This window comes from Drosophila rhopaloa, unplaced genomic scaffold (assembly GCF_018152115.1).
Source record: "Drosophila rhopaloa isolate 14029-0021.01 unplaced genomic scaffold, ASM1815211v1 contig_3, whole genome shotgun sequence".
In the NCBI taxonomy this organism is placed as follows: Eukaryota; Metazoa; Arthropoda; class Insecta; order Diptera; family Drosophilidae; genus Drosophila; species Drosophila rhopaloa.
In genome coordinates, this window is record NW_025335123.1 from 15,067,516 (window position 1) to 15,208,806 (window position 141,291).

General features: G+C 37.8%; 18 protein-coding genes across 28 annotated transcripts in view; 10 read left to right on the forward strand and 8 right to left on the reverse strand.

Moving 5' to 3' along the window:
• Positions 1-4,635: 4,635 nt before the first annotated feature.
• Positions 4,636-7,061, reverse strand: LOC108047139 (innexin inx7). Its single transcript, XM_017127226.2, has 3 exons — positions 6,622-7,061; positions 5,211-5,920; positions 4,636-5,139 (listed from the first exon to the last, which is right to left on the reverse strand). The coding sequence occupies exons 1-3, from the start codon at positions 6,853-6,855 to the stop codon at positions 4,749-4,751; spliced, it is 1,335 nt and encodes a 444-aa protein (XP_016982715.1). The 5' UTR covers positions 6,856-7,061; the 3' UTR covers positions 4,636-4,748.
• Positions 7,062-13,199: 6,138 nt separating this feature from the next.
• On the forward strand, positions 13,200-19,008 carry LOC108047117 (innexin inx2). Its single transcript, XM_017127197.2, has 2 exons — positions 13,200-14,776; positions 17,827-19,008. Exon 1 carries the CDS (start codon positions 13,642-13,644, stop codon positions 14,743-14,745), a length of 1,104 nt encoding a protein of 367 aa, XP_016982686.1. The 5' UTR covers positions 13,200-13,641; the 3' UTR covers positions 14,746-14,776; positions 17,827-19,008.
• Positions 19,009-25,452: 6,444 nt separating this feature from the next.
• Positions 25,453-27,539, reverse strand: LOC108047135 (AP-3 complex subunit mu-2). The gene is made up of 6 exons (XM_017127221.1): positions 27,429-27,539; positions 27,279-27,366; positions 26,900-27,225; positions 26,680-26,839; positions 26,064-26,516; positions 25,453-25,798 (listed from the first exon to the last, which is right to left on the reverse strand). Exons 1-6 carry the CDS (start codon positions 27,461-27,463, stop codon positions 25,613-25,615), a joined length of 1,248 nt encoding a protein of 415 aa, XP_016982710.1. The 5' UTR covers positions 27,464-27,539; the 3' UTR covers positions 25,453-25,612.
• A 734-nt stretch (positions 27,540-28,273) lies between these two features.
• On the forward strand, positions 28,274-28,882 carry LOC108047091 (small integral membrane protein 4). Its single transcript, XM_017127147.1, has 3 exons — positions 28,274-28,351; positions 28,432-28,705; positions 28,766-28,882. Exons 2-3 carry the CDS (start codon positions 28,549-28,551, stop codon positions 28,849-28,851), a joined length of 243 nt encoding a protein of 80 aa, XP_016982636.1. The 5' UTR covers positions 28,274-28,351; positions 28,432-28,548; the 3' UTR covers positions 28,852-28,882.
• LOC108047092 (protein brawnin) lies at positions 28,859-29,091 on the forward strand. Its single transcript, XM_017127148.2, has one exon. It carries the CDS (start codon positions 28,859-28,861, stop codon positions 29,042-29,044), a length of 186 nt encoding a protein of 61 aa, XP_016982637.1. The 3' UTR covers positions 29,045-29,091.
• Positions 29,092-29,492: 401 nt separating this feature from the next.
• Positions 29,493-30,869, reverse strand: LOC108047136 (GDNF-inducible zinc finger protein 1). Its single transcript, XM_017127222.1, has one exon. The coding sequence runs from the start codon at positions 30,844-30,846 to the stop codon at positions 29,545-29,547; it is 1,302 nt and encodes a 433-aa protein (XP_016982711.1). The 5' UTR covers positions 30,847-30,869; the 3' UTR covers positions 29,493-29,544.
• Positions 30,870-30,960: 91 nt separating this feature from the next.
• LOC108047137 (coiled-coil domain-containing protein 25) lies at positions 30,961-31,983 on the forward strand. Its single transcript, XM_017127224.2, has 2 exons — positions 30,961-31,051; positions 31,122-31,983. Exon 2 carries the CDS (start codon positions 31,250-31,252, stop codon positions 31,877-31,879), a length of 630 nt encoding a protein of 209 aa, XP_016982713.1. The 5' UTR covers positions 30,961-31,051; positions 31,122-31,249; the 3' UTR covers positions 31,880-31,983.
• Positions 31,984-39,343: 7,360 nt separating this feature from the next.
• Positions 39,344-86,667, reverse strand: LOC108047131. The gene is made up of 6 exons (XM_017127218.2): positions 86,156-86,667; positions 45,974-46,030; positions 45,709-45,906; positions 44,602-44,795; positions 43,477-43,573; positions 39,344-41,038 (listed from the first exon to the last, which is right to left on the reverse strand). Exons 1-6 carry the CDS (start codon positions 86,241-86,243, stop codon positions 40,881-40,883), a joined length of 792 nt encoding a protein of 263 aa, XP_016982707.1. The 5' UTR covers positions 86,244-86,667; the 3' UTR covers positions 39,344-40,880.
• On the forward strand, positions 55,517-56,584 carry LOC108047132. The gene has a single exon (XM_017127219.1). It carries the CDS (start codon positions 55,582-55,584, stop codon positions 56,332-56,334), a length of 753 nt encoding a protein of 250 aa, XP_016982708.1. The 5' UTR covers positions 55,517-55,581; the 3' UTR covers positions 56,335-56,584.
• LOC108047134 (protein nullo) lies at positions 66,185-66,995 on the forward strand. Its single transcript, XM_017127220.1, has one exon. The coding sequence runs from the start codon at positions 66,354-66,356 to the stop codon at positions 66,993-66,995; it is 642 nt and encodes a 213-aa protein (XP_016982709.1). The 5' UTR covers positions 66,185-66,353.
• A 3,737-nt stretch (positions 86,668-90,404) lies between the features above and the next one.
• On the forward strand, positions 90,405-94,468 carry LOC108047097 (facilitated trehalose transporter Tret1). Its single transcript, XM_017127153.2, has 3 exons — positions 90,405-91,179; positions 91,784-92,287; positions 93,278-94,468. The coding sequence occupies exons 1-3, from the start codon at positions 90,906-90,908 to the stop codon at positions 94,078-94,080; spliced, it is 1,581 nt and encodes a 526-aa protein (XP_016982642.1). The 5' UTR covers positions 90,405-90,905; the 3' UTR covers positions 94,081-94,468.
• A 4,096-nt stretch (positions 94,469-98,564) lies between these two features.
• On the reverse strand, positions 98,565-120,756 carry LOC108047096 (uncharacterized protein MAL13P1.336). The gene is given in 9 exon segments (XM_017127152.2): positions 98,565-101,305; positions 102,876-102,941; positions 106,565-106,788; positions 107,154-107,335; positions 107,403-107,510; positions 107,773-108,108; positions 109,739-109,784; positions 113,866-114,344; positions 120,655-120,756. Coding segments are annotated over 8 exon segments (2,196 nt in total). The 5' UTR covers positions 113,943-114,344; positions 120,655-120,756; the 3' UTR covers positions 98,565-100,148.
• Positions 120,757-121,284: 528 nt separating this feature from the next.
• Positions 121,285-127,086, reverse strand: LOC108047138 (monocyte to macrophage differentiation factor). Its single transcript, XM_017127225.2, has 5 exons — positions 126,871-127,086; positions 124,885-125,125; positions 124,626-124,816; positions 124,339-124,558; positions 121,285-122,625 (listed from the first exon to the last, which is right to left on the reverse strand). The coding sequence occupies exons 2-5, from the start codon at positions 125,113-125,115 to the stop codon at positions 122,344-122,346; spliced, it is 924 nt and encodes a 307-aa protein (XP_016982714.1). The 5' UTR covers positions 125,116-125,125; positions 126,871-127,086; the 3' UTR covers positions 121,285-122,343.
• Positions 127,087-127,931: 845 nt separating this feature from the next.
• Positions 127,932-128,515, forward strand: LOC108047141 (translation machinery-associated protein 7 homolog). Its single transcript, XM_017127228.2, has 2 exons — positions 127,932-128,065; positions 128,131-128,515. Exon 2 carries the CDS (start codon positions 128,146-128,148, stop codon positions 128,338-128,340), a length of 195 nt encoding a protein of 64 aa, XP_016982717.1. The 5' UTR covers positions 127,932-128,065; positions 128,131-128,145; the 3' UTR covers positions 128,341-128,515.
• On the reverse strand, positions 128,504-129,810 carry LOC108047140 (ribokinase). The gene is made up of 3 exons (XM_017127227.2): positions 129,525-129,810; positions 128,917-129,465; positions 128,504-128,854 (listed from the first exon to the last, which is right to left on the reverse strand). The coding sequence occupies exons 1-3, from the start codon at positions 129,584-129,586 to the stop codon at positions 128,542-128,544; spliced, it is 924 nt and encodes a 307-aa protein (XP_016982716.1). The 5' UTR covers positions 129,587-129,810; the 3' UTR covers positions 128,504-128,541.
• Positions 129,811-130,532: 722 nt separating this feature from the next.
• LOC108047086 (vacuolar protein sorting-associated protein 37C) lies at positions 130,533-132,304 on the reverse strand. 2 transcript variants are annotated; one of them, XM_017127138.2, is made up of 5 exons: positions 132,164-132,304; positions 132,012-132,096; positions 131,634-131,951; positions 131,430-131,581; positions 130,533-131,183 (listed from the first exon to the last, which is right to left on the reverse strand). In XM_017127138.2, the coding sequence occupies exons 3-5, from the start codon at positions 131,911-131,913 to the stop codon at positions 130,989-130,991; spliced, it is 627 nt and encodes a 208-aa protein (XP_016982627.1). In that variant the 5' UTR covers positions 131,914-131,951; positions 132,012-132,096; positions 132,164-132,304; the 3' UTR covers positions 130,533-130,988. The 2 variants fall into 2 exon arrangements, with proteins under 2 accessions (XP_016982627.1, XP_016982628.1); XM_017127139.2 differs by having other exon boundaries at positions 131,634-131,962.
• A 478-nt stretch (positions 132,305-132,782) lies between these two features.
• Positions 132,783-133,294, forward strand: LOC108047090. The gene has a single exon (XM_017127146.2). The coding sequence runs from the start codon at positions 132,870-132,872 to the stop codon at positions 133,212-133,214; it is 345 nt and encodes a 114-aa protein (XP_016982635.1). The 5' UTR covers positions 132,783-132,869; the 3' UTR covers positions 133,215-133,294.
• Positions 133,295-133,730: 436 nt separating this feature from the next.
• Positions 133,731-141,291, forward strand: part of LOC108047114 (cytospin-A) — a 13,073-nt gene continuing 5,512 nt past the window's right edge. For 2 of the 10 annotated variants that reach the window (XM_017127186.2, XM_017127191.2), the window contains exons 1-2: positions 138,862-139,056; positions 141,067-141,291. The exon at positions 141,067-141,291 is cut by the window's right edge and continues 1,003 nt beyond it. The gene's annotated coding sequence lies outside the window, so the exon portion shown is untranslated. Of the gene's footprint in view, positions 133,903-133,936; positions 134,322-134,413; positions 134,636-138,861; positions 139,057-140,167 lie in introns of those variants that run through there. The other 8 variants (XM_017127192.2, XM_017127193.2, XM_017127194.2 and 5 more) reach the window with 8 other exon arrangements.

A 141,291-nucleotide genomic window follows, 5' to 3' on the forward strand; every position in this document is an offset into this window, starting at 1 on the left:
ACACCTTTTTGATGATTTTTTGTCTATATATATAGAAAGTCCCAACAGCTGAATTCAGACCTTTTTGTAAACATATTTAATCACATCGTGTCGAGTCTTTATCAGCATTTCAACTGTCACATTTGCCCTGTCTTCTATCAGTTGTTCTCCCCCCTCACCACGTCTTTGCCACGTTTATTTAAAGATGGAAAAAAGTAGAAATAAAATAATTCGTTTTTTTTTTTAGCTCAAACATCGATAGGAACGAAGGTTGATTGAGAGGTGTTATGGTGTTAAATGGGATGGAATCATATGAGTGACATTTCAAATGTATTCAAAGTGATGGGTGTGTTAACTCTTCAGACTAGACTTTATGTTTAAGGTATATTTATTATTGAACTATGATGTCAAAGAACTGTAATCTCACGATTTTGATTGCGCAATGTAAAATAAAGACTCATGTGACTGTATTTTTATACATAGTGAGTTCAACCCCATGTCATTATCAATTTTGTACCATTAAAAAGATTTAAAGGCTTAGGTCAACCACATTTCCACTGATGGCAAATATTTGTAATCAGACATGTAAAAGATTTTGGGATTATGAAGTTTGGATCTTTAATACGTAGATCTGCATACCAGATGTTCAAGGTCAATGTGAAAGATCAGAAAATCTAAATAAATACATATAAGCAAAGCAGACTCATTTGGAAAATTCTCGTAAATTTCCAACAATTTCGAAACGTGTGCCACATGCTGCATTCAAAAACAGAAGGAGGTGGAGGAAGAAGGAATGACAGAGAAACAGAGGCGAAAAAGAGGGAAAGGAAGAGAGAATAATGTGGATAATATGGAACAACCCCCAAACAACAATCTGGTCAACCCTGAAATTTTAAACTGCTTCCTGGAAAATCCGCTCTCGCCAGGCTGCTGCGTCATTATCCTTTGGGGGTGGATCTCTCCCACCCAAAAAGAGCGAGTGAGAGAGAGAGAGAGAGAGAGCTAAATCCAGAGAGCCCGAGAGAGCCAGGTCCTTTGTTCCTGCTTCCTGATTCCTGTTCTCGATTCGCAACAAAGGAACATCAACTCAAAATCCGAACTCAAAAACCCAACTCAACTCGAACTGACCTACGCGTGAAAATATTTGCGTCGCCATTCGCGGAAGCCCAAGGATTCCAAAAGATGACGACACAAAGGACACAAAGAACGGAAATTTTCCTACGCGGAAAACGAAATTTGCAACGACGAAGGTCGTTCACTTGTGAACTTATTTTCCTGGGGGAGGATTCCTTCAACCAAAAACGATTCAATATTGCGTGTCATTTAAATTCCCATATTCCTTATCATTAATGTGGACTTACATATTTATTATAATTATCCTGCAGTTATAATAAAAATTTTATAAATTGTGCTACAATTTATGAGAACCAAAAATACTTGACAAAAACAATTCCCATCCCAATTATCTCAAAGACCCAATCACGTGGTAGGAAGTTACGATAAAAACTGTACCCAAAATTTGAAAAGCAAATGAGGCCCGGTTGAACTTCTCTAAATTCCTAATAAATCGCCATAAATTGCGACTTGTCTCATATAATTGGGAGGCCAGCCAGTCGGCCCTACGATGTCTAAACACCACCCCCCTAAAAAAAAAGGACCCCCTTTTCTACGACGTACAGCGGTGTCTGCTAATCCGCACAAATTAAATGCAATTGAAATAAATTTGCATGCCAAGAGATTGGCAAATAAATGTATGCAACAAGTGTCCCAATTGCATATAATTTATTGGCAACAAATTCCGGGCAAGGCACGGGGCATAATAAAGCTCTCGAAGGCACCCAATTCGCAACCCCATCTTTAGGTCTGGAATTCCCAGGCAGCTGCAAAAGTTCAAAAGTGTTAATTGTCGCATCAATTTGGATAATTGAAGGTATCCGCAGGGTGGTCTAGACTTTTGTTTGAAATGGAATGGGGAATACCTCTATCAGTTACAATGGTAAATGTATTTTAATTTATCTGTGGAAAATCTATATCCCAAGAAATATCCTCCAACTGATATACCATATTTGATCTAAGTTAGGTATTATCTTTAACAAGAAAGGAAGCAAACTTAGAAGTATTTACACAAATTAAATTTATAAAACCACCGTATTAACAACGACTATAAAAACAATAAAGATATGTGTGAAAAACCAGTCCCCTGGTGATGCATGAATATATATCCTTTATAGAGTTTGAAATATATATTGACTGAATACATAATACCCTCTGAAAGGGTATAAAAATTAACCGTATTATCTTCCCCTACCAAATTTCACCTCCTTTCCACGCACACCTTTACATCCAAACGTATCCAAACGAACCGATCTCCAACTCTCCCAAAAACACAGACAACAGAGCAAGTAAGTCACAAGGAAAAAATAATACTTGACATACCCAAACGAGAAGCAGACACGGCCAAAAGTCCATTTCGATCTCCAAATTCGATCTCATAAATGTTAACGGTCATTCACCAGAGAGGGGTAGAAACAACAATGGCCACTGCAACATTCACTAAAAAAAGGAAAACAAAATCAAAAAAAAAAGGGGAGATATATCTTCAGGCTCAAGTCGAATAGTTGAATATACTGTTTTTAAATTTTTAAAAATGGTATTTTCTTATAAAAACGTTTTTACAGAATAAGAAACTGATCAGGTTAATAGTGAAAATACATTGTGTAACTTATGTAATTTATTATTATTATTGTAATAAGACTATATTATTTAAAAAACCTATGGTTTTAATGGAACTAAATGGATTGCTGAAATTTAATTATTACAATTTAAAAAGATATTTTTTCAAATAATTTTTAATGGTTAATTATCATATTATGAAAGAGATATGGGGATAAGGTGTGGAAACCCTCTACCCTTTAAAACTGAAACAAACGTTAACCGATAAGGTAACAACTCCGACAACCGAAGAGCAATCGCAGAGTGAGCTAAGCACGTTATTTATTATTTGATGTATTCGAGAGTTGGCTTTTTCTGCTTTGTTGGGGTTTTACGCCAGCCAAACGAAAGAAATCACTTGATATGCAAGCGGCGATCGGATCGAAAAGAACACAACCAAATAGAATAAAACAGAACAGCCCCAAATCGAGTTGAGTCTGACCAAAAACAAAAAAAGAGTGGAGATCTCGCGACAGAGGCGACAAGAAATAAACCTGATCGGTCCAAAGTGGAGACCCCTTCTTCTGCCAGCAAATATGTTCTATACATATGTACGCTTCGAAAGTTGAACTTTTGTTAGACTCAATTCGATCCAAGCCGGTTGGCATTGACCGCAAACTATCAAAGCGAAATCTTGTCGGCTAATCAATGGGGATTCGGATTCCGATTCGGATTCAGATTCAGATTGAGATTCAGATGCGAATGGTGGCTACCGCTTTTGGTGGCACTCAGGTGTCATAACTAGCTTGCCATTACACCTCGAAGCGAAGTGGCGCAAGATGTGCCACTCCGATTTGGCAACAGTTGCCAAAATTGAGTGCCAAATGTGTCGGCCAAAAGCTTCTCGTACTAATTGATTGCTAAAGACAGTCGAAATGAAAATCGCTCCAAATATGGACTTGGTTATGACGGAGCGGCATGTGTAAATGTCTTTATGCGGTTCGTGGCGAGGCACGAAATATTGTCTCTTGATTCTTGGCACAAATCGTTATCTATGACGTGTAGTTTTTAAAATGGTTTATCATGGATGACGGTGTTTTTTCCACATTTAAATATTTATATAACTCTTGGTATCTCTACGCACATCCACTGGTGGTGTGTCATTCCCTCAAAGGTCTTAACGTTTAATACTAAATAAAGAGTAAAAGAACAAATTTGCCTATCAGTTCCTAGAAAATGCATTGCTTATTGCAGCTGCGACAAGAAACGTGAATAAATGTTTTCCCTTTAAAAAAAATTATAAGTAATTAGAAAGGCGAACCGTTTTGAGGAAAGTTACCATATGATTTTGATTTTATGATCTACAATCAAAACATTTTTTTAAGTTTCTTGGCGTAGCTAAAAAAGATAAAACTTGGCAGTGTTTAAAAATTGTAAAGGGGATTATAGCATTTTTATATTTTGGCTGTACTACCAGAAACTGCTGGTGATATCTCAGGATCTTTTCATCGGAAACCATTAAAATTTCACGTTAGCCTGTAAAAAATGATTTTCTTTAGGTTGCACTTACTCATCTCGGGGGTTTCGGTTTATGTTGTTTGGAAAACGGTCAATATCTCGGGATCTCCCTATGAATGTCCATTGAAGTTTCCCATTGGCAGGCCAGAGACTATGACCCATCCACGCAGCTTGGCGGTTTCACTGGGTTCGGCCCGACAGCTCCGAAACAAGCACTTTCGAAACCGCAGCTGATCACTCTAACTGGGTCACCCAACCGCAGTCACCACTCGGCACAAACTGTCGGCCACGCCCACACACTCCGCACGCGCCCCCCGCCAAAGGTGTCTGGTCGGTTTTGGATTTTTTTCTCCATTTTTTACCCATTTTTTTAAATACCAAACACCAAATTACTGTTTTGCTGTCAGCCATTTTGAGATTTTTTTTGTTTGGTTTTATTGTGCCCCCAAAAACCTGTTGCTTTTAACCGAAATAAAACAAAGCCGACTCTCTTAAAAAATAAATATATTTAAAATGAAATGATCATATAAAAAAAAACAGGTGTAAACAAGACAAAAGCTCAAATAATTAATTGCCTAGCGTTAATTGAAATGCATAAATTAAACAGGTAGTTTGGCCATCTCCGAAGTCGTTGGCCCTTGTACGCCCAAAGAGGGCGTGACTGCGCCCGAAGTGGGCGTGGCAGGATGTCGGAGGTGTAAAAGGGGTGAGTCCACCGTATCCAGACTACTGATGTCAGGATATCGAGACTTTGAGGCCGCGGGCGGTGCCTCTCGATAGGCATTGATATCGTTGTCGTGGTCGGGATTTGGGAACTCACTGGCCAGATGATAGATGACCTTCTTGAACAGGAACTCCGAGAGATTGGTGCGCAGGAAGAAGAGGAACATCCAGTTGGAGAAGTTGCACTTGTCAATTACCGCCGACAGTTCGTTATCGTCCAGTCGACCGGGCTTTGCCCAATATAGAGACCATCGCGTGAAGGTGACACTGACATTTGAATGGTGGGATAGAAGGGTTATCAGATAGCTCACAAAAGTCCCAACCCAATATCCACTTACTTTCTGTAGAAGAAGAGGGTCAAGAGCCTCCAGACCAATCCCAAAACAGTAACCACGAGCAGAAAGGAGTACCAGAACCATAGGATGGTATAGATCTTCTCGTTCATAATGTTCAACGCCATCACACAGAGAGTGTCGTGATCCTGTATGGAGCCGGAAGCACCAAATTTGTGGAACCTGCACTTGGTGACCTTGGGAAAGACTATGTCCAGGATGCTCAGTTCATCGGACCATCGGTTTTTGAGGGCCTTTGGTCCCAGGGATAGAAATTGTCCGCCCAAAAATCGATTTGTCCAGGTAATCTGCAGCAGTAGATTCACCAGATTGAGGACTTCTGCAAAGACCAAGTGCGCACCCCACGACTGATTCAAACGCATCCTGTCGATCATCGTGCGTCGAATGTCCTTGATGCGCTCCTCCGCCTCCGCCATCGATGGGATATTCAGCTTGCCGATCCGCAGGCTGTCGTTCTTCAAATACCTGGTCAGACCCACCATCCGAAGGCCGAAGACCAGGGCCTTCACCCTGCCGCCCTCCCACTTCTTCCACAGGAAGTGCGGCACGTAGAAGCAGAGGGCCTGGAAGAACAGGACGAAGGGCACCCACTGGTAGTAGGCATGCCGCTTGATCGTGTCCTTATCGGGATCGTAATGTCCTATTCCGGGGGGTTCGCTTCCCGGTCGAAAGGCCGTGTGGTTCTGATCGCGTACCTAATGGGAAGTTTAAAATACTATGTATCACTGTACTAATATTTAATCATATAAGCCCTATATTATCTATGTTAAGATAATTACTGTGTTTAACTTTCAAAAATGTTTCCCTAAATATCTTAAGCCTCATTGTTTGAGATATTTGGTTTTACAAAACGACTATATGTTTACACTAAAATATACAAGTGTATTCGTTTTTGGCACCTGGTTAAAAATATACATCTACCGACATTATAAATATATAAATAAATCAGTCACTTAATCATAACAGAAACTGATACTATATAGATTCCAACTAAGCAATGAAATCGGCGCCTTTTACTTTTACCTGTAAGTACTAAGGTATCCTAACCTGCTTATGGGTTTATTATTATCATTAACTGGTGACCTCGATTGTTAATTTTGGTGACCCATTGATACCCGACATTAATCAACTAAGCAAATGATCGAAGAACTTTGCTTGGGAGATTTTTACTTAAGCTTAACGTTTAAAGGTTAATTAGTATTATAATTATATAGTGACCTCAATTGATATTGATATTGACCCGTTAGACTCACAACTGTAAATCACGGAATTAAGTTATTTGAGATCTGATAGCCCTTATTGGTTTAAGAAAGTAAAGTAGTAGTAGTAGTGACCCCAGTGACCCCATTGACCCCAGTGACCCCTTGGTGACCCCACACTGAGCCCTTGCACTTACCACTGTGAAGGTGGGCGTGAAGAAGCAGAAGGTGTTTATGACCGGGGCAATGACGCCGTCGGATATGCACTGGATATGCTCCCCGATATACTGACGTGATGTGATCAGCAGGGTGGCCACCAGGAGCATCACGAAGGTCCATCGATAGTGCAGCTTGAACACTATGTTATCGATGACCACCCGCGTGAGATCGAACTTGAGGTACTGCCTCACCGAACTAAAGGTATTCAGCATTGTAGCGCCTCCCTTATCTTCGGTTTTGGTTTTGGTTTTGTTTCTGGTTCTGGCCCCGTTCCGATTTCGTGCTGGTTACGGTGGTTTCGGTTAGGTGGCGATTACAAATGGGTTTGGGTGTTGGGTTCCGGTGTCGGTTGGATTTGTGCGCTCCGCTTGCCGCGGCTAGCTCCTCGTAACTGCAAGGCTCGCGGCTCGAGACTCTGCTCCGGGTCTCCGGGTCTCCGAATCTGCGGCCTCCGGGCCCGATCTCCATTCTCCGCTCCTCGGAGAGGCCGTTCTGGCCCCTTATCGAGTGCTCTTTCTGGCCAGGAGAGCCCTCCACAACCGATAAGATAATGCCGTCGGGCCGAAATGCACGGAAATGCCGAATCAGCAATTAAATTGAGTTTAATTCAGAGTTGTCCAAGAAAAGAGTAAGTGATATATGAGAACCTACTAGCGTGCAATACACTAAGAAAGATTTTTGGTGAAAGTGAAAGACATCTTTGCGAAATTAGTTTTCCAATTTTTTTGGTTATATAATATACAAGTTGCTTTTAGATAACCATAATCCTTGTGAACCAAATTTAAGTTTCCCTAATTGACCATTTCTTTTTTCCCAGTGCACGCGAGAGACTCTCTTGAAACCCAAGAAAACCCCAAAAGTTTTTCGGTTAATTTTCAGATTTCGCCCACTTGGGAGATTCGGCATGCAATCGGTTCGTGAAAACACCGAATAGAAACGGGTCGAAACCCTAAAGTTCTCAAGGGTTCCCACAAAAGCGAGAAAGAGCAACGGAGAGAAAGAGAGAGAAGAGCGAAGAAAATATAGAAATTAGAACATTTGCTCGGGGTTTACTTAATCGATTTAGGCCAGGTGTGTGGGTGAGTAATTCCAGACCAATCTAAATTAAAGATCCAAGAGCGTAAAAAATAATGAACATGAGTGATCCAAATAAACAATCACAAGAAAAATGAATCAGTAGGAGAAAATATCTATGACTCAGGAGATTCGGGATTTAATTGATATAAGCACAATACATTTTATCGAAGAACCTTAAGAAGCTTAATAAATATAGTTAGAACTAATACATTTCATGGTAACAGTTTAGTTAAATAATTCCTTAATTCCAACTAAATCAAAGGAGAATCCAAACAAAGTACTCAAACTATTTTCATTACAAAAATGTATTTAAGATCATAAGAGGCTTGAGTGGCATTCTAGTCCATTTCTAGACCTCTTTTCCTCGTAATCTATAATTGTGGGGTCTTAAAGCGTGCCGCTATCGCCCCAATAGTGATTCAATGCTGTCTATTCTGATGGATGGGACATACTTTGGATAAATATGTGTATATATATTTACAGCTTGATATGTGATGATGTTATTGACCCAGATCAGTGTCAGACAGAATAATGGGGCTATATTTGTAGGGGGTTCTTAAGATGGATTCAGCGCTATCAGGACAAGGTTCTACGCAGGTGGATATTCACCTTCCATCCACCATTATATTTCATTCTTTGGCCCCGACAATCTTATCTTTTAGTCAATCCTCTGAAAAGACAACAAGTCAGGTACCCATTATTTATATATTTTTTTTTTGGCCCCGGAATGCCAACAGAGATCCGTACTATCAGTTGCTAAGTATCTATATCTGTTGCTTATCTAAATAGCGCGACTCGGAATTCGTATTCGGTGCTTATTACTTAAGCGCCTAAGTGGCCGCTCAAACTTTGCCGGATAAGATAGACCAGTTCACATATAGTACACATAGTACATATAGAAGTCGTGCGTAACCAGAGACCCACCGACTATATTAGTAATTGCAACATTTTTAGCCGGTTGACTGCTCGAATTTACCTTTACTAGGGTTTCGCTGGAAATGGCTTTGATTATGGGTCTTTCCTTTTGTTCACCTTTTTCTTTCTTTTGGTTGACGAAAGTTCATTGATTCATATTCGAATATCATACTACGTATCTTTTATTTTATTAACTTATAAAAAGTTTGAGGTACTTGTATGAGTTTTTTGATTTTGCATTGAAATTTAAATAAAGCAAACCGCAATGAAAACGAAATTCGAACCATTCAAGCAAGGCGCTCCACACATTACCCTCGGCTACAGATTCAATTACCATCCATAAGCAATATATATGTATATATGTGCTATACAGACATCGAGATATTGATATATTCGCATTCGTTGCAACAAAATTCTGCTGAAAAAGTGAAAGTGTTTTTTGATACATATTTTGTTTGCGCAATGCAAATGAAATCGTTGATGGATGGCCGTTCTCTAAAAGTAATTTTTAACACGACGCAATTTTAGCTATCTTTTACTTAGCTAATAACTATTATTTATTTTCTATCATCAATTTAATAAAGAATATATTTTTAAAACTAGTTAAGCCCGTTGATCGCTTGATCATAAAATATCAGAGTTTAATGTACGTTCAATTAGTGAAAAGTTGTTGTCCTCCAAAATGGAAATATATTGTTTTTAGGTCAAGTCTTTCCAAATTCAAATCTTAATTACTGTCTGACAAGTGTTTTGACATTTATAGAAGTTTCTCAGTTTCTTTAATTAACCTGATTGCAATTCGATATTTATGCAAATTCAAACTGTTGACAGTAAAAAGCTGTTGTGTATGCGAGAATTTTTATTCTAAACATATCGCACTCAAAGCACGTGATTGTAGCACTTAAAAGTAATTATTTAAAAAAATGTTATTTGTAGAAGTGGCCATCCTTAAATTCCAAACAAAATTATCTTTCCTTAATATGAATATCTTTGTTTTATAAGATGAGTACCTCCTTAAAAATATCTCTCACCTTTGAGTGAAAATCTCTATTAATTATTGACCCCATTTAAATATAATTTCTTTAATATTGCCGCCAATTAACTGATTAGACAAAGTCAAAAGTATTTAAGTATCTACAAGATACTTAGTAGCAAACATTGACATTCGCATTTACATCGCGTTGGAGTAGGCTAACAGAAAATATATATGTATATGTATATCCCACGAGAAAAAAGACGAATAAAAAATCTCGAGAAAGAAGCGCATGCGTAGCTTGATGTATCTTCTTTACACCAGATTGTTTTACGTGACGCATCCGATTTTCGGGGAATTTTCAGATATCTTTATGTTTGATTTCGCATGAAGACGATGACTGAGCTGAGACAATTAAGCATGTGCCAAAGGGAAAATGGCAATCTGAATACACAGAAAACAATTATTGATCAATAACTTAATGTATAAACTGCGATAATTTTATTTTTATTGCGCTACAATGATAACAATACAATTTAACAAAGTTCCAGGCTAAATTAAAAACTGTCTTTGCGATTCTTAGTATTGGGTGAATACATTTTTCCCTGTGATTGTTAGAGATACAGCGACTGTAAACAAAATTGATGACAACCCAATCGGCGATCAACAAACTGTATCTAAATATTTACTCCTCGGGCTGTCTTATCATGTCAGAAGATTTGATTTCCACAAAAAATTAGCCCATTTGTGCCAAATTTGAGATATGTGCCGAGGGGTTGGAACTGCACTGATCCAATCTGATTTATTGGACTCGGTACTGGCGTTAGTGGGCAATTAAGACCTCGGTCTCGCCTCGGTTCGCTGCGGTTTTCTCTGGCTATTTATAGCCCAGACAGTAGTCTTCTCATTTAGGGATATATACATACATATATATATCGGTGTGCGGACATATAGGCTTAATGGTTTTATAACCGATTTTTATTGCCGCTCGCCCGCTTCTCAGGTTGCTTGGCAGACAGTAGCTAATCATTATTGATTGAAGGGGACTCATTGGTGCAGCCTTTACGTTTTCGTTGCGAAAATAATTTACATCTTTCCTGGGGCCTTATTTTTTGTGTTCCAACCCCTGATCAGCGAAATTACCTTGTCAACTAAGTTATGATGTTTTTGAAGAACATTGATCATGTTTATTACTACTTATTTTGTTTACTTTGTGACTTAAGGTATTAAATACCAAATTAATTATAAAATTATACCCGTTTCTACAAATTTATATAACGTTTTGATGAATTTTTGAATTTTAGCTATAGCAATCACAAAATAAAAAATAAACTAATGTAGTTAGTTTTTGGTTATAGAATTGTATACCCTTTTCATTAATAATGTGTTTTGTTTTTACCTTGCAGAGGGAATTATTTGCAACTCAGTTAAGGTTTTAATTTTTTTAAAAATCGGACGACTATATCCTATAGCTGCCAAAGGAACAATTAAAAAAAGTATTGGGAAATCGACATAGCTTCATCATTTTCAAAAATATATATCTTTTGTTTTTGTAATAGCAACAAGGGTGTAACTTGGTCTTGCGTTCTTTTTTGTTAGAAAATTGAAGCAAAAAAAAAAGTGTGTACTACCTGAACCAAGCATACGATTATTTAACACTTCTCAATGTTTTTCGAATGTAATAACTTAGTCCAGTTTTTGGTTAATAAGCCTTGAACAGTATCTATATACATATGAAATACCTCCACTTCGAATGTCTGCCAGTGGGACCTTCAGACATCCCCAATATCAGCCCAGATCTACGATGTTATAACAGCTATGGCAACCAAGCAGTTCCCATGACAAATGTTCTATTCCTTATCAGCTTCTGAAACTAGCCGAGTATTGCCACATCTAGACTGTTTTAATTATTTTGTACAATCGAATACACGCACTTGAGAGCAATATTAGTTAGTACTTTATATAGGGTCATTATTATATACATATGTATGCATTTGTACCTCTGTATATATGGTATATACACCTGATAAGCCAGTGTGTGCCTGGATTGAAACGTTTAATTTACAATTGAGATAGTTTCAAGGGACTCGAAAACGATGGCTCCGAATTTATGGGCAGAGAACAGGTAAAAGAAGAATGTCGAACCTGAAGAGGGGGACGGCAGAACACGACAGATAGAGAGAGCGGGAAAGAAGAACGAGTGTAACAGGTAGTCGCGTTTTCGTTCGTTTGTTCCTATTTCAAGGCTCTCTTTTCTTTTCTCTCCGCAGAAGGGCATGAAAAATCCCGCTAAATTGTTTGTTTCCCCTATACCTGAAACTCAGGTAAATTCTGGTACGCCGGTAATGGTTGGAAATTCATCAGGTATATAGAGGTTTGCAGGTATAGAAATGCAGTGAAAGCAAAGAGTTCCAGCATTTTTCATATATTTCCTTTGTGTTCCCTCTTTCACTCGCCTCTTTGTGCTTTGTTGTACTTCTTCGTTTATGTTGGTGGTGCAGCAGCAGCTCCCATCTAAAAACACTCCAGCATCTACAAATACAACAACACAACGGGTTCCAAGAACTTGTCGCCTCCACATACAAACACAAGTGGAGCTCCAATATGGCAGATTCCAAGTTAAAAGTTTGAGGGGATGCGGGCGGGGTTGTGTCCCATCGGGGGTTAAATGCATCGACAGACTCATGAGAGTCGGCGTTGCCAGATGACATTAAAATTAAATCATAAATCTTGGGGCTTAACCCCAGAAGGTTTGCAACATTTTAAATTAATAATAAGAACACAAATTTCTATTTGAACATTTTTTTTTAAATTCTGAGGCTTATGCAAATGTTTTAGGTAATTTATTAATTTAAGTGAAAGTCTCAATTCAACAGGGTTTAAATAATTGTAACTTAACGGTCCTAGTCAGACTAAGGTTCGAGAAGTTTGTTTTTAATTTTCGGAATATATATTGAGGTTGTCTAAAACAAACTAAATGTTTTGGCTTATCGAAAAAAATTGTTATTTAAACGTATAGAGCCCTGTGATTTATAAGAATAAAATTCTAGCTTGCGGTTGTAAAGTTTTTAAAGAGTTAAGTACAATTTCTACTGATATAAGACTTCAAAATATATTTCTTCTTGTCTTATCTTTAAAGACCCGTAAAAAGGTTCGAAATCAAACTAATCTAGGGTTAATAGCGGATAAGGCTGCCAGATGTTCAATGTTACCTTGCTTACACAGGGCCCAAAGTGCATCAAGGAGGAGAAAAAATGGAGTGTTTTAGAAAACTGAAAGAAAATTAAACTATGGTAAATAATTACGGTGGTTTTACTTTTTTTTGACAATATTCTTGCAGCATCACTGAGTAAGTCTTTTTCTCCGGGATTTGGAAATGTTACCCTTTTGGTTTTTGGTCCACCGATTCAGCCATTCCATTCGAGAGAGCGGAGCACGAGTGCGGAGAGCCGAGAGAGGTTTAACAAATAAAATAAAGTATAATTTTTTTCAACAAGATCCACCCCAAAGAAAGAGCGCCGCTCTCTCTCTCTCTCCTCGGGCTCTCTCGCGCGACGGCGTTTAACGGAGCCAAGCGACTTGGGCTCAACGAAAAGCCGAACAGTTTGAATTTTCTATCCGAAGAGTGCGCTTAGTGCCGCTGCTGCGACGGCGTTTAAACTTCCACCTGGGTAACCGTCGCCCCCGCCGCTCCCAAAATTAGTTGTTTTTGTTGTCGCGTTGAGAGCGCGAAACGAAACGAAAAGAAACCGAACTCTCGAACCGAACCGAAGCCGAAGCTCTCTGGGGGATCCGAAACGGAGATCCAGTGCCAAACCAAATCCCACGTAACACTCTTTCCGATAGTTACTACTATCTTTTTTTTTCGTGTGCATTCTTGAAACAGAAACTGAAGAGTAATGGTGGCCGACGTGTGAGGAACCCGAAAAGAAAACATCATCAGGAAAAATTCGAAACATCAAGAGTTATCTCCGAGGAGAAGTAGTACCCTCCTAGTTATATCCAGATAAATCGTTTATAGCAAACAGACAGGATGTTTGATGTCTTTGGGTCCGTCAAGGGCCTGCTGAAGATCGACCAGGTGTGCATCGACAACAATGTGTTTCGTATGCACTATAAGGCCACGGTGATCATACTGATCGCCTTCTCCCTGCTGGTGACCTCGCGCCAGTACATCGGTGACCCCATCGATTGCATCGTGGACGAGATCCCGCTGGGCGTAATGGACACATACTGTTGGATCTACTCGACTTTCACCGTACCAGAGAGGCTGACGGGTGTTACCGGTAGGGATGTGGTGCAACCCGGAGTGGGTTCCCATGTGGAGGGCCAGGACGAGGTGAAGTACCACAAGTATTACCAGTGGGTCTGCTTCGTCCTCTTCTTCCAGGCCATCCTGTTCTACGTGCCCCGTTATCTGTGGAAGTCCTGGGAGGGCGGACGCCTCAAGATGCTGGTTATGGACCTGAACAGCCCCATTGTGAACGATGAGTGCAAAAATGATCGCAAGAAGATCCTGGTGGACTACTTCATTGGCAACCTGAATCGCCATAACTTCTACGCCTTCCGATTCTTCGTATGCGAGGCCCTGAACTTTGTGAATGTTATTGGCCAGATCTACTTTGTGGACTTCTTCTTGGACGGCGAGTTCAGCACCTATGGAAGCGATGTTCTCAAGTTCACCGAGCTGGAGCCCGATGACCGTATTGATCCCATGGCACGGGTCTTCCCAAAGGTCACCAAGTGTACGTTCCACAAATACGGTCCCTCCGGCAATGTGCAGAAGTTCGACGGTCTGTGCGTGCTGCCCCTGAACATTGTCAACGAGAAGATCTACGTTTTCCTGTGGTTCTGGTTCATCATCCTGAGCATTCTGTCCGGAATCTCGCTGATCTACAGGATCGCCGTGGTTGCGGGTCCCAAGCTTCGTCATCTTTTGCTGCGAGCCCGTTCCCGTTTGGCCGAAAGCGAGGAGGTCGAACTAGTGGCTAACAAGTGCAACATCGGCGATTGGTTCCTGCTCTATCAGCTGGGCAAGAACATCGATCCACTCATCTACAAGGAGGTGATATCGGACTTGTCCCGCGAAATGGGCGGCGATGAGCATAGCGCCCACAAGCGGCCCTTCGACGCCTAATCAGTGGGCGTGGCCGTGTGCCAGAGTGCCAGTAAGTCTCGTATATATCATCCCAAACTATCCCAAACACTGCCCCATATCATCATCCAGACACTAGTTTTAGTTAGCTTCTAGCTCAAGCCACACTTCCACTCGATGTAAACCTCGATTAAGTCCTAAGATTATACATACGATATACCATTTTTTTTTGGTAGTTAATTAACTTTTTTTTTGACGCTACTTTTTAGAGAAGACCTAACTAATGACAATAAAAAACTATGTTTTTTCCAACACAACAAAGAAACACTTTTCACAGAGCAAGAGAGTTCTCCTGGTCTTGAGCGTAACCGGCTTCGGTGCAAGCGAGACGGCAGCTGCGCACGCGCAACAGCCAGCCATAGCTGCATCCCTTTTACACACATGGTCAACTCGGGAGGGGAAAGAAAGAGAGAGGAAAAAAGTGTGGGGGGAAAACCAGTTTGACCAGCAGTTAGTTAAAGATTGTTGCCAGCAGGGCAAAAGATTCTTTCGGTCTTCTTTTGGCTTGGTATTTCTCTACACAATGCCCTCTAAAATTCCAGACAAAAGGTTGGTTTCATCTCCATACCTTCTTTTCACCGATCTTTAAGTATCACAAAAAAATAGTTCTTTTCAACACTGATTTTGATTGTGCAACACGGATTTGGTTTTTTGTATAGTTCAACATTTATCAGCACTTAGAGACTGTTTAAATGATGATCTATTGGGTCCCATTACCAAAACATATACAAATTAAGAAACAGAATAAGTAAAAGAAGGTTATACAACAACACAAGAACGTTTTTGACAGTTCGAAAAAATTTAAATATTTGTCATTCTATATAGGCTTCCAAGTTAAATTTGGCCCATATGCATATGTCGATTACTATATGGTATAAAAAAGTCCACGCTCCATCACTAGTGATGGTTGGACACCCGAGCTAACAAGCTCATTATTTATTTGTCGTTTCAATGGCCGCAGATTTTCTGAGATTGCCTCGGTCCTAAGACTTGGACGCCCTTACGACCCATGCTGCCACCACTACACAGACACAAAATAATAGTCACATCATTCAATAAGTTTCTATTAAATACCGAAATATTTTTAGATTTCTAAAGTTTTAAAAACATATTTTTCGGTTCAATTTGTTTTGGCTTAAAGATGCTTTCGATACCTTTAAGGTTCTAATCTCCATAAATGTTCCTGTTTTTTTATATTTAAAAGATAGTTGGAAACAATAATACAATGGTATATTTTTTTCAATTGAAATTAATGATTTCTCCATTCTTGTATCAAGCTACAAATTTAAATGGTAGTCTCTGGGATACAGCCTCGTAATTTTTTTCTGTGTGGCTATTCTTTTTGGGACAGAGACATCGGGTGGCGGAGATAAGAAAACAGCTCTCATCGTTCGGGTCTATGTTCGTCGGACTCGAACTCGTAATCAGCGTGGAGTTGAGTTTTACTTTGGCTGTCTTGGGTTGCGTTGCCCAATGTGCAGACATTTCGTTGGGGACTTGACTTGGGACATGCAATGCCAATTAGAAGTTGGGCAACTATGTGACAGTTTCGGGCATGGGCACTTATCTAATCGAAGGGGGAACAGCACCTTTTGATAAGGTGCGAGATACAGATACAGATACGAGATACATAAACGGGCGCAGATGCTGTTGCCGTTGATTGGTGACAAAGTGTTGCAATTAGCACACGTTTTCATTTCTATTTTTACCTCCCCCTTTCCCCGTCCCTCGTAACCCCACCTCAAGATCAGAGATCACAAGATCCAGGCCCCCGTAGATCCGTAGTTTCAATTAATGGCTGGCACACAATTCAAGCGGCCTCGACAGCTTTTGATGATGATCATAATCAACAAATAAGCGCTGGAAATGCTCCTGCTGTTCTCGGTTTTGTATCTCTGTATATACATAGCTATATGTGGTTTATTCGTCTGACCGCCAATTTGAGGTATCAATGAATTAATGAATGGACCGCTCTGTCACACCCAAAACCCACCCACCATCCACTTAGCCACCAAGTTGAATGAAACGACAAACAGACACGCGAAAACTTTGGCTCTCTATTGAATCTTCTTTTTTGTTCGCATTTTGTTGTTATTCTTACCATACACGCACTTAATTTTCAAGTCAGCAACTCATTTCCCAGGCTTTTAATTGCATTAATTGCTTTCAATTAGCGCATAGCGAGCGAGAGTGTCAAACTTGAATCGGGCCAAAAGTGAAACTCAAACGGAAAGTTCACTTATTTCCGATTGAAATGAAAATGCATCGTTTTTAGTTAGACAATGGCGATGATGGGATGATTTATCGCTTCCTTAGCAATTGGAAATTCTCAGGTGATTAGTCTTTAATGCCTGACAGCTGCGAAAATAGGTTTTTGTGGTCAAAATTGAGCGAATCGATAGGAAATTAATTCAGAACAGTTGTCTGGAGTTTGTTATTTTAAATGTCTGATGCACAAAATAAATATTAATTAATTAATTACATTTATTGTATAACAAAATATTAGGCATAAAACCGAATAGTTTATTAAGTAACAAATGTCGGTGGGGATTATTAAAACTAAAGAATGTTTCTGTTTTGTTATATCTTCCTCATTAGATCATGAGATCATTCATGATCTAATGAGCAAGATCTCTAAATTGGTATTATTCATTTCATATTTTAAATATTTAAAATCTGAAGGGTATTTGAATAGATCTTCATTAAAATACAATTAGTTTCAATGTATATTTGATGGCTTGACAATAAGATACCACAGAATATCGTTATATCTAGTGTGGGATATAAAACCTAAATATTTAAAATATTAATGGCAGAGCGCTCAAAAAAGATTCATACCGTATGGGAAACTCATATCTTTATCAAATTCCTGCGAAATCTTATCTGCCACAACCCCCATTTTTGTGAACTTTTATTTTGTCACATAATACTCACCTCTTCAAACGAAAAATATAACTTAATCTTAGGCCATAAAAAGCTACAACAGTCATTGCTTTATAATTAACCCCGAAACGCAGCCCGAAAATATTATTAAATAAAATGATTTCATTCTTCCCATTGCAGTTTCACGCAGCCGAAATTGGGTTAAGACGATGATAAGACGGAGTCGAAAAATGGGGAAATCGGAAAGCGGATGGAGAATATAGGAAGCCGGCAATGTAGATGAGGCCTTTCGAGCTAATGAACACATATCAACGAATTCCATGGTAAAAGACAAAATCGCAAGCAATAACCGATTTGTGTTTACTGTTTTGCGTCAACAACAAGACACGTACAATTACAATAAAGTAACAATAACAATAACAATAAATATAACAAATAACAAATACTAGCCGCAGCCAGAGATGTAAGCTAAGGATGGATTGGTTTCGGATTGGATTTGTTCAACGATCCCGTGACAATCAAATTTTCCATTTGCCAAAACAATGAATTTTCCGTATTGACCAAAATCCCAGAGCCAATCCATCGAAAAGCATTCTGGAAAACCTTTGAAAGAGAGGGGAAAAGACATTTTCAAACTATATATTTTTTTGTGCAGCATCAAACGAATTGAGATATAGATAGATCTATATACATCCATATATATTTTTAATAAGCAATTACACATATATTTATACATAAATATACAGACGGACAGAAAAAAAATATATATTTACGAATGCCACATGCGAGTAATATTTATGCTAAGAGTTGTGATCATTGATTAAGACATCTAAAAAATGCGAAAAATACAAAAAAAAAAGACAAAATAAGCAAAACAATTATTTACACTTAGTAAAGAAAAAACGCCAGCATAATAATACATATTTTATTTCAATTTTTACAATTTTAATTTAGAAATTTTCGCCAGCAAATAATAATTATAATTTCTTTTTTTTTTTTGCATATCTTTGGTAGCATTTATGTAGTTTAGCGCAATTTTTTTTACACACACCCGAACTCATCAATAAAGAAGAGCAACTAAATTTATATATATATATTTTTAGACGTATATATTTTTGTAAAATGAAAATACAAGAAATATACATTTAGCGTTAAGCATAAACATGGAAAAGACAAACAAAAAATGAAAGACTCAAAAGCAATATTTTAAAAAAAGCAATCGAAAATCAAATAAAAGTGTTTGTAACTGTGTGTTTATCCTCGAAGCGATGAACGAGCCAAGCCCTAAGCTAAGTTTCAATTTCAATTCCATATACTTATAAATACTTACATTAAATGAGAATAAAAACACCCAAAACATGATGATCTTTGTTATGATTTACTGTTTGTACTCAAGCCGAACAACTTCATTTCATGCGAAAATAAACAAGAAAATAAAACAAGGAAAATCGAAGCAAACATGGAAAATCTGTCTTATCGGAGGGTTCGGGAAGTTCTTGGGGGCAATGGTAACTATGTGTTCGCCTAAAACAATTACAAACAAACTTATGTGGACACTTCAAAGGTTCGGTTTGTGTACCCACCTTGTAAACTTGGTTTTTTATGACCAGTTTTCTCAAAACTTGTTTACGCCGGACAAACTTTGGAACAAATGGAGCTAATGGTCTTTGACCTTAGGACTCGCCCCAAACCACTTTCTACATATCTTTTTTTTCCCGGTATTCACTTAGGTGCAATATAGTCTTAAGACTCATTCAAAATGTTCAAGAAATTTAAATTTAAGTTTCGTGAAGCCAAATATTAAATACGCTTTTATAATGGTATGAATCTAATAATTTAAACTCTCTTACTTATATTTAATGTCAAATGTTTGCACAGTTTTTATTTTCAATCTAGATAACTTATTCTATTGCAACATAATTTTATAACACTTCAGCACTGATTCATTGCGAATATATGTTCGATAACAATGTTACATAAGACAAAAAAAAATATTAAAGTATAGTTACATTTTCTAAAAATAAAAACTAATGCTGACTCAAAGTTTTCCCTGATTGACCAACAGATGTGTCACCATATCCTGTTTATATCAAATTTCCCTATTGAATTGACGCACGTGCCAAATCGACATTACTTAAGAAATGTTTACAAATAAATGTAGTTTTCTAAGCTTTTCAAGACACGAGTTGACTGTAATATTACAAGGTCCCATTTCCTGTGAAATGAGGCCTTTGTAACGGATACTTTTGTTTTTATTTACTTACCCTTTGACGTGCGGTACGCGATGAGTGTTCTATAAGTTTTTATTTAAAATTGTAATGTAAGATAACTTTAAATTTATTGTATAAATTATTAACAATATAATAATTTGTTAAAAACAAAAGGAAATGTTTATAGCGCCTGATATTTAAAAATCTCAAGTAAACCCTTGTTAGTTAACTTTAAATATTACTTAATAGGGTATCGTAATAATTGAGCTTTTGTTGATTAGCTGATGAAGTAGCTTATTTTCCGCGGAATGCACATAGTAGTTCACTAACATTATACCGTCGTAATCGCGGGGAATCGGTGTATAGGAAACTCAAGTAATTCACTACGTCAACATGCCGCTTGTGCAATATATATGGAAAGTGTGGCAATAGAATGCCGAGAAGATGTTGGGAAAATTAGCATATCAAATTGAGTTAAACGCTGCAATTGGCCTCAATAAATATGTAAATAAATATTACGACATGGTGCGAGGAAAGCGAAATCGGTATGGAATTGCGAATGCGAATGGAAATGGAAATGGCAACGGGTTCAAGGAACTCTCGTCGACACAAATGTCAAAGTTCTGGACTTTAAATTATATTTATTGAATTTAATATGAAATATGAGTGGTTCATCTGGTAATTGATGATACTTTATTTGTGTTTAAATAACAAAGAAAATACGTTGATATAGGAGGATGTTTCAATAAGTCGCTATAAAAAAAAATAAAATATCATAACGATCCACAAGAAACGATTTTAACTGGCTGAACTAATCCAGAATTTCCTGGTCAACATTTGTTTTGCGTTTCCCCTCCTAAATAGTTTCATTTCCCGAATGCAGTCAACTGAACAATCACATATATAGTATAGAATACACACACCTTTGGATGACCTTGCACTTGCAATTGTCAAATTAATTTCGCGCAATTTCCCACAAAAGATTTACAGCATAAACGCCCCCATGCTATCAATTTCAGTGGCGGCCTCTGGTGGCGACTGCGGCAACCGCTTACGTAAGCTCTATTTCACGTAAACCCCTAAATTTCGCTTTAGACACAATTTATTTATTTAAAAAAGTCCACTTTTCGCTCTCAGTCTGTGAATTGTTGACGGTTTTGTCGTCTCTGATTTATTGTTATGGCTGTTTTTTTTTTTGTTTATCTGTTGATTTGCTTTTATTTTGTCGTAATTGTGTCTGGTTTTTGTTTAAGTTCTTTGTGCTTCTTGCTCAATGCGGTAAATTAACTTCAACGGGGCGAAAACAGACTTCCAGTTTGGCCTGTTTTAATTTTTGATTATTTTTTTCTTCGGTTTAAATATGTTATTTATAGTAAACCTATTTACGCGGTGACATAATTTAAATGTAGGCTTTAATTGAAAATTGAAACGAAGTTCCTACAAAACTAATAATGACAAATATCTATACAAATTTTTCTTTCATTGTCTCACCCATCTACGAAAATATTTTCTGTATATCATATCAAGCGACCTCTAACCTCTTATAAATCGATTAATTAAAAACAATTTGTGACACTGGCTAATTAGTCGCCGCACATGAAAAATAAACATATGTACGTGAGTATTGTATCCAGACTTTTTGCATTAGCATATCACAGTTATCGGTTAAAAGAAAAAGACCCCTGCTTTAGTAAACGTAAGCAATTTTCACTGGTATATTTGTTTTTATCGCAAATTGAGGACTTTGTATGCAAATCCTCACGGCTCGATATCTTTGTCATTTCTCTTTTGTTTTGTGACTTTTGAATTTTTCGGGACTTTTGTTTATCGAGCGGTTTTTGTTTTGCAATCAAAAGCGTTAACATCAGTAACTGCATACAACTGAAATATATCGTTCCATAAACACACTTTCGGGTCTTTCGGGATTCAGATTTGTGGTATGATTATGAAATGGATAACCGTTGTGGGTCTGTTTCTGTACTTAGTTCTACTTGGGCCATCGAATGCGGAAGTTTCAATCGTTTTTAATGAGCCTCATCGCAGTGACACAGAAAGTATATTTTGTGGAGGCGTCTTCTTGTCGGCTATACCCTCTAATATTTTGGTTATGCCCGCTTTTTTTTAATAGGAGGCACGTTTTTCCAATAGAAAGAATGTTTATAGTTTAGAGCAAAGACAGATTCAGTTATATTGTATATTGTAACATTTGTATTAAATATTTGGTTCCTTTTTTCGCTTTTAGCCACATCTTTAAATTGTGGCGTTTCAGTTAAATTATAGTTACATTTAAGCTACCTTTCAGTTACATGTTACCAACATTTTGATAACACTTAGTTGAATAACATTCTAGTTACTTTGTTGTTACACTTAAGATACTTTAAAGCAAAATTCAGTTGCTTAGTTAGAAAAAGATAAACTTAAAATGTGCAGAAGAAATTTGTTAAAATTTTTAATAAAATAATTTGCCATATAATGTTAGAAAAAAGGAAATGGAAGACAATAAAAACCAGCTATTTATGGGGAATGTGACTTATATTTTCGATTAATCATATAAATATTCAGAATTAGGGTACCCACATGCAAACACCCATTAGTGCCAACTGTGTGAACATTTCCCGGTGGATCTGTTTTCCATTTTCTGACATATTTCCCCCACCTTCCCCCCAATTTTCTTGCCTCTGTGCGGAGACAATCAACGATTCTAATTAGCCGGCCAGACGGCGAGTGCTTATTAGACATTCAATTGGGGGACGGGGGGTATGGGGTTCGTGCTCTGGTTTATATATAAACTATAGTTTTGAAACCATGTGGGACGATCCAATTGACGCGGCCGGTATTCAACACCTTTCGCAAAGTTGGGCAAACAGCAATCAAAGCAAACAAACAAACAAACAAAGGCGAAAAGCACAAAGCACAAAGCAAAGCAAACAATGCGAACAAGCAATGTTTAAACATTTGCTTAGTGCAGCGGCGACAAGTTGCATAAATTATTATCGAACAGCGAATGCAATTGCACGACCTGCTACACTTCCCCCACCCCCGCCCCACCCCCTGCCCCCCTCTCAATACACGCCCCTGTTTTTCTTTTTCAGGGGGAAAAAGGGGGCGCAACCTTGTTGCGCTAATGACAAATGCCTGTTGCTTGTCTTTCACTCGAATTTTGTTGAGGCCATAGACTCCATTAGCTTCACTGTGCTATTGGATGTTCAGTTATGTCACATGATTGCAGAACCGAAATATAACTAAGACACTATATAATGTAAGAAATATAGGTTTATATTTTGTGATCCACATATGAATACAAAGATCAGAGATATAAGCTCAAAACAATAGCTCAATACAATTGTATAACCCATACAATTTAAAAAAAAAATCACAAAAGTCTTATTTTAATTATAATTTTTGTGATTAACAGTATATTTTATAGAAAGAATTTTTATCCATTTTTGGTCTACCGAACAATAAATATAATCAATTTACTAACTAGTTTATAGTGTAATAACTAAAGATAAGCTTTAGGATGAACAAAAAACGTTACGACGTTCAAGAAATGTTAAAGGGAAATCGATCTGCTTTTTATGTAAATTCAACTCAAAGTGCACCTAACTTATATCACAAACTCACGATAAGCAAACACATATTTTACTACCCCTTTGTAAAGTATTTCACGAAATAGTGTTTTCAAATTTACTTTCAAATTAAACCTCGAGTTGTTCAAACATGTCAATTTCAAAGTAGACCAAATGCAATGCTGCATTTGCATCCATTTAAAAACATTTAGCAAGACGATAATAGTTTAACTGGAGCATACAAGGGTTACCAAACCAGATAGGAAAAAATGTATCGTTCGTATCGATTTAAACAAGTATGAGGGCACGAAATCACGTGCATTCTCGCTTATAGAAGAATTTATGAGGCTTCATCGACACCTCAAGGGGCTCATTAAAAAACACATTCAGGTGCCACAAATCTGTACATGAACTACAACAATTCCAAATGCAATTCAAATTTCCCCAAAGGAATTTAAAGTGTTACTATTGATACCCACGCCCCTGTGATTTATTCTATGTTTCACTAATAATACCACAATTAAAATCACAGCTTTGTCAGTTGGTGTGCAATTTTGGCATTCAAATGTATTTCTTTCCAGTTAAAACTTAGATATTTTGTATAATATTTTTTACTTCAGAAGTGAGGTTAATTAAAAAACCAACGATTTTTCTTTAAAATGGAGCCTTTAATAGGAATGCACATGATGTTAAATCTATAATTTACTAAGAATAGAAAAATCGAAACATTAATAGGAAAAGCTTTGTAATAAGACTTTCCTCGGTCACAAATTGCCAGGGTATTTGAATATTCGATTCCTTGGATCTGCCTTAAATTCTTGATTTTAAATTGCTCTCCCTCGAGCGATGGGAAATGCAAATGAGATGGAAAACGTTTACAATCGAACCGTATGAAATGCGCTATCAATTACGTCGGCTAAATGCCAGCGCATTTCCATTCCCAGGAGGGAAAGAGAGGGCGATAGGGAAGCCCTAGGAGGGAAAAACGAAAGACTTAGGCAACGAACTCTTGTCGCCCGCTGTTAATCAGCGTTTAAAAACGCCCGCTTCGAAATACTTGTTATATGAATAGGGACTCTGGGTTTTGGGGCATGCCGCCATGCTGTGTGGCGAATTGTGCCCCTCACATTTTATCCAAAAGAACTTGCTTAGCTTTTAACGAGTGCTTCCCACGCTTGAAAAATGACTCGCGACTTGCAAGCTGGACCCGAAACCTGAGTTATTTTCTCGATCCATTCGAGGTCCGGATTTTTGGGCCCGGTCAAGAGCTGGCTCTCTGTGTGTGTGTATAACATGTCTAGCCATGGTCGACGTCGCCTTTTGGTGGCGCTTGTTGGCTACCGTTGCACGCCGCGCCCAAAAGCCTAGAAGCTGTCGCTGCTCCGGCTGCAGTGGGTTAAGGAGGGCGCGCGGTGAGGGACTGGGGGCGTGGCAGGGGGCAAACCGGTTACCGGTCTCGGCCACAGACAAAAATGCAGCTAAGGTTGTATAAGGAGTTAACGAGCCAGAAACAGTGGAACCTTTAGCAGTGCTTTTGGTTGCTAATTTATAATAAACTATACATTTGCAATAAATTATATAAAATGACACTCTAAATGTATTGAATATATATTAAATAAACAAATTTTGGAGGTCCTTACAAGAACATGTTAATTGTTAAATATTAAATATCCAATTATTTGAGTATTTTTTAGCGAATCTTCACTTCCCACCATTGTTCACACACATTTATAAACAGATGTATACATACTATTCGTATGCTAAATGCGTTGGCCTGGCAGCAAAATCAAGTTTTGCATTTTCATTTAAATTTATTGGTTTCCTCCGCTAGCTGTTGCCAGGCGCAGTGGATCGAGTTGAGAGGAGTGCAGTGGCTTGGAGTGAAGTTGAGTCGACGCAGATGGAGATGGAGACGGAGCCATTGCCATGCCAAACCACTCGAAAACTTGCAACTTCATTCCCGATCGATTCTCGCATTCTTACTCTTCGAATATGACGACGCCGCCCAAGAACAACGACACGGCGACTACAATTGGAGTTTAACTTTTATGGGAGATATAGATACATAAATGAGATATAGGTAGGGAGATACGGGGGCAAATACACCGAATGACATAAAAACAGTGGAATACACTTAACGTTAGCACTTAATTAAAGCTGGAATCGAAATCGGGATGCTGATTTCGTCTACATTCGCACCTGGAACTTGCCCGCCTTAGTCAGGTATTTAACGCCCTTGAAAGGCTTGTACTTCTCGCCGTACATGTCCAGGCGATTCACCTTCAGCCCGGAGACGGCCAGCTGCGAGATCTGAAACTGGACATTCACGGACGGATTGGCATCAATGTTGGTCGTCCCGGGGGTAATGGAAACCTAATGGGATGTATGGAGAAAAAAATTACTTTAGAGGTGTCTTAAAAATCATTTCAAAATTATTGGTGCCCCAGAAATCTTTTTAAGTCTCCAATTTTTTTGTAAAGTTATATTATCAAATATGTAAACGTTGCCTCTTAAAAAGAAACAAATCATTTTAGAGAAAATCTGAACTATTAATCAAATAAGATTGGTATTTTAATCAATTTAAACATCTGCGACACCAAATTAAAAGAATTTGCCAGCTATCTCATAATATACATACCGATCCCCTAATATTTGGCAGCTTGGACACATCTATGCGGCCCACATCCCAGGACAGAGTCTTGCTCACCGAATCGAAGGTGTACTTGCCCTGATTCGGCGTCAATAGGCAATTAAGTACACACCGCGGCATGGTTAGCTCCAGCTTTACTTTGTCCACGGTGCGTCCCAGGGTATTCCTTGGTCCAATCGTCAGATCCAGACGTCCCTGTTCCCCCGTTTTAATTGAAAAGTTGTGCCGGATGTAGATGGGTATGGCCACCACTGACTGGGAGCTTATGTGGTACGACATCAGGCGGAAGTTACCATCGGGTGGGATGAAGGAGAGTAGGCGCTCCGCCTCCCAGCGCTTAAATCGCACGCAAGGATGGAAGGACACGTCGTCGAAGAGGCGCGGATTCATGAAGGACAATGTGAGATCTGGCATGCCGGATAACTTTATGCAGCAATCGATCTGGAACAGATAATAAAATAATAATCTTAGTAGATATATCATCCAATCTGGAGATCGATAGTGTATATCTCAGGCTCAGACTAAATACAGACAAAAAAATTCTAACTTTAAATGCAGAATTATTCTACTCATCATAACAAAGTTATTTTGAAGTTAGTCTTACATATCCCTGGATCTCCGCAAAGACAGTGGACCCCGATTTATCTATGATGGCGTCTACTTCCTCGATGACATCGAAGTACGCCTCGTTGTTCGTGTATCGTACGCCACTTCTGCGCCAGGGAATCGCTGACAACTGACCCGAGGGCAAGGTGGTGCTGACACTTTGGGAATACAAAATGGGATTAGGAGGCAGCCAGGAGGAGGTTTATCAGAAGACCCACTTGCTCTTGCCCGTCACCGTGTTGGCAATGGTGCGCAGGATGTTCGGCGGCTTGATCAGCTCCTTGAGGATGTTGCTCTCGGTGGCCAGCGGAAAGCCATTGTCCAGCATCTCGTCCAGCAGCTCGTACACGACCACATAGTTGTCTTTGATCACCGACTCGGAACAATCGCCAAAATAGTCCTGGAAAGTGTCTACCACGCGATGGAGGAACTCGATGACGAAGAGCGGGGGCACCTCCTGTTTGCAGGCAGCCACCAACGACACCGTGTCCCTTTGCACCGTAATCAAGTAGTAGTGGGGCGTGGCTATCACCGGCGGCACATCCTGAAATCGATAGGTATAGTCAGTATATAGACAATACGTGGCAGGCGGCTTACATATGGTGCGGCTCGCTGGGCGTCGAGGAAGTATTCGCACACGGATCGCGAGACCACCGAACGCCAGTGCTTTTCCAGGAAGACCTCTCTGTTTGACGGATATAAATAAGGTTACATCGGTTGTATATGCCTTCTGGATGACTGACTTACCCGCCGCTGTTCACTATAAACAGACTGTGTATCATATTTAGGCCCTAAATTGTTTACTATTTAAACGCTATTGTTTTTTTGCAACTCTACGTCTAGGGATGAGTAATTGGAGATGACAGCGTGAGCGCTGGTACTAACACACTCACGTGGCGGGGAACATAAGTGCAAAAACCTTTTTAAATATAAAAGTTTTATGATTTAACCGAATCCCACATGAAATTATAATTATAAATTAAGTTCACATTTTATTAAATTAAAAAAACAATACCAATTTCACTATTTTACTATTAAAAAATACACAAATTATAATAACATGAAAGAAATTCAAGTGCAAGTTTTAATTTATTTTAAGAAACACAAGATATAAATTAAATTTATTTAAAGATTTCTTATTAGTGAATATAATTTAAAGAAGGTATTCAATATTTTATATTAATAACAATTTCTTGTGAGATTTCGTGATTCCAGTACAAAGCACAATTATTACAACAAAAGAAATTTATGTGAAACATTTTAATTTATTTGAAGAAACCAAAGTTAAGAGCTTTAATTTATTTTTTTTTGTATAAGATCAAGAAGGTATGTGTTATGTTGGTAAAGCTGCTGAACAATATTTTATTAAAAAAATATTCATAATAGTTTCTTGTGACATTTCGTAATGCCACCACAAAGCGCACAAGAATAGAACATTTATGATAACAAGAAAGAAATACCAGCGAAAAATGTATGTAAAAATTTATGTAATAGAATTTCAAGAAGATATTTAATATTTTGGTAAAGCTGCTGAACAAAATTTTATTTAAGATAATTATAATATAATAATTATTGGGTACTTTTCGTGTGACCATCACTAAGCGCGCGTCCATTTCACATCTCTAAAAAAACAGCTGATTGCTGAGGTACGAATTGAATTGGAACCTGAGGTAAGTTGTTTGAGTTTCCATTATATTTTGACAATTATTAAATAAACAAACTAACAAAATTGAACATTTTCTATTAAAAGATCTAGTGGACTAACGTACACATATGACGGAGTCATAATATACACACGGCAACCTAGAATTTCGCCTGAAAAAGGGCGGAAAAGACACGAAATTATATAATCGCCGGTTGTAAACACATGAGTCCGTACAGCGGCTCCTCCGTGCGTCGCCTGCTGGACAGTTGGCCCGGAAAGAAGCGCTTCGGTGTGTACCGCTTCCTGCCGCTATTCTTCCTGCTTGGCGCCGGCCTGGAGTTCTCCATGATCAAGTGGACAGTGGGCGAGACCAATTTCTGTGAGAGTCCTTCTGCAAAATTTGCTTTCATCAAGACTTAGTCCCCCCTTTTCCCTTCAGATCGCACATTTAAGCGTCGCCAGGCCAAGAACTACGTGGAAGAGCAGCAGATTTTGCAGGCGAGGTCGAGCAACAGCACAAACTAAAGACAAAATGCCCGCCGGAGTGTCCTGGGGCCAGTACATGAAGTTTCTTGGGTGTGCAATGGCAGCCATGATGGCCGGATCGCAGGCGGTGCATCTGTACTACCGCCCACTGGAGGATCTGCCAACCTACATCGAACAGGAGCAGCACAGCACCAAGGTGGATCCCACAGCCAAGCCACCAGACTCTGCCTGAAACTCTGTAATCAACAAGTTACTGACTACTAAAGTTATTTAAGTGTACATCGGATTTTCTTAAGGAAGGGTTTGTTCACGTTTTTTTTTTTTACCTATCTGCCAATTCTTTCTAATATTCCAATCAAAACATTATTGCAAGCAGTTGATCTCCTCTAAATCGGGGCCTTTTTCAAATCCCACTTCCTTGCTGCGTTTAAGCACTAAACTTTTAGGTAATTGAGTAGAAATATTTCTATTACTGCTTTATAAGCTGTCCAAGATTATTGTCGTTGACCATTATATGTATAAATATTTCTGTCCTTGTCATCTTCATTAAGTTTCATCTCTTAAACAGAGATACAAATTAATGAAACCAAAAGTTTTACAATTTATCAACTGAAATGACGAGATGTTTAACAGACCCCAAAAAGGACCCTTTAGTTGCAAAAACTCAAAGACATGGAAACTTTCGACTAATCACTGTATTTAGGAAACTACTCTTATTAAGACTAGCTAAGACTACTTCTCGTGCACCTTCCTGTGGTTTTTGAGGCACGTCTGCTGTCGGAAGGCCTGTCCGCAGGTGCTGCAAACGTAGGGCTTCTCGCCAGTGTGGATATACTCATGGTGTCTCAAGGTTTTCCTCGAAGCAAAGCTCTCCGAACAGTGGCGACATGCGAAGGGCTTGAGCTTTAGATGGACCGCCCGCACATGGGCCTCTAGTTCGAATCTTCGAGCAAACCGCCTGCCGCAGTGCTCGCAGGGCAACTTGTCGCTAGAGTGCATCAGCATGTGCTGCAGTAGCATGAACTTCTTGGCCATCCGGCGGCCACAGACCTGGCATTCGTGCGGCAGCTCCTCCTGTTCCTCGTGCTGCTGCAAAGTGTGATACTTGAGGGTGTATTGCGAATGGAACTCCTTTTGGCAGATGTCGCAGAAGTGTCGCTCCGCAGCGCCGCCTTCCTTGGCGGCCACCTCGTCCTCCGTGGGATGCTTCGTCTTCAAGTGGTACTTCAGATTCGCTGACTGATTAAAGCTGGCGCCGCACTGCTCGCAGATGAATTTCTTGAGGGAGTCCCTGTCCCTGGGACTGTGCTTCAGTCTTTTGTGCTTTTGCATGGCTATGCGGCTGGTGTAGATCCTCTCGCACCCCGGCTGATCGCAGGGATGACGCCGCTCCTTGGGAGCATGCACCTCCCGAATGTGGGTGTACAGACCGCCCATGAAACTATAGGCCTTTTCGCACTGATCGCACTGGAAGGGTCGCTTGCTGCCCTCGTGTACTTTACGGATGTGGGCCGACAAGGTAATCTGGTGGGCAAAGCTGTGCCGGCACAGGGAGCACTTCAGAGTGTTCCTCGAGCCTCTGGAGGATTTTCGGGCCGGTTTCTCCTGTTTTTCGGCGGGTTCATCGATGGGATCTGGATCGGGATCGGGCTCAGGTGGATCCATACTATGCAGGGATTCTTGCTCTCCCTCCCTGTCCTCGTAGACCACCTCAAAAGTGGGTTCCAGAAAGTCCTTCTTTAGCATTTCCAGAAACTGCTGCCTGCAAACCTCAGCTTTCCGGCGGAACTTTTCGAAATTCTGCACCAACTGCCGGCATTCTGGGCACAGTTCATTAGGCAGCGACTGCTCCATGTCCTGGTTTTCCGTTTCCTTCGAGTCCTGGCTGAGATTTATGTTAAGCAATTGCTGCAGCTCCTGACTGATTGGAATCTCCTCTGATTGGAGCTCTGATTTGATGTCCTCCTTGTCCAGTTGGAGCATGCAGGTGCGACAGAGCCTTCGAGCGGATTCCCTGGTCAGGAGTGGCAGCATTTTACTGGTTATTTAAATAATATTTTAAATATGTTTTTAATTTAATTTAATGCATTATAATCAAATAATATCCCGTTGTATATTTAATGTTGAACTTTAGTTGGTCACACTGCGGTAGAGTATTTTCTAGAGGTGGCCAGAAGTCAAGTCTTCCGATATCGATTACATTTCCCTAACCTATCGGCCATCTGCACAACACCGGCACGTAAATAAAATCAAATAATTTAATATTTCAAGTAAAACACTTATATTCTATTATTTGTTAATATATAAAGGCTTTACCTTGAAAAGCACGTAGCACAGCGGTGAGCACAACGCAAGACACCCAATTGAACGAACGGGGAAGCCGGTGACCGACAGCTGAAGCCCTTTATTTCTGAGTTCTGTTCAGGAATTCGTCGACATGGTGTTCTACTTCAAGAGCAATATTGTCCAGCCGCCGGCGCTGCTTTATATGGGTCGTGATAAGCACGAGAACGAGGAGCTGATCAGATGGGGATGGCCGGAGGACGTGTGGTTCCATGTCCACGACTTGTCCTCGGCCCATGTGTACCTGAGGCTCCGGAAGGGCCAGACCATCGATGACATACCCAGTGACGTCCTGGTCGATGCCGCCCAGCTGTGCAAGGCGAACAGCATTCAGGGCAACAAGGTGAACAATCTGGAGGTGGTCTACACCATGTGGGAGAACCTGAAGAAGACCCCAGACATGGAGCCCGGCCAGGTGGCCTATCACGACGAGAAGGCGGTGCGTCGCATCCGTTTGGAGAAGCGCATCAATGAGATTGTTAATCGCTTGAATAAGACCAAGACGGAGGAGGAGCACCCCGATTTCCGGGGACTGCGAGAGGCCCGGGATGTCGCCGAGCGCCAGGATCAGAAGAAGCTGCAGAGGGAGCGTCGGGAGCAGGAGAAGGAGGCCACCAAGCAGCGTCAGCTAGAAGCCGAGCTGCGCAGCTACGCCTCCCTCCAAAAAAGCGAGAATATGCGCACCAACTACGATGCGGGCAACGAGTCGGATGACTTCATGTAGTCCATGGGCTGGACCAGGTCCTGATGCACCCTCGCATTTATCCCGAACATCTCTCGCTGTCCTCTACTTTTTTTTATTAAATCACATACAAATCGTTTTGTAAACTGCACAATTGTACTTATTTCATAGATATTCACTGTGTTTCAAGGTTGTTGTGCAATATTTCATCTAAATATGGAAGCACCACCCCATGCAACTTCAATTTTGAACTTATTTTGGTATTTCAGGGGCCATCCATTGTTTTCGCATATTCTATGCATTTCGCTCCCTATAGAAAGGCTTTTTTTTATTTATATTAAAATAGTTTTCCCAATGCCTTTCAATTAAATATTGCAAGCATTTAAATAACTTCCAAGTAGCGAAACCTTTTTATAATCATTTTTTTTTTATTTAAAGCATTGGCAACTGAAAGTTTAGCTAGGTTTTGGGTTAAAACAAGTTAAAATAGGTATGTAAACATGAACCACTAAAATATTCAAAAATTGATCTAATTAGTTTATACTTAGTCACATTTTAAAAGTTCGCGCCATATTAAACATGAACTAAAATCAATGCGCAATCGATATACCTAAACAGTTAACATTACATACCTTGTTATTAACATAACTGTAAGTTTAGTATCAGAAATAAATGTTATCAACACGAACACGAGCTGTTAACAAAAAAATTCGGACTGTCTGGCAGCCCTGCAGACAATTTAAAATTGGGGCGGAAATCAAGGCAATATATAAACTGTTTTAGCGACATGCTCAATTGGCTTACATACTTTATTGTCCCGAAAACGATTCGCACCATCATCTGGCGCATTTCCCACAACTTTATTGCCCTCGGCAACATCTGCAGCATAAACCTTTTCTTGCTTTCATGGTTTTCATTTATTTTTTCGCCAATCTTTATTAGTGTTTATGGGCTTATGAAGGGGGCGTTGAGGCGTTTTTCTTTGGGTTTTTGCTGTTTGCTGTTTGCTGACCGTTTTATGGCCTCAACGGCTTGTTGCCTTTTTGAGTTTCTGGACAATTTGCTGTCAGCACATGAATATGAATGGCTGCAAGGCTGACAGAACTTGGGTCCGCGAGTCTCTCTTTTCGTTTTCGGGAACGCACTCATTATCGGTCATTTTATTTTCACGCATTGTTCGCAACAACAATGGCTGCCTAACAACAAAGGGGAAGCCCCCGAAAATGCGAAAAACTTGATGAGGCTGCGTGTCCTTTTGATTATGCCATGCCAATCTCCTCCTTCTTTTCCCAGTGTTTCGTCATTATGGCCAGTCGTAAACATTGATGACAGTGGGGCTGCACTCGGGTTACGCCCCCTTTTCGCCCCCCTCTGATTGATTCCCGGCGCTTGTGGCACTGTTTTCTCTGATTTAAAATGATTCTGCGAAGATGTTTTATGGCCGCCTTGGCAGACAACTTAGTTCTTCTCCTCCAATAATAAAGTGGCCCGGCCATGAAAGTGGCCAATGACAGGGGGGTCACTGTCAAAGGAATCCCCCTCGAAGTCCCCCCCGCAACCCCCGCGGCAAGCCCCCTCCCCCCTTTTGGCCATCAGTCCCGGCAATCGCCGTCATTAATCAAACTGGCAACAGTAAGCCTCAACATTCCCCCAAACATCGTCAACGAAAGCTTCCCGCTTTCGCTCTTTATTGCATTTGTCACCACAGCATGGATGCACTGAGAGAAAACCTTGCACATTAATGATTAAAAACTTGTTGCTTATTAATAAAGATTTTATAAAATAGCCAAAAAAAAAAGGTTTCACATAAATTGCAAGCAAAATTGTTCTTTGAAAATGCTAAATTTGGATTCATTTATTGTCTTTAAATTTAAATGCAGGTTGATAGGTTCTTTTGTTGTAAAATTTAATACACTCAACCTTTTTTAAATTCTGATAATTATGTAAATTTAAAATAGGGAAAACTATTTAATTTTTATAGATTTGCCAAGACTGGTTTTTGGATTTCTTGTACTTTTAATTACATAAAACTATAAGAACTATAAAACTATAACATATTTTAACGACCAAGTTGGCTGATATTTTCTCCCTGTGTGGACAAAGGATCGTCTCAGAATGGTGAGAAACCACACACATTGTGCTGGCAAAATGGAGGAGGATGTCCATTACCAGTCACAACATAATTAGCAGACCCCTTCTGCCGCTTTTTTGGCTTTGACCAAAGACAGGGAAACTGATTAGTTAGTGGCTTTTGGCCCGAATGCAGCTGCATATGCAAGTACGATTAATCATATTGGACTGCAAAATGGAGTGGATGATGGGTGGATGAAAGTGAAGGTTTTGCCGGCTAAAAGCCAACGCTCGTGTTTTGGTAATCAAATTTCATGTTTGTTTGCACTTGATGTGCGAGTAGATGTACGCCACTTGGAAAGCAGCCAGTTGGTGTCCCATTCCCCAGCAATCTGGGCCATCATTCATGCAGCCGGCAGAGGAAGGAGGCCCATCCATCACATCAACTGGACCGGACCAACTATTACCAGGGGCAAGACGAGCGGGCACCATTCTGCATAAATCTACAAAATATTCCCCATCTTGATGGCCGAATAGCTTAGCCCTCATAAAGATTAAGCCATAAAGACCCCGGAAAAAATGACTTTGGTTCAGGATTTATTGGGAAATGAAAGCTGTAAAGAACTGAAGCTCTAAAATAGTAATTAATTTAAGCTACCTATCAGTGCTTAAGCGATCGCTTTTCTATGTAGATTCTTGGACATATTTTATAAGGGAACTATTTCAGATTGACATAGGAATAACTAGGCTTCGAAATCACATATCCAAATATCTTAATGTGTTTATTTAAAAATTCCCTTTTCTATCCTAGAAATTTAAGTCACAATGGAGTTGCAACAATGGGAAAAAGCCATCGCTTTTTCGGGCCATCTAAAATTCTTATTTACGTTTATGACCGGCGGCATCAAAATAAAGCTGCGGCAATTAAAGTGATCGCTCATGTGGGAGTCACTGGGAAAAGTCGGAAAGCGAGTGCTGCACTGAAAATTTTATGCGGCTGCCGAGGGACAAAGGGAAAAGTGAGGAAATGGAAAATGGGGAGAAGGACATGGAAAGGGAAAGGGAAAAGGAATTGCAAGTGCGCAATAGCTGTGTGTGTCCTTGCAACGAAAACGAAGACGCTGCCGAGAGTTGGGGGCGTTGAAGGCTTCCGGCATTTGTGCCCACAACAATAACAATTGCTGACGTGTGGATGCTAGGGCAGAGATTCCACTTAAATGTCCCTCAGTGGACAAATCAAAGGTAACGAAGAAGGAGCAAAGAAAGTAAATTGAAAAGCGGGAAACATCCACTGAGTTTTAGGGAATATGATTGACTTTATACTATGGTAGTAAACGTTAGTTAATTGCTTTTTAAAAGAAAATGTGTGTTTTCCTCTAACTCTAAATCTAAAATTTGGAACAATTTATTTTATTTTAGCTGTGAATGGTAATCGATGGCAAATTTTATATCGAATTTAGCGAGGTATGATTTTTGGCCAAAATATTTTGCAAAGATTTTGTTGCGAAGAAATTTTTTTTTAACCTTTTTTTTTCTGTAACAAAAAACCATCATTTTGGACTATAAAACTATAAAATTTATAAAATTCATGATTTTTTTGCGAAAAATTGGTTTTTACGATATCCAATTTCTGTAAATCGGACTTTGTGGAAAATTTTGTCACGAATTCATTTTTTAAGGGTTTTTTTGTTGTAGCTTTGCCAAAATAAGACGCACAGCCAAAAGAATGACTGTTTCGTGTAGCTGACAATTTAGCGAGGTATGATTTTTGGACAAAAGATTTTGTTGCGAAGAAATTTTTTTTTTTTACATTTTTTTCTGTAAAAAAAACTATCATTTTGGACTATAAAACTATAAAATATATAAAATGCATGATTTTTTTGCGAAAAATTGGTTTTTACGATATCCAATTTCTGTAAATCGGACTTTGTGGAAAATTTTGTCACGAATTCATTTTTTAAGGGTTTTTTTATTGTAGCTTTGCCAAAATAAGACGCACAGCGAAAATATTGACTGTTCTGTGTAGCTGACAACCTACACAATCGATTCCAGGAGGTGTTTGTAAATTTCATTTTTTGACCGATTTTCGCATTTTTGATAAGGGGTAACACTTGATTTTTTTCCAAATTTGGGCCGAAATAAAATTTTTGAGCTGAGTACACCAATCGATTGGAAATTTTGTAACGAATTCAACGAGGTATGACATTCCAAGATCTGACCATTATTTCCAAGGGTTTTGATTAAAAAACTGAAAAAATTAGCTGTTTTTTCTGGATTTTGCCCATCAAAAACATATATTTAAAGGGTTTTTTATTTTTTTTTTTTTTTTTTTTTTTTTATGTTTTAAGGGTTTTTTCGTTGTATCTTTGCCAAAATAAGACGCTCAGCGAAAAGAATGACTGTTCTGTGTAGCTGACAACCTACACAATCGAGTCCTGGATGTTTTAGTAAATTTTATTTTTTGACCGATTTTCGCATTTTTGATAAGGGGTAACACTTAATTTTTTCCCAAATATGGGCCGAAATAAAATTTTTTAGCTGAGTATACCAATCGATTGGAAATTTAGTAACGAATTCAACGAGGTATGACATTCCAAGATCTGACCATTATTTCCAAGAGTTTTTATTAAAAAACCAAAAAAAAACGAGCTGATTTTTCGGGTTTTGGTCAAAATATTTTTAAGGGGTATCCCCATGATTTGTTTCCGAAAAAATTTGTTGTATGATATTTTTTCTGTAAATGCCACTTTGTTGGAAATGTTTTAACGAATTCAACGAGGCATGACACTCCAACATTCGACCACTATTTCCCAGGGACTTGATTAAAAAACCGAAAAATTAATCTAATATTTGTTATTGTTTCGTATTCATCCCTTAAGTTGTTTACAGTCAAAAGATGACTATATATTACAACAGATTACTCAGTTTAAAGAAATATACATCAGAAAACACTATCTTAGCTAACGCAAAATAAAATTTGCTGTCTAGTTTGTATCCCCATTGTTAACTTGATGTCGATGTCGACAAAAACCAAATGCAATCAAGTGCCGCCGTGACCCACAAGTCCATAAATCCAAAACCATCCCCCAAAAAACCTTTATGCTAAGCGATTTCGATTAGCCACTTGTGTTCAACTTTTACGCAGCCTCCACAGTCATGTCAATCAATCTTTGACACGCTGCCACAAAATTGGCCAAGATTTGCATGTCCATGTGGCCAAATGGCAGGCTCCAAATTGGATATGGTCGTGTGCCTGAAATTAATTCACATTGTCATGCAGATTCCCTTCGCCATTGACATCGTAAAACGTTTTGTCGACTACGGCCTGCGATTACGTTTTAGCTGAATATCCATAATTTTGGCTAAATTACCAGTGTGGTAACAATGTTCATGACATTTATTTTGGGGAGCAGCAGTCTTTTTTATGTATTTCATGAGCTGACTCCGTCGAAATTCTTGTTTAATAAGCAACATCTTGACACGTTTGCGCTTTGCGTGGCGTTTCATGATATTCATAATTTTTGGTGATAATAAAATTCAATTGATTTCGGTAAAACAAATCGAAAGTTAAGTGTTTGTGAATTTTCTACTTATTTTGGGCTATTTTAAATTTGTAAGTAATTTTTAAATATAATAATAAAACTGACAACTATAAAACTTTGTTTGGAGGAAATGAAATCATTGGGTAAACTGGTAAAAATGAAGACGAATTTCCAGCTTTTTGATGGCCATAACTTGTCCAATCTTCTATTGTAGCAGCTCAATAAAGCACTGCTTTTTGGGGTCAAGTCAACTGGTGTAAGAGCCCCATTTTCCAGCAGTAAGGAAAGCCACGCCACAATGCTCCACACCACTCCCAAAGTGTGTCACTTGGTTTTCTCACAAGCTGCAGCCTTCGAGGCGGAGAAAAGGGGGTGGCGTTTGATTTGTGGCCTGCGGCGGCGACAAGGTCGTTCTTCTCCTCTTTCTCTTGGCTGCACTAACCACTTTCACGCAGTGTTGTCACAGTGATCTACATGGAAACAGCCAAGTCCACATAACCAAAGAGTAAAGGCATGTTTATCCTTACACCATGTATAACACTTTCCCATTCTAATGGTACATATTATATTTCATACATTTATCCAGCTTAAGTCATACTTAAAGCTTAACATGAGAGCGAGAAACCAAAATTAAAAACAATTTTTACACTGAATTTTTATATAATTTCAAAATTTCTTTGGAGTTAAGTTTCACTTTGGGATTTTATGTAGTAAAAGTCTAGATTTTTCTTATTTTGAAAGTGGATTACTTTTCTTAATCACTGATTTTTCTTAATGTAAATAAAGAAAACCTAAAATATCAAAAGAAAAATTTAAGAGCTAAGGATATTGCCTGATTAAGTCGAACTGAAAAGTAGCTGAAAAACTCAGTAAGAGCAAAATACCTTTTTTCTCTCTCCAATAGCTTGCAAATTGTCTTAAGAAGTTAAGAGAAATGAATTTAATTTGTACATTACCTAAACACTTTTGGATTTTGGTGTGCATGGGTCTTCCAAATTGCTGAAAGTAGCTCCAAAATGGCTAAAAGGGCAGCACTGGTGCCATCATAAATCGGCTGCACTTGAACCCGATGGCCGAGATGGCCAGACATGGAATGGCTTCCGTTTATTGGCCACCACCACGCCCCGTTGCCCATTTACGCGCCTGTTTCTGGCCGTGTTGTCAAATGTGTTTATGGCCAAAAGTCCAAGAGACCCCCCAACCCCTCCAACCAGTTCATATAATGCCAAAAACCAAGGAAAACCAATCGAACCGACAAGTTCGACGACATCTGTGTAATGTCGCCCGTTTATGGGGTCTCAAATTTACTCCCAAACAAAAATCCGATTTGGTAAGAGTAGAAAGCAAATAGCTTTATACTTTATTGCCCGCCCACATACCATAAACACTTTAGACGAAACATTAAAATAAGCAGCTGCCCTTTATATTGGCCATAACTCAATTGAACCTTTTAAATATCGGAGTAAGTCAAAGTCAAAGAATCAAGCTTTATTTTGGGTCTCTGTTGGGCTAAATATAATAATATTATAATTACAGCGATAATTTTCTCAACCAATTAAAAGGGAAATTGTCATTTGAAAACGTAGGCGTGCTGAAAGATAAGTCGAGAAGTACAAATCAAATTACAATCCTTAACTTCGACATCTGAAGTTCGATGTGAAGTTCCGTTTAATATTGGAGCAACAAAGTAGGAATTTTCAGATGATTAAGATGCAGATGACGTCACAAATACCGCAGTATATGTGAATAATGGTTTAAACAATTATAATCCTCGTGGCTGAAATAGAAATATAAGGTCGTTCCATCCTCACAATTAAAATCCCTCATATTTGTATAATTCTCTTGATAATTTTCCACTAAAAATAAAAACATTCGTTTGGCTTCAAATATAATCTTTAATCGAATTCATCAAAATGTATATAATTGTTTTTTTGTTTTTGTTTTATACATGTATATATTTTATGTATACATAGTTTAGTTTTTGATATAGTACACAAGTGTATATATAATTGGTTTTGCTCAGGCCCTTGTAAATATTCTAAACAAGTTAATTAAACATTAATATTCAACAATATATTTATTTATTTTATTTTTTTTTTTTTTGGTTTTCTGAGTTGTGAGGAACAACTGTCTGACCGTGTGAGTTATCGTTAATTCGAGGTTATATTTATAGTTGTAGTTTTTGGTAAAGTGTACATTGATCCACATATTTTTCACTAGACTTTTTGGTAGAGACTTACACACATCGGTATCTGTAGTTATCTTAGGCCTAAAGTATAATTCTCAGCTGCGGTTTAGTTTACTTCGATCTGGATGGGTTCTTAGTTTTGCATGTCCCCCAGGCGACCCAAGGAATTTAAAGCTTTCGTTAGTAGTTAGTTGTTCATTTTCCACTTTTCCACATTTTTCCCCTTCTCTTTTTTTCTATCTGCATACTTTTCCAGTTTTTTTTTGTTGGTCGAAATCACTTATGTTAAGATACATTTTAAGGTGGAGTACAAAGGTGCTGGGGAAACATATAAATACGGAAACTTTGGTCGAGTTTGAAGTTAACACATACATGCCGATGGATTTTTGAGCTTTGGGCTTACGAACTAAACAGTTTCGCGGATATATTTATTTACTTTACGTGTATACATATGTTTATGTTTATTTAACAATTTGCTCTGTCATCCAATATTGTGGAGTAGGAAAAGGGATTAGGTATAGACTACGTTGAGTAACACTGGATAGGGCTAAGATAGATACTCTAAGATAGATATTACTACATATTTTCGGTATGTTTAGCTGATAATTCTGTGTGTGAACTTCTGCTTTTCACAGCTGGTTAACTGGTCCTAAATAAAATTGACTCAAATTGACTCTGTGCCAGCACAGAAATAAATATGTGCGACAGAGATAGTTAGGAAATGGCATAGAGTTAGTTGAGAGTGGTAAGTATTTATAATTGCAAATATTGGACAGTGCTATTCCGTCTATCATTCCCTGCCTTCCCAATGGCAGTTACCCAAAATAAAACTGAAAACCATATCAACCCATTTTTTCTCTGGCTTTTTTCAAAATATAGTAGGTAATAATAAACCCTAAAATACCATGGAAAACTGGAGTAACCAAATTCCTTGTATTTTTTAAAGCTTTGATGTTTAAAAAATGTTTGCAGTTTTAAAAATGACTGGAGTGGCTGTCTAAAAGTATGCTTAAAGAGTTTGTCTACAACATGCTAGATTACAAACACACCAAATAATGTACTGCATACTTTTAGGCACACACACACACACACAGTATAGTGCTCCGAAAACGCGTTATTTAAATGAATGCTGAAACATATTTGTTTCCGAAATTCATTCGGCTTGAAAGCCGCACTCCCACTCCACTTACACTTACGAACTGACTTAGCACTCTCTCCCATGGATCCTCCACTAAAGTCCTGCCTACACCTGCTCGGCACTCTCGTCCAGGACCATGGAGTGCAGGTCCATCGCCGAGCGGGTCTTCCTCGGAGGTCGCGGCATCAGGTAGTGGCTGGTGCTGGCCCCCACGAACACCGAATTCTGGCGCGGACGCGACGCCGACACATGCGAGGCGTATCCTGGAACACACGCGAGGCAAAAAGGATAATGGTTCAGTCTCGGGATAAATTTGTGGGGGGTGGGGGGTCACACCCTTGCCCCTGGTGGCGCAACAATCAGGGGCATGAATGTAAACTCGTGGATATGGGTATGAGTGCGTGAAATAAAATGTAACTTTCATCTCAAATACATTTCTTTAAAGCTACTAAACTTACACAGTTATATATTCATATTTAAAGCTGAGCCTCAATCAAAATAGTTTTATATATAAAGAATTTAAAACCATATTAGGTGAATAAAACAACTAAATTACTACATATTTTAGTATAAAAATAATGCTTATTTTTGTTAACATTTTTTTATTTTCTGTCAGTTTAAAAAATCTGTTATAAATATACACTTCTTTATGTAAATTAAAATTTTTGACATTATTTTGTACCCATAAATTTTGGATTAATTACTTATTTTGCAATCCATTAATCAATAAATCTATTGATTGATTAAATAATTATCTTATATTTCCAAACAGAGGAGCCACTGCCAAAACGCATCAATTATCCTTGCAAAACAAATTGATATATGGCCTCTACTTAGTCAAATGCATAGTTTAAAGTGGCTTTACATGCTGTTCAATCTATTTTCTGTAGGCCAAACTTTAAATTGATGGATGTGGTTTTCTAATTTCTGATGCTGTTTTTAATTTTAATTTATATGTCAGCATCCCCTCACAGTTCGTGTCACGTTCTCCTCATTGCTTTTTGCTTTCTGCGATTGGGAATCCCCTCTGCGACGTTTTCCCGACTCAACTTAATAGACTTTCCGCTGCGGAACCGAGTTCTCAACTCAGCATTTCCACCGCCTCGCCCCCTGCAGATTTATCCACATTATCATCAGCTCCATTCATGCAGAGCAAAAAAAAGTTACATTTCCATATTGGCATCTTGTATTTCTTATCTATCTTTCATCATAACACTATTAACATAATATGACTATTATATAGAATAAAATTCTTTAATTTTAAAAGACAAGCTTAAGGTTTCATTGGAATTCTTTTATTTTATATTTTACAAATTTGAATAACACAGAAAAGTTTTGGGGAGATTATTAAGAAGGGGTGATTGGAATATTCTGTTCCCATATTGCAGAAATGCCTTATATTTTATTTATTTTCATTTCCCCAATTTATATCAAATAGTGTTTTATGGTTGCCTTACTCTAATTGATTTAAACTATTTAATAATGTCTAACCTTTGAAAAGTTTGATGTTCTAGAAAAATCACTAGGATTTATTGATTTCTTAATTATTTTGGAATATTTTTTATTTGATTTTGTTCCTCAAAGAAGTATCTTTACTCAACTGAATGGAAGATTTTCTACGTGTATTTCAGCTCTGGCATGTTTTATGTGCGTATGTCCTATCTTGGGCCGCTTGTCTTCCTGTCCGCGTGTTCCCCACGTTTCCACGGGATTTAATTGCGTAGCTCTGGAGGGGATTGGGGATTGGGAATGTGGATGCGGATCTGGCTGTGCATGTGGAGCACAAAAAATCCAAGGGGAACCCCCAGCCAGTGGTGGCATTAAAATTGTATTGTTATTTGCTTCACTTGCGCTCCGCTGCCTTCGCTCAGCGGGCAACTTAATTGTCTGGCAACTCATTAAAAAAAACTCCTAGGACCGGGATCAGGATTGGGATCGGGATGTGGGACAAGGGATAAGGGATAAAGGGGCGGTAAAGTGGCTACGACTAAATGCTGTATTTACCAGGGGGCGTGGCAATTCGAGGGGGCGGCGGTGTTAACAAACGCTTCAAATAGCGCGCATTACGCATAAGTATTTCGATTCGCATCGACTTTGCTGGGACATTGGGGCTCGTTAAAACTGGAGGGAATATTATAAAGCTGGAGGGGATTGGCAATGAGAACAGTTGTCTGCATATGTTAATCAGCTCATTAAATTCAAGTGGTATAAGCTGTAAAATATGGTACTGAAATACATGTTTTTATTATGCCAGGCTATACAAACTATTAATGTGTTCTTTTTATTAATGAGTAATATAAAAAAAGGGAAACTGTGGTACAGCAAACTTTGAGAAACCTATTGAACTGATTACAAATTGCACTAGATTTATTTTACACCACTAACAGACTAAATTCGTATTTTACTTTTTAAAATAATCAATTGTTATGTGAGCATGTCAAATGATATTAATTATTCTTATCATGATATTAATTATTCTTTTAATTTACCCAAAAAAAATGTTGTCATTTTAAATGCATTTTGAGCCACTGTGCCGCTCTGGGCGACGCACAAAAGTATGCAGTACAAGTTGCGAATACTTTGAGCTCGTGGATGTTCGATTTTAATTGCGTTCGGGGCGTTTTGATGGAGGATGGGTGGTACGCGAAGGAAAAAAAAAATAGTGGGGGCGGATGAAAGAGCACCCAAATGACGTACATACCCTTGGCATAAATGTTGGGATTATAGGCCGCAAATTGACACGTCGGCATATTGAGATTGTGCACCATGCCCATCGACATTCGAGACACGGAGGAGCGCTGCAACAAGAAATGTATATATATATATCAAGCGATGCATGTACTATATAAAGTTCAAGTCATTTGACCACTTTTCAATATAAACACCCATACAAATAAGAGAAGACTTAAAGTTTGAGTAACGAAAATTGTTTACGACTGAAATCACTATACTTATAAATCTGTCTAGAAATATGCAATGAAAAACAAGATTAATTAAAAATATATTGTTGCATACTTTTAGACGCCTTAATCAGTGATTTAAAAACTTTAATATTTTATGTATGTATTTAACCTGCATCCGAAAGCTCTTTATAAATACGTATTGAAATAAATATAGTATACTAAATTGGCAAGTGTCAAAGTATTCACAAAATATGTACCATTTTATGCAGGAACTACAGAAATTACTTTACTTATTTAAAGTCCTTTTGCTGAAGGCATGAGGTTCGGTTCAAATTCATATACAAAACTACATTGTCAAGGTACTAAAAGATTGTACGGGTTCTATGTTTAATAAATAATATTTAAGAAAAAAAAAAAAAAAAAACTTTACTTATAAATCTGTCTAGGAATATGCAATGACGTTATTAATTCAAAATATATTGTTGCACACTTTTAGACGCCTTAATCAGTGATTTAAATGCAACCAATTGATCTTTTTAGTACCACCCTTTATATTTTAACCTTTATGTATTTAACCTGCATCCGAAAGCACTTTATAAATATGTATTTAAATATATGTAGTATACTAAATTGGCAAGTGTCAAAATATTCACAAAATATATACCATTTTATGCAGGTACTACAGAAATCAGTTCACTTATAAATCTGTCTTGAAATATGCAATGAAATATATTGTTGCATACTTTCAGACGCCTTAATTAATGATTTTAATACAACCAAATGATCTTTGTTTATTATATATAAAATGTATGTATTTAACCTGCATCCGAAAGCTCTTTATAAATACGTATTGAAACATATATAGTATAGTACTAAATAATCTAATTGTCATGCCAGGAATAAATGATATCAAGTATGAATACCTGGTGGGTGGTGACCGCATCCAACTCGACCAGTGGACAGGAGCTGCGGTGCTGCTGCTGGAACTTGGGCTGGTACGGCTCCAGCATCCGGATCTTGCCCCATCGGTTGAAGAAGAGCATGATGGCGCCCACCCAGAGGACGAGGACCAGGCCCACAATCAGGACCTCTTCGGTGCGAACGATGATCTTGGGTCCTGCAAGATTACGCGCAAATGCGATTTGTTTATTTACTTTCAATGCCAGCAAACGACTTCTTCTCCTCTTCGCCGTAAACATTATGGATTTGTTTGGATTGTTAACTGGTCGCACGTACCGCACGTAAATAACTCAAGAGTCAGGCTCGAATTCAATTATCGTCGACGTAAAATCGTAAAATCTCCGCGATAAACAAATGGATTGCGATTGCGACTGGTTAAGGAAGTGGGATTTGGCATTGGGATTTATTAAGCAACCGAATCAGCGACTTTAGCCCGCCAAATCCTGCCAAGGGATTTCTTTCCAGGTGTTGAAGTTGTGTGAGTGCAAGAAAAATTCAATATTTGTAGAGGCAAAAAGGAGAAATTTATCCATACGATGCGGCTACATGTGTCGCATATCCTTGGAAAATTATTATTCCGCGAGTGGAAACACCTCTAATCCTAATCTATGCTCATTGAAAATTAGCTATTAACAAATCAGGATGGATTTACTTCAATTTGGGGAATTACATCTCATTTACTAGCATATAAGCAGCTTATATTTGTATAGAAAACATATCTTTTCCATATGTACGAGAACTACTTCTGAATTATTTGGTAGCCACAAAAAAGTCAACCAATTAAAGTTTGGAAATTGTTTTTCTTTTTTTTTTGCAACTGAAACTTTGATTCTGCAATCAAAAAATGCAAATAACTTTTTTCAACACAAAAAACACATTGACTTGTGGTATTTGCCACGCAAAAAAGTAGCAAAATTTAAATGTTGTATTTATGTGCACTTTAATAGAACGGTTCCAGAAATGGATTTGTCTTTTAATATTTAAAAATATAAACGAAAAGAATGTTTGTGAAATAATAACAAATAACAAGTGAAATGGAGGCTAAGTTGGGGTGAATCAATTAAGCCCACCTGTTTCCTCGGCGGTGGAATTGGAGGCCCCTGTTGTGGCACCTGTTGTGAATCCCTCGTCCACCTCCTGGCTGCCCAGTTCCCCATTATAATCCTCGCTGCCATTGGAGGACGCCGAGGACGAGGAGGGCGGTGAGATGGGGGCGGTCTGTTCGACCTCCACGAGGAAATTGGTGCCCCGCCAGCCGGAGCCCCATTCTGTGGGGTTTCGAGAATCGGAATATTGAATCAGAGTCGCTCAATTTAAATGGGGGGAACAACTCACCTTCCGACAGGCTGGCTGCAGTGGTGACCTCCTCGGCAAACACCTCCAGACGCACAACTGAAATTCGATTAGAAAGGATACACTTGCTTAATAAGAAAATTCTCTATAAAAGGTAAGTAAATTGTTATGATTTCCTATTTACTAACACCCCTTAAAATGCATTTCAAAACTGGCAAGCTTTAAGGAAAATCAAGGAAGAAACTTGATGCCTGGGAGAAGCATTTCAAAGTCAACTTGAGTTTGTGGCAAGTGGCAGCTTGGAAAATATTATCCCACGCTCGAAAGGACGAACATTGTGAGGGAAATGTGCTTGCAAAAGGAAAATGCAATAAACACTCTGCAAACAGATTTGATGGCCGAGGAATTATGCCAAGTTTTGCACTTGAAAATTCCCTCTATTATGCAATCGTGGAGCACTTAAAGGATCGCACATGGCCATGCTTATATCCTTTTACCCAGATGATTGCTTAGAAGGGCTGGATGTGGGTGGCAAGTTTGTGTGGGAGTGTCAAGGATGAAGTTTTTCAGACGCTGACGTCAGTGAAAGTTTGACTAAAGTGCTGCGACTGCATATGCAAATGTGGGTGGCCTGGGTTTTTTGGGTGTTAAAAAGGTCTGGGCTTCTACTGCCCTCCACCCTCCACACCCAAGACAAACTAACTTTCCGTAGTTATTTAGTGCATTAAAAGTTGGAAGGCCTTCATGCTGATGCGTGTGTTTGCGTGTTCCGATGATAAATGTGCCAAAAAGGGTCCGTACTCAAAATGAAAACCAGACCCAAGCCGAAAACCATCCGACCAAGAACCACAACAACCACAGAGACCATCGCTTAGAATGCGAACAGGTGGAGTTCGCAACCACCTCCTAAAATCCCCTTCAAAGTGCTGATGACACTGTGAAAAATATTTCCATACCTTTTAATGAATGATTCAGGTCTTATGTTGTTGAAGAACTCTAGATTTTAAGATGAATTCATTATAGAAGTTAAGGAAATATAAATGAATATTCTATGATCTTCAAAGCTAAGACTTCCTTACCAGAAAATTTAATTTAAAAGACAATATATTTATTCCATCAATTTCTTACCAGAAAACTTAAATTAACAGGTAATATATTTATTCTATCAATTTGATATTTTAAAATCAACTTGTTGACTGTTATTTTTATTTGCAACGTTTCTTGAAGTATCGATGGTAAATATGTTAATGGAGTTAAGATTTTTAAATATAAAATGTTAATGAAATTACAAATAATGATGTAAAATCACATGAGTTTCTTATACAAAATGAATACAAAAAAATAAAAAAATAACTAGTAATATAACAAAATGTCCTGCTTTTATTCCAGTGTAGCCATTGAGAGCCAAAAGGAGCCATGAATTAAGGGGAATGGGCCATTAGGTTGGCCAGTCAGCCTGTTAGGCAAACGACCTTGAAAGCGTTTAGCGCCCAGCTGCCACCAACCCACAATGCCACCCCCTTTGGAAGCGGAAAACTGGTCCACCCATGAACTATTTATTTAGTTGCTTCATTTGCCTAATTTGCTTAATTACATGTGTTCGACGATGGGCTCAAATTTATGCCCGAAATGAGCTAATTAACATGAGCAAATTATACGCAATTCCCACAGGGATAAGTACAAAGGATGTGCCATAAAAGGAGGGGATTTTCCGGCGAAGAGTGCGGGGAAAAAAAACAACCTAGCTATCTGCCGAATTTCCCCGTAATTTATGAATGAAAAGCGACAGGACGAGCAAGCAAGCAAAAAAAAAAAAAAAAGAAGCAGACATTGTAATGAACTGGGAAAAGTGTAATAAAAATCAAATTAGGGGGAGAGAGCGGAGGGAAAGGGTGAAGTGGAAAACCGGAAGGGAAAATCGCTGCAGGTAAGGCCAATCCGAATTTGTCTTCCTCTCAGTTTATCTCCAGCTCTTCCTGTGTGTGTGTGTCACCCAGCTTGGAATTGTCCATTAAATGCTCATTAGAGTAAACAAATAACCCACAACAAGCACGACGGAATGCAATTTTAATAATCAGTAGCTGAGGGACAAAGACCAGGAATAAGACCAAGAATGAGAAGGACGAACAAGGACTCAGCCAGCAATTAACAAAAACATTTTGCGCAATTTGTGAATCACCAAAGGGACATGAGAAATGGGTCTGGAACCAATTAAATACGGAATTATTTCAAAGTGGAAGACAGATCATTTGCATAATATTACACACAGCTCGGAATAAACCAGACAGAGAGATGAATTTAATTAAATTAACACTAACACTAAATAGATGAGCGGAGGGACAAACTATATATTAAGCAGAATATAAATCTTTTAGATATATTAGTTTAATTAAACAAATATTTATTGCATAATCTATATGATACATACACTATTATTTAAAGAAGAGGCTAAGAAATATCTAATATATTACTCATATTAGACTGAACAGAGCATTGAGATGAATTTAATTAGTGTTTTTTTTAAGACATTCTCTTTAGTATATCAGAATATCCACAAAATGGATTTTAAGCAGAAATTATGGCTTATTTCAATACCTGTAGAAAATAATAAATGCCTTCAATGCTGCATAAATTCTAAGTAGTTAAATAGTAAGCCAATAAACTAACACATTTGGTTTGTTTTCCTTAAAATTTCTTCATTGAACTAATGGGTATTTTCTCAGGCTTGAAGAACAATTATATTAATAAAGAGACTTTCTGGATAAACAAAGCAAACGTGTAAGTATATTTAGATTATGTTTAGTATGTTTTTCCAAGAATCACACTTTTTAAGGAATGAGATAATTCTAGAAACACTTCTTTAATTATTTTATATTGTTAATAAACTATAAAAAATTTCTTATATCTATTTGTTTTTTGCAAGTTTTGAAGATATTACACATTATGTAATCCTGAATTGATTTATTTATATTATTAATCCATTTCGAATATACCATTTATTAAAACGTCATGTCTCAAAGCCCTATACCTTATTTGAGCCAATTCCAATTTTCATATCCTGCAGCTGGTGCCAAGTCAAACAGCTTGTGACAAAATCTAACCGAAAAAATATTATTTGTCTCCACATGAGCCGACTTTTCCTTAGATGCAAACGCAACCGAATCAGGCAAAGTTTTTTCAATAAACTTTATCAAAAAGCGGCACAAAAAAGGAAAGAAAACCGGATTACAAATGTAAATAAACATCAAGCGGAGAAAAACTCCGTAAGCCGTTCAATAATTCATAAGAAGAAAACACAGACAGACACAATGTCAGCAGTACACTGAGAGAAATGTGTGGTAAGAATGCGCAGGACGACAGTCATAACACAACACACAATTATAACTGGGGGAATGCTATTGATTTTCTACGATAATGGGGGGCACAAGTTGTCTGCCTCACGTTGTAAGTTCCCCAGTTCCCGAGTTTCCGATTCAAAGGGGGCGGAACTGGGCGTAGGGGCGGAGGGGGAGTGGCAGGTGTGCCGACTAAAGCCGCTTACCTATATGGCAGAAACTCAACCGAATTCGACTCAATTCAACGTGACGGGTGCAAAGGCTTCCGAGGAGCCAACGTGGCAACAAATAACCAAGATTGGGGGAAAAACGAGTCGAATTCGGGGATATTGGTGTATTATCTTTAAAACATCCTGGTTTTACACACACAACTTTAATAAGAAATCATTTTCTTTGGGACAATGCTAAAAGACTTTCGGCGCTGCTAAGACAAGATAATTTTTAAAGATTAAACTAAAATTGTTTTTATATTTTTAAAATTTTTTGGGAGGAGCTCTTTTAAAAAATAAGAATTTTTCCAAAAAATTTGGTTTTAAAATTTATCGTTTCTTTGACTGTGATCAACCATTTCAGATTTTAAAATCAAATTAAAAACAATTTTAAAGCAAATTTCAAACACTTTGAACAGAAAAAAACCTTATTTGCTAAGATTTTTTATAGAATTTGTTTAACGATTTGTATCGATTTCATATATCCATAAAAGAAACCAAAACTAATGCATTTAAAAGGGGAAAGGAATTCCTATCCCCGGCATACATACAAAAATGGGAAGAAGCACTCAACTAAACCAAAATAAGAAAATAATGTGGGAGCAACTTTAAGGGGGATTGGGAGTGGGCTTGGAGCACTTAGTTGGCCCATCTTCCGACCACTAACAAAATCACTTTAAAGCTGGCCAAGAAAAGACGGCGATGGACACGTAAAATGGTCATCGTAAAACGAGTCTGAGAAAGGGGGCGTGGCAGATAAATGGGGAATGCTTAATTGTTGGGGGCACTTTTAGTCAGAGAAGCATTTGGTAATTTAAGCACAACTGTACTTGAGTGATGCTTTAGTAGATGGTCTTCCGGTTTAGTTTACGAACCCATAAAGTGTACTCTATATCTGTGTACTTGTGCTTAAATGCAGATTAAGTTGTAACAGCCACTCCATAAAAGTTTCAAGAATATCTTCAACAAAATTCCTATTACATTTATTTGTAATAATATTAATAATAGGTCCCTAACTATTATGTATGATTACCTAAAGTTATTCTTCGATAGATTTTTAGCATATCATACATTTTGATTTAAGGCATTTATAGTTATATTAGTTTAAACATTTAAGTTCCATTTTTGGATAATATTTGCTGTTTAAATTATATTCACTATGTTATCTTTGGGCATTCAAATTTCATTTTAAAATTAGTTGACAGATATCAGCTGTACTTCTGCGATATTTCTCGCAATTCCAGTTTATTTCCTGGACTCACCTTCACTTTCGACTTGAACTTGTAGGCTTCTTGTGGTCAAGGACTCGCGAGCACCTGGTCCTGGGCAAAACCAGGATCCAGCTGCGATGTCATCAGGTGATTGGGCGATAGCCGAAATTAGAGCCTAAGTAGCCTCGCCTCGAATTGCAAGGAACACATGTGGATCGATCGGTGGATGTCCAGGGTGTTTTTCCCCCGGCTCAGTGCGTCGCGAAATTCCCACAGGATGCGGAAATACCATCCAGGACATGGCACATTGGTGGGCCTTTCCGAGCGCCCAGCGATTTCTGGTACGCGACTTAACTTGACCCTGTCGCGGGATCAACAAGTGCGCTGCCATCGCTGCAATCATTATCATCATCGAGGTGCGAGTGTCCTCGCATGTCCTGTATATATCGTGTAAATATATACATATATATATATGTTTATTTAACCTGGCTACCTGACCGATCTGGGCCTCAGCACGCGGTTCGGTTTATGGCTTTATGGCCGTGGCCAAGGAGTTGCCGCCGATACACGGAAAATGCGTTTCGTAAACATAATGCGGCCTCCTATTCGCATTTTCACTTTCACATTTTCCCAACTTCAGATCCCTCCCTCCGCCCGTTCATGTTTTTTTGTGTGTGTTTTTCTTTGTTTGTTTGTTTGTTTGTCACAACTCAAAAAAAAAAAGGAGGAAAAACAGAATATGGTAAATAGAAATTGCATTGATGATCTCAGGATCACAGATGTCCTGCGACCGCGAGAGTCCTGGAAACGGTCATGTCCCTGCCATTGTCTTGACTCGCATCCTTCGCTTTTTCTGAGAGGCCAGCTGGCTCAATAAAAAATATCCGAACCGAAATCCAAGACAATTGCTTGGCTTGCACTTGTGCCAAAAGTTGCATTCAACTTCATCGAATACGCCGGAAAAAATCGGGGGCAAGTTCGATTTTATTGTTGTCCTTAAAGGTTCTTTATTATTTACCATAATAATACACTGATCTTTGTTTCTTGTTCTAGAGTCTTATTTATATGCATGTAAAAAATAAAAAAATATTTATGGTTTTCATACCAAAGTTGAAAAACGCCATTAAAATGTATGTTGTTTTCATTGAACATTATTATAATGTTAAGAATGAGACTAAATTTAATTTGATTGGCATATTAATAACGGTTGTAACACTTAATAATTTATTTATCTTTTTATATCAACAGATTATTAGGGGTTTTTCAGTACCAACATTACCTGCATTTAATTTTTTTTTATCATACAAATAAGCTAGTTTTAACAATAAAATTGAATATGCGTTCAATTTAATTGTTATTATCTAAGATAGAAAAAAATAAAAACTGTATGTAATTAAAAATGATATGTTCACATTCATCGACATATATATTTTAATAATTGTTTTTCGCTACCTTTTTTGTCAGTGTACTTGGTTTATTTTATTTCAGTTTTGGATTCAGTTCCATTGCAACTATTTGGGGTTCCGGCACGTCGCTTGCTTTTATCCCCAGTTCAGTTTCCCCCTTTCGAAATCTGTGTGTCATTGGCATTTCAATTTCGTGGCCATTTCCTTGGGACTCCGTGCGGAATTCCCTGCATCCAGCCAGATGGCATTTAATGGCCAGTCAACTGGACTCAGCCGAACTGGAGTCGAGTGGACTTGGGGCTCAGGACGAAAGGATGAAAGGACATGGATTGTCTTGCCCCTTTGCTTTGATTTCTGCCACAAAGTTGCGAATCGTTCCAAATGGCTGGAATCCTCAATGCGATTGCTCCTTTGTCGCAAATGGGGATTGCACACTGCATACTCGATTGATTCACTCTGTTGGATGACTCAAATTCTCTGCACTTTATTGTCATTTAAATGCAGTTGCAAAGTTTTCTCTTCCCTCAATTAAATAACTTAATTAAGGTGAAATTTGTAACTTTTCGAAGTATTTCACATGTGATTGCCTCAAGGAGGTGGTGTATGAAAATACATTTGGATAACATTTTAAAAAGCACTTAGACATTGACACAAAGTCACACGGTTGTATTCCAAATTATAAGCTTTAAAAATACCCACCTATCAAATAAAAGCTTTAATAATTTCTTAAAGACTTTACTATTTACTGAACGGAACAATACTCAAAAAGTGCTGTGGTGTCTTATCTATAAATTATATTTATGGGTACTATTATTTAAAACAACTAGAATTGGCCCAAAGAAAATAGAGCATACTTGAACAAATTTCGTATGCAAAGCAATGAGGAAGTCGTGAGTTTACTTTGCAACTCACTTAGCTAAATTGTCAAGGGTCATTCCTTATACGTGCTATTTCCTAACTTTGTATACTAACTTTATCAAACTCCCACTCAATCGAAGGATATATAACCACAGCCTATTCCTTGCTGTTAAGCAAGTCGACCGAATCGAACATAGTACCAGTTCACATGGGCTACACGAAAACAAAAAATAAAAAATTAAAATTAAATTATAATTATATAAAATCAAATAATGTAATAAATTGTAAATTAATTAATTAATTAATTAAATTATAATTATATAAAATCATTATATAAAAAATTATAATTATGTAATACCAAAGAATGTCATAAATGGTAAATTAAATATAGTTTACTATTCTTAATGATAACAAACAAATACTTTTTCTGTCTTGGATGTTACTTAAATATCTAACAGGTTTCTAAATTAAATACATTTCATGTATTTTTTTTTGGTAAAAATACTTCCACATTATTTCTCTTTTGTTTGAAAGGGAACATTGCTGTTAGTGAAGTTCCAGGGACACTTGGAGCTCTTTGACTTCCGTTTCCGCATTTGGATGCCAACATGGAGACCCGTCACGTGCAGCCAACGAATGCCGTAGTTACGTGACTGCCAAGCGGATGTAGATGCGGATAAGGATGCGGATGCGGATGTGGATGCGGATGCAGATTCAAATGCAGCAACGGATCAAAATTCGCCAAACAAACGTAGTGGGAGCAAGCGAGATGGCAGGCGAGCGGGAAACTCCGCCAAGGAAAACAGAGAAAGGACGAGGAAATTCCGCTGCTCGTTTTCCCAGCCAAAAAAAAAAAAGATGCGGGAATTTCGTCGATTGCGTGTGAAAATGCAACAAGAAACCAAAACAGCAAACACCAAATGTGCGATAGTCAAATGAGGCCTGAGGTTGACCAGTTGGCCAGAAACAAAAGCCAAGTTAGTTTCCCGTGAAAACCGAAAGGAGAACCCGGAGGTTGGCCCAAAATGGGTGTTCCTTTTCATTCGGACCCCAAAGGACGAAGCGATGACCACGTGCCACTGCAGTTGCAGTTGCATTCCGTTTCGGGATAAATTATAGGGGCACACGTCGGCAGATAAGCCATTTAACATACAGATTCTAGGGGTCTCTAAGGGTCTCAAAGGCTGGCGAGCCAAGCCCTTGCCGAAATTTACATAATACTAATAGATAACTAACTGATAACTGATTGTAAAAGAAGCAAGAGGAAGTTTTGGGAATAAAACAAATATATATATACTATAATTTAAAAAAATTTAAAAGAGTTTAAAAGTGTTTAAAAGAGTTTAAAAGAGTTCACTATCGAAGAATAGCTTTATGCTATTTTAGTTTTGATTTATAAACATTAAAGGGTGTAAAGGAGTGTGAATGTAATAAATTTAAAATATATAATTTTGTAATAACATAGAAAATCGTATTAAAACAGCCATATTTAAGCCATATTATAAGAGAATTCTTATTCTCTAAATAAGAAAATAAAGTTTGAGATTTACCTATGTAGTTTTCAAATGAATTTCTTATTTATTTTGAGTTCCTCAATGGATAGGGGTACTTTATTGCGAAAATCTCTCTGTGTTTTGCTCATTCTCATGACTTTTCTTCAAATGCAAAATGGATGACCATTTTGTGCGATTAAAAGCAAACAAGTGACACGTTCTAGGCACTTGTCATGGCCAATCCAGCATCATTAATTCCCCATTCCGCTCGGCCATTTCCATCGTATCAATGGTTGCACATCAAGCGCGTAATCATTTGCCAATTTCCATTTCCATTTGCCCAATGTCGCTTTTCATTTGCATCACGATGTCGATGCCGATGCCAATGTCGATTTCATTTGGCCTCGAGTCATAGAGTCCAAGAATGGGAGTGCTGTTCCATTGAGGAGTTTCGCCCGAATTAGATCGCAGTCGGTGCAGCTGCGTGGTTTTCGGGGTTTCTGATTTCTGGTCCTTGGTTTTTGATTCGGGCCGGGAAAAGGTCCTGTCCCGTCGATTCGAGACTTGTGGCCGGCGTCAACGGCGTTCCGAGGACTGCGCCACGGCGTTTACACAACAATTGGCCAAGGGAATGACGAAGGATCTGGCCAAAACAAAGGCCCAAGGCCGTCGACCAAAACAACATGATGTCAGGATATACATATATATTTTTTTTTTGGCCATAACTCATAGCTGTATTAAAAGGCAGATAAAAACCCAAAAGGGTTATGGCCAGAGGAATATTTAAAATAAGTGAGCGAGGAGTATTTGTATGGCGATCCTTAACTCGTTGGCCAGATCAAGGTCGTTTCGTGAGGATTTCAGGTACTGGCCGTGTTTTTGGCCAAATTGCTGGGCCATAAAGTACCGCGTGTTTTCATGAAATCCCGCTCGCGGATTAGGCCAGAAAAATATTTGTAAAAACGAAATCAGGTAGCAGTGCGGCGATTCCTGGAACGCCAGCAACCGCGGCTACCTGCTGGCCATATATAAGGCCCCTGGGTTTATGGCCATTGCCAACAGTCGACCACGAATCGTCAAGCGAAGAACATCCTACTTGTTTAGCACTGAATACCAACAGAAAAACAGAGAACCAATCATGGGTTGTTGTGCGAGCAGTCTGAAATTGAAGGAGCTGAGCCTGAACAGCAGCATTTACATGGCAGCCGGAGGATCTGGCAGTCGCTCCCTGAAGCGATTGTACAGCAGTCGGAACAGCAGCGGCGTGGGCAGCAGCTCATCCGCATCCGCATCCTCGTCCTCGAAAAGCTGGAGCACTTGGAGCCGCTCCAGCCAGCCCATTTGCGATGACTTTGCTGAGCAGCCGCAACTGGACAGATCCTGTGGCTATTACACCTGCAGCAGTGCCAATTCGTCGCCTCGCAAGGATCGGGAGGATCACGATGAAGATTCGGATGCGGGCAAGGAGGAGGAGGTGCTGATGCGCACCCAGGACATGAGTGACGGATCACACACCTCCATGGAGTCCAATCGAACGGTGGGCAACCTGGAGTGGGAGATGTTCATGATGCAGCAGGCGCAGCACATCATGCCCAAGACCTCGTCGCCCATCAGCCTTCGTCGTGGCAATGGCCAAGTGCCGGCCTCGTCCTACCAAAAGTGGCGTAACTATCTGCAATCCACACCGGCCCACATGCTGCACAATGTCACCCACATTCCGGAGGCCATTGCCGGCCACTTTTGCCCCACCGGCTTTCCCGGCTTCAGTGATCTGGAGGAGATGGAGAGTGCGGCCAAGAGGTTCAAGGTGGACGTCGGCGAGGAGGAGCCCATGTACACCACCTACCAACTGCTGGCCGGGCACACGCACACCATATCCACAGACCTGTAAGTCAATCTCACTAACTCCGCTTGGATCGGACTTCTTGGGAGATTGATGGACCCATAGACGTAATCCCCGGCGAGGACTGGCAACAGGTGTGCCAGCTGTCAAACAGTTGGGCAAGCAATCACTTCACCCACAGCGACTTCCATTGCCCAGCAATGCGAAATCGTACAGACGATTTTACAAAACTATATATGGTATATATATTATATAGACAGATATTTTTTTCTTGTATATCATACAACTTAGACTTAAGGACAGGACAACCAACGATGTGTACATGGTTGGATAATAAAATTATGCTTGTAATTATATTGTATAAACTCGAAACTATTGGCTTTTCAATTTTACTAATTAGCAGCGGGTCAAAGGTCATGGGTACTGGCATTGTTACGGCCCAGGGAATTCGCCATTCAGCTGGGAAATTTAATTTCTGGCCTTTGATCAGGCAATTTTCGTGTATAACTAATAGGCTAAATGTAAATTAGGGCCAAGGAAATTGAAACTAATTAGAAATTACTACTTCAAATACGTTACGACTTATTGCGATTTATGCAAGTGAGGAACATATATCTATAATCATCTTATTTAAAAAAGAAAAGAATTTGTTTAGCGATTATAAGTTGGACATAAATTTAATAATCGAATAGTAATCAGATTACAAGTGAAACCCCTATGGTGCTAGCATAAATGACTCCATTCCGCAAAATACTTTCTTTGAAACAAATCAATTAATCTAAGTTTCTGTACTAATTTTCCCAATTTTCAGCCCACCCCATTAACTGATTGCCAGCCACAAAATGTTTTAATTGGGCTTTGGAAATTCAAAATTAAACAGCCGCCGCAAACCGCACAGAAGGCTGTCCGCAGAATGGAAAAAGCTGGAGTTTTTGGGGGCTCATTCCATATTCAAATCGGTGGGAAGAATTAGTAGCAGGCTGCGCGTAATTACGGGGATAAATGTGCACTAATTAGTGCAGCCCAGCCAAAGCCAATCGAAATCGAAATGGAAATATAATTCGAAGCCAGATATAAGCAAATACGGATTATGGATTGTGGCTTCTGAAATATTTGAATGTTTGCATATATAATAAGTGTGGCAGGACAACAGGACAAACTTTGTTTTAACGCGAAATAATATGGCATACCCTTTAATTAGCTATGAAAAAATACTACTAAAATAATAAAAACGTTATTTTAAATATTTGTTTTAATATTTGAAGAAAATTGAGAGGTTAATTTCTAGCTTTTTTGGGAATATAATTTTTTGCCAGCAAAATTTAAAATATTTGTACAATATTTAAGAAATATATTGTATTTAAGAATTTAAAGGTTTAACCACAAATCTATATTTTGTCAATTTAAAAATAACAAATATATATAATATTTTCATTTCATTACTTTCTATCTACAATTTTGTTGTCCCATCTATTGCTAAAAATACGATTACCCCGCCTTGTTTACAGGGTATCGGTTGGCAGTATCGATTTTAGTGGCTTGTCAAGTGTCTGGGTGCCCACTTAAGTCTCCCCATTTCCCTGTTCCTCGCACCTAAGGTCCGAAGTCCTCGCATTTTTCCTGACATTTTTCCCGCTCCTTGGGCTCCTTGACAAAAGAGAGGAATGGCACTATTGCGGACAAGGGCGGGTGAAAGAGATGGCAGACCGGGCTGCCACCAAGTAGTTGAGTTTGCATCGGTGAGTTGCCATAATTGGTGCGGACTCTCAATTGTTCCAGCAATCAGTCAATCAATCAATGACTTCGAGCAGTATGCACTACAATTTTAGCCACCGAAAGAGAGGGGTATATGGCAGGGGAAAGAGACAGCGCGACAGTGTTGCACCTAATTGCGAGGTGAAAAAGGTGGGCCAACAAGTGCCATGTTGATTATTGCAAAACTTTTCCTCACACTCCAAAACTTTTGCACCAAGGCCAACATATGGTAAAGGGAAAATTGTTCAGGACGAAAATAAAGGGCAGGGCTAACATTAAAGTCGTGTTGAAGTGTCAGAATTTCTTTTCATTATTTTATGCAGCCAACTTTTTTGCCGGCTGACTTTCATGAGCTGCACATAAAAATGATGTAGAATTATTAAGTTTTTCCGTTTGGCCTGTTGGCTGCCATAAAGAACAAGTTGAGCCAAAAACAAAAAACCCTGCCCAAGGGGCTTCCCCTTCCCCATCTCATTCACTCCGCCCATCTGGCAGCATAATAAATAGTAAATGGCGCTATTTTATAGGGAATTTATGCGCAAAGAAAAGGCAAAGAAATCAAATAAAGATGAGAGCTACGTTCTATTGTGTGGAAAATTGAAAAAGATATTAAATGTTGCCCAGATATGAATTATGATTTAAGAAGAGGAAATATTAGAGAACAAAAATAATTGTAGTAGAAAGAAATGGGAAATATTTAATAGCTGACTATATTAATTAGAAATTATAAGATAGATTTAATTCGTATTTATAAATCTTAACGAAAAGTGAAAACCAAAACATTGGGGGGCTACAAACCTTTAAAGTTGAGCATATTTCCCAGTCGCTTCCGGTCACCTTTTTCCAGCCATTAAGTCCGACCCATCGTGACATATCCTTTGTCTTTCCCAAAGTCCATGAATTATGCAGGCTGACATTGACCCTGGAACCTGGCACAATTCCTGGCGATTCCCCTGAACTTCTCAACTCATGGGACAAACTTTAAAGTGTCAAACTGTTAGCATGCAACCAAGTGGGGGCATTACGGGGAAGGGGACGCCGAGGAGCACTGGTTAAATCAAACTATTCAGGGACGGACAAGGCAAATGCATAATTAAAGTGCCACTAGGCTAACACAGAAAGAACAACAAGGCGGTATTAGCTGCCTGTTTGCACAACAACTTTTAATAGTTTAAACTACGGTATAAGTTCATTATTTTCTAAGTAACCTTTTGCAGGCAAGTTAATTTAATCAGGCCAGTTTTATAAGCCACTTGGGAAAACCCTTTAAGGAATTCTTTAAAATATAATTCATTTGGTAAAATATGTACTACAGTAATTCAATAACACTACAATCTGTGTTTTATATTTTATTTTATGCAGTTAATACCCAAAAATTTATAAAAGAAAGCAACTAATTGAGCGTAACAACCTTTGGGGAGTTCTTTAAAATTCAATTCATGTGGTAAAATATTAGAGATTTAAGAATAATTCTTTTGGCTTACACAAAATCTGTATCTGTATTTTATAAGAATTATACTTTAAATCAAAAAAGTATGTTTTAATACCAAGAAATTTAAAAAAGAAAGCCACTAATTAACCGTAAAAACCTTTAAGGAATTCTTTAAAATACAATTCATCTGGTAAAATATGAGAGATTTAAAAATAATTCTTTTGGCTGTTTTAAAATCTGTATATGTATTTTATAAAAATTATATTTTAAATCAAAAAAGTAAGTTTAAATACCAAGAAATTTAAAAAAGAAAGCAACTAAACAATCGTAGCTTATTCCATTTTGAAATGCTAGAGAGCAATAGTTTCTCAAACGAGAATTAGCAGAGATTTTGGCGATATTATTGCTTGGCGTGTCCTAGGAAAAGGACGAGGACAAGGATGAGGCTAAGGACGAAGTGCGGAGGAAGCCAAAGGACTTTGCTGCCGTTTGACAGCCGCAAGTGTTTGGCTGACTCCAACGCGACACTTGAGCCTCGAGTGGCGGACAAAGCGAAGTAGTCCGGGAAAACAAAAGGCGCGAGGCTGAACAGGAGCGAACTCAAGTGGTTGGTCCTTTGGCAGGACCTACAATGGTGGCCGAACCGCTGGCCCAGATTTCGGATCTTAAAGCCCCGCTTTAAGCCGCTGAGAATCGTGAGTCCGCTCTAATTACAATCTGGCCACAATTGAGGATTGCTCGCGTTGCGTGTTGCTAGGCCATTGAATCCATTCAATCCATGGAATTGAAATCCTGTCGAAGATTTGCCTAATCGTCGGCCCCGCAACCCCTCCCCACCCCCCTCCCCGCCTGTCGCGTGCTATGCGGTGTGAAATCTGGCCGAAGATTACCGCGGATCTGCGCAGATATGGCATGTATATATCGCAAAACGTTGCCCTTTGGTGTACGGCATGTAGGGATCAAGTGGCCGGATTAGAGATTCCATGGAGGGGGAGGTGGAGAGTGGGCGGTGGGCGTGGTTAAATCCTTGTAAATCCATCAGTGGGATTAGGCCATCCTGCGGTTTTAATGCCAGCCAGCCAGCCAGCCAGCCAGCTAACCAACATCTGTGACCAACTAAGCCACATTTAAGCCATTTAGAGACGCTGATGAATTTATGGACCGTCCAATTCGGTGAGACTGTCACATTCAGAGCGCCTCTTTTTAGGTCCAGGATTCCCTTTTATAACAGGGTATTTTAGTTTTGAAACATTAAACAGTTTACTTCTATTCACTAATCTCGTCGCTTATTTTGTTAACATACTTTAATAGACTTACCAAAAATAAATGTTAGATTTAAGGACTAATAATAGTATGAAGTAAGAAATATATTTAAACTCTTCATTAAGATTTTTCGAATAATATATTATCTAGAAAACATTATTAATTTGCAAAAGTAAAATATACGTTTTCCTTTCAGGCAAATAGTTAGAAATTCTTCCTTGCCTTCATTTGATTTTTTCATTTATATATATTTGTTTTAATATTAAACAATTTTACTGATATCTACGTGGCAAAAGTGAGAAAGGAACGTATACTACATAATTCTTTATAATTCCTTATAAAACATTAATTCTCTATAACTAAGCATTTTATATGAATATTAGAAAAGAGTTTTATTTTTTTTTTTTTAAATAATATTTTATTCACTGGAATCTGTTCAGTGCCTTCTGAACTTAACCTAGCGTAATTAACGAGAAAGAAATTTTATGCATACATAGAAAAGAGTTTTAAGGACCTTATCTGCGGCGTGCCCAGAAGTATGCAACAATATTTTCTTTTCAGGTAAATGGCTCAAAATATTTCATTGCCTACATTTGAGCAAAATATATTTTCTGGTGAGTTGTCATAGAAATTTGGGCAACTTTAAAAGAATAATGTCCATTGATAGCGCAAAATATAGAATCTTCACAACATAATAAATTCTATGAAACATAAATATAAATATATTGCAAAGGGCAAGTAAAAGTTCGACCTACGTAATAATGTAATTTTTTTTATTGATTTTCCCCATGTGTGTGTGTTTTGCAGAGAGGAAAATCAAGGGGGGATTGGGAACCGGAGCAGGGAACTCGATGCGTGCCAGCATCAAAACTACAGTGTGGAATACAGGGGATTGGGGGCACGGACATGTCCATCGTTCACTGATGGATGCTTCCCTAGATTGGAACTGGCAGCATGTTTGCCACCATCGAAATTGAAAACCAAGAAAATAAACAAAAAACATTTTTCGTTTCCCTTTTCTTTTTGTGCTTAAACAAACTCAATTATGAAAAGTAAGCGAAATTTGTTTGACATTTAAGAGGCGACCAGGACGGTACCTATTAAAAGTTGATAAAAATATTGCTAGCTGAAGAAAATGCAGAATAGAAAAAAATTGGTTATAAAAACTATATCAGCTCGATTTAAAATCGGGTTTTAAATGAAAACCCTGGGAAATAGTGGTCGAATGTTTGAATGTTATACCTCGTTGAACTCATTTGTAAATTTCCAGAAAAGGTAGAATTTACAGAAAAAAAAATTTCATAAAAAAATTTTGCCGAAAAAAATTATGGGAGTACTTCCTATAAAAAATATTTTGGCCAAAAGCCCAACAAATAAGCTAGATTTTTCGGTTTTAAAATGAAAAGTGGTTGAATGTTAGAATAAATATTCCCGTAAAAAAATAATGGGGGTACCCAACAAAGCATTTAAACATTTTTAAGTCACAGGGTATCAAATGTTATGGATCTATAGAAAAGCTGAGCGGGGGAGGGGCGGGTCAGATGATATCGAGTGGGAAATTGGGGGGACAACGCATAAATTGTAAACAAAAGACTGTCAAAACACTCCCCTCTTCCACTTTCATGTGGGGAGTGTGTCAAAATCACATTAGATGCTGTTAACTTTTGTCAGTGACTGTGTTTGGTTGGCTCACATTCTTTTTGGTCAATTTGTTTGTTTGCCCGCAAATTGATTGATTGCTATTGATGCCTGATTTGTCCTTAACCCTCACGCACAATGTCCTCGTCCTTTTCGTCCTTTTCGACTCCCTACATTTTTTCTCTCTTCCGCGTTTCGCTCTGCTGAGATTTGTGGTCATCCCAAATGGCTTTCTGTGGCCCACTAAATTGCAAAAGACAAAGTTAACTGGATGATGGTGTTCAGAGTGTGTGGGTGATTGAGTATATAAGTGATATTAACTTTGGCTTACACTTGGCATGTGTAAACTTTGTAATCTACTCGGGGGGCAAGGGTGATTGAATAAGATTGATTTTTTTGGCCAGCTTAGATGTGGGAAAACCGATTACATTTGGTCAGTACTAAAAGGGTTAGAATTGACTGAGAATAAGAAGTATAGGTTTTTTGGGATTATTGCTAATTGTTTAATGTTACTCTTTCACTTAAAAACCCATAAGATGATGAATGGGTTAATGGCTTAATTTTATTTAATTATTTACAAATTTCGATAGTTTTGTTGGCCTACTTTGCACATGCTAATATTTAAGAAATACATGTTTATTATTTTCTCAGGGGAGAGAGTAATTTTAAAGCCAGACTTTTGATTATTTAAAAATATTTTTCTCTTTCAAAATAGATAAAAGACCTGACCACTTGAACACCTTCACCGCGAGAAAGTTGAACTTTGATTTGCGCTACTTTATCTTAATTTCGAAGGGCAAACTTTGGGCCAACTCGCTTTGTCAGCTCGGGGAGCAACCTTTATTGGCATTTCCATTTCGCCCATCCCTGTGCACATATATTTCTCCTGTGGCCCCAGGGAATTCGATGACACCTCCACGCTTGACACACAGGGAAATATTTGCAGGACAAAACGCCTTTGTCCTTTGGAATGTGCAGCGCCAAAGAAGAAAAAAAAAAAGAGGTTGATTTGCATACGGGGAATACACATCGGACAAAGAGAGGAAATAGAAAGGTTTAGGGGAATATTCCCAGATGCATTTTTTATGCCCCTCAAAAGGGTTAAATAAAAAGCGATTTTTATGCCATTTGCCATTTTTTTCCATTCACTTATTTTTTATTTTGCCCCGTTTTATGATATGCCGACATGTTGGTCAGATCGTAAAAGCCTTTTCAAAATGGTGTCAGGTAAGAATTGAATTGAATTGCGTGAGCCGTGGAAAATCCAAAAGGGGAAAACTCTGATGGCTCTTTTTAATTAAAAAATTTAAATTCAATTTGTCATTGGCCTTTGACACTGAAAACTGCGAATCAATAAAATATTTAAAAGTACATAAGTTGCCGGGGGAGAAACACTAATTAATTGCCAGCCACAAAATGTGCAATTAAACGAACTGTGGCGGCAGTTATTCAAATATGCCCATATATTTACTGTCAATGATTACAATATATTATATATGCTGCAATGATAATTTGTTTTCCTTCTTATTTGGCATTTAACAAATGACTGCAATTAAGTGGACTTTTCTGTACGACCAGAGGAGTCGAATAGATGCGACCTTTGTGCCCCTGCAATCCAACTGAAAGGTGAGTCCTGCCAAGGGCACTTGGAACTCCAAAAGCCGCAAATAGCTGTCCACCTGACCCCCATAGATTTCCATTTTAGCTGCAGCTGACAATGAATAGCCATCTGCATCCTTTCAGTACGCAGGGAAATGGTTTTCACAGGCTTTTTTAACTGAGTGATGCTCTGCTAAAGAATTTGTATTTACAATATTTAATGCTTAGAAAAAAATAAACATTTAAGTTCAATATTTAGTATATTTCATTAGATGCAGAAATAACTTCATTTCGAAAGACCATTTGTTTAAACATACAAGAATGTATATAACAAATTACTTTTCCTTCACGAATGTAGAGTACACACCACCTCGTTTATCTCGCTCAAAAAATCCTTTTATTTTACTACTGTCGGGAATTTTCAAATGAATTTTCCGTTTTTGGTTGGCGTCGCTTTTTGTTCGTCTGAAGAATGGAAAATCGGAAAAATGGTCTCTGTTGCCCACAGGCCACCCTCCCCCCTCCCCGCCGGTGACCTTCGGCCTTTGGTCTCGAATTTTCCAGCGAACAAGAGACGGTATTTTGCGTTTCGATTGTAATACAATTAGAGGATGCATCGAAAGCTGAAAATAAGTGGAAGCTGTGTGAGTTGAAAATTGATGGGCAATGCGAATTTCCATAACAAACATAATTATCGTACATTTCGAGTACTCAGCGTTAAAGATCAGCATTTTCCAGGAAGGAAAAATGCACAGCAAGAAAATACAAGACAGGATTTTACCATAACAAATATATTTAACTAAAAAGTAAAGAACAATAAAACAGTAATACAATTTTAGCATAATTGGGATCTGTAGAAAAATATTTCGCATATATTAAATTACACCCATTCATTTAAAGTTGAGAAGGAAAATACAGAAAAATAAAAACCCATTTTACAATTGAAGACTTCCAATAACTATTCGTTCTTTCTCTCAGTGTATTTGTGCAATTTAATTGGTTTTCATTATTTTCTCTGGCTTGTTTTTCTGCACTGCCCACTGTACTTACATATGTCTACTTATAACGAAGTCAAAGCGTCTTATGTCCTCACCCACGCAATTACTTATACACTCGCAGTCACGCACATACACGCACACACACACTCCAACACCCACACAGAGACAAAGACAGAGATAGAGACAAAGACAGAGACGGAGGGAGAATTGATGAAGGCACTACTGGCATGCAAAGGCTGATTGACACACAAAGCGAGCATTCTGCCAGGATGCTTAACCATGGACCTCGAACCTCCCACCTCGACCCTTCACCTATTCGCCGCCCCATTCCCAACTGCACTGAGAGAAATCATGCTTAAGTTATACACGTCCCCAACTCAAGCGAACTTAAGAGGCAATTGTCTTTAAATATGTACTTATTTATAAGTTTTATGATCTCCTTAAAAATGTATTTAATTAAATAATATCAAAAACTTTCTAAAAGTTAAAAAAAGATCATCTTTAATTGACTTTAATTCACTAAAAGAACGAAAAAGTATTACGACCCTTCGAGAAGTCTGATATAGCCTTATTATTTCAAGTTCTTAAAGAAATTCTCTTGGAGAAACTTATAAATAAATATAAATAAAATACAAAAAAGGTCTTTTCTCCATTGAAATGATATGGTGCTGGCATATTTCCCTCAGTGCATTGTGCTTCGTTTCTGGCTTTGCTGCAATTCATTAAGATTTTCCCCCTGCGATGACAGCCAAGTCTTGAGTGGCTGCCTCGTCCCCGTTTTCCCCACTAGAACTGCACATCCTTATGGCGGGCAATTATGTCTCGAGGATGTTGGATATCATCCTGGCCAGAAAGCAGCAGGCTACAGCAAATGACAGGCCATTAAATGACCGCTGCCTGCTGGCCAGCGTAGTCCTTGTTGCGACCCTCAACGTCGAACCAACCCGAAACCCCCTTGCACGTGCATGGATTGCAGGGGCAATAAAAAGGAATCGCGACTCTTGCAAAACCCCGCAATCGTGGCCAAATGTTGCCTCATAAAACTATGCAAAACAAGGGGATTATGGTCAGGGTTAGGGGTTAGGATTTTATGAGGGTAACGCGCGGGTAGCGAATAAGACCCAATCCCTATTAGGGATCCCAGGTACCTGACCCCGATTTTCGGGTATATATTCCCACCGCCCCGTGGCAATCAGCATCAGTTGTCCAACAGCAGCTAAAGCGTTAACACCGTTTTCTAAGAAACAAAAGTACAGACAAGCATTTCGAAGAGCTACCTAAACTAACTCAGTGTGCCCAACTCACCAAACGAGTCTCACAAAGAGTGACCATCACATCGAAATTCCTTTAAATACTGAAGATCGTAAGCAACTTATTGAAAGATGGGCAGCACTCATTCGAATGAGAATATGAAGAGCGGCGAGGATTCCACAGGCCCAGTAAATCCTGGCATTTTCTGCACACCTCTTCCCAGCTTTGTGACCAAAATCCAGCGAATACTGATCCGCAAACTGAGCATCTCGGCCAGGAAGCAGAAGCGCTTGAGCAAGCGGTCCAGGCAAATCCTGCGACCCATGCCCCGCTGCTCGTCCTTCGGATCCTGCGGCACTCTGCTGACGCCCAACAAGAAGGCCACAACCACGATTGCCGATCGCCGCTATGCCCAGTGGAAGTGCAGCTTTGAGCATTTGGCCCAGAAGCAGCAGCGACTCCACGATATTAGCGAGGCCATCGCCGGACAGACCACGCCCCGCGGATTCCCCTCCCACACGGATCCCCGGCGATGCCTGATCGCCGAGGAATCACCGCTGCCGGAGTCACCACTCTACGATATGGTGGGTGGCCAGAAGATCCGCCGCCGCCTCTCCCTGCGCAGCCACGCCCCCCAGCGACGCCCCTCCGCCCGACAGAAGGCCGCCCAGGCCAAGGTCGACGCCCAGCTCCAGCGGGATCTGTGCGACCTGGAGGAGTACTACGGCGGATTCCACTACGCCCAGCGCAGCGAGCGACTGGTGAAGATTTAGAACGGAATTCCAGTGTATTCCCAAAGTAACATATTATTTTATAGCAAATATTGTGATAGCTCGTAAGCCTAAATACTTGAATAAAATTCGAATTGAAAATCAAATCATAAAATCTTTGAAAACGGGAATCGAAACGGGAAATAATGTAAAATTATAGCTTACATTTTTTGGTTCATCATTTTTTATATTTTGATATTTGGGAATATTAAACTGATAGTCACTTAAACTTCTTACGGACTTTATAAAATGTACAATGATTTTGAGTATTTTTAAAGTACTTTTAAATTCTCATAAAACAATAAAAGATGATAATATTTTAAAAGCAAATCAATTAATTTTTTATATTCGTAGAAAAAAAAACCTTTTAAGAACGTTTTTCCATTAAACAAGAGCTTAAAATAACCATTGATTAAGTGCAATTGTCATGAATTAAGTATGTATCATCGAAAGGTCAATAAGATAAATCTCAAATGGGGATTTTTTCATGGCAGACGTGATTTGATTGCCACGACAAATATTTTCCCACATTTCCATCGACTTTTCCCCTTGCCAATTAGCGGTGGCATTATTTTCAACGCCAAGAGTTCATCCAACTATTTTTAGAGAATTAAATTATTGAACGAAATCTCATAATGAGAGGCTGGCACTCTCGGTCCGAATCAAAATCGGGGGCATGGTCAGGAGGGGCGTGGCACAAACAGGCGAGGCAATTAATCAGTTGCCAACTAACACATAACAAAAGCCCACCCAAAGAAACAAAGTGCAGCAAAATCAGACAAAAGGCAGACATAAATGAAAAATTTGCAAATACTTGGTGAGAAAGGGGCGGAAAATTGTGATGGGGTGAAGGGGGGTGCCGGGAAAATACTGGTGCCAAGGGAAGCTCTTTGAGGCCTTGCCCGATTTTCTTGCTTATTTGCTTTTTGGTTCCCACAGAGAAGAACAAAAAAATATATGTAGTCAGTTCTTAAAATCCATCTTAAGTATTTTATTTCAAAAATCACTCTTTTAAGCAAACCTACAAAAGTTTTAGGATTAAATATTCATCTTATAAAATAAGATTTAACATCGATAGCAAGGAAAGTATAAAATAATATTGTAAGTTATATTTTATACTTCAGAAATTTTCTTGTTCCGTGTAGGCTCATTTTTTTTTGGTATACTTTTGCCACCAGTCACAAATAATTATTTTTTGTATTTTTTGGCAGCTCGCTTTCATCTTCAGCCAGCCAATTTGCAACGCTGCAGATTGGCGGCGGATGAATAATGATTTCGCTTTCGATTCGGATTTCCGAGTAATGCACTTTCCACAATGACACTCAAACATTGTCGGCTGCGGCGGGAAATTAATGTCGGGTTGAGATGTGTATGGGGATGAAGATGAAGATGACCCCATAATAATGCCCCCTAAAAAATGCAAATGCCCCAATGAAATATTTGTGGCGCTGTCGTCGCCAAGTTGAACGAACCGACAAACAGAAAAAGAATTCAGTATGGCTGCCATGAAGAAATTGAAACGAAATTGAAATGGATGGGTATGAAATGGGGTGACGACGAGGGCCTGACCGACATAAAACAAAATTCCGAACAGTCCATACATTAATGCTTCAATTTGGGCAACGCTCTCTGACTTTTTGGCCAAAAGTCGCCGACGAGTTGACATTAAACAAGAAAGGAAAGCTAACATCGGGCGGAGCAGAAGAAATTTGATCATCGTTAAAATGAAAATTTTGAAGGCAGTTTTTTAGAGAATCAAACCACAACTCTTAAGAGATATGCCACTTTGAAATCGGATTAAATTTGGTAAAGTTATGAACTCTGGAATTCCAATTGTAGGTCACCTTTTAACAAGTCATGGGAAACATGGAAAAAAATGACATGAAAATGGGTCAAAAATTTGATCATCTTTAAAATAAAAATTTTGAATGCAGTTTTTTAGAGAATCAAACCACAAGTCTTAGGAGGTATGCCACTTTGAAATCGGATTAAATTTGGTAAAGTTATGGACTCTGGAAGTCCAATTGTGGGTCACCTTTTTACAGAGTATTTTGCAAGGGTATATCAACTTCGGCTCCGCCCGAAGTTAGCTTTCCTTTCTTGTTAAATGTTTAATATTGCTTATTAACATTAACATATTTTTATTGGTTCTGGAAAACATTGAATATTTAAAAGTATCATAAAGTATTTTTATGTACTCAAATAAGAAGAAATTAAATTAGGTATTTCACTGATAATACAAGATATATATTTTAGGATATTTAAGTGAATTAATAAAACTTTGGATTGTGCAATTACCTAAATAAGGTGTATTGTATTTAAATAGCAACATGGTCTGTTGGCCTGTTCCATTTCCAAAGGCTTGCCCCAGTGAACTTTGACCCCCATTGGGACACAGATACCCCTTAATGTCTGGTCGCAATTATCCGTTATTGGTCGGATGGCAATAATTTGACCATTAGCTTATGGACTACTATATTCATATGTACATTCAAATCGATACAAGAAACCAAGTAACCAAACCAATGTCAATATCAAAGCAAAGCCGAAACCGAAAATCAAAACCAGAACCAGAACCCAGCGTCACGTGCGGGCAAAACCAAATCAACAAATGAAAACTAATAGGCAATTATAGGAAAATGTTAGACAAAAGGGTGGGGGAGAAGGGGGACGCGGTGGCGGTGGGGGTGGGGCAAGTCATGTCCATACTCAAGGTCGCGGTCACAGAACGCGTGCAATATTTGGTGAAACAATGTGTCAAAGGGAATCGGAATTTCCCTTGGTTCAGCTGGTTCTCTTCGTTTAAAACTAATTTACATTAAAACAGGCAGTTTATATACTTTTGCAGCTGTTAAAAAAATTAGGTATTCAATGAAGTTAAATAAACTATGAAGTTAGGATATGACTGATCAACAATATGTATACTTTATAGGGTTGTGAATGGTTCATTCACTGCATTGCAAACTTTTGACTGAAATTAAAATACTCTTCCAAGGATTTAAAAAAGCAAATTTTTTATTTGTAATTAGAAAATACTTTTTCTGTTTTCTTTTAAATTCCTCATTTTCTATGCCACTCACACTTTTAGTATTGATTACATTGCCAAGTCAATTCTTTATGTGCCACCAATTTCCATTTGCCTCTTTTCATTTTCAACCACATGGAAATTTTCACGCCACTTGAGGCTCCCATCGTGTATTTTTTTTTCTAGGAAATTTGATTTTACGCTATTTATTTAAATTTATTTATACTTTATCTGCAATTTGGTCGTTGGCAACATGGGCGAACGACGAGCAATCTCCGCGTCATCCTCGACTCATCCTGTCGAATGGTTTTACTTCCTTTTCAGGGGGCCTCTGCATACATTACCTACCACCTCACCAGCCCACCACCCCACCAGCCCATCAGCCCGTTCCCCTTTGACCTCAGTACCGTTTTCTTTTCACCGCCTGCCTTTTTCCTCTCATTTCACATCCCGTTGACGTTGACGCTGATTGTGTGCAAATGATAGCAATATGGCAACAATCTTTATATCACACCATCCACCCACCACCCACCACCACCATTTTCTGTCCAGAGTTGTCGCTGCGCTTGTTTGTTATTGTTATCATTATCATGCTTCGCTGATGACGATGACAATCATTACGATGCTGATGATGATGGTTTTTTTCCCTTTTATATGGGGTATACTATAAGAATAAACATGACTTGGTTAGTTGCCTAATTGAAAGGAAGATGTTGAAGTGAGATTAAGATTGAGACCTTGCGAAATGGAAATTCCAGGAAAAGTGTCAATGAAAGAAGAAAGAAACCCTATTAAACATAACAATTGGGCTTAACTACTGTGAATATTAATCTCTCTAATCTATATTTCTTATTTTTAGAATCGTATTTTCTAGGAATTATCAGATATGTATGTATGGTTCAAAAGCTTTTAAATAAAATAAATGTCTTTAAACAAAATAATGAGTATATAATATATAATTACGAGGCTGTGAGTTTCATTAAAGCACACGTGAAATAAAGTTAATTAGGCATGCAAGTGTACTTTGAGTACCCTATATTAACATAATTTTGCATCTCAAAGTTAATGTATAACTAAGTTTGTTCGTAAGTGTTATATATAAATTCAGGGATTAAACAAAAATGTTTTAAAATGCCTTAAGTCTACAAATTTGCCTAAGTCCTTCTGTCTTTCTGCCATTTAAGGATAGTACGGTGCATATACAGAGTAAAGCAGTTAATTTGCATATGCGTGACTGTCTGTGTGTGTGCGTGTGCAGGACACATGAACAGGACGACAAGTTCATCGTGTTATAAATTATTACCAGCTCGGAGACAAAACGAATTTCATTTGATGTTGCTGCGCTCAGGCGGATATGTTGGCAATAATAGTAATAATGCCGCTGCCGAGAAATGGTAATAATAATGTTGATGCTGCTGGCTATGATCATCATCATCAGTGTCCTGTTCCTGGTTTTCTGCAAACTTCTTCATGTGCTTTTTCGGGGGCATTTAATTAAATTTTAATGACACCGTACACTACTAAATCATGGCCGCAAATCCCCCCAAGAATACGCGAAAATTTTTGGGATAATAAAAAAGTGAGTGCTGTGTGCAGGATCAACATGGACTAAGCCCCAAAGCGATGTCCTTGCCGCTGTCCTTGGCAAATCCCACTTAAGGCACACGCGGCGTATACGCAATTAGTTGAGTTTAATTTATGTCGCCTGCTTGTGCCCCATCGCCCAACCGAAATGACAAAAGGATAAAAAGCATTTTGCCGAAAGAACAAAAATATAAATTAGGCTGGGAAACAGGACTCGGGACTCAGGACTTGGAGCACAGCATCAAGGGCTTTTGACGCGGCTTTCGGTCTAAGCCAGAGTGCGTAAGTGGCAATTAAAAAGCCAGAAAATAACACACAGCCACTGCCGAACGGGAAAATTACGCAAAAAACCGGGGAAAGAAAAGTCAATGAAAAAAAATGAAGTTCTAAGAGCGTTTTCCCCCCGTTTTTTGCGCCCACGTCACTTTGCGGCTTGATTTATGCCCGCTTCACTTTCACTTAATTTCCCCTTAATTTCCGCTCCAGTATCACTTGATTTTTCCGCTTCCCTTGCTTCATTCTGCATTTCAATTCGGCTTAGATTTATTCGGCATTTTATTCACGGCCATGTGCAGTTTATTATACTATTTTTTATTTGTTATTATCGCGAGTTCACTTTTTAAGGGCTTGAAATACTCTAAATGTATTTGTTTTAATTATCTCATGATATTTACTACATTTATTTGTATTGAGCATGATGTTATTTAGCAAAATACTGCTTATTAATTTTCCGCCCTTGCTCTAAATTATTTGTATTAGTTAATTTACTTTTGTTTGTTTTAAGCTGTAATGTTTTTTTAATTCAATTTTGAATAATAAATTAACGCCTTTTCTAGATTGCAATCGTTTTGTTTTTGTTATCTATTAAACAATCTCTTTCATTTGTGCGATATAAATGAAATTAAATTATATTTGTTTTGCATAATAGGTTTAATTAAAATTGCAATTTTCGCTTTATAAATATGGAATAATTTTTTCTGTAAACTTTATTTGCCCTGCCAAATTTCTGCCACATGCAATAATTATTGTGAAAATACAAATTTAAACATCCACGATTTTGGTTTACATTTCTTCTTTGAATTTAATATTTTATATTTTGATTTTCAAAAGGTTTTAAATTTTCTGTGGCAAATGTCGGCTTCCTTCACATCATTATTTCATTTCGTTCTTCATCTTGACTGAATTCTGGCATAATTTTCTTTTTAATTGACCGTTTACTTTGGTTCAAATTCAGTTCCTTTTCGTGGCAGTAGTTCTCAAATTTCGGTATACGTACCTTGATTCCCTTCTGCACGTATATTTATTTACTGGCTTCTGTTTGCCCTTCATATTTACTTTCACTTTGCACTTGGTTCGGTTCAAGATTGTGGCTTGTTTACCCTCGCAAAATGTTCGCCAAGTCTGTGCCCCCCAAAAAGTAAAAAAGTATGCAACGCGGGCACTTTTAAGCCAAAATATTGAAGTCAAAACCTTTGAGGAGAGAGAAACTTTTCGGTTAACTTTTGTTTTAGTTATCCCCCTCGAGGGGCCCTCCACTATTTCCGAGTAAACTCACAACAATAACAGCAGTAACAACGTTGGCGTTTCCATTATTTTCGTCATTTAGCATCATCCATCTCCATATAGACCCATACAATACAACCCACCTAAAGACAAAGCGCGGAAAACAAAAAGAAAAGCGAGGTCCAAGAAACGCGAAAGAAGTTTTCTGTAGCATACTTAGCAAGCCAAGGGGCATTGAAACAACAGTATGAACACTCCACACATAAGAAAAATAATTGAGCTTTATTATATTTATACCAATACTTAGACAAATAATAAATAAAGAAAGAATATTATATTTACAGATTTTTAAAACAAAATCAGTTAAATTGAATTCGGATATAACTTTTAAAGTTCTATCTTATCTTTACAAATCATTATGGGAATTTTGCATTTCTTTACATTTTTAAATGACCCTTTATTGATTGCTTGATCTTAGTAATGCTTTTTTCTCAGTGCATCTAAAATTACTTGAGGATATTTTGGGATGGAGGAGTGGTCCAAGAAAGGGGGCGGGAGTCATGGATTGGCCATTTGGAAGGCAAGAATGTAAATGACGCCATAATTGCACACATCAAATCAAGCAGCAACAACGAAGGAAAAGGACGAGAAAAGGACGAGAAAGCCAAAGGACGAGAAGAAGGACGAGCATAAGAAACAGCAGCAGAAGCATAAAATCGGAACAAAAAAAAAAAGAAAAACAGTTGTGGAAAAAGAGCGGAAACAATTTCAATGGATGCGTGCAACAAAGCGTTGCAAATCGACCATTCTGCGTCTGGGTGCGATTTTTCCGCGTTTTCTTTTTGCGGGTTTTCCGCCCACTTTTTCCCCATTTTCCGCCCCCTTTCTTCAGTCCAGCATCATTTCCCCGCTTGTTTTGATTGTTTGCCCAAAGGATATTAAGTCAATTGCAGAGCTTCTCTTGCCCCCAAAAACAGAGAATTTCCCCAAACTCCGCCTGATATGCATATTTAATTTTATGATTTCGGCCCGTGCCCAAATAAGTTGGGGTAAAGGGCTAAAAAGGGCAAAAACTTTGGGGAAAGGTAATTTGAAAGGCATTCGCAGGGCAAATCAAGGGTGGAGAAGGTAAAGTTCCACTGATAAGCAGCGATTGCGGCATGTCCTTCGAAAGTTGCCAATTATCGTGATTACCCGAGTGACAGATCCAGATCCTATATGATTGATACAACCACTCGTTCCGGAGACCTTCAAGAAATGTGAGTTTCGCCCACAAAAACTTTATCAAACGATTTGCGGGTCAGCAACTCAAAAGCCACATCAAACTTTCGATGACAAGCTTTGAGGCAAAGGAAAGTGGTTAACCTTTTGGAAAATAACCACATCACATTCAGTGATACTCTTTTAAAATTGAGAACTCTATACGATGACGAAATTGTCTAAACAAAAAAGCAACACAATATTTACTTTAAGGCAGTTTTAAAAGTGGTATGAACTCTCTAGAGATTTTAATTCTTACTTAACTAGCCTTTATTTATTTATTTATTTATTATAGATGATAGTAAAGTTTACAAAACTAAGACTAACAAAGGGGAGGTGTAGTGCTAGTTGGTTAACTTTAATTTAACAATATTTCTTAATTTTAATTTTTGATTTTAGATTTATATTTCGTTGAATAAAATGTTTTTTTTAGGGAACATATGATTGTTATTATATTTTCTTATGTAGGTCCCAGCCTTTATTATTTCTGTTATTTTTAAATAAATCATAATTAAGCTTATGATGTATTAATATCAACTCCATAGTTATTATAAACTAAGAGTTTTGAGTATAATAAGTTAACAGATAGTTGGACATTTTGCTCACTTCAAATCGGAGTAAATTAAAATCGTAGACAATGGAATTCGAAATCAGGCCAAGAGACTTAAAAACTTTGATGAACCCGGTGGGGGAAAAATTCCAAAGTGTGGATTTGGGCATAAATGAGGGGGTTTGGTGGGTGGTGGGTGGTGAGTGGGGTCTTAGTTTGGTTTTTGACCTTTGTAGGCCATCCTTTATCCCTTATCCGTCGACTGTGGTTGCCCGGTTTCTTTTGTCTGGCTTTTTTGGTTCTGTTTGTTTTGGTTCCGACTGTCTGACTCGCTTTTATTCCCTTCCCTTTTCGCCCGTTGACCCTTTGACCCACTCCCCTTTGACCTCGTGTTCTCGTGCGATTGTTTATTGTTTGGTCGCTTATCTGCGCAGCCAAATTGATTTCCAAGCATGTAAATAAAACACTGCCCCTCATAATTATGGCCCAAAAACTTCTTGCCTTGTAATTTACTTCAATATGCAAATTAGAGGCCAAGTTTAGCAGACGTACGCAGGGTTGAGGTCGGCATATTTCGCATGTTTACCTTTCAACTTGATATGCATAACTCAAATAAACAAAAGCCTACTCATTCTGCCTTTAGTTTACCTTCAGATTTGTCTAAATGGAAATTGATGGGGCCGACTGAACAGTGCGGTTCAGAAGTTAACGACCACCTGATTGATGATGATGGCCAAGTATTTGTTTATCTACCTTCGCAAGAAGTGAACAACGATTCATTGAATTTTTCCTACCAGGAAGAACAAATTGAATGAATTGAACTCCGAACTAAATCACATTAACAAGTGGGAATCAAATTGTTGAATTCCATATAAATATTGAGAAGCATTTATTGGGTTGCATTTAATTGGCATTACCACATTAAACATAAATGTGATTTCGATACATATTTATGCCTTGCAGTTCAACACGTTCTATGGAAGATTATTCTTGAATAATTAAGAAACATCTTCACAAACATCAACACAAATAAAATAAACAATAAACCAGGTACTGAGTGAGGTCTAGCCCCCATTAAATTCGAATATAAATTGATCGTCTGCAAAATGTTAATTAACTGAGCTCGGACACGTTCCATTTGCACTCACTGTTTTGCGGGTAAAAGAAAGAAAATTTCCTAACATTTCATTTCGTTGAGCACTGGGGCAAATAAACATTTTGGCAGCAAGTCGAATACAAAATGAAAATATTGTAGAGGCGATTTTAATTATAAATCAAATTAGAACTAGCAACAACAAATTTTTTGGGCAATTCTGGTGAAGTCAGCGAATCAAATGTGTAGGCCAGAAAAATCGAAAATGCAAATTCGCCTGGAATTTATCACTTTAAACAGAGTCGAACGAAGCTGATGGCCAAAATGTATCTGTGTATCTGCAATAGAAGCATTGCATCCGCATCTGCATCTCTTGTTGGTTCAGATGCTATATTGCCGCACTTTCCCCCTTTTTCCCCCCTTTTCTCACCCCTTTTCTCCCCCCTTTTCTCCCCCCTTCTTCTGTATGTATGACTGCTGTTGCATTTGTTCGTTTTTCATTTTCCAAAATCAACGAACAAGTTTCCCGTGTGTTTTTTTCCCCATCTCCTCTCGTTTTTTTATTTGCTTTTTGTGCTGCAGCCACATTTTGGAAAATGTGAAACTCTTTTTTTTTTGAATCGCAGAGCTTAGGTGAGGTGAAAGGATTGGAGTGGAAAGTTACAGGTGGGGGGCTCACAAAATGCTCTCTTTTTTCCTGCCCTCTAAATGGCATTGATATTTGCAACTAAGGTTAGGAACTACCTTAAAAGTAGAAAACAAAACTGCCAATTTAAATATTAACATAAATCTAAGAGCATTTTGTATAAAAATTGAATTGTTTTCTTGCTTAAGATAATTAAAGTTTATCAATTGACTCTTCATCACAGAGTAATAGCCAATAAATGATGTTGAAATGGTGAATGTACTTTAGAAAATTCAATTAAAAGTCATAAATTAAGGTTTTAACACGCAGAATTCATTTCAAGATAAATTTAACAAGCGAACAAATATAATTTCTACAAAATGCAATTTCTTCGTTATGATATTAACGTGATAATTAAGAGATGGATTTTAATACGGGTTTGCTTTTCGTATACAAGTCAGCCAGTAAGTGAAGCACATACGAGTATCTTGCAACTGAACACTCAGACATCTCCGGCAGATGTTTGCGATGCCCCATAGGTATATATTCTAGCCTCCGTTTTCGGTTCTGCTGACAGCAGACACTCGTCATAAAGCTGGAACATATTTGCATCCATTACACTGCAGTCCCCAGTTGACAGGATACGAATCGCCAGGCGAACAATGGGCGGATGAAGGACACAACTTGGCTGTCATTAGGGTTGCCAGGGGGGCCGGAAAAGTAAGGCATTTGGGGGTATGCAGGGTAGCCATATCCCGGTCATTTGGCTAATTATCCATTGAGCCGCTTACAACTTTAATCCCCAAGACGACAAGCGAAATTCCCCCGCCGAGGACACTTTCAATTAAACTCCAGCTACTTTTCCTTTTGGGCAGAGGTGATTAGACACAGTGGCCATGCGACTACCTGGAAATCCTGGTGGACAAACTGCTACCGAAAACGACCTGTGACTTGTGACCTGTGACCTGTTTGTGACATGACCGCATTTTGGTCATTAGGAGAATGCAATGCAAAACCTTCGCATTTTCCTTGACATTTTTCGCCATTCGGTGGGCGGAACCCAGAAAGGGAAAATTAGAGCAAAACGGCGTTGGGAAAAGGGTAATGGCAATGGAAATGGTGAGTGATGTGCTTGGACTGGGGGCGGCACGGGGGCGTGGCAAATCCCTGCTCTATAGTTCACACTTTTCCAACATACGCATCTCTACTCAATGAGTTTTTAATTAACTTTCAAAGCAAAAACTCAAGTGCCACTAGTGCTTCCTTCTACTGTTTTTCTTCAACTACACGGAGAGAAAAATATTTGATTCTTAGAGTGACACAATAAAAAATGTTGTAATCTTCCGATTTTAAAAATTCAGATTTAAAAATTAAAAAAAAGTGGGTTGAGTTTTATTAAATAATAATAAAGTCCCGACATTTGAAATTAAATGAAATCCTTTCTCATTTATAAACAACGTATCAAATAATTTAGTGTATTTATGTAATTAAAAAAAAAAATTTTAAATGTTTTTTTGTATATACTTATTTTATTTCTTGTTTTTTGTTTTTTGGAAATATAAGCTTAATTTCTTGTTTTTATAGTTATCCATCACTTGTATACAAAAATGTACTACTTTTTGTACGGAAAACATTATAAATATGATGGCTTATGTTATAAATTTTCTCTCAGTGCACTCTCTGTGGCCCGCTTCCTCTTCTCCATCACGTTTTGAGCTCATCACACATGCCGAGTTCTATGGGGATTTTTGGGGTCGTGGGGTCGAGGGGTCGAGGGGCGTGGCTGTCATTTTGCATTCTATTCAATTCCCATCAAGGTAGAGAGTGCTCGAGTTGACTTTCAATTTTTCGCCAGGATAAAGGATAATAGAAACAGCAATGCCAACAAACACAAAATTGTTGTCAACACTAATGAAATTACAAAAGGACACGACAGCAGAAGGGTACAAAATAATAGGAGTAGGGCGAAAACCTAGAGACAACACTTTAAATAATTAAGCACTCAAAGGGGAGCCCTAGATTATCAAAGATCTCTCTTTAAGAAGATCTGCCAGGAGTAAAAGAATGAACAAAAGTAAGTGAGGTAATTTTAAGATAGATTTTTTGTACATACTTATATGCAAAAACAAGTTTCTTTATCACAAAAATCATTTAAATTCAGGTGGTTATCTTCCTTATCTCTTTATAAATATATTACTTTACTCATGACCAAATGATTTACTCCATTAAACTGAATATATTATATTAAAATCATTGTGTTGCAAATGTTCATGGCTACGTGCTTTTAATTCGTTAACATTATATTTGAAATGTAATATCACTTTTGGCCTCATAAACAAATCAATTTGCTTCCCACATTGTATTAAGTTTTCCACGCCAACTTCTGGCCAAAAATATTAAAATTCCCTTCTCCGAATGGGAAACAATCAACTCGTGTTTCCATACATAAATTACTATATACACACGTGCTGTGAAACATGTATATAATCCATTTTAATCAAAGGGTGTTAATGTTTGCCTAACTGGGGAACACGAAACACAAAACCTTACAGTGGAAATTGGCAAATCAAACGGAGATAACAAACAGGGAAATTGAATCCCTATTTATGATAATTATGTTACAGAGTTTCTACTGAGGATACATCGAGGTTTGATATTTTATATGATACTTGAGAGAATTCGGATACTAAAAGGTATGTTATATTGTACTTTTAACCACAACTCTATAAGAAAAATCCCTGTAAAGTCGCATCTATGCAATAAAAGCAGAAGTTGCACTTAGGCGATTAGACCTGTAATTGCATGTTGCACGTTGAGTGGCGAGACCTTTGGGGTATCATCATCATCATCATCATCATCATTATAATCATCATTACCACCATCGTCCGCGCGAACAGTAATTTCCAACTCGATTGCGTGCTTTTGTTCATGTGTGGCCTTTAACCCGATTGATGGCCACGGGGCTGTTCGTCCGTTGGGCTGTTGGGGGTTAAGGTTACCCTGCCCTGAGGTGCGGATGCAAAGGGTTAAGGCACACACGCCCCCCTGCCCCCCCCGCCGCCCCCGCTGGGTGCACACGCAAATGGCAAAGGACCAAAGGGATCGCTTCGGAAATTGTTTTTAATACGCGTTTTATTTCATTTGCAGCTTGTAACATGTCACAAATTGCAAAAATAAAAAGTCATCCCCTTTTCGTGGGCGTGGCAGCACGAGAAATTATTATTTCTTACCCCGCGGCAAATCAAAACACAAACAAAAGATATAAACAATAAAAAAGAGGAAAGGGTTGTTTGCAAATAAAATAATTTCAAATTGTTGGGGAAAAAAAAAATCATTTTAATGCGGTTTAATGTGATTGTCGATCCTGATAATTTACTTTTGAATAAACACATTAGCACTTTCAGTTTTAAAATTAAGAGCTTACAGAATTTGTAACATACAAAGTATTTATTATTACGTTTGCAACTTTTTCTGTTCTACACATTTTGTTGTGTGTAAAGCAACAATTGTTTTGGCCAAATTAAAGCAGCAGTTGGCAAAATCTCAATAAAGTTTGTGGGGGCGAGAAATGGCAGCTCCTGTCACGGAGCCAACGAATATGTAAAAGCGTTACCTACAGGGTATCAAAGAGTCGCACAAGTCTGTCACTCCAAGGGATAATCTGGCCTTACATTTGAAATGCCCTAAGCGACAAACAAAGTGGGAGATATCAATTTGTGAAAAGTTAAGCCGTCGTAGATTTAACTAGAGATACTTTAAATAAATACAAAATGTCATGTTAATGAGTAATAAGGCAGCTTTTAAGTTTTTTTGTAAAGGTAATCTTTACAAAAGAAGCAGAAACCAACATGTTTTCCTTTATCTTAAAGGAAACTGCCAATTATTTTAATCGGACTTTAAATATGTATATACAAGTCTAAACATAATTAGAACTTTAATAGTGAAATACTTAATATCGGGTTTCGACAACAAAAGATTTGGTCTCAGAAAAAGAAGTTTTGGTTTATGAATACTCACGAAATTTCAAAATTAATCGAATTGATCAATTTTAATGGAAAATTAATAGTTATGCCACTTTAAATTAGAGTTAAATTTAGTATATTTATGGGTAGCATCTATCGGAAATTTGGGAAAACCTAACACCAAAATGGGTAAACAATTCAACAACAAAATGAAAGTTAAATGTGGATTATAAGACAGTTAGGTTTCACAACAGTAGGTTATAATTTATTATTATTTAGAAGTTTAAGCCCTCACAAGCATTAAAGAAATAGAAACCATCGACCAAATAATTACAAACCACACAGATTTTTAGTTGTTATATGTTATATATATATATATAATTCATTGACAGAATTGGAAGAATTGGGGTCACCTGCAAACCCATTTTTCAAAAACTTTTGAGGGTAACATTCAGTCGATTGTTATTACCCTCTAGAAATGATTTTGGTATTGAAACGAAATAAAGACGTCATTTCATATGCGCGTCCTTGGTTAGTTAAAAGGGCCAAGGGGGGAGGGGGGTGCGGAGGTGGGCGGTCGCAGAGGGGGGATGTCGACCGCAGCAGTTGACAAATTTGGAAAAATTGCAACAGCGACAGCAGCCAGATGCTGCTTCCTTGAGGCCAAAAAAAATATCCAAAAAATAACATCATCGCAGGGGGAGCTTCACAATTGAATATATGTGTATATATATTATATATGCGGGTAAAATTGTGTCAAATTGTTGACGATGCTGATGAAGATGCCACCGATCACATTGTTCTTTTATGTGTTCCCATGGCCAAGGGAAAATTGGAAAAACAAAGTGCCACATGAAAAGGGGGGAAATTCTGAGAAGTTAACTAATGAAATGAAGCATAAGCTGAGAAGTCTTAACTTATTTAATACACATTTTTTATAACATTTTTGATATTTAAAGTTGCATTTTTAATAACATTTTCTTGTACAGCCTTGTTAAGAATAACCTATTAGAATTACCTATTATCCTGTTTTTTACAAAAAAGATATAATATAATCTTATACATATATACATTATAGTTTGATAAATATATTTATATTATATATTATAATATAATATATTTTTTTATTCAGATACTCAATAACCTCTAGCAAGAGTATTCAATCTTCACTTTACATTCGTTTTATTTTGGTATTGTTTATTTTTACAACAAAGTTTTTGTTCGCCATCCAATGTTTGTAAACATTTTCCCGCTTTTCCCCCCCTTTAATAGCACTTCATCCCCTGTATCCCAGATTATGTTCATTTATAATTTTTTCATTTCTCTTCGCTTATTGTAAATTCATTTGAGTTGCGGTTGAAGAATTTTCACTTAATGCTCAGCAATTACTTGAAAATACGAGATGTATAAGCTAGCTGAATAGATTATTTTAATGCGATTTAAAGAAAGCACTTTAATGTTTCACAACAATTCAGTTTTTATGATTGAGTACTTTTTCCGATTTTCCGCTTAAAGATGTGGCAAACCAACTGTAGTTTTATTACTCAGTTCATAAAACATTTAAGATATCTAGCATAAAGTAGTCTGCACACGTTTAAAAAATAAAGAAGTTTGTGGCACTTTTAATGAGTTCCATAAAGTTTATGTATGTATTTTTTGATGCCCCCAGGAAATCTGCTTTATTAAGGCCTCTAATTTGCCTACATTTAACCTTCCGTAACACACTTTTTCATCGCTCCCCATTACACTTTAATGTTTCAGTTCCACTTGAGGTGGAAGGCCCCCCGACCACGCCCCCTTTTCGCCAGCTCATTTGGGACATTAAGTCCTGACAGCCGTTATCTCGGTTCCACCTGCATTACAACGTTTTTATGCCATTTTTCTTGTTGAAAAAAAAACAAAGGTGCCCCAAACATTTTGTTCCCAGGATTATGATTCAATATTTTTCAAGCAAAGGAGACGCAGTATGCTGATGAATGTTGTCGAATTACTCACATCGCTTTGACACTTTTCATTAGAAAAACTTCATTCGCCCACTTTTCCTTCAGCTCAAGTGAAGCTGCAGAAATCTGTTGTATGTTTCCCCTTCGCCAGCTTATATAATTGAAAAAAAAAATGAACGGATGGATGGACGCGGTCTGAATAACTGTTGCAAGGTTGAGAGCTTTTTCGCTGACGCAAGAAGGACGCAGGACCTTTTGGCCACCCACCGCCTCACGATGCAACTTCCACTACACAGTAGAAACACATTTTTGAACTTGAAAAGGGATTAATATTTCAGATGATTGAATGCGGAACGGCTGGCTATTGTGGAAAAATGTAGAACGAAGCATTTGGTTGCTGATATTTTAAAGTAACGCTTCTTAAATCTAGTAAAAATGAGGATTTTTAATTTCTAAATTAAATTTTTCAATATTTATAGGCTTTTGATGTAATACAATAATAACAAGTGGAAAATAATAGCTGATGATGGCATTTCCCTAAAGCAGCTCTTTTGTATTGAATGAAGATTGACTGAGTGAAATATTTAAAAAACCTTGAGTGCAACTTTGAGGTAAAGCCTTTCATAATTCCTATGTTTTGAAGTGCTGCTTTTTTATTTTATTTTTTTAATATTGTTTTCTGTGCTGCAGCTAGTCACTGCTCACCAGGTTGCCCTTTTTGCAGGTTCAGGCACTGCGGCTGACAGCTAAATGGAGTGTCACCGCCGTTTAATCAGCTGCAAACGCAAACATGAGGTGGAAATGGGGGTGTTTTCCGAAGGGGGTCGCTGACAATCTCAGATTAGTGTCCCCATATTGCGTCGCAGTGGATCTGTTCTGTCCGCATTTATGCCTAGGGTCCATTACGGGGTTAGCCCGTCCTTTTGTGACAGTCGCACGTCCGTAAGCCAGTTAAGACAGGTCCCGAGCCCATGGGGCAGCTCACCGCCGGGGTTACCTTGCCAGGTGAGCTGTAACCAATCCGTCGGTGCACTTCGAGAAACACCAAGTGATGGGGCAAAGTGTGTTTTGAAAAAAACCCCATCAAAATACCAAAAACTTTGTATTATACAGAAAAATTTTGAAATGTTTACAACTTATAGGAAAATACTTAACAAAAATGTTGACAAATATTATAATAATAACTACCTAATGGCTAAAATGTAGGTAGTAGTAAAATATAATGTAGAACCATAAATAAATTTAATATATGAATATTATATTCAAATAAAAAAGTAACAAAGAGATTCTACTGAATCAATTAATTCAATCTTCTGCAAACTTCTATAACTCGATGTTTTCTAATTATAAATAAATGCACGATATAACAATGCAATAACTTGCAAAGTTATTTTGTCATATTTCTCAGCCGAACCACCCCCTTAATTTCTCTCAGTGGGGCACCACCAAACCGCCCGAGGTGAGTCTGCCTGTTGTCTAGCATCGGTTGAGGTTTAGACGCTTCCATTTTCATTGTGGCACGCTTAGGCAGAGTGATGAGATTTCTTAACTGCGATTTGTGTCTATTTTTGGAATGTCAGAATATGGGAATAAGGGATGTGGCTGGGGAACGGGATAAGTCCCATACAGATAGACCCGAATAAGTTGTGCCTGGGGAATACCAGTCAGCTGAATGGCAGCGAAATGGGAAACCAATCGGACCGAATCCACCATCGGATCGCCTTGAGCCTTGAGAGAATTATATTGCAAAAATGATTCGATTTGTGGATAATCATATTGAGAGTTTTCCCCACAAAAGAGCCGCCCTTTATGAGGCGAGCAATATCAGTGGGCGGCTGTTCGATTCATTAATAAGTACCAATTATTAAGTGCTTCCCTAATTGAAATTTCCTGCGGCTTATAAAGTTGTTTAGATTGTTTCGCCAGCGTTGTGGGCATGGAATTTGGTAATCGCCCCAAACTGTTTCAGAGAGTTTTTAATGGTTTCAGTTGGGAAACAATTTAGTAAAGCTGTTTAAATAAATATAAATGTGGTAGAAAATGGTATTTATTAAAATGTTTCCTGATAAATTTGAACACAAAGTTTTCTTGACCGAGACTTGCCATAATTTTCACTCAAGTATTTCATGCATTTTCTATTAGCACCAAAGTTTTGCCATGGGTTTTACATATATTTTTTTCCATTTCCTTAGCCCATGGAATACCAGCCGTTTGGTCAATCAAAAGTCAGCTTACAATTTGGACGTGGGATAATTGAAATTGCCTTGGAGACTTGGCAAAGTTGGATTCAGAGTTTTCTCTTGTCTCTTCATTTTGCTGGGATTAGTTTAGTTGGCCACATTCCATTCGTGCTGCACTTTTCGGGTAAGAAAAGCAAAAGGCTGAGGCAACAGTTTTCCGAGAATTCTATGATAATAATAAAGTTTTCCTTTGCCTTCTGCTGCTGTCCATTTCGCACATTAACGCAACCGCTGCACAGTGGTCATAATCAACAGTCTGATTATTACAAGTTTTCTCATAAAATTTCAATAGTGTAATGAAACTAGAATTTAAAAAGAAACACTAAATCTGAGCAACGAAGCATAAGCAATTTTTTTATAATTAGAAAAATAAATAGTCCTTTAACTATTTAAGATATTTTTCTGTTTCTGTTTTCTATTTCAATGTTTTTTCAATAACCTTCTGATAAATACATACAGAAACTATCTGATTTCGAGTGCTACATTTATCATTTTGAACCACTGTGCGCTGGAAAAAATGGGGGCGGAAGGGCGCAGAGGTGGGCGGGGCAAGTACGCCCGAGAGATGGAGAGCGGTTCGCATTTTAATTTCGTTAAGTACCGTTATGGCCCGCGCCGCAAGTGGAATGCAATGGGAGCAGGTCCATAAATTACGCATACGCCGCGTTGGCCAGCAGTTTGAGCATTTTCGGCCACCTCGGGGGAATTGCAAGTGCACGGCCAAAAAAGTAGTAATAGATCACATTTGTTGTCTATTATTATCATTTTTTAATTATTAATCTATTGCATTACATTTCAATTAAATATAATCAAACGTTAATACGATTACAAATAGAAAATATATAAAGAGTTTATTTAAATACTATTGAGATTTATGATCTTACAATACTTTTACAATTTGCCTTTAAACTAATAAAAGCTTAGCATTAAAATGGTAAATAGTATTCAAATAGATTAATAAATTAGGTCCTAGTGCTAGCCCAACTTCGGATATATTTTTCCTCTGTGTGCATAAAGACTTAGAAAGAGATGTTGTTTTATAGACTTACATCTTGTAAACAACTACAGGTAAAGGAGAAGTACAAACATGATGAAATCAAATGCAGCAACGCATAAGGATTTAAAGAAAATATTTACTTTGAAATATGTGAGATTTTTCTAAAAATGTAATAATTGATCTTCTTAATAATCCTTTTTTGATTCATGAATAAATTTTAAGGAATGAAACAACTTGTGGCCTTTGTAAAAGTTTAATCTATTGTAATATTTGCTACTTGCGGCGATATTTCCACTTAGAAAACATGATAAAATGACCGTATTTAGGGGGATTTTCTTTTTTCAGTGTGGATAAGGACATTAGGGGCTTTGGTGGACTCACCTCTGGTGAACAGGACGAGGTGCAGGAGGCACTCCAGGGCGGCGCCGTGGGATTTGTATCTGTACCGGGGCTTGTTGCTCGCTGCCATTTGAGCTTCGATTTACATGTTCGCCGGATCGCCGGCTTTCTGTTCCTTTTAACTCGTTTTCTTTTTGGTCCGGTCCGCTCGAAAAACACAAACAAGGTGGCTAAGCACACGGAACAATGAAAAAAATAGCTGCTAGTTCTGGTCAATTATTCAGCCCGTTGTCGCTGCACTTGTCCCATGAATATTTCAAGTGCGCCCTGCAATTAGCCACACACACACAGATAACGTTACCAAAACAATTACAATTATTACGATAATCACACACACACGTACACCTTTAAAAAAAAATTCTACTAAAACACTTGGAAAAAAAATGCGAAATAATTGATGCAATTGAACGTTGACAAAAATGCGCGCCAAAAATTGGTTCGCGCTTTGGGGGGGCAGTTGAAAAGGGGGCGGGGCAGTCGCACGTGCGCTTTTGTCGAGCGCCAGAAACCAACTGAATTTATATTGTTGGCCAAGTCCCGATTGGATTGGCCCACAGAAGATAACAGCACTGTTAAAGTCAGAGCAGCAAATGTAAAAAACAGCTCTGTCCTGTTCCAACAAATCCATTCTTTAGACTAAATGTGTTTTTTAAGAAATTGTATAAGTAGTATTATCTTTGTACCCAATTAAAATAAGTTTAATAAAAGACATAGATTAATTTTTTTAATGTATCTTCCCCCGTAACTTTCATACCTTAAACTTGTTTTATTGGCAAAGTGCAAAAATTGATTTCCTTTAATTTATTATTTTCTCGCAGGGAGCATTAAAAAATGGACAGATCCATCCGTAAAAAGGTCAAAATGGCATCACTGGTCTGTTAACCTTTTGTAACAGAGGAAAAAGAGCGGTTAATGTTAAGATTTGAATGACTCTGTGGTTTACCCAATAAATCATTTTTAATTGCTTAAATAAATGAAATTATTAAACAGCTATTATGAGTTTACCGTGTACATTTACAACAATTACAAATATAAGTGTATGTATACGCATATATACATATATAGTACATTGTTATCAATAATTGTATTAAAAAATATTCAATATGCAAATAACTGATTTCAATTATATAAAACACTATTTACTCACAACTATATATATTCATAAAAAAGTTATTTAATTTCCAGATAAGTACTTAAACTGAAATACTACAATTTCGCGTTTATTATTTGCTTGCTTAAAGATATCTATATTGATAACAACTTTTATGCTTGTTGGGTTTGAACTTAACGTATTTTTCTAATTTAGTACAATTTAAGGCAAGCTGGCAACGCCAATTTTAGAACTATGTTATTTAACTGTTAACTGCTCTGTTAGCTGTAATATTCCAATTAGATTTCTCAACACTGCCTATCGGCCTTTCTACTATCGATAATACTGACTGTTATAATTTTGAGTTGGCGCGCTGTTAAGCTAATGAAATTCAAAATTCCTGTTAAAAAATGTAAACTTTTTTGAAAATATCAACAAAAGACAAAAACAATTAACTTTTCTAACTTGTTTGCCATTACAATTGTAGTGTTTTTCCACTTATCTATATCCTAGATATCAGTAAGTGAAAAATGTACAAACTTAAAAAGTACATAAACACATTTAAAACCGAAATCATAAAAAATCCGATGCCCAAAACCAAAACATATAAATGTCTAAAGAAATTAAAACCCAAAAATACTTGTTTGAGTCTGAAAATGCAAGGAATAAATTGAAAGACAGGTCGGTGCTAAAAATAAATTCTAGTTGCCAGGCGGGCATAGCGGCTTTTGAGTTTTGCTGACGTAGAAACATACCTCAGATAACCAGTTTTGAACAGTTTACAGTGGAATTTGGTTGATAGATACTTGAACAGTTCAGCGGAAAAGTGATTGGAAGCGTCAGTCATTTATTTTTCAAAATCACACGTGAATAATAAATGTTTGCAATAAAATGATTTCTACGTTTTTTTGAATACAAAACGATTATCTGAGAGTGTATAAAAATATATATTATATTAAATATATTAATACACAATAATTTGATGTTTTGATTCTCTTTGAATTCCGGTCAAATGGTCATTTGCCATTTACGTAGTGCCATGATCCAAATTAAAAATACAGATTTGAGGTGTCTGGGACTGAAACTGTTATCTGATATACACTGTATTGTGTTTTTGTCGAAGCTGTTTTTTGGGGCAGACAATCTTACGCTTTTATTGTTACTGTTTTATCAGCTGTCTGCCAATCATTTACATAAAATCGAACGATCGTGTATATATGTGTAATTTTGAGCTGACCATGTTCTTCTTTTATTTGGCATTTGGCTGAGAAACCCGAGAATAATTGATTTAAAATTGCTACTTCAGTTTGATTGATTGGCTCTGGGGAGAAGCAACAACAAAAAAAAAGGGGGGAAAGCCCCGGTGAAAGGGAGTACTTAGCAGGAAACCAGCAATTTGCCTGCGGCGCCCCCATAAATCAGTTTTAATTTAAATTATCTGCCCTGCTCGCTTATTACTTATCGTTTCACTTGGCCTGGCCAATTTTTTGTGTTTTCATATTTTTTGTTGTGATTCCAGGGACTTTGTTTAAATTGGTTGATTTGTTTAAATATTAAGCCATAAATATTTGAACATGTCAAATTGTCCGGCAATCACAAGATAAATATTTGCTACCATTATCGTGATCACAGTGCCTGTGGTCATAAAAAGCAAACCACAATCCGTTGCTCGGATTTCGTTAATTAAAGTATTGCGAACCGATCCGATTCGAGCCGAGTACGAGTACGAGTATTATTATTATTATTATTTATTTGGAGCCGATCGGGCTGCGTGGCAGCGGCGTGCATCGCCCTGTTGATAAGTCCAGGGTTCAAGACCCAAAACAGAGCGCCGGGTATTAACATTCAACATTCCGCTCGATATCGCATAATTTATGCACCTCTTCCGCTGAAAAAGTGGCAAAAGTGGCAAAAGAGACAGGTGGACAGGTGGATGGAGAGAACTGATAAGCTTCTGGCCCTCTCTTTGTGTTTTCGGCTTTCGGCTTCTGGCTTCTGGCTTTTGGCCAACTGCATTCGCGATATTCGCACCGATTCCGATTCCGATGTCCGATGTTCTGTGCTAACCAAACAGAACGAAAAACAGAAATTTCATTAACGAAACATTTGTGTTTACCTTATAAACATACCCTTTCCCAGCAAAGAGTCTACATGATTCTTAAAACACTTTAAAAAATTGGTTTTATAAAAAAAATAAAAATAATAAATTTAATCAATACAAATAGTTTTTAATACATATTAAATTTAATTTCACTAAAATAAAAAAAATTATCATTTCAATTCATAAGATAGTTTTTTCCTAATTACTTATATATTATTACGTAATCTATTAATTATAAATATAAACTTGAATTCCTTTAGTCTTTGCATTTTTATAAGATTTATCAGATTTATAGTGTTCAGTACAGTGTCATTGACAATTTATATATTTATAACATTGACAATTTATATATATTTAAAAAATTTAATTTGGATCTTAGTTTAAAACTTAAGTTAATTTAAACTCTCTAAAAATTGTCTATAAATAAATATGTATGTATTAGAAGTAGGAACAAAAACGAAGAGTTAATATCAAAAGTCCCCCCAAATCGCTAACGCATGAAACGTGATTGGCAATTTTAGTCAGATTAGTAGATTCATAAATAAACAAATTAAATTGTTTACGCTTTTGGTGGTTTTACGGTCTTTTCATTTCTTATTTTTTTTTTTAGTGCTAAGGGGATTCCGGATCAGGGTATTTGAGAGGCCAAGCGATGACAAATTGTGCTCCTCACTTCTGTTTTTATATAGCATTCACCAAGAGCCCCCGTTCACCATCCGCCCCGTGTGCCAATGTCAAGTTCGTTGCCAATGTCGTTCGATTCGGGGAGAAAAAACGCGAGAGACACAGATAGTGCGGGGTCGCGGGGGGTCGGTGGTGTGAGGAGGGGTGAGGAGGGGTCAAGCGAGGGTGTCGCCGGATCGATTAGACGGCTAATTGCGTTCAAAACGCCGCTCACAGCGGGACCGCGGTGGCGTATACGTAATCGCCAAAAACGCCGAAGTCGCGTATACGCCGCGTACTCGTATTAATGCAAACAATAATTTTTAATTTGCAAATTATGGTTGCGCAAAAAGCAGGGCAAGAGCATAGCATCAATTTCAGTCGCCCAACGAACGCCGAACCAAACGGACGTGTTTTTTCACATTTAGTTCTTTTTTTTGTGTTCCCATTCATTTCTTCTCTTGCCAACCAACGTTAACGAAAGAAAAGGAATGGGTTTTTTGCAAATTTGGCAAAAACAATACGAGTACGGGGAACACACAAGACTCTCGGCCGTTCGAAACTGATAAGTGCAACTTGTGAAATTGATACTGGAGCATGAGCCCTTGATTGAAATGCGCGGAAGTTTCCACTTGTCAAACAGTCGGAGCTATCAGAGGCGCAGGCCAACCCCAACGCCAACCCACAGGTGTCCAAGTGGTAGTCGACGACGTCGCCACTACAGCTAATTGTGGGCCATTAATTGATTGGCAGCGAACAGCGAACAGCGCACCACCGGCTCCATCGACCCGACACGCCCCCCTTTTTTTTCAACGGCGGCATCCTTCCAAAAAAAAAAACCCAATTAAATAAAAACCCAATAAAGCAATAAAGTCGAAATGAAGGGCCAGCAGGAGGAGCAGCTGGTGCCGCCGGCCTACAGGCCCACAGTCATCAGCAAGGAAAAGGACACGGAAAAGGACCCACCCGCGAAAGAGAAGCCGCTGGGCGAAGGGCGGGTGGCGGTCCTCCGGCAGGAGCTGATGGTCTTCCTGGGCAACAGCGGCGTCCTCGGATCCGGAATGGTGGTCAGCATGCCCGCCGTCACTCTCACACAGCTCCACGACGAATCGCAGCCCTTCTGGCTCAACAAGGACGAGTCCAGTTGGTTTGGTAAGCACACTGGATATGGCCAAAATGGGTCATCAAACCAAAAGTAGAACACTTTCTTCAAGAGTGCAAGGCTTACAAATATTAAACAAAAAAGGTTTATTGATCTCAAAAAAAAACAATCAGATCTAAACAATTATTCTGTGATTTTTATTAATGAAAGAATGTATGATTTTTAATTTTTTTGTGGTGCCCAAGGATCATAGAGGGAATATAGAAAAACGCAGAATACACTCCAAAGTATTTAATTAATCAACAAAGACCACTCTTAAATACATTTAAACTATTAAAGAACATTTATATTCATCAGTTGTAAAGGCAGCATTTATTTAGGTTTAAAATATTTAAAATGTAGGATGCGCTAAGTTCTCATCATCATTTGAAAGATTGTATTAGAAAGAATCTTTCAAGATAAACCGAAATTTTAAATTATGATGAGAACTTAACGCATCCTACATTTTAAATGTGTATATTAATTGGTTTCTCTGTTTTTTTGTGATTTAAAAATTTGTGATTTGTGATTTAGAATATTTGTTGACCCTTAAGTGATACCTATTTACCTATTGCCATAAGAACTGTGTGATCTTTCGGATTCCCCTCGTTCCAGCATCCATCCAGAACATGGCCTGTCCTTTGGGAGGACTTCTGGTCAGCTACTTCCTGGATCGCATTGGCCGCAAGTACACCATCCTGCTGACGAATTTAATAGGACTCATTGGCTGGATACTGCTGGTGACCAGTTTCATGCACTCCGATCGCGACATGATCTACTACCAGATGCTGGTGGGTCGCTGCTTTGGCGGCATAATGATCGGGATGTTCGTGTCGCCGGTGGGCGTGTATTCCGCGGAGATCAGTTTACCCAGCATACGGGGTCGCTTGATCCTGGGCACTTCGCTGGGATTGGCCAGCGGCATCCTGTTGATGTACGTCCTGGGGTATTTCATACGCCACAACATCCAGCTGATATTCGGCATCAGTTGCTGCTACCAACTGGTTGCCACCCTGCTCGTCTTCCCCATGCCGGAATCCCCCAGCTGGCTGTTGACCAGGGGAAGGGAGGAGCGGGCCAGGAAGTCCCTCAGATACTTCCGCGGTCTGCCCAAAAAGGGTAAGTCTTTAAATATTAATAATAATATAATAGGGGAATTTTTTTTTAATTTTGAAATACGTTTTTTCATCTTTTTCACATTTATAAATAACTGGCAAACATGTCTCACTTCCTTAAAAACAAATTTCTCCATTTTTTTGTGAGCTAAATTAACTTAATCAACCATTAACAAAATACAAAATCATCTAGCAATCTGAGCTGCAATTTTAAGAAATTAAAGTGACTAAATGAGTTGGGGCGGTGGAAAACTCTGACAATCCATTTGGAAATCAGATACTATTCAGCTAATGCCTACATTGACCTTTATCGTATGCCAAGTAAAAAATGAGTAGTTTTTCATGCGAAATGTTTTAATGAGTATTTTAAGTTCAGGCAGCAAAATATCAAGGTGTAATAAATATAATTATTATATTAATTAGCTTGGTTGCAATATCCGTTATCTCAATTGCAATTAAAGCTTAAAATTGAAGTTTTATATTTTTTTGTTAGCCATTTTGTAACCTATTTTAACTTTTGAATATTTTTTTGTGAAAATGTAAATTGACTTTTAATGTTTTAAACAAACTTTTCACTCCTTGATATATTTACTAAACCTCCAAATTTTCTATTTACAATTTTGTGATTATTTTTAGATGGGTTTTAAGTTAAAAATGTTTGCGAACACATTAAACTGATGCTTAATAAATATAATTATTATATTAATTTGCTTGTTCGCGATATTCGTTATCTCAATTGCAATTCAAGCTTAAAATGTAAGTTCTATATTTTTTTGTTAGCCATTTTGTAACCTATTGTAACTTTTGAATATTTTTTTGTGAAAATGTAAATTGACTTTTAATGTTTTAAACAAACTTTTCACTCCTAGACATATTTAATACACTTCCAAATTTAGTATTTACAATTTTGTGAATATTTTTAATGAGGTTTAAGGTTAAACATTTTTGCAAAGACATTTAACTGATGCTTATTTTCTTTTGTCGCTTTATTTAGAGGTGGACTACGTGCCTGAATTCGAGACGGAGCTGGCGCACATGAAGGAGCTGGCGGACTTGAGCAACTCCACCGCCGCGGGGGAGTCCCTCAGCCAGATGATCCACCGACCGGAGGTGTACAAGCCGGTGCTGATGATGACCACGTTCTTTGGGTTCCAGCAGGCCTGCGGCGTGGTGGTGATCATCGTCTATGCCGTGCAGATTGCCCAGCAGGCGGGCGTCACCATAGATCCCGTCCTGGTGGCGGTGATGCTGGGCGTGGCAAGGATCATCACCACGCTCTTCATGAGCGGCATCTTCGAGAAGTGGGGACGCAAGCCGGCTGGGATTTTCTCGGCCACCGGAATGGGCTTCTGCATGCTGCTGTTGGCCGGTGGCAATTGGTTTCCGGACACACTGGGCACCTGGCATTGGTTGCCGGTGGCCTGCATTGTGGCCCACATCGTGTTCTCCACCATGGGCATGCTGACGCTGCCCTTCTTCATGATCTCCGAGGTCTTTCCGCAGCGGGCACGCGGCAGTGCCTCCGGCATAGCCATCTTTTTCGGCATGATCCTGGCCTTCATCATGCTGAAGATCTATCCGAATATGGAGGCGGTACTGGGCACAGCCAATCTGTTCGCCTTCTATGCGGGCATCTCATTTCTGGCGGCGGCCTTCATTGGCACCTTTGTGCCGGAAACGAGGGGCAGAACGCTGGAGGAGTTGGAGGAGCGATGGCAAACTGGCAAATTCACACGAAGGCTCACGGTCAACAATCTGAAGGATGTGGAGCTGCACGAGGTGTTCCTGAAAAAATAATTACAGAACAAAATATTACTAATGAAAAACAAAGGACAAATTTGGGGGTTATGGCAATGTTCCACTGACACCTTCGAATGCATTCACAATTAAAAAGTAGAATTGATGGGGATAACTTTTTAATTCGTTAATTATATTTTGTTAGTAAATCCACTAACATAAAAAAAATGTAAGATTTCTTCAGTAACATTCTAATTTTTGCAACTCAAATCACTTAAATTCACTAGTTAATCCATTATTTTTATAATTTAAATGTGAAAGTCGACGAATTTGGCTGTGGAACTCGCAATTCCATTAGGGTATTCAATCTGTGATGTGTTAAGTACTTAGCCTTGGCAGCCATGGAATGCGGCAATTAGATACACAATAAAACCATTTACCAAGTAAACAAGAGTCAATTGAAGTGCATGTTGCAGATGCGATCGATCGTTGAAAATGATGCAGGGCATATTGCACAATTTCACACATTTTTTTTTTTTTTTTTTTTTATTTTTATACTTTTACACCTTGTATTATTATTAATAATAAACACCATTGTATATTGCTATTTGCAACGAACAACATTACAACACAAACAAACCATTTTTAATCATTTCTGGGTTATTGCAATCTTTTGATTTTCATTCGTTTAAACCTCGAACGATCGGAAATTGTTTTTACGACTGCCTTGTTGATTGAAAAATTAATCAGCGGATTTGTTGGCAATTGGAGTGTCTGTAAAAGATAACAAATTGCAAATGGAGCACTGATATGTGGATTCCAAAGGGAAATCAAAGCGTTTCATTTGGAAAAAACACAAGTTAATTCGAATGGAGAATTCCGCTTAAAAATGTGATTTTATTTCAGTAGTAGTATCAAATTGATTTGATAAACTATCTTTTTAAGTTTTAATACATCTTAATTTAATTTCTATATTTTGCTTTATTTGTAGTGATAGTACTTTTGCTTAATGCTTATAATTTTATTCTTAGAGACTGGATACGACTATCCTTGCATAAATTCTATCCTACATAAATACTAACAGATTTTTAATTATTTAATATTTAGTTATTCAAGAATATGTAGAAATAAGAATTCGGCTCAATATACATCTTAAAATATCACCATAACCACTTGTTAAGGGTATATTTCCGAGGTGATTCAAGTGCCTGTTATTCTCCAGAGTAATTGGCACGTGGCCATTCCCGAGTCGGGCCCACTTTCTGGGGGGGAATGATGCAATGCAATCAGTGGAGGGCCCAACCCTCCAGAGAGTCAACCTTGAAGTAGTCCATGCGGGAATCCAAACAGTCAGTTAATGTTAATGCTTATCGCCACTTGATATTGATAGTGTCCCATCAATATAGACCGATTGCCGGTGGGAGTGCGTTCGTGACACGATGACGGATCGGGGATCACGAATCACGGATCACCGATCACGGATCACGGATGGGGGATCACGAGGCGAAGGATCGGGAGTCGAGTGAATGTAGTGGCTCTTATCGGAGGAATTGCGTGTTCTGACGCAATTGCGGACACTAATTGGAGGCGTTGCGAAAACGTGTCGTGGCTATCAGCACCTAACGATCCGGAAAAATAAATTCCCATCCAAGCGCTTTGTTTACCACTCGTATTGATATCAAAATATATACTATATACAACCGATACACTTGTAATTCATCCAGAATTGGAAATGTTGTGCTTTGTTTTTCTTTGTTATTTTAGTTTGTGGTCCCCCACTCGAGATAAAAATATCTGCGATGATATAATTAACCAGGTGAGACATCCTCGAGCAAAGGGCAAATGAAAAGAAGTGACTTGTTACAGCACCACCATTCAAGTGATTTGTTGTTGAACACTAATGATAACGTTTTTTGCATTCAATTGCCGGTGACCGATAAAGAAATATTTGCCATTGATTTTTGAACTAAATCTAACCATTGGTTTGCGCATTTATGAGGCCCAATGCGAACATTTAAAAAACCGCTCAAGCTATAATCAAAGTTGTATTCAAGTGGCAACCTTGGATATTCCCCAAAACGTAGATAATGTCTAGTCTACTATATAAAATGTGATTTATTAAATTAATTTTACGCTTATAATTGTGCGTTTTGTTTTCATTTTGTTGACAGTTCTTAAATTTGGGAAAGCATTTTGAAAAAGTGTTTTTTTAAAAAGCAAAGAAACTAGTTTAGCTCTTTTTCAACCATATATAAGTCGAATAAGTCGACTTTACGGTTCTTTCTCACACATTTTATATGTAAATATAAACAGATATATATAAATACACATATAAAAAAATGTATTAAAGATTAAAAGATTTCAACGATCGCTGTTATCGACACAAGAGTGCTGTTAAGCTGTAGCAGTGCTGTTAACCGCACTGTAAAGTGTTGAAATATACCATCACTAAGAAAAAATGCCGTTACTTTTGCGTTCTGTTTGAATTTTAAATGTTCTGTCGTTTATTTGTTCTTTTTGTAATGTGACATTCTTAAGTACAACAATTAGCTGCTAGTTTAATATATGTATGTATATATGTGTTTTTGTATAAACGAGTTAAAATTCAAGTTGTTCTTGCTGTTTTTTTGTTACTTTCGTGTAGTTTTACGGACTACGAACATTTTACGAGTCTATCTGCTGTCTGCCTGTGTGTGTGTTTGTCTCGTTTACATGGTATATTACGGTACGTTACGTTATTACTTTTAAATATTTAGTTATTTCAAAAAAAAATTCCGCTCGAGGGCTTAATAGTTATAATATATATATATATATACGTTTTGTATACGGTATAGTTAATATAATTGGTTTGTCGAATATATTCCCTTTGTTTGTTGCTTGCTATTTAATCTGTTATTTTGTTCCACTAAACTTGTTCTATGTATGAATGTATATTGCTTTTAGGTATGCATTTATTTGTAGGCATTTTGTAGTATTCTTAATTGTCGATTTAAATCTTTATCTAATTCTGTTTACCTTTATTCTGTCGTTTTAGTTGGTGTTCGGTTTTTAAAAAATCTTTCATAGGGCAGTTCACGTTTCAAATACAATCATCGCCATCCGATCGTGTGTTAACCTCACTACGCAAAAAAAATTACCTCACCTCTTTGGGCGGTCGTATCTTCTCCTCCTGGTAGTTGCCGTTTGTTTAAATCTATGTATACATATCTCTATATTCTTTTATTCCTTGAATTGTATATATTTTTTCGGTGTTTTTTTTTTTATTTTAGATGAAAGATGCGCGTTACATGGGGCACTACATTTGGGGATAGGCAAAAGGGAATAGAGCAGATAGATGGTCGAAATTGAAACCACGAAATAATACCAAAAAGTTTCATAGGAAAAGCGCCTCTAAATCTTTCTAATACTTTTCTCTCCTTCAACCGAAGCAGAAAAAGAATAAATCTATATCTGAATCTGAACCTATATCTGGGTTTCACTAATCTTCGCTTTGTTGAGGTTCTTTTCAAGTCATTTGTTTGTTTTTTTTTTTTGTGTTTTTCTTGTATAATATGTTTATATAAAAAACGCTTTGTCTTATGCTAGAAAAAAAATTGTATGCATATTTCTGGTATTTTGGTTTTTCTTTATAAAAAGATCTTTATCTTCTAGACACATTTACTTTGATATAAAAAAATGTATAATGTATATTTCTGTTACTTAACACTTTTCATGCTTTAAGTTTTTATTGAACAACATTTTAAATGTATTTGCGATTAGGTTTTCTGTGAGGTTACCATGTTCTACAACGTTAGTTATTAAAAATACCAAAAAAAAAACTTTATTCAGTTGCTGCGTCCCCATTTGGGTCTCGGTTTTACAACAAAATTAGCTTGGCTGCTTATGAGTAAAGAAAAAAATTGTCTAAAGGATTACGAGAAAAAAAAAACGTTTAAAAAAACAAGTATATTTATGATTTTCCTCATTTCACATGCTCAAAAAATAGTCACAAAAAAATATTCCATCGCTTCGATATTCAAGAAAAAAAATAAATTAATATTTATTTTTGGTTTGCCTTGGCTTAATCTAATTACACGAGACAATCGACCACATGCTAAGGTGCTATATGTATGAGTTCTCTTCCGATTAATCCGATATTCGTTTTGTATATCCGCTTACTCACTAAGGCTACATTGGTTGAGACTATTTGCATTCGATTTAAGTGAGTTTTTTGAAAGCATCTCCGGATTGGAGGGGCTTCAGAATGAATGTCGCTTAGATATTGATTTAATAATCGTTTTCGATTTTGTGTATAATTATTCGGTACCGCTAATGCGCACTCTCCATATATTTTCATTTTGTTTTTTGAATCGTTATATATAGTATTCAGCACAACCAAGCTGTAAGTGTTTACTGTGTCTGCTTCTCAACTTGTCTTCTCAAGTTTCGCTTAAAGCTAGTTTTTATTTAATATTCTTAATTCGTTGACTAAATACGCCACACAAACTCTGGGAAACATATAGTAAAACATAATCATAAATATAAATAAAAATAAAAGTCAGGGATAATGTTGTTTGTGTCGAAAATGTTTATTAAGTTGCCTTAAATAATTGTTTTCTTATTTTTTGTAAGTTGTTTTAAGCCAGAGACATGATAATAAAATAATGAAATAAAATTGAAATTGAAATTCAGTAATATTGTTTTTTTTTAACAAATTAAAATTTTTTACAATGTTTTTTTTATAAGTAATTAATAAAAGTATTGATAGAATTTAGCATGAAGGATCATCGCATATTTTTAAGTTGTTATAATTCTTTTCTTCTTCCATTAATTTCTGAACCTACACCGAAAAAATATTTGTTGTTTGCAGGAGGAAGTGACTGGCCGATTTAGAATGTCGAAAATCGTGTTTAGTGAATATATAAAAACCAAAAACTTAAAATAAAATACAATGTTAAAACATTTACGATGGAGTGTTCTTTTTTAAATAGATAAGTTTAGATAACCAAGCCATGTCACTCCTATGATTTTACGTGCTTTTTTTCTTTGCTTTCGATTTCGTTTCTATTTTCTCTTCTACTTTTTTATACTGTTTCCTCTTATTTCCGTTTTGTCGGGCAGTTTATCACGTTTTTTTCTTAATCGTTTTTGTATGTTGTTTCTTTTCGTTTTTTTTTTGCTGCTACATGCTCAAGTCCTTTAGTAAAATAAACTAATAAAAAAATGGATTTCAAAAAAAAGTATTTATATTTAGTAAAAAAAAATACGTATTATTCATTAGAGCTATGAAAAAAATTGGGTTTGTATTGTAATTTTGTCTGGATCTCTTTCTCCTTCTCTTACTCAAGCATATTTCTAGGTAAGTGTTTCGTTTTCCTTTTAAATGTATCAATAAACAGCCTGAAAACTTGAGCATGTCCAGCCATTTCGTTACGTATAATATAGACAAAAAAATTGGATTTATAAATAATGAAAAAAATAATATATATTCATATTGTATCTGGTTTTACTTCAGCTATAAACATACACGATGCCCGTGTACGTTGTTGCGGCATAGTTCGCGCCAAAAAAATCAGTTTTAGACACAGAGAAAAAAAAATCAATCAGAGCTTATGCCTCCACGCCTACAAGTATGCTATATAGTTATAGATATATAATGTGTGTGTTTGTGTATAATATATTTTGTTGTTTATATTTCTTTATGATTATACGTTATAAATATGTGACAAAAAAATGTGTTTCTCATAGGTTTTTTTTCTCTAAGTTTAAGCAAAAAAAAGATCGCCTTCTTCGTCGATATCTCATTCTATATATATCTGTATATATATAATTATTTATGAATTGTATACATATACGTGTCTTGTCTTATAGCTAGTTACAAAAAGAAAAAAAAGATTCCTCCCAAAAAAAAGCACAAAAAAAACCAACTACAACATAAGGGTTAAAGTGAGGAACATACAAAAAAAAATATATATAGGTAAATAATTCTTGGGGTTTGAGAACATAAAAATTTGGGTTTTTGTATATGGTTTCGATGGATGCTGATACTACAATGATCAATCAAAAGGTATTCATAGTTATATATACGTTTGTTATATATAATTTTTAATTTGAAGATTGCCTTCATCATTCGCTTCCCAACTCTCTGGTTATGTACGCCATAAGAATCCGACATTTGTGGGGTTCGTGGTTGATGCAGTTGCCGTTGTTGAAGTGGAAGTTGCTCCTGCCGCTGCTGATGTTGTTGAAGCTGCTGTGGTGTTGTTGAAGCTGTTGCTGAGATGCAGGTTTTGCAACTTGAGTGTTTGCTGATGCAGTTCTAGCTCAGTTGTCGACATATTAAAACTAAAGTCGTGCTCCGGCGAACTGTGGCGAATATTGGTGTGGTTGGTGTGATTGTTGGAACTGTTGTTACTGCTGTTTCCAACCAAGTTGCTGCTGCAGTTCTTGGTGTAACTACTGCTGCCAACTGCAATGTTGGTGAAGTTGCTGCTTGTAACTGCATTGCTGAAGTTGCTGCTGTTAGTTGAATTGTTGAAATTGCTGCTGGTAGCTGCATTATTGTTAAAATTTCCACTGTTGTTGTTGTAATTGCTGCCGCCAGAAAGTTTGTTGCTGAAGTTGCTGCTGCTAGCCGCATTGTTGGTAAAGTTCCCACTGCTAATGGTGCTGTTGTTAAAGTTTCCATTGCTTGTGGGGTTGCTGCTGCTGCTGGCGCCGTTGTTGTTGGTGAACGCACTAGCGGTGTTGTAACTGCCACTAAAACTATTGGAGTGATTGGAATTGTTGTTGAAGCTATTGTTATTGCCAATGGCAAGCAATTGATTGCCAAGACTGCCACTACTGCCATTAACGTGTGGTTGTCGTGATTGTTGTTGAAACGGCGGTGGCGATGACATAGTCATCGGTTGCTGTTGTGATTGTTGCTCTTGCGGTTGTTGCAATTGCAATTGCTCCTGAAGATAGTGAAGTGCGGCAACTCCATTCTGGCGGATGGTATTTAAGTTAATGCTATTGGTGTTTGTGTTGTTAATGTTATTATTGCTTCCATTCGGACTTATACTGTGAGCAGCAACATTGCCCAGGCGTTGTTGTAGTTGTTGTTGATGGTAATGTTGGTGATAGAGTAGCATGTTGTTATCGTTACCATTACCGTTGCCAATACTATTGTTGGTGTTACTAGTAAAGCCCAACGCCTGCTGCTGATGTTGTTGTAGTTGCTGCTGCTGTTGCGGCGTCAATTATAAGTAAGGATAGTGGTACTTCCTGCGGTACAGTCCGTCAAGCAAATCGGCAAAATTATCGCCTAGAGTACATCAAGGTGCGAGAGTAAAAAAAGGTTAGAAAAAGAAAATAAATTAGTAAAATATATCAATAGTGTTTAAAGTCGTCATGCGTCTATATTAACAAATAAATTGACAAAAAAAACACTTATTTTGTAACTATAAATATCCCTGAATGCTGCTAGAGCCCTGACTTAACTAGCCTAGGTGAGAGAGATTAATTAGGTTTAGTATTTCTTTTTTGCCTTCTTCTTGTTTTTTAGATGGTGTTGGGTTAGTGTTTATTGTTGTTTGTTTTTCTTGGTTTTTTCTTTGTTACTTTTGGTTAACTTTTGGGAGTTTGTTATAGTTTTAATTCAAGCTGAAGTTTTGTAATTGCATTATATTTATTTGGTTTTTGATTACAAAGGGTTTCCCACTCGATATAACACACAATTCAAGGGTTTTCGTAATTTTTATTAAACGTGCCATGTTTTCTTTTTCCATTTTAGTTTTTTGGGATGGGATGGGGACTTGGATTGGCGTTATTAAATTAAATTGATGACTGATCTAGTGATGGTCTTTTTATGTGTGTTTATGTTGTGACTGATTTGTGGGCGTATATAAAACACTCACATACAAATATTCAAGTGTGTTCAATGAACATAGCAAGCAAAACAAGTCGGTATATAGTTAGAGATTTAACGGTTTTTGGTTTAGTTACATTTTTATTAGCAAGAAATATTTACGAACTGGGGATCTTTAATGAAGTAATAAGAGTTTGCAGAGCAGACAAAGCAGACCATGAATGGATTGGATTAAACGAAAATCTATTCAAAAACACTAAACAAAACTTTCGAAACGGGGTGCTCTAGGAGAACGGTTTTTGTTGTAATAAAGGGTGAATGTTAGGCGCAAGCAAACTCAAGTTACGTTAGCAATTAAACTCTTTGAATAGCCAGCAGCAGCAATTTTAATTTAATTATAATTTTTTGTCATTCAATTTTGAGATCGAATCGTGTTTTCATCTAAAAGTACAATTTTTTTGGTAATTTTTTGATTGGAACTTTTTTAAATAAAGCTATATCTCCTTGGCCATTGCTCAAAAGAAAGCAGAATAAGAGCAAATGCCGAGATCCAAAGAAAACTTGTTGTTTATAACTAAATCGATTTTTTTTTAGAGAGAGATGGTTTAGTAGCTGGATGGTGGTATGAGAGAAAGTAACAAAGAAAAACATGGCACGCTTTAAAAAGAAAATTTTGGCTTCTTTTTCGAGTATTTTTTCTTTATAAATATATATTTTGTATAGACTGATGAGAAATTTAAAAACTGAAATTGAAGATTTATTTTCTATTTTCTCAATTATGTGGGAGCGCATGAGTGTGCGTGTGTTGTGTGTCTGTGTGAGTGTGCTCTCTTCTTGATAGACTCTACTTATATAGATTAAAAGCTCTGTTTTTGATCTCTCGGCTAGATCTGTCTTAAGGGCTCTCAACAAATAATAAAGCTCTATAGTTATTTGCTTTCCTGCTATCGAAAAGCAAGAATCTATGATAGTTTACGACTAGGAGTAATTTATTAGAAATATAAGTATATAAAAAAGGAATAATTACTATCGAGACCAAAGATAGCATCGCATATAGCATCAAATAATGAGCGTAATTTTTCCATAGCTCCGTCTATAATGAAAAAAGGAACGAAACGAAAAAAAAAATTGTACAACTTGGATTAGTTGCGGCGCATATTGAGTTTTTTTTTTTTTTGTGGGGTGGGTTGATTTGCTTGATTTGGATGAAATGGGGGAATAAAAAGATTGTTTTTTTTGTTTATAGAGATTATTCAATTATTAGGATCCTTTGTTTTTTCTTTTTTGATTTCTTTGTCAACAACAATCAATGAAATGAGTTTAGTCGGTCGCTTTTCCTTAGGATTAGTAAGGAAAAGTGATCGAATCGGGGTTAGTGCTGTGAGTAAAATTCAGTACAGTAGAATATCTACGGCAAGGGAACAACAAATGCGAAATACAATGGGAAACACAAACTACAGGTTTAACTTGGAAACGAAAATCCAGTAACTAAATTCAAGCTAAAAAAAATTAAACCAAACTAAAAATGAGTCATAGATGTAAATCCAAACTGTCTTCGGAGGAATTGTCCGAAGTACGAAAATATTCTTGCTATTAAACAGTTGAATCTTTAATGCCTGTTTACGGTGATGTTTGCATCGCAAGGATATCATTTGTACATTTGATTCGCATTCTCAAAAAATGAACACAAAAACGTTGCATACTTTCTGATTAACATTGGAAACGGGAATACAGTTTTATATGACTGATTTTTTGAACTGAAAAATGTCTTGACAGACTTTTTTGTAGTTTCAAAAATTAAGCAGCGTTTTGATTTAAAATAGAATCATCTTTTAAACTAACTAAAAATTTTAAACTAAATATTGTAATACTCAAAAAAAAAGTTTGCAAATGATACTATATATTTCTGATATTCAAAACAACAACAATAAAAGGCAAATAAAAAATATAAATTAACTTTTAAAATAAATTAAATGTTGGGTTAAGCTAAATCTACTAAAAAGTTCGAATTGAGTTTTTGCACATTTGTTGCTTGGATTTGGTGGAAATGATTGAATATGTAATTATATAAATATAGAATAGATTCCTTAAAAATCCACACTCAAAACACTGACAGGCACGGAAAAAAATATACAAAATAAATTTGGTTTTATTATATGATTATGCGTATTTTTTTTCTTTTTTTTCTGTTGGCGATCACTAGGCAGAGATGAGTAACAAAAAAATAACATAGCTTAGCACACAGATTTCACTTGAAGAAAATGTTATTATGATGTACACTGGCAAAAAAAGTTTAAAAAAATAGGTTTTTTTTTTCTTGCACTGGAACCGATAAAGGGGTGTATGGGTTCAGAGAGAGACCAGAAGAGATGGTCATGGGTTTGTGTCTTTTTCGCCGTTTTGTCGATCCATTCAGAAAAAAAAACATCACATTAAAAAAAAGAGAAAAAAAACAATGGGGATTTATGAGTGGGGGTTTTGAGGGGGTCTGTTTTTTTTATATAAGGGTGGTTGTGTGACTTTGGCAGCACCCCGTTATCGTTTCAGTTGAGTGCGCGCATACTTACCATGCGCCTTTCACTTCTTTCTAATCACTTTCACAGTGTCTCTGTCTGTCACACAGCCGTCCGCCTCTCTCTGTCTCTTGTGCCTGGGTACTGTAACTGTAACGGGAAATCTGCACTCGCGCTCTCGTTCGTACTAGCTCGCACGCACGGGTTGTAAATGGGGGGATGGTGATATCCTGCCAGCACTCACTCGCCATCTCTTTCTCTCGCTCCCAAAACACACGCACACATTCGCACACACACGCACACAAGGCAGATTAGCAAGATCAAAAATAAAAAAGAAAAACAAAAAAAGTAGTGGAAGGAATGTGGGAGAAAAACTTCCCGTTGTAATATGTAGCATCCAGGTGCATTTTCCAACACTGCATTTTTTTCAAATTTGCTTGAACTTGAAAAAAAAATAAAAAAAATTTGAGGTTTTGGTTTTTGTTTTTATGTTTGTTTTGCTTTTTGCCTTTTTATTATATTCGGTTTCTCTGGTCACACTTTCGGGGTTTTGTTTTATATGCTTGATTTTCGTTTTGAATGCTTTTAACGCACTACAAACTAAATAATTATTAAAATTTAACGCTATTTTATAGAATAGGTTTCATATAGTGAAATATATATGTATATTATAAGTATATCTAAAAAGTATTTTTTTTTGTAATTTTTCTTTTTTGTCGATATATGGGGTAAAAACTTGATGATAGAGATAAATTGGAAAACAGAAAAAATTGCGTTTTCTTGGTTGTTTCAATTTTTTCTTGTAGTTTTTCTTGCTGTGGATTGTAGTTGTTGTCGCTGGTAGAGATGAACAAATTATAACCAAAAAAAATAAGGTGGCGTGATTCGATTTCGATATTTTTAATGCAATCTAAAGATGCTGAAGAGGTGGGTGGAGAGCTAAAAGGAATTACAGGTTAATGCTCGGCAACGCTTTTGTAATTTTTACTCCATTAGATTTGTATTTTATATCGCCATTTATTGGTTTTCTTTTATAATTCAGTTCTGTTGCTTGGTTGCAATATTTATTCTTCATCAGTTGCCGTCTCGCACCAGTCTTTTGTGAACAGGAAAAAAATTTACAAAAAAAACTTTAGGAACCAAAAAAAATTGCACCCTCTTCGTTAATTTGGGTTTTGCTTTTGCAGATATATATTTTTTATGGTTTAGGCTTGATTTTTCTTTTTTTTTATTAGGTATCGATTCAGTCCATGGTTGGTTTATCTCTTTGTTGTTAATATATATATTTCATTATGTGCATTTCGGATTTAGTTTTTATCAAAAAAAAATTTTATTTTTACGCTTTCTCATTGTGCTGTTATTTTATCCTAACAACCTTTATATCCGGAAAAAAAATTGCTCCATTTTGGAACACACACACTAAAAAAAATTGTAAAAAAAAATGTACACTTTTACGCGAACTTTTTTTAGGTGCTCGATTTACGTTTCGCCTGAATGTGTGTGTTTAGTGAGTTGGTGTGTGTATGTGTGATCTGTTTTAGTAGTTGTGACAGAGCACAAAAAATAAAAGTTTACGTTCTAACCAAAAACGTGGATAATTTCTCTTTTAAGTTTAAAGTTAGTATCTAAAAATTACTTGTTTTTTTTTTATTTTTTCAAATAATTAGTTTTTGTATTTTTTTTTTAGGATTTTTGTAATTACTCTAAAAATAAAAAGTACAATTCAATTTTGTTTTTCTTTCCAAATATACGACATATATATTAGTATAATATATATGCACTGTTTTTTAATTGCAACAATCAATTGAATCATTTACGAATTACCAAGATAATATCAAAAAATTAAACTAATAATGCATTTATATTGTTGTTGTTGTTGGTTGTTAGTAAGTTATCTGTTTGTTGAATTGGTTTTTGGGCTGCTGTTTTGTTGTTGTTGTTTTTCAAATACCAAAAAAAAACAATATGAATCAAAGGTTTTAAGATGTATAACACTCTCAAGATGGTGGTAATATATCAATATATGGTGGGTATATAAACTATATACCCAAAATATCGCTCTTGAACATATATTTTTGTGTGGCTTGTGTGTTTGTATCATCTTGTATTCGTTTCTGGATTATTGTTATTTAGATAAACTTTTTAGCATCGAAATAGGGATGCGAGTTTTGGAAGCGTTGCTGTGATTTATTGATTGATCTACCTCTGTGCACCATATTGTTGAATCCGGCGGCCATATGCGGTGGCGGTGGTGGCGGCGGTGGTGGGACATTTGGCGCAGCCACGCCCATCTGCGACATAAAGTGTGCCGCCTTCGCCTTGCCATGCTCCTCGGCCAACCGGACAGACAGCGGCTGTGATCCGCCCTCGGGTATAACGTTGTTCAGGGCCGATATGGCCTCCTGGGCCTCCTCGCGCTTGTTGTACCTGTATAGTTTGATTTATCGATCGAAAATACACACCGAAGATGGCAAATGAGCGATGGTACAAATGAGAGAAAAGAAAGAAAAACACATGATGAGCGGTGTGTGAAAATAAAATTTGGCCAAGTGAAATACTTTCAATGATTCTGCAAGTCGAAATATTACATAAAAAACTTTAATTAAAAGTATTGCATTCATTTTTAAAACTTTTTTCAAAGATTTGCAAAATGTATTGTCACTGTAATTTTTTAATTTTGTTGTGGTTACAGAAAATTCGACTCAGAGAACATTGACTGTATGTATGAACACATTCTTTAGCCTCCCGATTGCATATCTTAAATATAATAAAATAACTTAAAGACGACTTACCGAACAAAGGCTACACCACGTGGACGACCAGTGAGCTTGTCACGCAAGATATTCTTCTGCACAATGGAGCCGTACTTTCCGAAGATCGTATCCAGCTGATCGTCGGTTATAGTGCGCGGCAGATTGGTCACATACAAATTGGTGTCCTTGATCGATTCCCCACCGGGGCGAGCATAGGAAACCTATTGGAAAACAATAAATAAATTAGTGATCGTTCTTTGATTAAATAGCTTGTTTTAAAGAACCCACCTTGAGCCGCTTGTTGCGCACTGTGATGCCATTCAGAACTTTAATAGCACGCTGCGAGTCCATTTCCGATGTGAAGTCCACGAAAGCATAACCAAAACTGTAGCCAGTCTGTGAGGGAAATAAGAGTCAGGATTAGTAAAGGTTATATCAAGTTAATATTTGATCAATCAAATCTGATTGATTTTGATTGCTTGGAGATTAGAAATCCGTTTGAAAAGGAAAGTACATAATCATTAATTACTTTAAGAGCAGTAGAGTAAATAGGGTGAAGGAAAGTAATGTCTTTAGAAGAATGTTTGATCATGTTGACAGACGATAAATAAAGTTACGCATAGGAAGCAGATAATAATGGATTGCATCGAAAACTCACCTTATAGTCTCTCATGATTCTGCACGTGTTGATGGGTCCGATGGCTCTGAATAGGGCGTACAGCTCGCGATCGGTCATGTCCTGGGGCAAGTAGTTGACAATCAGGTTGGTGTTGCTTGCCCGCGGATCGTTCATGAGATCGTCGCTACCGCCGCTGCCCAGCGACAGGCCGCACAGGTTGTTCAGCGAATTGTTGCTGGCCATCGGCGGCAGGTGGCACATGTTGCCGCCGCCAAGATTGTTGGCACTCCCGCCATTTCCACCGATGCCGCCGCAGCCGGGGAAATCATTGTAACCGCGACGCGACGAGGAACTTGGAAATGAAAATTCTGTATCCTGTGGCGAGAACGCATAACGTGACTGTAATCAGATTAACCATACAAAGATATTCTAGTGTTGTGAGAAGGCCTCATATCGCTTGTCTTGGGGTTGATTATTAGTAGATTGATTGGATGGTTTGGTTAGGATTTAGCTGCTGCTGCTGCTTGGTTGTTTCATTTTCTATCGGTATCGACGACCTCGAGAGATCAATATATATGCATATATATCGATCCGTTGCTTTCGGGCAGCAACAACAACACACAACTTAGTTAGTGAATGAGGTGGCGAAGGTTCGAAGTGGTTTAAAACGTAGAAATCTACGATAAAACTAACGGTAACAGTATTTCAAATGCAAATCTCCCGAAAAATTGTTATTAATTCTTTCCTTTTTTTTGTTTTTTTTTTTTGTGTTTAGTTTTTAAGGCGTGCTTGAAACTCAAGTGCAGCGTTTTGTATTGTATTTTATTTTGGATTTAAGCATTAAATCGAAACATTCTCTTGTTTCACTGTACTTCCGTGTATGATTTAATAGTAATTATCTGTGTTAGCAAAACGGCATTCACAGGGTTGCAAAAACCAAAGACAAAAAACATTGAATTTCAAGAAATGCATAAAATGTTGCTTCCCTTCTTTAGGTTTCTTAAGCTTCTTCAGTGTTGTGTGTTCGTGTTTTTTAGTTTGTATTTGAGGGTGTGTTTTGTGAGGCTCTTCAATGTCATTGAGTTAAGGGAAATACAGTGCGAGCTAGTGTTATAAGAACAATAAAATCAAAAAATTGAATCTTATGAAAATCGAATAAATTTCTTTCTGAAGTAATTTTAAATAAATACTTTTTAGCTTTGTTTTATTAAGATGTTTGAATTTTACATTATCTAAAGTAATGTCTTTCTGTAAGTGTATTTATTTTTTTGCCTATCACTGTGAGAAGTGCGCAAAACGCCAAACGGAAGCCGAAGCTGAGGCGGAAACGGAAATGGAAACAGAAATGGGACGGACAAGGTAGCTGGGTGATACCTAAAGGTTTTCTATTAAAAATGGTCTTTGCTTTTCATGGCTCATGCAGGTGTTTTTAAGTATTTTTTTCTTTTGCATGTGTATATCTGTGTTTCATTGTTTAGATATTTCTATTTAAGGGTTTTTTGGTTTTTTTTTAAAGAGTTATTTGTGTTGTTGTTGCTGGTTGGTTTTTGTTTGGTTTATGTTTTTTTTTGTTTCTGTTTGTTTAGGTTTTGTTGTTTAAATTGCAAACTTTAAGTGGTTGGTTTTTATTGTTATCAGAAACCAAAATGAAATTGTTCAGCATCCATAAAATAATTTAGTTAAGTTTTTAGTATTTGTTTGTTTGTTTTCAAAAGCGTGTGTCCCCAGAGCGTTCATGAGACAAACTCAATAACATACAACTATTAATAGAAAGGCATAAAATTTATATTATTATTGTTATGATTATCAAAAAACGAAACCAAACAAAACAAAATACAAAATCAGTCAATATCAAATGCATTGCCTTCAATTTGGTTTAAAATTTTTATCTTTTTTCGTTCTTCTTTTTTTGATTGCTCATGCAATTGAAAATGAAAATTTGTCGCTAACAATAATTATAAATTTCAGGCGTAAGAATGAGTTTAGAAAAGTGATGAATACTAACCATTCCGGATGGTAGAGAATGGGACATGCCAAATCCACGCCCACCGCTATAGGATGATCCATTTTGTTGGGGAAAAGAAAATATCGATTAGCACAGGGTAATGATGGTGTTGTTGTTTTTTAGTTTAAGAAAAATACTATTCAAAATTATCAAAATTAAATGTATAAAGCGCATTTTACTATATATTGTTTCTCTAATTATTTTGTAATTATCTTCAAAATGATTAAAAAATGTTTTGGCGTTGGATGATTGATGGTTCTTTTCTTATTGCTAACTTACGCTTAAATCTAACTTGCTTTTAATAAGGTTCGGCATGAAACAGTATACTGTCTACATACAAAATTCTCAATTTACTTAATATACTATTATTTGAAAGAGAAAACCATGAATGGTTATAAAAGAGAAAGACTGGGAAATGTGATTTTAAAGATTTTGCAGTGTCTTGGGGAATATAACACGGCTGACCCTTAAGAAGATCCCTCAGTTATATTCACCCTTGAATACTGCAAAGCCCCTTTAAAGTGAATAAATTTTCACTTTAAATAATGACACTTAAGAAAAGCATGATATATTTTTTTTTGTTAAACTTTCGAATCACCGAAAAAAAAGAAAAAAAATAATCATGGGATTATGCTATTAACCCATTATTGGACTCCAATAATAATAATATCGGACACTTTTTGTTGTTGAGGCACATTTTCACTTTAAAAAAATCAAAAAAATAATCACTTGTAGCACTTTTATTTCACATAAACAAAAAAGGATTATGGATTTTGAATAGTTTCGGACACCGCCTTCTTCCCACGTCGAATTTTGGTTGCAGATCGAATGTACTTCGTTTTAATGTCTAAGTTAGGGCTTAACATCGATTTGTATATAATTTATTTAGGATATTCCCCAATATTTCATTATGTTATTTTTTGTTTTTTGTTTTTGCTATAGTAGTCTTATAGTCTTGTTACTTACAGGGCGTTGGAGGCGTCCTCGATTCAAAAACATTTCGTTTCGTTGGCGAGGAGACGCTGGGGGGCGGAGCAGGCGCGTTTGCCCCCCGTGCAAATTAAAACTACATACTATCTAAAGAGTCAGTGAGAGTCTTTCGCTTTTCGACGGTATCGGTGGCTGCTTCTTTCTGGGCTGTGGAAAAAAATGTCTACACACGATTAAATTCAGCTGCGGTACAACGTCGATGATGGGCGTTACATAATTTTTCTGGAAGGGGAGTTTCGGTTCTTGTTTATGATTTGGTGTCTTGGTGTGTGTGTGTGTGGGCAGGGATTTTATGATTTGTATTTTGCACAATATGTAGGAAAAAAAAAAGTGAGACTTAACAATCTCAACGCTTCGCTGGCAAGGTCACACTAATTTGTGTTTCGTTTTGCACTATAAAAAAATATGCAAAAAAAAAGGTGAGACTGAAAAATCTCAATTATTTGTTGGCGATATTACACTGGCGAGTTCTTTTACAGGTTTTCGCTTTTGTTTTCATATTTCACAGTAAAAAATATTTAAAAAAAACTGAGTGCCACTAAAAAATCTCAGATTTACATTGGCAAGGTCACTCTGCGCTGGTGTTGATTGTTGACATTGTTGATTGATGCGATGCTGCTTCTTTGGTTGCGGTTTGATGATGTAGTAGAATTTTGTAATCGCTGGGCTTTTGATGACCTTGAGCAAATGTTGCATTTGCATTTTGCCTTTTGGCGTTTATTCATTTTTGCTGCTACTCTCGCCAGAGGAAGAGAGATAGCCAGCACAAGGATTCAGAGAGAGAGAGAGTGGGGGTATGGGCAATTTGTCGGCTTTATGCATTGGGATATGTGTGGGGTGTGGGGTGAGAGTGAGATGGCGACGCAATAACCACAACAACAACCGGTGCTTAAGGCTAGTTTAAAACCGTAAAATTTGCCAACACATGCGTGTGAAAGGGACAACCATACGTACGTATATATCTTAAGGCTACTGCATGTCAAGGTCCTGACACAATTTCCACACAGCACGTGATGCACTAAATTCGGAGGGGGATTGTGTGGCTGCTCTGTTTACATTTCATCGACTGCTGAATAATGTGCCATAAATTATACGACCCAAAAAATATAGAAGCAGCTCATAAAAATGTCACGAGTGACGCTGCTGCTGCTTTTTCTCCATTTATTTTGTGCCCTATGATGATCATTATAAAAATCAGACCACTGTTTGACCCCGCTTTTCTCTTTTGGCAGCAAAAAACAGTCAATTTGTCATTTCTTAGGCAAAACTTAAAGCTTACGTTCTACTGAGTTTCTGGCGATGAAAGATATATGGACAATGCGAGGCGAGTAAAGTAAAACTTACAAAAAAAAAACTCAACTTAAGGCAATTATTAAGGCAACAAAGTAAACATTTTTTGAGTACAGTTACGCCAAGCACTAAGTGTGGAACAGAGACAAAAGAAAGATATAAAGAGAGAGGTAGAGATTCAAGTACATTTACCGGTACATTGTGAGACTGTTTAGGTTGCACAATCCGCACGATGAGAACGTTTTAAGGCCGTTTCTATAATCCTTTTGTCACAAACGAATTGCACAGATACAGATGCATGTATCTGCCTTGGTCTACGCGTGTATATATATATGAGACATTTAGAGTTCCGATTCCCAGCGGAATCAAAACTTTTTTTGTGGGCCATACATGCCGCGCTTGCTCTTTGTAAATGCAGTTCGATCTTATAAATGGTTTATGTATAGATATATATATATATTTATATATAAATATGGAAGATTGCGTTACTTTACGTTGTTTCACGTTGCTCGGTTAACATTTTTGCATATTTGCTTATCTTTTATCACATACAACTGTAAATATAGGACAAAAATAAAGCATCTCGCGAGATTACGAAAACACGCAGACGACGATCATTTGATTTTAAGTGAGGGTAATGAAAGTGTAGGAGTTGGTGCGAACGCATGAATGTATGCTATGAAATATGTCATAACGCAAACGTAACAATTATAGCGAATGAAGGGGGTTCCCTTTGTAATGAAAAAATTAACATTTTTTTTAGGGTTTGTCTATGAAAAAATTAACGTCTTCTAGGAAAAAAAAGATTAAATTACTATTGGGAGCGGAGCATTTTAGGGGCGGGCTGTACTCATATGGGGGTTTCCCCAAAACGTTTGACTGTTTTTTGCTGCTCTGGTTCACTATCTATGTGTACGTGTATTCGTTTTGTTTAATAAGTTCTGTATTTAATCGATTATTGGTTTTTTTTATCATTGATTGCACCATCTAGTACATGTAACATTTAATTATACTTATATGAATCATCCTTGTTGTTGTTGCGGTTATTGTTATCCATTCCTGTGGCTGTTCTCGTTGTTTCTTTTTTCTCTCTGATAATATCAGAGCACAGAAATAAAACAAAGAACCAATTGAACTAAAAACTAAACAATGTGTGTGCTTGTGTAAATATGAAATGAATAAGGGATACACAAAGGGTACAACCACTCTGTATGATTTAATATTTTGTGCCAGCGACATCCACAGCAAATCGATAACAATCACAAGATCTCATCGACTTGCAATCGACATCTTTCCCTGCACACATACCAATGCATATAAGCCGCCAAGTTTTGCTAATTTAAGAGATTTCGAACAAGCAAAAAAATTTAACTTTCATAAACCAAATAAATCTAAACTAAATTAAAACGTTGGCTGCAACTTTTCCAGCAATTGGGAATTCTTGTCGTACAAACTATTAAAAAAAAGGTTGGTTTGGTCTTTTGTTCGTTTTCCAAAGAGATATCTGGGTAGCAAAAAAATTAGGTAAACACTTTGTCATCTTTATGTTTTTTGTATTGTGTCAGGGAGAATGGGAGGAAAGGGAGGGGAACTACAGTCGAAATTCTCTAGTTTTAAATGAATACATTTTCAAAAGTGTTTTCAAAATGTAAGCTAATATATTTTTACTGTGTACAACATTAAAAGGCACATTCTTGGACACCACAGTAAAGTTTAAATCATTTTGCATCTAGGGAAGTTCGACTGAATGTTTGTGTTTGAAATTCAAATAAGGATCACGATCAAACAGAAAAGATATGGAACGAATATGACTGACGGAACGTAAGAACTCAAGTTTAAAAATTTACCTCGACTTGTTGTTGTAGCCATATGGGGGATAACCACCGTTATTATTGTTACTACCCGGATTATTGTTGCCGTACATATCCTGAGAGTTGCGAGTGTGTTTTTCGAATCAACAAAAGTTACACCCTCGATCGAAGGTGAGTTTTGGACTGCGGGTGGAGGTTTTGGGGATAATGAGGTGAGTTTTGTTGAGTTGAGGTGAGATCGATCTCTTCCTCTTTTTGGCGCTCAGCGCTCTCAGCTGGCCTGCTGCTGCTCTTGTTGTTGTTTTTCTGCTGCTTCTCTCAACTTTTTTTGTATTGTATCTTCTTGTGTTGAACTTATTCTTGCTCTCTTCCTTTTCTCTTTTTACATGTGCACACACTGTGCTTTCTCTTAATTCCTATGTTTTGTATCTTGATGTGTGCTTATTGCTGTTGTTGTAGGCGCGCTGATGATGTTGTTGTAGTAGTTGAAGAGATGATAGTTGTTGTTGTTGGTACTAAAGGTTGATTGATTCGATTTAGTTAAGATTTCATTTAATTTCCCTTTTTTGGGACGGGAAAGGGTTGGGGGCTCTACATTTATACGAAGGAAAAAAACATGACAAAGACGTGAATTGTGTGCGACGCGATTTGGTGAAACGAAATATATAATGAAAAACCGAAATAATTAAGGAATTCATTTAGGCTGAGTTTATACGTGTGTGTGAGTACTTAAAACTAGAGTTGTAAAACATATTGTTTTTTAATTTAAAAAAAATATTAAGTAAATAAATATAATAAATTTGCATACATTTTGTTCGTAAAAACATTTTGTTAATAATATTGATCTTTCAAATTGATTGATTGCTTAAAAATACACTTTACCTTCGTGTTGATAGGCTACTTAAATTACATAAAGACTTAAACACTCAACACTTTGCATACAGTCGTTATCTTTGCCAAAAAATAGCCAGGCTTGCCATCACATAGTATGAAGCAAACAAAATTTTCTAAACCAAAACATAAGTAAATAGCTGCGCCTTTATACAATAATTTGACTAGCGATCGAGAGGAAGAATAAAATCCGACATACCTGGCCATCTTAAAGTTATAGTAGGACGACATAGTCGAACAGGGAGTCACAGTATCAAAATTGAAATCCATAATGGGATAATCACAAAGTTAATAATTTTCTTTAACAAATTGAATGTAAGACACACAAGAAATCACAAGATCTCAGGACACAAGTTGGACTTGTCACGAGTGGCACTCGACTGAAGAGGTCCTGTCGACCATCGATCTATTTAAGGATCGGAGGAGGGGTATCGAACTAGTGGGCGGTGTGTGGGTGGCAGGTAGAAAGCCGAAGGAGGCAAGGTGCGCGTGCCAGTCGCGTGGGCTACCTAAGATCCCATAGATTGATCCCGCGAGGAAGTGTGCCAGGCGTACTTTCTTGGGTGGCCGGCTGCAATCTCGCGGATCCCCGATTCCCAGATCCCAAATCTCGGCAGGCAGGCAGATGTGCCGCTTTCTCGGAAGCTGGATGCTGGCAAGGTGCTAACTTTTTGGGCCGGGTGGGTGGAAAACGGCGAAAGGTGGAACGTGGCAAGCTGCAAATTAATTACTTGGAAGCAAGCTGCAATTTTTTGCCCCGACTGAAATTCCAAAGAATATCTCCTAGGACTAGTAATTCTAAGTCCATAGTTAATTAGATTCCTAGAACATACTAAGTGAAAATGAAATTACCTTAACTGTTTTACTTCTCATATATAGCAAATACTAAACTAAATATGTTTAACAACATTATGATCATAAATTAATATATAGATTTATTATATTTACAAGTACATTGTTTTAAAAATGTTTGATAACATAGAAAATCTGTTTAACAACGTATAAAATAAATTATTAATCGACCAAAATTGTATTTTATTCAAATCTCTATCAAGTATAATCAATCTATTTAATCAAATTGAAACTCTGCATAAAATCATTTCCCTATTTACACTTAATCCCCATAAACATAATCTACACCATAAATAACCCATTAAAGATTCTATTTCCCTGCAGCCAATTGCAGCTGCCTTTTTGCTCGGATTTCGGACAGGGGGCAGGTGAAAATGCAAATTTACCTCCCGCTTATAAAAATCCCGGGTGGAAAAAATCTGACAGCCCAAAATGCAAAATACCAAGAACACAGATCGCTTGAAAATTCTATGCCAATTTTCAACAGAAACTTTAAGTCAGTCAAGGTGTTCGGTTCACTCTAAGCGTGAGCTGAGAAGACAAACTTTATTTTTGGATAAAAAATTAAATAAACTCAGTGTTGTTTACATAAAGTGGCAATGGCTTGTTTAAAGAAAAGGTAAAATAATAAAAAGGAGTACTATTTATAGTTGTTACATTAGTGAAATTAATATTTATTAACACATAGAAACTTGAAAACGCATAAATATGTATCAAATTTATTTCATACCTTTGAGTTTTTAAATATTGTCTTATCTTCTTAAAACAGCTTAACCCTTGAATTTAAGTTATTTAAGTTCTTCGAACAGCTAATACGAATTTTCTTTCCTGAATAGTTAGGTTCAAAAAATGACTGCAATTTTGCAAAGACTGTAAAATCTAAGAAAAATCTTTTGATACTATAGATTTTTAATTTCAACGAGATGTATTTTATTGAGTTTTCTATGTTATTATTTATCAATATTCCGTAAATATACTTTCGAACATTTCCAATGAGCTTTAGCAATTATTTCCAGAAGCAGGAAACGATTCCCGTGAATAGTATAGATACATATGTATATACTACATCCACCACTTTGGGATCCTCCATCCCAAAAACAAAAACAAAACTTTTCCCATTTTCAAGGGAACGAAGGAGGAATCACAACTTTTGCCAAACAGAGAACGAGGAGAGGAATAAAGAGAGAGAGAATAAAAGAGGAGCAAGAAATCGAGGGCAGTAGCAAAAGGGGGCTGCATATAAGTGGGCGGGGCGGCCTAAATCGCTTTGGGTCGCTCAGAAACACAAAAACCAGAAGAAAAGCGGGGTGGAATGGGGTTGTACGGTCACCAATTCGAGGGCTGCTTTTACCCATATACAATACACAGCAGATTGCCGAAAAAAAACAGAAGCCCAAGGAAGAAAAATATATACAAAGATACATAAAACAGCTTATGTACCTCGCTTTCCAGCGTGAAAATCCACAGCAACCGAAAGGAAATGCGGAAGTGGAGAAACGAAAAGCGTCACAGGCTGTGAATTTAGGAAAGGTAAAATAAGGCGGGGAAACAAAAGGGTAGCCTAAAGGTTTTGAAATAGGAGAGCCCAGATGTTTAAAGAAAACCCAACCAAAAAAGAGTAACAAAAGTCACCTTGACTTTCATATGCAGATGGGTGAAAGCTAAATCACTGAAAAATCAAAAACCCAAAAAATAATAATATAATAAATAACATAGAAAAATCTTAATAGACCGTATGAAAGTTATTCCATATTCCATGAATGTGTAAGAAAATAAATTAACGTATACAATATTAAACAATCTTTTTCAATGAAAAATGCTGTATGTGTATGATAAGAAACTTAAAAAAAATATACAAAAAATAAATACAAATATTTTAATATTTGTTTGTTAATTGTGAAATATTTAGCATCTACTTTTTTGTTGTCAAATTAACATGCCGTAAATGTTGACATACATATTCTTTGAGCAATATAAAAACAACGTGTATTGTGATAATGATAAACAAAACAAGTCAGCCGTTTATTGATTGAATACATATAAAGCATTGACACCATTTAACAGACATTTTTTGCCAGTGTACGAGTAAAAGGAAAGAGAGAGAAAGGCAATAACAAAAAGCCAGAAAAACTTTACAGTTTGATAACAGTAGTCGGCTAATTTGGAGCACAGTTGTGTAAATAGAGCAGCACTATTATGCACTGTTTGGATGTGCGAACAGCTGATAAAAGCCTATATATATTTATGTGCTTACATATACATATTTAAAGATATATATCTCTCTGTCTAACGGTCTCTCAGCTGAGAGAGTGAGTCATACGCCCGCATGCATGAATGAATATAGAAAACATACAGCATTGCCAGACGCAAACAATCGATCCGTCGAACATTCCAGCTGATCGCTTGTTTGGTTGTTATTATTGTTGTTGCTATTTCAAGTGTATCCAGTAAGGTTAAATGTGTGTGTATTTTTACAAAACGAGCTTGAAAAGTACAGTAAGCACTTGAAGTGGATAACAAATAACACACATTTTCCTAATTATGTTTTTATTTAAACATTTTCAAAGGCTTATTTTATGAAAACGTTTTTTGTGGCAAATCAATTTAAAAATACAATCGAATTGTAGTCAAACTGTAACATTGCTTATATGATTTGATTTGATACTTTAATTTAACTTTGCTTTCATTTGTTTTTAAAAGGAAAAATATCAAACTAATATTTTTCAACTAAAGAAAAAATACAATATTGTATTTAACACTCCAAAGTTGTAAGTCATCTTAACTTACAAAATTATAATTTAAAATCATCACATTTCCGGGTGACCACTGTAGTACATTTTTTATTGATCGCCGACCAAATAAGGTTCATAAACTGGCTGGAAATATGTAACTTGTAAATTGCGCCAGGGAATGACCTTAGTGGAACGCGAAATGGGGGAAGTGGAGAGGGGAGGGAGGAGGTGGTACTTGCTACCACCATTCCAATATTCCAATGCATTTTTCCAAACGATCATTGCCAACAGCAAGAAGGGGAATGACCCACGGAGAGGAGAGAATGAGAGGCTAAAAGGGCGAAAGAGCAAAAAAAAACGTAGAAACGGAGGAGAAAAATGCAGCTGCCCCTTCCCTTCTCATCAAACCAGCTGCATATTGGAAAACAAAAAAATAAACACGGCAGCTGACCGTAGAAAGAGACAAGACGAAAGTGCAAATCGAATATCTCTCTTCTTCTTTCTACCTGCCTGGAAAATCGTTGATCCTTTTCCTTCAATGGATAAAAAGAGAGCAATAAAACTAAAGGGCGCGTGTTGCTAATGAGGATCATTTAAATTTAAGCAGTTGTTTTTATCTAGGCCTACATGGCTATAAACACTAATCGAATGCTACTTAATTGCAATTATTTTGATTGCAAATTGACGGGGGAGCCTCAAAGTATGGTGTATATTAATCTAATCCAGGGACACACGAAATGTAACCCAAAACACGAGAAAACAAAAAAACACGTTGCCTTCAACGATAACAGCTGGCAATGCCCTCGACGTCAAGCGTTCGCCATAGACGAGCTCAAAAAAATGGTACCAAATAAAAACATTGCTATTGATTTAATGCTGCAAACTGATTTTAACAGTTAAAGTTTTGGTAGTAGTATATCATAATTAAATTATATATACGCGAAATTTTAAGATTATAACATTTTTAAGATTGGTATCTACAAACTAAGAGATTTCCCAATTTTTCTCCGGGACTTTTAATGCGCAGCCAAAAAACACATGGTGCGAAATTTTGTAAACAGGAAATATGTATACAGGATATGCATATACGTAGGTAGTTGAAGTGCAGCGGAAGTTAAGGAAGTAGAAAAAAGGGACGCAATAAAAACTCAGGTAGAGCGACTATATTCTAGAGTTTTCGGCCATTTACTGCTGGACGCGACTGTATGCATGTGTTGTTTTAGTCTTTTTCGCTTCATTTTCGTTATTTCTTTTACTGCCCTTGCTTTTCATTTTGTTGTATCTTTGACCAAAAAGCTGTTTCAAATACAAAACACTTACCCAGCATTTCTGTTTGTTTTATTTACTATTTTTAAGTTAAGACAAAATGTATAACCAAAGAATTAAATACTCACACACACAGTTGTTTTTTATTGTGTTTTACAACTTTATGTATTTACTAGTACATTTGTAAGTGATATTTAGGTGATGTATGTTGCTATGTACTACTTAACTGCAAAAAAAAGAAAAAAAACCAAGTGTAAGCCAAGCGCATGAATCGGTGTGTGTGTGCCTGAAGAGGGAGAGGCAAAGAGAGGCGTTGTATATGTATCTACATACACGCACGCTCTCTCACGTAGGCACACGCACACACGCGCTTACGTACATTTGTATGACGAAGCCGCAAACACAGAAAAAAAATGAGTATATACAGTAACAACAACAGCAACGAGTGGATGAGAGAGTGCCTTTTAACGGCTTTGCTTTTGTTGTTGTTGTTGCTAGTGGTGGGAAATGTTGAATGGAATTTTACAACATCTTCTTCGGCTCGATCCTACTTCTTTGCAGTAACTTGAAAAAAATATACAGAAAAAAAAGAAACAAAACAACGAGTATTTGTATGTATTTCCTCATTACTCGTTCTGGTCAAATGTATGCAAATGCGTGTGCAGAACCAACAAAAAAAACGTATAACTTCAAAAAAGAAAAGAAAAACTCCAAACAGCTCTTTTTTGGTACTATACTATAGTAAATGCGAAATGATTTATGCGCATTTTCACAATGTCTGCGTGTTTTCCACAATCATTGGGCTTTTCTCTTTTTGCGTTTGTTCATTTCGTTTCATTATATACATATACACTTCACGTCACGCTAGAAACCCTGTATGTATTTGTCATGTGCTGTCTCTGTGTGTGTGTATTGTTTTTTCGTTGGGGTTTTTTCTTATTTTTCTCTTAATCGGCACACAAATCGTTGTCTTTGTCTTGTTTTTAAATAATTTCAACTTTATTCACTTCGATTTTTTATTGGTTATTTTACGTGGCGTATATTAAAACGGGGCTCAGAAACGGGAAGTACAAGATAAAATTACCAGAAAAAAATTCACTGCGCGACTTTCCTTCTCGAGCAACAACAAAGCAGTGTGCCCGGATTCGGTAAGCAGCTTATGGGTTGTAGAGGTGGAGCAACATAGATGTCATCGGTGATATCGATGCTTGAGACGACATCATCGATGTCTAACTGCGGAGTAACTCCACGCTAACTATCGTTAGCGCACACGTCTCCGCTACTGGTTGGTGTCTCCGCTAACGATGGTAACAACGATGGTTTTCCATCTCTAACGATTATTGCATTTGAAAAAATGGTTATACCAAAAATATCGCTGCTGTTATTACCTTATACAATGCAATTGATCATAACACTGCGAGAAATAATTGATAATCTAAATGCTCCGACCTATAATCTCGTTTTCAAATAAGACGAAGTCGGCGACAAGACCGGTTTCTTCGAGAAAACCACTAAAAACAGTTATTTGTTTTGTTTTACCTTTCAAAATTCTACCTTTTATCAAAAAGTCCTTATTTAGTTAATAGAAAAATTGTATGTTTGGTTAATGGTTTGTTTGCTGTTTTTTTTAATATATTGAATTTCCCAATAAATCGGAGAATTTTAATAATACCTGTATGAAACCTTTTTCCCAACCAAAAAAAAAAAAAAAAAATATGTAAATAAAATTATATATTTGGAAAAAAAAATGGTAAATTAACAAGATAAATAGTAAATAACATTTGAAGACATACAACAGCAAGTCATCTTAAATTATAAATTGTAACACTTTTAAGCGCCCCCTTTAAAACATTCGCCTTCAATTGGAAATAAACCATTTATTCAAGCATCTACGGAGTTCTATGGGATATGCCTAGAATCCCGCATTAACACTAATCGAGCTGCACCGAAATAACCACGGCAGACACCAAAATACGAATATACGAATACACGAAAGCAATATCCGCCGATCGCGAGCCAGGCCCCAAAATATCAAGCGTATATATATCAGTATCTGCGAACACATCGAGTAGTCCCTGAGCTAAGCGATGAAACTGGCCAAAGGGGCTGGGCTCGCGGATCTGACGCCTCCTTAATTCTAGCTAGGTCTGTATATGGTATATGGTATATGCTATTGGTATATGGTATATGGTATATAGTATATAGTATATGGTACATCTGTATAATCTGTATAAACATGCATAATGTAATGCAGGCTAGGCGGGCTCCTAGTGTTCAAAAGGCGAGGGGTGGGCGTGGAAATTCGTGTTGTAAACTTTCGGGTTTTGTACAAATTCACTTTCGTTTGTGTCGATCGCCTTTTGAGTACAATGTACAATAGTCTTTTTGAGAAACACATGGCCAAAACGTGAGCTGGAACATGGTCAATGTAAAGGTGTACACAATATTATAGTACATATTTGAATATAGCTAATAATATCAATATATATAGAGAGAGAAAGATACATGAGCACTCGCACAATATGAATCTTTGGCAGGACCGCAGATACTGATCACAAGAATCGTTTCGATTTAGTTAGTCTGTAATGCTAATTAACTACAACTATTCGTACTCGCTCGCAAAAAAATTTGGCTAATTGTGGAGCAGAGACTCGGGTACATCATGTACATCATAGGAATACGTTACACATGGCTGACAAAATCGAATCCCTGTCGTTAAGTACTCTAAGGTCTAAATTCGCTGTGTTCCCCAACTGCTGCTCCCTCCCCTTTCTCACGGCTCGATGGCTCCTTCGCCCGGGTAGAGGTTCACCAGAATGGCGTAGTAGTGACATCCGGCGGCCAACACCACAAACAGGTGCCAGATGGCATGGGCCATCGGTATCATTCCGTCCGCCTTGAAGAACACGATGCCCAGGATGTAGAAGGCACCGCCGAACTTCAGCTGCAGCATCCCGTGGAAGTGGTGGCCAGTGAAAACCACCACCAAGGCCGGACCAAGGCCCATCACCAGGTAGAAGAACGTCTCCAGGCACTTGAAGCGCTCGTGGAAGAGCTGTTTTCGAAAAACCAAATACATTTAAATTAAATTGAAGCCAATATATGGAAATAAAGCATTTAAAAAAAGGGTTAAAGATTAGATCAACACTAAAATGAAAAATTTGAATGCAGATAGAGATAGATATTTAGAGGATCGAATCACAAATCTTTAGAGGTATGTCACTTTCAAATCGGATAAAATTTGGTAAAGTTATGATCTCCGGAAGTCCAGCTGTGGGTCACCTTTTTACAACACATCGAAAACTTGGAAATAAATGGACATGAAAATGGGTCAAAAATTTGATCAACGTTAAATTGAAAATTTTGAATGCAGATTTTTAGAGGATCGAATCACAGGTCTTTAGAGGTATGTCACTTATAAATCGGATAAAATTTGGTAAAGTTATGATCTCCGGAAGTCCAGCTGTGGGTCACCTTTTTACAACACATCGAAAACTTGGAAATAAATGGACATGAAAATGGGTCAAAAATTTGATCAACGTTAAATTGAAAATTTTGAATTCAGATTTTTAGAGGATCGAATCACAAGTCTTTAGAGGTATGTCACTTTCAAATCGGATAAAATTTGGTAAAGTTATGATCTCCGGAAGTCCAGCTGTGGGTCACCTTTTTACAACAGATCGAAAACTTGGAAATAAATGACATGAAAATGGGTCAAAAATTTGATCAACGTTAAATTGAAAATTTTGAATGCAGATTTTTAGAGAATCGAATCACAAGTCTTTAGAGGTATGTCACTTTCAAATCGGATAAAATTTGGTAAAGTTATGGTCTCCGGAAGTCCAGCTGTGAGTCACCTTTTTACAACGCATCGAAAACTTGGAAATAAATGACATGAAAATGGGTCAAAAATTTGATCAACGTTAAATTGAAAATTTTGAATGCAGATTTTTAGAGAATCGAATCACAAGTCTTTAGAGGTATGTCACTTTCAAATCGGATAAAATTTGGTAAAGTTATGGTCTCCGGAAGTCCAGCTGTGGGTCACCTTTTTACAACAGATCGAAAACTTGGAAATAAATGACATGAAAATGGGTCAAAAATTTGATCAACGTTAAATTGAAAATTTTGAATGCAGATTTTTAGAGGATCGAATTACAAGTCTTTAGAGGTATGTCACTTATAAATCGGATAAAATTTGGTAAAGTTATGGTCTCCGGAAGTCCAGCTGTGAGTCACCTTTTTACAACGCATCGAAAACTTGGAAATAAATGACATGAAAATGGGTCAAAAATTTGATCAACGTTAAATTGAAAATTTTGAATGCAGATTTTTTGAGAATCAAATCACAAGTCTTTAGAGGTATGCCACTTTGGAATCGGATAAAATTTGGTAAAGTTATGATCTCCGGAAGTCCAGCTGTGGGTCACCTTTTTACAACACATCGGAAACTTGGAAATAAATGACATGAAAATGGGTCAAAAATTTGATCAACGTTAAATTGAAAATTTTGAATGCAGATTTTTAGAGGATCGAATTACAAATCTTTAGAGGTATGTCACTTTCAAATCGGATAAAATTTGGTAAAGTTATGGTCGCCGGAAGTCCAGCTGTGAGTCACCTTTTTACAACACATCGGAAACTAGGAAATAAATGAGTCAAAAATTGGATCAACGTTTTTACTTTATAGGGTCGGAAATGTCTCCTTCACTGCGTTGCAAACTATTGACTGAAGGGTATAAAGATCGGGAAATCGGGAGTAACCCACCTGCTGGTAGGCAATTCCTACGCCCGCCATCAGCCAGATGACCCACTCCATGCAGAAGAGTATGGCCGAGTGGTCGGTGTTTTCCAGGGTGAGCCACGGGAAGTAGGATCCGGCGATAAACACATAGATCATGGCCCTGTCGCAGCGATGCAGCACGTTCTTCAGCCCCTGGTACGTCTGCCAGCCCAAGCTCGGCCAGGCCTTGACATTCCTCGGGGGCCTGGACAGGGATTAAAAGGTGAAGCAGTGAGAAAATCGATCAAAGGATGGTCATCCAGAGGACTAACTTGTGCTCGGCGCAGTAGCAGGAGCAGTGGAAGAAGGTCGACACCGTGAAGAGCATGCAAAGGGCTCCGCCGTAAACCCAGGAGACCAAATACTGGCTGGAGCTGGATGAGCGTTCGAACAGCTTTATTGCGGCAAACACGGCGGGCAGTATCCAAATCCCGTGAGTAATCACATTGGCCACCTGCTCAATCTGTTGTTGGACAAGACAAATGTTGTTTTATAAACTTATTCATTCACTTATGACAGATTAGAACCCACCTCCGTCGGCTGGTAGGCACAACCGGGCTTGGCCTTGGCATTCTTCCACTTGACATTCCGCAGCTGCAGCTTGAGATTTGAATTCGACTTGATGATGGACTTCCAAAACTTGCTAAATAGATTCTCGAGGAAGGCGTACTTGTTTTGAATATCCTGCATCAGGCTGACGGTTTCATTTCCATTTCGATTCGGCCTCCCACTTCCGTGGCCACTCCCTTCGCTGGTGCTCATCGTGGACAGACTGCGGATTAGATTGCAAATTGGTTGTCCGGCTCGTAAAATTGATAGATTGCCAGCCGACTAACCCAACTAACCCGACTAACCCATCCACCCATCCACCCACCACCCAGGCTTCCCCCTTTTTATGGCCAATTGATTATCAGCCCCCCCTTATCTTCTGCTTTTGGGGCTCGAGTGTCTATCACTCGACGGCAATCACTGGACAATGGACAGCTCGGCACTTGAGATATTCCTGCATTGAGCTAATTTATGCTCATTTATTTTGCACTGACAACTTGCATACAATGGCCAAGGTTGCTGCTTTTGACCCGCAATTGAAACCAGTTGTCTGATTGGCGGCCCGCTTATCTCGCGGGGTGAGAACATGGCTCAAAGTCCGAATCGGATGAGATATGCCCATCCGCGGGAATTCGATTATGGAGCATTCGAAATTCGATGGCAGATGCAGTAAAAATACATAGGTCTTGTTTGGAAAGAAAACCAACATCGGTAAGACGAAGTTTATATACACTTCGTATTAAGTTTATGAATGCTTCTATATCAAACCACATGCAAATTAGGGAGAATATAGTATTTGTTTGGTTGTATATAATCGGAAATGTTTCCCTCACTGAGTTACAAACTTCTGAATAAAAGTGTAATTGCCTCTGCGTGGGTATAAATACCAAGTGATCATATGATCCGCTTAGGTCCAAAAGTCTAATGGTTATGTAATGAATGTACTCATTTGCCCATTTCTAATGATTTCATTATTGTGAATCAAAAAAATACCAACTACTCGCACGTTGTAAGCTTATTTAAATTAAAGTCCAATTACGTTTAGCATAGGCTGCTAGAAAACCACTCACGTCAACTAAGATGTCTCTAATAACATTTATATGTGGTTATCCTGCTTAATTAAGGTTATTATTTTGAGGTATCAAAGTCTAAAACTGAAGAGCGTAAAGCGCAAAGTTATTATCCAAAAAAAACCATGAGTTAATAATTAATGAGGCAGAAACACTAGTTATATGCTGCTTAATAACCCGTTTAAATGACCCTATAATAGCATTACCTATTGTATTTTTAGAACAGGTTAATATTTAACTACACTTGTGTCGATCTGAAACTTTTATGGGCTTGTCTGTATTCCCGCTCATTAAATTGTGACAGCTAGTCAATAGACGAACGATGGTGGGTGGCAAGTAGGTGACCCCCACCCCCAAAAGTATGCCCCACTGGGCGCAGCGGGGGTCACAGGGTGGAAAAACATAACGGTCGCCCCGTCGAACTTCATCGCCATAACGACTATGCTAATCGTTATAAAAATAGATGCCTCGGGCATTCCTTATATTGGCAATTACAACACAGCGGGTGGGGCAACAGCAACACTGGGAGAAAATTTTAGAACCGCCCGCCGATTTCGAAACATAAAAAAAACATAAAAACTTAAATCTTGATATAGTAAGATGTTGTTTTTCTTATTAATTTTTGAATTTTTAATATTTGTAGGAACCCCTTTTGATTACTGATTATTCTGGCACTTCAAAAGGAAGTTCTTGATTAGTTTTTTTCAGTGCACAGGAAAGCATCGGAGATTGTTTACATCTTTCAGCTAGAATCAATTGACGTGCTAATCCAATTTGTAGCGCTGCCGTCACGCAATTCAACCTTGTCACCTGTCCACCTGTATTTCCGTATTTTCCGATCACATCTTAACTTTCCCCCGGGAAATCGAGAAATCCGAATTTCTGGTGGGAAACTCACCGTTCTTTTGGAGCCGCGGATTTTGATCCGGATGCTGCGCTCTGCGGAATGCGGATGCGAATGCGGATGCAGACGTCTGGATCCGCAATCGGGCGGATTCGGAGTCCCAATCCCACGCAGGATTCTCAGGGCCCCAAGTCTCGGTGCACTGCATCTGGCGGAGGAACGGGAGTTTTTTTTATTTGGACTTGGCGTCCGCAGTAGAGGTGGAGAAACATCGATGTTATCAAAACATCTGTAATATCGATGTTTGGCAAGACATAATCGATGTTTGCAATCGATGTTTGGCGGGGTGCTATCAATGCTTTCCCACATCTAGTCCACAGTCGGTGGATTGGCGGACTTTGCTAGAGGTGGGAAAATCGACTATGTAACATCGATTCATCGCTGTTGTAACATCGTCCTTTGGTCATCGATGTTATGCATCTGATCTTCTATCCCTAGATAAATAAATAATATATATTTAATATAACAGCGTAATTCAAAAATAATAATATTCAATTTGTTAGCTTTCGATTGATATGAATATGACTGGAAATTTGTACTTCGACAAAAAAAAAGAAAAAAAGGCGGTGCCCACAACCAGCGCACTTTCCCTATGTATCAATAACCAACAATGTACGGCATAAAATATACAGTTTACTACCTACAACATGCAACATGCAACATACAACACGACACCCGCAATATGCAACATGGAATTTGAAACATGAAACATGATACATGCAACATGCAACATGCAATATGCAATATGCAATACTTTATTTTTGTAAAAGCTGCAAGGGCATTTAAACTTTGGCTTGCCGAAATTTGTTTCCTTTTTTCCTTATTTAGATTAAAATTTTCAAATGTGAATCTACTTGGCTTTTGTAAAGCATTCAAATGTACATATATTAGAGAGACTAACTTCAGCTTAGTGAATTTTGAAACTCTCTCCAATTCATTGCAAGTTTATCCTTTTTTTAATTAGCAGTAATAAGCGAATCTTTATCTGGATCACTTTCTGAGGGTGGTGAAACTCAGCTAAAATTAAATTAGGAAGATTACTGGTACAAAATCAATTCAAGAATCAATTGTTAAGGCGCGCAGCTTATCGATTGTTCTTGGACTAACTTTCCAAGACACTCTGACTATCGAAACCGGGCAAGTATCGATAGCAATCGCGCAGCGGAAATCGGAAAAACGTGTGAAAAAGGTGCGTGACTTATTTTTTGTTAATTCCACCGGATTTCACTGATTTTCCGACGTTTTTCCACCCAGCAATAGCAAGCAAACATGTCTGGACGCGAGGGCGGCAAGAAGAAGCCTTTGAAGGCGCCAAAGAAGGACTCCAAGGACATGGACGAGGACGATGTGGCTTTCAAGCAGAAGCAGAAGGAGCAGCAGAAGGCTTTGGATGCGGCCAAGGCGAATGCCTCCAAAAAGGGGCCTCTTGTCGGCGGCGGGATTAAAAAGTCGGGCAAGAAGTGATGATATAGCCGCAGCCGCGCCCACAATCTACTCCCCAATCCAGAACCCACGGGATGCAGCATTTTAGCCGAATCACACCCATGTGGACCAAAATTGATCGTCTAGCCAGTTGGAATTCACTTCTTTTTATACTTACGCTTACCATTAAATAGAGCATTGTACGTCAGGAATAAGATTTATTGTGCGGACTGAATTTCGTCTCTAAGTGCGTGGAAAGCTGGCCTGCGTCCCGGGCAACTGGACGGATTGCGAGGCCACGGCACAGGCGGCGGCTATGCTGTCCTCCAGTTTGCCTTTCGGATTGCGGGCAATATTGTGGGCCAGTGCTCCGATGAAGGCGTCGCCGGCTCCCGTGGTGTCCACCACTTTTTCGGACGGTACATGTGGTGCAGGCACATGCCGGTAGGCGCCCTTAGATTCAGCAGATCCGAAGACAGCTCCTAGTTTGCCCAGGGTAATGATCACCGTGTTGGCTCCCATCTCTATCAGCTTTGCAATGGCAGTTTGAGCTTGTCTAAACGGAAAATTATACTCGTTAGAGGCTTTGTTCCCAGGTTAATAGTATGCACCACCTACTCCACGGTCTCAACGATGGCCATCTGGGTCATCAGCGCCGCCTCGCTTTCGTTTACACAGAAGATCCCGGCCAGCTGGAGCAGTTCCCTTGGGGTATTCTCCATGGCCGGTGCCGCATTCACAATGGACACGCCACGGAAGGATTTCAGGGCCGTCAGGGTGGCCTCGATGGGCGTCTCCAGCTGGCAGACCAAAACCTTGGCCTCCTGGAAGAGTGCCTCTGCTTGAGCCACATCGCAGGAGCTCAGCTTGCTGTTGGCGCCCACCACGATGATGATGTTGTTCTCGCCGCCATCGGATACGCCTATTTGCGCCACGCCCGTCGTCTGGCCCTCCAGCTGCTGCACGTGCTCCACATTGATCCCCTCCTCACGCAGCTGCCGCAGATAGTCGGCGCCGAAGGTGTCTGTTCCCAATTTGGCCACCAGCGCCGTCCGGGATCCCAGTCGTGCGGCGGCCACACACTGATTGGCGCCCTTTCCGCCGTAGCCCGTCTGAAATCGGTGTCCATGGAGCGTCTCCCCGGGTTTCGGCAGGCGGGGAGTGTAACTGCGAGGCGAGATGGGATCAGATCTTTGCAGGACTGATGGGTTCCCCTGTCCACTCACCATATAAAGTCTATAATGGCCGAGCCAAAGACCAGCACTTCGGTGGATTGAGTTTGAGCCATGTCGCCTGTGTCCGTTATCGCTGCAAATGCAATATGGGTTTGGTTTATTCCGTTCCGTTCCGCTTATCGGCCCGAGATTATGTGACCCCGGGTGAGGGGCAAGGGCAAGGACGGGGCAGTGGGGTGGAGCACTATCAGCTAGCTGGCCCACTCCATTCCTGGCCAAGATCGATGGTGAAGGGGGTGGTAGCTGTGGAAATCTCAGATAAATAGCTAATCTATAGCTAGAAAAGTGGGGGGCCTAAAATACTAGAAAATACTAAGTGTACTAGATGGTCTATTAAATATTTAAAATTATTTATCATTTAAATACATATCTAAAAATAAATAGGTAATGGTATCCTAAAAAGAGTAGGGAAGATCTTGAGACTCGTTTAGGATTGAATTTTAGACTTTGATTTCGAACCACCGATTTTGGGCGGTATTTTTGAATTTAAACTTAAAACTTAAAAACTAGGGAATTAACAACGGAAAACTAAAGTTAGATGTTAAAACTGATATATTACAAAATATTGGGGAGCTATATTCCATTTTTCGTGCGGATAAGATTACATTTTTTTTAAATATGCTAAGGCTCGTCCTTAATTGTAAAAACAAAGTACATAATTCAAGTATATATTTAAGAGACATTTTATTTTTAAAATATAAAATGCCAATTCGACAAAAAATGGACATTTCATTTTTCAATATGAAAATAATCTGTTTTAAGTTGCTATGAACACATATTTTCGAATTTGTGTAAATTCTAAATTTATAAAACTTTTTGAATGACCTCGAGTAATTCAATAACACTACAATTTAGGATACATTTAAAATACCTAAAAATGTACCAATCCCTACAATAATATTTTAGATTATTATTTTTGAATGAAGGCCATTTTAACATGAGAATTTGAAACAGCAAGGCATTCCTCAAATAGAAAGAGACGGCAGAAACACCACGAAATCAGATAAATCATAAAGTTTATTAAATATACGTAGTACAAATATATCGGCTGGCCATGGGACAAAATAAGGGACCATATAATTTATAACCTACGGGTGATACACACGACTTGAATTTGGGACTGGATTTTGGAATCGGGACATAATACATAGGCGTTTCGTTTTGGGAGTATAATTAGAATTACAAGCCACTCTACCGATTTACACGTGTTTAAATATAGCGTACAACTAGCTTTCCTCTACTGTTCTGGTTTCTGTTCCGTTGCGGGGATCCTCTGGGATCGCTTGTACCATCTACATATAACTCTGATTCTGCTCTGGCTCCATATCTCTGCTCGGTTCGGATTATCTGTTGATTATCCTGCTTAAACTCTATTATTGCGACTCGTGGCGAATGGGGGAGTGGGATGAGATAACATTGAGTGGACTGCACAGCCAATGTCTTCCGCCGGCAATCCTAGATACCGGCCCGTTCCAGTGCACTCAGCTGGGTGCCCAACCGCTCCTCCTTGGCCTTGCGCTCGGCGCTTATCTTCTTGGAGCTCTGGTACGTGTTGAGGAACGTCTGCACGTCGATCTTTCCGTTCAGGAAGTGCTCCACATGCCGATCACAGTCGGCATCGGCATTGGAAGCAGCAATCTGAAGGAGTTCCTAAGGGAAACGAAGCGAAAGAGGTATTGTTATAAGGTATTATTTTTTATTTTATAGATCTCTCATTATCTAAGAACGTAACCAATGGAGGGGATCAATAGATCGCTACTTGGGTTGACAATTTCACCTGGTTCCCAAGAAGAACAAAGGGAAAGGCCCATTGTTTGTCGAGATTTAATATGAAGGTAATGACCATTTCACTTGGTGACTCATTCTTTTTCCCCATTTAAAGTGTTCCGTACTCACCCTTATGTGCTGGGGTGCATATTCCTCGGACTTTTTCAAGTATTTCTTATTCAGCTGGTCGCATTTCTCGCCCAGTGTTTTTAAAGCTGTGTAATCATCGCTGAGCCGGCGCTTCAGCTCCACCAGGTGGCTGCCCTTGCTCTCGTTCTCCCCTGAAATAAAGATTGTAGTGGATCTGCAAGTTCTTCGCATTAATTTACCCACTTGATATATTCTCCACTTGGTTCATCATCGAGTCTAGCTCCTCGTTGAGGTGCTGCACCACAGACATCTCCTCGATGAAGTCGTCGAAGAATTCGGGATCCCTGTCCAGCTGCTTCAGCTCGTCCAGCGACAAAGTGGACAGGTTGGGCATGTTGCCCGACTCACTGCCCTCCGCAGCCGAATCCTTGGCGTCATCCTTCTCCGGCGTGTGTCCTTGAAGCGAGTGGGCGTGGGCTTGGGCTTGGGCATGACCTTGCGGCGAATGCTGGGTGGTGGGCATTTTGTGTTCCAGCTTCCAAATTCCAGTCAGTAGATGTGCTTTGGTTGAACTAAGAATTTACATTGTGTCATCCGAGAGACGTTTAGTCCAACACTTACTGGGTTCTCAAAAAAAGACGAGGGTCGACGTCGATGGCACGAACTGGAGCACCCTCTGACCTCCAGTGGGAGTTGGCGACCCCGGCTGCGGAAAAGAGGATTGCGAGTATGAAATTCCTGAAGGTTATACCTGGTTTTGCCCCGTTACTCACCCAATCTCCGTCTGCTGATTTCCTAATCTCTCCTGGTTTTCCTACGGTTTGGGATGGGATCGTATCGGGTTTGCACAAATCGAATGGTGGTTTTGTTTGCCCCGATCGGAGTTTCATTATCTTCTGTTCTGGACAATGTTGGCAATTTGACTATTTTTTAGCCACTCTCGGCTATTTTCAAAAGCTATCAGCTGGGTATGGCAGGTGCCTGCATTTTTAGCTTTCCTCTAAACTGTTTTGGCCACAGCCATATAAATGTAATTAGGGGTTAGCCGTTAAAATTTAATTAAAATTAAATTTCGGTGCAGAATATCAAACGAAACCCTTATTTCTAAGCTGGAACTATTATGTTTTAAATATTTATTTATCCGTTGAAATGCTGCTCAAAGTTTATCGAAAAACGAAAACTCACAAGATGATCGAGAAAAACAATTTAAATAAAATGTTATTAAAAAATTTTAAATATATCTAGTAAATTCAGCTAATAATTAAGCAATTGTAATCGAGAGTTGTCAACACTGCTGACATTTCACAAAACACCGTTGGCACAGGGTTGCCACCCCAGTTAGAGGGTTAAAGTTGCGGTACTGATTCATCGCACATATCTGACAGCCCTGACAATCAGCTGTTCGTTTGTTTACGATTTGCCTCGTTACTTTACATAACAAATTTAACAATTTACCAAATAAACAGTGTTTGCTAAACGATGGCGCTGTTTGAGATGAAGTGGCTGCGCCGCTGGGTGCGACGCAACACGAATCCCATTCCGGAGCATCGCGCAGAGTTGTGGAAACGGCGTTTGAGCATCGGATACGCCGTATTGGCCTGGCAGGCTTTCGGCTTCGTTTGCTACATGGTCTACACCGGCCGAAACGATTGGGCCAAGTTCTACGGCTACAAGACGGAGGAGGAACTGGCCCTGTCGCCGGCCCAGCAGTTTGCCAGGCATCTAAAAGTGGAGGGTAAAGGAAAGATCATCCGGATCTCGGGATTCCAGAAAGTTGAGGAGGTGCCCTTCGACTCCAGCGAAGTGGAGCGTGTCAAGGAATAACCGGAATCTTGTCTAGTCTTAGCAAAACATCCTTCTTTTTTTTTGACCAATTAAAGCCTATGAATAAGACTCTTGATGGACTCAGTTTGTTATCCTTGTGCAGTATTTCTGGGAAAATTGCAGATGAAACTAAAGTTTGTTAATAAAATTTATCATTTCTTCTTCTAAACCCTTTAAGACGATATCAGAAGCTTTTAAAAACTTCTCCATTTGATTTTATATATCGACAACTCGATCTGGAGCATTGTTTGCATCGGAATACCATATCGTATATACATATTCCCCTCGAACTTTTTAAATGAGTTTTGATTAAGTTTTAAGAGTTTTAATACACTGTTTTACAAATTATTATATGAGGCCAAATACATACTGAACCAAATATAATTTATAAGTATACCATAACATTATAATAAATAATGTTAATTTTTAAATTGGTGCGGTACCGCATTGTTGGCATTTAGCTGCCCAGGTATTTGGTATTTTTCCGCCCCGTTCGCTGCGGTATATTTTGGCGCTCTGGCAACGGTCACACAGCGAAAAAAAAACAACAAAAAAGCAGCGACGACGTTGACCGCCGAGCGGATCGTTGGCGATAACAACAATAACAAAACGAAACCATATTGGCAGCGGTACATTGAAGATAGCCCCCGTAGTCCCATAATCCCTATAATACCAATAATCCCAATCGGTAATCGTATTTCTCGCGAGTGGCTGTGATTTCGATCGGAGTGACATCTATAAATAAAACAACAAATCGAAGCGCAGGCAGCGCAGTTGCAGCATCCAGTGCAAAGTCATATTGTTAATTGTAACAGAGGAAAACAGAAGAATACTAAATGAATATTAATTGCCCATCGAGTGGAGGTCATTGATGGCGCTCTCGCTCGCTCCCCTCTTTTCCACCGCATTGTGCCGCACTCCTTCCTCCTAACTGCACTCCGTGCTCTGTCTGCAAAATAACGGGACTAATGCATTTGCAGATGGCGGCTGCTTTTCTAATTGGAATTTGTGCAACAAAAAACATAGAGAAACAAAAAGAGCCGCAAATAATTGCTAATTAGTTGCATTTTTTCCATTGTTGCAAGGCTTCGCTTACGAATTTCTAATGTAATTAACGCGGCAGCTGTTTTTTAAGTGTGTGTGCGGCCTTAGTTTATGATCTTTTTTGTTATGTTTTTGGTTTTTTTTTCTGTGTGCAGCCAACAACAAAAAGTCAAAGGTGCAAGTGCCCCACACAAATACATGCAAAACTAGCGGAGACGGCAACCGAAAAAAACAACTAAACAACAGCGAAAAAGGAAGAAGGAGAGAGTCTAGGAGAAGAACCGTTTGATTGATTATTGCCGTGCCTCCTTCTTCTCCCCTCCACAACCTACACTCTCTTCATCGTTTCCTCTTCGACATACCCCCCGGGACGAAGGGTGAGTAAAAAGAGTACAATACAACAAAAAAGAAATATATAAACCAGATTCCATTGTTGTTGCTAGTTTTCGAAAACCATTAAAAACGCATTAATTATATAATTTTCGGGGAAGTGAAACTTCCACTTTCTGCTTCTAAGCCCCAGCAACAATAACATTAATAGCAACAACAGCAAAACGTAAACCATCAACAAAGAAACTTTAAAACTTCGAAACCACGCATAAATATTTATATCTTTAAAGAAAGAAAATACAAAAAAAAGAGTTTTTAGAAACGTTAGCGAAAATGAAACCGTTTTCTAAAAATAATTTATTGTCGCCGGCGTTTCTATGTGTGTATTTCTACCAAACCACAAACTCCTCAAAAGCATAACATATAAAAAATAACACATAACATATGGCAAGCGGAGTGAACAAAGGCCGATAAACACAAACATAAACATATCAAAAGAGAGCAGCGCATAATTCGAGCGGTAAAACGGTAAACAGTTCGAGGCGACGGCGCAGTCCGCTGCAGCAGCAAAAACCTATGTAGGTTTAACATTTTCAGGGGTTTCCTCTTTAAAGATCACTTTTAGATATAAAAGTATCTTTCTTTTCATAAGTCGTAATTAGGAAATTCGTTACAATTTTGATTACTGATTGAGATAGTTTATGATCTTTCTATGATTCCTATTATATCTTATCATAATGTTTTCATCTTTAAGATTCAATTCAGAAGATAGTTTGTCTATCTGATTTGAATTTTAGAATACATTGTTGTATTCACTATTATCTTACTGATTTTTTTTTTAAATTTACTAAGACAGTAAATATGTACAAAAAAAACTTATGTAACTCTCTTAAAAATTTATTTTATCTCATTTTCTATCATACAAATAATTTATCTTATTGTTGGTATATTGAAAATCCTGAGACAATTATATGGATACATTTTTTGTAATTCAATACTCGTCCCGTTCTGAATTATTTGTTAATAATTTCTGTCATCTGATCTCCATATTTTCTTGACTGTGGGAATAACACACACCGATATAACCGACTGTTTAGACTATAGCGCACATTACTTTGGCGCGCTAAAGCGTAACATTCATAAAGAAACGAAAATTCACAGAGCAACTGCCCCTTTCGCCTTATAAACCGAACGCAAGTGAATGGCCGGAGGGGCTATGAACCCCCCACAACCCCCTAACAAATTATGGTTGCCTCTAAGTGTTATTTTATTTATAATTTTTTTTCTTGAATATGTCAGGAGCGAATGAATGGCCAAGTTTTTAAGTTTTAACTGGCTGTCCAGTGGTTTTCTCAGGGGGCCAGCGAAATGCGATACAAACAGGGGGTTTTCGAGGGGGCTATCTGCGGTTATCAGCTGCTGTTTCCAGGGGCGTACCGCAACGGGGGACGGGTGAAAGGGGTGGGTTGGCCTTAACGATAAGCACTGTTTTGGCCTGGCTTTTTGGTCATAGACCTCAAACGTATATACCTGGCTTACAAACAATAAAAATCATAAAAGAGAAACGTGGTGGGGAAAAAGTGACAGGGAAGAGGAGGGGGGAGTTTAGGCCGAGAGAAACGTGGAAATGGCAGAAATGCAGAAACCGCAAATGCCCCCAACGAACGGGCGACGCGCTTTGCTGCCTCTTGCGGTTTCTGTGGCTGCTTTGCTGCTTTTTTTGCTGCCTCTGATAAGCCCCACGCTTAAGAAGAGACAGCAGAAGAAAAGCCCCAGAAGAACGGCCAGAAGAATTAGCCAACTAGTTGACACTGGAAGAAATTTTACCCCTGAATCAGGTTTGGACTCGAGAAACAATAACATTTATCTTTTAAAATGAAAAACCATTAAGTATGTGGTCATAAACAAAGATTTTCGTGTTAAACGTATTCTAGACATTCCTATAAATATGAATAAACTTTTTTATGGCATGGTTTTTCTTCAATTTAAGGTTTGACTGAACATATGGTTCAACATTCTTTAAGGTATTTCAATAAAACTTGGCATTGTTTTTCAATTTTTCGAATTGAATGTGAACAAGAAAGGAAAGCTAACTTCGGGCGGAGCCGAAGTTGATATACCCTTGCAGAATATTCTATAAATTATATTCTCCAAAATTATTCATATGATGCATTCTTAATACTTAAAAAAAGTCCCAACTTCCTAACTTTAAAAACAACAAAGTTATGTCATTTCCAATCGTTCAGTTATATGGCAGCTATAAGATATAGTCGGCCGATCCTTATGAAATTTGGTAGGTCGGATTGATTAACCAAATATAAAATCCATAGAAGATCCCAGCCTCCTAACTTTACAAACACCAATGTTATGGCATTTCCGATCAATCAGTTATATGGCAGCTATAGGATATAGTCGTCCGATCCTTATGAAATTTGGGAGGTCGGATTTATTAGCCAAAAATAAAACCCATAGAAAATCCCAACTTCCTAACTTTAAAAACACCAAAGATATGGCATTTCCGATCGTTCAGTTATATGGCAGCTATATGATATAGTGGCCCGATCCGGCTCGTTCCGACTTATATACTACCTGCAATAGAAAGACAACTTTTGGGAAAGTTTCAAGCAGATAGCTTTAAAACTGAGGGACTAGTTTGCGTAGAAACGGACGGACAGACGGACAGACGGACAGACGGACAGACGGACAGACGGACGGACAGACGGACGGACAGACGGACATGGCTAGATCGACTCTCCTGGTGATGCTGATCAAGAATATATATACTTTATAGGGTCGGAAATGTCTCCTTCACTGCGTTGCAAACTTTTGACTGAAATTATAATACCCTCTGCAAGGGTATAAAAATGTGCATAATTGGTAGACTTATAGGCTTAAAAGTATCTAAAGGTAACATTTTTGAAAAGATAGGGGGAAAAATTAGACCGTTAAATTTCTTATATACCGACTGAAATAAATCTTAGTGGATTATCAAAATATTTAAAAAAATTGTTATGAATTTTAAAGCTAGCACTTTCGCTCAGTGCATGCACACGCACCGCGGAAAGATATCAAGATATCAAAAAGCTGGCAAAAGAATGCGGGGAGAGCAACAGCAAACTAAATTGAATTGTCATTCAACGCCATGGGAGCTCGACTTTGGTCAATGTCTCAATGCCCCTTCCTCACCTCTTATAAACCTCTTTATGACCCAAACTCACCTTCTAACCCCCGATAGTTTTAATGGCTAAATAGAACTAAAGACGTTTCTAAATCATTCACATAAAAACAGAAGTGTTTTTTTATACCCTTATGTGTTATAATTCCAGATTGAAACGCAGTAAAGGACACATTTTTAAAAACTTTATAGGCGAGTCCAGTATTCAATAACAGTCTGTTTTTATACCGTTGGCGGGCTTAGTTTAAAAGCTAGCAATATTAAAGTTCAAAACATAAAGTTTGAAAACAAATCAGTTGACTATTTTTTATAGTTATCATACATACATATATCTGCCATACTGGCCGTTCTAAGCAGTTTTTTTGCGCAGCGTAAAACAAAAATTTTCAAATAGTATTATTTTTTATACACTGATCGATTATTGCATCCACTTTTGGTATAAATGCAAGGGTATTAAAACGTTAACCTGACAAAGTTAGCTTCTGTTTTCGTTTTAATGGTAATTTAATTGATTTTAAAGGAATTACCACAATTCGTACAGCTCTGAGTCATTGTAATCGTAGACGAAGCAGCAAAACTTGGAAAAGGCATACTTACTTTCAATTATTGGCTAATACCAATTGGCAATTGTTGGCCAACATTGTTTTGTTTTAATTAACCTTAATCTGCAGAGCTAACTGTTAGAAAAATTAGTGTACATTTTTGTTTATATTTCTAAGACATTAAATATTTGTACAATTACGCAGACTTTGGGTATAACGTTGATACGACTAAAAACAATGAACTTTTTTATGAAAATGTTGGCAACATTACAAAATGAAGAAGTTAGAATTCCTGCCTTATATAAAAAACCCATATTTCGTGATGTGAAAACCTAATTCGGCCGAGTTTTGATACTAGAGTGCGCCCTTTTTTTAATTTTATTTCAAAATAAGTATTAATTATGTATCGATTTGGTTTGAAATTCAAACTTTTGGCGCACTATCAGTGTTGAACAACGCGTCACGCATGCGCCGTGGCCGAGAGCGCCCTGTGGCTGGAGTGCTATCGAGTCTATCGATAGGCGCCGTCGACTGGACACTTGTTGTTGTTGTTTGCAGAAAGCAGCAGAAAACAGAAAACGCGCGTCGCTTTTTTGCCAGTTGTTCGTGAATTTTGTGTCGTGCGTTGTTCCCCTTGTTTGTAGTAATTTTATTTACTTGTTTTTTTTTTGTTCCTGTTTTTTCCCGAACTCTGTGCAACATTAAAGGTTTATAGTAAAGAAGTAATAAACAACAAAAAAAACTCGACTCGGTACGTGCGTGTGTGTGTGAGCACTATATAAGTATTCGTGTGGAGTTGGCTTTTTGTTTTGCTGTCGTATTCCGGTTTTTTGACATAAGAGAGTGCGAAAATCGAAAGAAATCCCTTTTACAGTTATCTGGTGCAAATAATTAAAAGGTGTTGTTGCTATTTGATTCATTCGCCGCCGCCTCTCTTTTTGTCTCTGCCTCTCCCCTTGATTTCCATTCAATTACCGTGCTCTTTCTGGCAAACTCCATTGTTGTTGCTGCCTCTCATTGAAGGGCAAACCGATCTCCCCTCTTTTCCTCTCCCACACATCCTGTTTCGCCCTCTTTCTCTCCGCTGCAGTTGCAGTTGCAGTGTTGCATAGGTCCCGAATTAGGGCGCGCTCTCAAATCGTAATTGAAAATTAACATTCGAATGCTAAGTGGTCTGATGTTTGCCCTACGTTTTTGACCAATTATCCAACTTATCACTGTGCAAACGAGATAAAGATAAACCCCTACCCAACTGATAAAGAAACCCGTGTTCATCAACAATTAGGCAAAATGAATGAATTTAATAATGTTTCGCTCGTTGGCATGATGTCACTCCACTGTTTGCGTTTCAATTTAAGGCCCAAAGTAAAATAAACAAATTTGCGTGTTTCGCGTGGGCCGCTGTCACAAAAAAAAGGAAAGAAATCAAAATAATTCGAGGCCATAAATGGCAAAGAAGCGAAATCAGAAAAGCAACCGCTTAAAACCAGAGTCTTTACCAACACTGGCCAGGTCGGCGTGTTGCAAGTGCAGCGCTGCCTCTGCCGGTGTTACTGCTGACGTCGCTGCTGCGGTCAGCTGTCAATGTCATTTGTTGGTGCAGTTCAATTTTTTTCTCTTGCTCTATTACTCTTGCTCTGTTTTTGTGACGCGTCGTGACATGAGTAATCCGGCATATTTGTGACAATGGGGAAAGAACACATGAACAAACACGCACACTTGCATTAAGGAGGGAGATGGGGCAGGCCACGAGAGGGGGCAAAGGGCGGAGAGTCCTCTCTCTCAAAAACACAATTAACGCCTGTTTTCACGCGTACATACGCGTACAGCAGAGGTCAAGGTTATGGCAATAAGTTTGACAATTCTTGTGAATATTTGGTCTTTTTAGCTTTAAATTTCTCTTAATATTTAAAAGTTTGATTTAGATTGAAAGCTTTCGATTTGAAGTTGTATATAGCCTCTCATTTTTTAAATTTATTTTGAATTTGTAAATCATACAAATGTAATTTAATGAAATCCAAAAGGAATATTGTAAGGAATATTTTTTAACTCAAATTATAGGTCATAAGTGATTAGATTATCTAATTTGTCTAATAAGAAACTAAAAAGAAACCCTAATCAGAGTGTTTGTTGGTATTTTAGATTTTGATTGTACATGACCCACATTTAAACATAATTTAATTTAAATTCAAAGGGGTTAAGTGCTATTCACTTGACCCCGGCTGTCCAGCGGCGTACGTGTGATTGGGAGTGTATGCAAGTGTGAACTGTTGAAATGTTGACGTTGCAGCGGAACAGCAATACATACATATATCCGTCATTCCATCATTTCGGCATTCCGTCCGAATTCAATTTCAAGTCAAATCCGAATGCGCGCTGGGATAACTTTTTAGAATTTCAATTTCGATGTCATGATCGTCGAGTGCCTTTTAATTATTAATTAATTGGGTGTGACTGTGATTTTGGTTGTGTGTTTGTTTTGATTTCTCTGCCTCTCTCTCTTACCCTCTCGATCTTTTATCGCATCTCTCATGGTGACAACAACAATGCAATGCGATTGTTTGCCGCCGCACAAACGGGTTATATTGTTGTTACCAGTAGTGGCTGGTGTTGCATGCAACATGAGCATCTGTTGCTGCCTCTAATTTCGCGTCCGCTTTCCTTCGTTCACTCATTCGTCGCCCGTCTTGCATTTCAAATTCTGCCCAACTATTTTGCACAGTAATTTCACTTTTTCGCCCCCTTTTCATCAAATCAAAAGAAAGCAGAGCAAATTGACTTGATAAAAGTATTGTGATAACAAGCATGTACAAAATAACCAGCAATAAGCGATAACCGATAACCGACGACAACGAACACTGCGAGAAAAACGATCTTAAAATCAGCACACAAACTATAAATAATATATTTACATCTTTAATGACACATTAAGTAAATATATACAATCGAAAACCCATTAACGAACTCTGCGAGAAAAAAACGAAGC

What these genes read in the sequence shown, in the direction of transcription:
- LOC108047117 (XM_017127197.2), top strand. Translation starts at nt 13,642, where the DNA reads ATGTTTGATGTCTTTGGGTCCGTCAAGGGCCTGCTGAAGATCGACCAG.
- LOC108047137 (XM_017127224.2), top strand. Translation starts at nt 31,250, where the DNA reads ATGGTGTTCTACTTCAAGAGCAATATTGTCCAGCCGCCGGCGCTGCTT.
- LOC108047139 (XM_017127226.2), bottom strand. Translation starts at nt 6,855, where the DNA reads ATGCTGAATACCTTTAGTTCGGTGAGGCAGTACCTCAAGTTCGATCTC. An exon ending in TCACGCCCACCTTCACAGTG is followed by an intron (nt 5,921 to 6,621) that starts GTAAGTGCAAGG and finishes ACTTCCCATTAG; the next exon opens with GTACGCGATCAGAACCACAC. An exon ending in ACCCTCTTCTTCTACAGAAA is followed by an intron (nt 5,140 to 5,210) that starts GTAAGTGGATAT and finishes TTCAAATGTCAG; the next exon opens with TGTCACCTTCACGCGATGGT.
- LOC108047091 (XM_017127147.1), top strand. Translation starts at nt 28,549, where the DNA reads ATGAGTCCGTACAGCGGCTCCTCCGTGCGTCGCCTGCTGGACAGTTGG. An exon ending in AGTGGGCGAGACCAATTTCT is followed by an intron (nt 28,706 to 28,765) that starts GTGAGAGTCCTT and finishes TTTTCCCTTCAG; the next exon opens with ATCGCACATTTAAGCGTCGC.
- LOC108047136 (XM_017127222.1), bottom strand. Translation starts at nt 30,846, where the DNA reads ATGCTGCCACTCCTGACCAGGGAATCCGCTCGAAGGCTCTGTCGCACC.
- LOC108047090 (XM_017127146.2), top strand. Translation starts at nt 132,870, where the DNA reads ATGGCGCTGTTTGAGATGAAGTGGCTGCGCCGCTGGGTGCGACGCAAC.
- LOC108047135 (XM_017127221.1), bottom strand. Translation starts at nt 27,463, where the DNA reads ATGATACACAGTCTGTTTATAGTGAACAGCGGCGG. An exon ending in ACGGTGACGGGCAAGAGCAA is followed by an intron (nt 26,840 to 26,899) that starts GTGGGTCTTCTG and finishes GTATTCCCAAAG; the next exon opens with TGTCAGCACCACCTTGCCCT. An exon ending in TGCCAAATATTAGGGGATCG is followed by an intron (nt 25,799 to 26,063) that starts GTATGTATATTA and finishes ACATCCCATTAG; the next exon opens with GTTTCCATTACCCCCGGGAC.
- LOC108047086 (XM_017127138.2), bottom strand. Translation starts at nt 131,913, where the DNA reads ATGCCCACCACCCAGCATTCGCCGCAAGGTCATGCCCAAGCCCAAGCC. An exon ending in CCAAGTGGAGAATATATCAA is followed by an intron (nt 131,582 to 131,633) that starts GTGGGTAAATTA and finishes TCTTTATTTCAG; the next exon opens with GGGAGAACGAGAGCAAGGGC. An exon ending in ATGCACCCCAGCACATAAGG is followed by an intron (nt 131,184 to 131,429) that starts GTGAGTACGGAA and finishes CGTTTCCCTTAG; the next exon opens with GAACTCCTTCAGATTGCTGC.
- LOC108047140 (XM_017127227.2), bottom strand. Translation starts at nt 129,586, where the DNA reads ATGGCTCAAACTCAATCCACCGAAGTGCTGGTCTTTGGCTCGGCCATT. An exon ending in GCCATTATAGACTTTATATG is followed by an intron (nt 129,466 to 129,524) that starts GTGAGTGGACAG and finishes CTCGCCTCGCAG; the next exon opens with TTACACTCCCCGCCTGCCGA. An exon ending in GCCATCGTTGAGACCGTGGA is followed by an intron (nt 128,855 to 128,916) that starts GTAGGTGGTGCA and finishes TTTTCCGTTTAG; the next exon opens with ACAAGCTCAAACTGCCATTG.
- LOC108047134 (XM_017127220.1), top strand. Translation starts at nt 66,354, where the DNA reads ATGGGCAGCACTCATTCGAATGAGAATATGAAGAGCGGCGAGGATTCC.
- LOC108047132 (XM_017127219.1), top strand. Translation starts at nt 55,582, where the DNA reads ATGGGTTGTTGTGCGAGCAGTCTGAAATTGAAGGAGCTGAGCCTGAAC.
- LOC108047141 (XM_017127228.2), top strand. Translation starts at nt 128,146, where the DNA reads ATGTCTGGACGCGAGGGCGGCAAGAAGAAGCCTTTGAAGGCGCCAAAG.
- LOC108047097 (XM_017127153.2), top strand. Translation starts at nt 90,906, where the DNA reads ATGAAGGGCCAGCAGGAGGAGCAGCTGGTGCCGCCGGCCTACAGGCCC. An exon ending in GGACGAGTCCAGTTGGTTTG is followed by an intron (nt 91,180 to 91,783) that starts GTAAGCACACTG and finishes CCCTCGTTCCAG; the next exon opens with CATCCATCCAGAACATGGCC. An exon ending in CCGCGGTCTGCCCAAAAAGG is followed by an intron (nt 92,288 to 93,277) that starts GTAAGTCTTTAA and finishes CGCTTTATTTAG; the next exon opens with AGGTGGACTACGTGCCTGAA.
- LOC108047131 (XM_017127218.2), bottom strand. Translation starts at nt 86,243, where the DNA reads ATGGCAGCGAGCAACAAGCCCCGGTACAGATACAAATCCCACGGCGCC. An exon ending in TGCAGCCAGCCTGTCGGAAG is followed by an intron (nt 45,907 to 45,973) that starts GTGAGTTGTTCC and finishes GAAACCCCACAG; the next exon opens with AATGGGGCTCCGGCTGGCGG. An exon ending in ATGCGGTCACCACCCACCAG is followed by an intron (nt 43,574 to 44,601) that starts GTATTCATACTT and finishes TTCTTGTTGCAG; the next exon opens with CGCTCCTCCGTGTCTCGAAT.
- LOC108047092 (XM_017127148.2), top strand. Translation starts at nt 28,859, where the DNA reads ATGCCCGCCGGAGTGTCCTGGGGCCAGTACATGAAGTTTCTTGGGTGT.
- LOC108047138 (XM_017127225.2), bottom strand. Translation starts at nt 125,115, where the DNA reads ATGAGCACCAGCGAAGGGAGTGGCCACGGAAGTGGGAGGCCGAATCGA. An exon ending in GTGCCTACCAGCCGACGGAG is followed by an intron (nt 124,817 to 124,884) that starts GTGGGTTCTAAT and finishes GTCCAACAACAG; the next exon opens with ATTGAGCAGGTGGCCAATGT. An exon ending in TGCTACTGCGCCGAGCACAA is followed by an intron (nt 124,559 to 124,625) that starts GTTAGTCCTCTG and finishes ATCCCTGTCCAG; the next exon opens with GCCCCCGAGGAATGTCAAGG.